This window comes from Arvicola amphibius, chromosome 1 (assembly GCF_903992535.2).
Source record: "Arvicola amphibius chromosome 1, mArvAmp1.2, whole genome shotgun sequence".
In the NCBI taxonomy this organism is placed as follows: Eukaryota; Metazoa; Chordata; class Mammalia; order Rodentia; family Cricetidae; genus Arvicola; species Arvicola amphibius.
Window position 1 is genome coordinate 106,677,592 of NC_052047.1, and position 144,179 is coordinate 106,821,770.

Here is a 144,179-nt window from a genome sequence, read left to right on the forward strand (position 1 = left end):
AGCTGAACTCTGCAGAAGCGGCATCTAAGGCCTTAAGTACCTGTACCTCTCACCTCATCCTAATCCTTTTCTTCTACACTGTCATTGTTGTCCTTTCCATCACTCACAGTACAAAAATGAAAGTTCCCCTCATCCCGGTTCTACTGAATGTGCTGCACAATGCTATTCCCCCTGCTCTGAACCCCGTGGTGTATGCACTCAAGAACAAAGAACTCAGACAAGACTTAGACAGAGTGATTCGCCTGGATCTGAAAGGTAACCACAAGTGAGAGATTCTCCTTTTTAACTTTCTGCACAATTACCCTTTATATTCTCCCATGATGACAAGCAGTAGAAGAAAATGCTATGGACACTATAGGAGGCTTGATTTAACATCAGGAATCAACTAAAATTCAGAAGAACAACAACAAAAAAATCACAATATTACTTCAAGTCTCCAGGAGTTGAAAATCTTTAGCATAAAGAGAAACATAATGATGCTATTTTTGTTCAAGAACCCAAGGGAAGAACTTGCAGGATACACATCTCAGTTTGTTCCTGGCTAGAATATAATTAATTTTGTATTCAAAATACAGATAATTTTGAATATATTGGCAGAGATATTTGCCAATTACCCTTTTAAGTTGGAGAGCTCATCCCCTGTATTTAATTCAATTTTTGGGAAAAGACATGAGTTACTTCTACCATTTGCTGCTTGTGAGTTTTTTACTAAAAAAAGTGTCTTGAATATAAGTTTTCCTAAAAAGACATGTAAATACCATCCTCTAAAAACCAACTGATAAAATGTTGTCACTAAATAGTGAGCATAATCCCAAAGAACCACAACAGCTGACCAAATACTTCCTAAGATGAGTGCACAAGAAATCAGAGAGCATTTTCTTTCTCATGGACATGAGGATCCTTCTATACTGTTCTAGAAATGTGAACAAAATTTTGTATTTTCCCAGGAAATTAAACAAATACAATTGCCACAAGACACAGTAAGTACTAAGTGTCAATATACTTTGATCATAACCCAAACAAAGGTTTTGAATAAAAACTTGTGTGTGAATTTTTTAGCATTCCTTGTTAAAAAGTAAACAATGTATATATCCTTTAAATACTGTATTGATGTGGCTCTATAAATGTGGACAAATGGAACAAAGTTTATTCTAAGAAGACGCTAAGGGAAAGGGGCCAGTGGGATGGCTTAGTGGGTGAAGATGACACATGGCCAAGCCTGAGGAACTGAGTTTGATTACCAGGACTCACATGATGTAAGAAAATGAATGACTTAGGCAAGTTGTCTTAGGGCCTCACTTGTGCCTGCTCCCACAAAGATGTAAATATAATTTTTAAATTAGAGTAGCCCTGTGATAACAGTATCGGTTTCATTATCATCATCATTTTACTATCTAATGATGTATCCAATAACATCATGATATAAACCTCAAAATGAATAAAGTTGACTTTCTTATAATTTGGCTTTTTTATTCATCTGTTTCTTTTATTTCCCAGCCATAGTCTCCTCCCACCCATCCTCCCTTCCCAGTCTCTTTCCCTCATTCCCTGCTCTCCCACCCCAATCTTGCCCCTTCTGTCTCCATCCAGGAAATGGTAGGTTTACCATTGCTTATCAAGTTGTAGTAAGACTAAGCACCACCCCATGTATTAAGGCTGGGCAAGGCTAACCAGTATGAGGAGTAGGGTCCCAAAACCAGTAAAAAAGTTGGAGACAGTCCCTGTTTCCACTGTTAGAAGTTTCACAAGAGGACCAAGCTAAGCAACTCTAACATATATGCAGATTGCCTAGATCAGCCCCATGCAGGCTCCTTGGTTGCCAGTTCAGTCTCTATGAGTCTGTGTGAGCCCAGATTAGTTGATTGTGTGAACCTTTGCATGGTGTCCTTGAGCCTCCCCATTCCTACAACTCCTTTCTTCTCTTCAGCAAGATTTGCCAACTCTGCCTGATGTCTGGATCTGATTCTCTGTATTTGCCTCCATCAGTGGCTGGATGACACCTCTCTCATGAGAGTTGGACCAGGTACCAATCTGGTGACAGGAAATGGTCAGTTCAGGTTACTTATTCACTATTGCTAGGACTCTAACCTAGGATCCTCACCATAGACTCCTTGAAGATTCCCCTGCACCATGCTTCCTAAAGATTCAGCACTCTCTCCCTCCATACTCCCCATCCTGATCACTCGTATTTCCATCCCTACCTTCCCTGCCCACTCAGGGAGAAATCTCTTTCATTTCCTATTTCTAGGGCGATCTGGGTTCCTCCCATGAACTCCTTTTGTTATGTACTCTCCCTGAGTCAGTGCATTGTAACACAGTTATCCTTTATTTTAAAGCTAATATCCACTTATGTAAGAGTACATACCATGTTTGTCTTTCTGTGTCTGGGTTACCTCACTCAGGATGACTTTTTTCTCCTAGTTCTAACCATTTGCCTTCATGTTTCCTTGTGTCCTTGTTTTTAACAGTTAAGTAATTCTCCATTGTGTAAATGTATCACATTTTCTTTATCCTTTTCTTGGTAGAGGTACACCTAGGTTGTTTCCAGGTTCTGGTGATTACAAAGAAAGCTGCTGTGAACATAGTTGAGCAAGTGTCCTTGTGGTAGGATTAAGCATCCTTTGGGTACACGCCCAAGAGCAGTAAAGCTGGGCCATGTTGTAGATTGATTAGCAGTTCTCTGAGAAACTGCAACAATGACTTCCATGGTGGCTGTACAAGTTGCACTCCTACCAGCAACTGAAGAGTGTTCCCCATGCTCCACATCCACTCCAGCCTCCAGCAGGAGCTGTCACTTGTGCCTTTGTTCTTAGCCATCTTGACATGTGTAAGTTGGAATCTCAGAGTCATTTTGATTTGCATTTCCCTGATAGGTAAAAATGTTGAACACCTCCTTAAGTGTTTCTCAGTCATTTGAGAGTCTTTTGTTGAGAATACTGTTTAGACTTGTACCCCATTATTTAATTAGATTATTTGGTTTGTTGATATTTGGCCAGTTCTGCCAAGAAGAAGACAAACTCCCAGTGGAGTGTCTTTGGTGCTCAATGTTCTCTCGGGAGTAGAGCATTGTTGCCAGGAGTGATTGTGTCTCATAATTACAAAACTCTAGGTTAGATTAAAGGCCATGTTCTACAGCTCTTCAAAGAGGTCGAAGATTATGCTATCTATACTAAATACAACCTCTATGTGTCTAAAAAACCTGATTATCCTAAATATAAATATGACAAACATATAATTCTCAACACTTATCTAACTGTATGACTAATAGAATAGACAACTGTGCAATAAATGAAGACAATGTTTTCCAAATGTAAACAGGGTCATTACATAAATAATATCTGAGGTAGAAATGTACATTGCAATATAGTAAACAATGTCATTACATAAATAATATCAGAGGTAGAGATGTACATTGCAATATGGTATACAATGTCAATATAACAATTGTTTTAAACAGAGGTAGTATCATACTCTCATACATTGTTCAATATATCAATATACAAGAATCAACACTCATATAGTTTTCAAAAAACAATAACTCACAAAAATCAATTATTCCTTCAGATCACCAGTTAATCCCTCCCCCCTTTTTTCATATATATATATATATATATATATATATATATATATATATATACATAGTTTATACCCCTGAGTCCATATAAAACCTTCCTCAACCCCTCAACCCTATAGCAGCCACCAATTAGTGTCCCTAAACCTGAGGGTAAACTTTGTTGGGAGGGGGGTGTCGTCATCTAAGATTGCTTCCAGCTGACATAGGGGCGACTTTTTTTCTCAGGGGGTCCTATGAAAGCAAATGATGGTAAAATATCCAGGGTAACATTTCATCTAGGAAAAATGTGTCTAGCCTCTGAATATTTTGAGGAAATCCGGCCAGAATGTTGTCAAAAATGTGCACTATTCAAAAGTGTTCTGTGCAGTTGGTACCAAAAAACAGGCCAAATATTAGCGCTACAAAAACATGACGTCATAATAACCAGTTGGAGTTGATGTTGCGGGGCCCCGTCTTCATCCTGGAAACTGCAAAGATTACTGAAGAAAAAATTTGTCGTTTGTTGCAAGAAAGATAAGCATTATCTACAAAGACACATACAGACATATACGTGTATATCTTCAATGAAAGGTGCATTAAAGACAAACATAGATATGAGGGAAGGCAAAGAAGGCAAATATATTGGTACCATTATCAACATTATTGTTATTATTATTCTGTCTCATAACATGACTCCTAACCTGAGACAGAAACTCTGAGAAATCTTTTATAAACAAGCTTGGAATTGGAGAGGGACTGGGCCAGAGTCCAACTCCAAGAAACCAGATCTAAATATCTATAAAGAAATGCATATTGACACACATACAAAAAATTGTTTTTTATACTCACGGAGCTTACCCAATGTTAATGCTGATCCTTGATGGGTTGCAATTGGTTTCCATCCATCAGTATCCAAGATATCCAGGGTCCCTCAGATCCTTTGAAGGTGAGCGTCTTCCTGTGGAGATAAGAAAAGAACCCTGCCCCCGAACTATAGGTCTCTTACCATCAGTATGTTCACCATCCTTGTGCATGAATTGTTATTTTTCTTTTCCAAGGGGCTTCTCCTCTTCAAACTGAACCTTTTTTAACTTTGATGGTATCCACGGTTTTTCTTCTCCTGTGGAGACAAGAGCAAAACCCCTTCCCCAACGCAGCACATCCCCTGGCTTCCATTGTGAGGTCAGCACATCCTTGAAATAAACTGGTTGATTTAATTCAGAAGACTTTTCCATTATCCAATGTCTTTCTGCAGTCGTTGTCCCCTTCTCATTAGCGTTGAGAAAATGCAAGGTTAATAAAGCACTATGTAACCTATTTCTAGGCGTATTTTCCACCCCTTTCTGTTTGTTTAACATATCCTTTATAGTCCTATTTGCTCTTTCTATGACTGCTTGACCTGTAGGATTGTAGGGTATACCTGTAATGTGCTTAATGTTGTAATAAGCAAAAAACCGTTTCATTTTCCTAGAGACATAAGCTGGACCATTATCTGTCTTTATTTGTGCAGGTATACCCATGATGGCCATAACTTCTAATAAGTGAGTGATTACTGAATCGGGCTTTTCTGAGCTTAAAGCAGTTGCCCATTGGAATCCTGAATAAGTGTCAATGGTATGGTGTACATATTTTAATTTTCCAAATTCTGCGAAGTGGAACACATCCATCTGCCAGATTTCATTCCTTTTTGTGCCCTTTGGATTAGCCCCTGCAGGCAATGGTGCTTGGTTATAGAAAGAGCAAGTAGGGCATTTCTTTACAATCTCCTTAGCTTGTTGCCATGTAATAGAAAACTCTTTCTTCAAGCCTTTGTTATTGACATGATGCTTCTCATGAAATTCAGAAGCCTGCAGCACATTACCAATCAATAACTGTTCAATATCTGCATTGTCTTGTGCTAAAGGACCTGGCAGACCTGTATGGGATCGGATGTGTGGTATATACATAGGGCAGAGTCTGTTCCTGATCATTTCTTATACCTGGATAAACAATAAGGTTAGTTCAGTATCATCAGGTATGAATTCAGCAGTTTCAATATGTAAGATAACTCTTTCTGCATATTGTGAGTCAGTAATAATGTTAAGAGGTTCCTTAAAATCTCTTAGCACCATAAAAATGGCAAATAACTCTGCCTTTTGGACAGAATCGTAAGGACTTTGTTCCACCTTACTCAAGTCTTCTGATTTGTAGCCTGCCTTTCCTGATTTATTAGCATCAGTATAAAATGTGCGGGCTCCAGTTATTGGAGCATCACGGACGATTCGAGGAAGAATCCAAGAAGTTCTCTTTATAAAGTTAAGCCTCTTGCTTTTTGGATAGTTGTTATTAATTTCTCCTAAAAAGTTAGCACAAGCTCTTTGCCATGGTTCATTATCTTCCCATAATTTTCGTATCTCATCTGCGGTGAAAGGCACTATGATTTCTGCTGGGTCTATGCCTGCTAGTTGACGAAGTCTCAATTTGCCTTTTATGATTAGTTCAGAAACCTTTTACACATAGGTTTTTAATTTCTTACTTGGCTTATGAGGTAGAAAGATCCACTCTAAGATAATATCATCTCTTTGCATTAAAATTCCTGTAGGAGAAATTTTTCAAGGCAATATGACGAGAATACAACTGAGATCTGTATTCACCCTATCCACATGTGCTTCCTGCAATCTTTCTTCAACCATTGTCAGTTCTTTTTCTGCTTCAGCTGTTAATTCTCTGGGACTGTTTAGGTCTCTTTCCCCATCTAAGGTTTTGTTTAAGTGAATTATCATATCAGGTGTTATCCCAACAGCCGGTCGAAGGCTGGAAATGTCTCCCAACAACCTTTGAAAGTCATTAAGAGTTTGTAGTTGATCTCTCCTAATTTGTGCCTTTTGTGTCTTAATTTTTTGCAAGCCTATTCTATAACCTAGATAATCAACAGAATCTCCTCTCTGGATTTTTTCAGGAGCAATCTGCAATCCCCATTTAGGTAGAACTATTTTCACCTCTTCAAACAGTCTTTCTAAGGTATCCACATTTGAATCAGACAATAAAATGTCATCCACATAATGATAGATGATAGATTTGGGAAACATCTTATGTATTATTTGTAATGGTTGATTTACAAAGTATTGGCACAGGGTGGGAGAGTTCAACATGCCCTGTGGGAGGACGGTCCACTGGTATCTCTTGGTAGGTTGAGAGTTGTTATAAGTAGGCACTGTGAAGGCAAACTTTTCTCTATCTTTTTCTTGTAAAGGTATGGTGAAGAAACAGTCCTTCAAATCAATAACTATGAGAGGCCATCCTTTTGGTAATAAAGAAGGCAGAGGAAGTCCAGATTGCATAGAGCCCATAGGCTGAATAACCTTGTTAATAGCTCTGAGATCTGTCACCATCCTCCATTTACCAGATTTTTTTTAACCACAAATACAGGAGAATTCCACGGGCTGGTAGATTCTTCTATACGCTGAGCATCCAATTGCTCTTGTACTAGCTGTTCTAAAGCTTGCAACTTTTCCTCAGATAAAGGCCATTGTTTTGTCCATATCAGTTTCTCAGTCAACCATTTTAGAGGTAGGGCCATTGGTGATTCTGGAGGGGCATCCTTTGGTTTGTGTTCTTGTACAGCCCGAATGACTGGTTTTTGCCATCTGTAATACCTTTTGATGTTTTCCTCAGAAATATATGCTCTAGAGGCAGCAGGAATGTTAATTTGAGTATTCCATTGCTGCAATAGGTCAAGACCCCATAAATTTACTGCAATATTAGCTACATATGGCCTTAATTTTCCTATTTGTCCTTCTGGTCCTATGCATTTAACCCATCTCGTGCTTTGTCTTACTCGAGATAGGGTCCCAATTCCCAAGAGTCGAACATTTACATCCTGTAGAGGCCAATACGGATGCCAAGATTCTGGAGTAATGATACTAACATCTGCTCCTGTGTCCCGCAGGCCAGTAATGAAAATGCCATTTACACACACTCTTAACTTCGGTCTTTGATCACTTATAGAAGTTTGCCAAAATACACGTAATTCATCTTTTTTTTTTAAAATATTTATTATTTATTTATACAATGTTCTGCCTGTTTGTCTGCCAGAAGAGGGCACTAGATCTCATCATGGGTGGTTGTGAGCCACCATATGGCTTCTGGGAATTGAACTCAGGATCTCTTGAAGAGCAGTCACTGCTCTTAACCACTGAGCCATCTCTCCAGCCCCCTCATCTTTCAGGCTATTTTTGCTTCCAACAGCAGACATGGGGATTTCTAATTGTCCTGACAAGGCATGTTCTCCGTTGTAACGGGAAATGACTGGACCACATTCGCCATGGGGGCCTGCGAGAGGCCCCCCATGGCGTTTCCCGCTTGCAGCGGATTTCCTTGCCTATCTCTTGATGATCTGCATTCACTGTCCCAGTGTCTACCTTTCCCACATCTCCTACATAACCCTGAAGGCTGAGGCCTCCTATTCCTGTTATTCCAGGAAAAGGCATTATTATTATTATTATTTCTGTAAGTCCTTTGTCTGCAATTCCGTTTCATATGTCCCATTCTGCCACAATTAAAACATTTGGTATTTTGATGTCTCCTTTTACCGTTGGCAATGGCTTCTTCTACCCAGGTCTCAGTGTGAAACTCAGCCAATTCAATATTCATTGTATGTAAGACCCATTCCTCCAGAGGTGCTGATCTGATCTTTAAAGGCATCAAAACCCTTTTGCACTCTACATTGGCATTCTCATAAGCCAAGGACTCAATTATTACCTGCCTTGCTTCTGGGTCAGATATCCCTATTTGTACAGCTTTAGTTAGTCTATGTAAAAAGTCAACAAATGGTTCTCTCGGACCCTGTTTAACTCTGATATATGATTCCGTTCTCTGTCTTGGGTCTTGAACCCTGTCCCAAGCCTTCAAGGCTGTGGTAGTACATATGGATAGAGTGTGTTCATCATAATTAGCTTGTTCTAGAGGATCAGAATAAAGTCCTTCACCCATAATTTGATCTAGGGTGATGTCAACTCCCTTTGATCTTTCCTGCTGTTCTAAAAGCCTAGCCTCTTGCCTGAACATACACTTCCAGCTCAATTGAGGTCCGTTCTCTAGAACTGCCGAGACTAGGTCCAATCAGTCCCTTGGGGTTGGGTTCATGGTTATGGACCAAGACTTTAGCATCTCCTTAACAAAGGAGCTATGTATCCCAAAATTCATAACAGCTTGTTTAATTTCTTTCAGATCATTCATACGGATGGGTTCCCATGTATATTCCTTGGTGACCTTAGGGTTTTTAGAACCAGTCACCTTTTCTGTAGTTATCACTGGGAAAATAGGTAGAGTTCTGTTAAAGCTATCCCAGAGAGTTCTATTTATCGATGGGGTTGGGACTTTCTTTTGTACTATTTGCTCCTGTTCATGAGAGTCCATAATGTCCTCGATCTTTTCAAATTTATTTACCATTGCCTTCTGCAATGCCTCAATCTCTTGCCCAGTATTATGTTCCAAGGCTTTCATAGAGGAATCAAAGGTATGAAGTTTGTCCAACACCGATAACGTCTCATCCTTGGACAGAATGTTTATGGCATGAATGGTGCCATCTTGTATCGAAATTCTGTCGACTAATCTTTCATAGCCCTTTGATAAAGTCTTATTAATACATTCAATGGTTCGAATCTTCTCAGATAATGTTTCAGTTCCTACTGACAGGGATTGCAACTTATGTTTCAAATCAGCTGTTCCTGCCTCCATATCTTGCATTTTCCTCTCAAGTGATAAAGCCATCTCAGAGAAAGATCTGTTATTCCTTTCCTCACGAGATTCAAACTTCTCCTCGAGAGCTTCAAACCGTTTATAAAACTCTTGCATATTTTTCTCAATTGACAAAGCCATCTCAGAGGAAACTCTACTATTCTTTTCCTCGAAAGCTGCAACAGTCTTTTCAAGCTGTTTATTGGTGTTTTCCAAACCAGTTATGTCCTTGTTTAGTTTTTTAACTCCTGCCTGTAAGGACTCTATCACTTTTCTATCTTCCAACCACGTTGTAATGAAAAAAATAAAAATAAAGAAGATACCAAGCCCTGTAAATATCCAGCCAAAGGGAACCACATCTGTATCGCTCAAAAATTCAGTCATCGTGTAATTAAACAAATTATAGAATCCTTTAATAGTGATATTATCAGACATTTTAAATCTGAATGCTTAATTTCAATCAAATGAAAAATTACCTTTAATTACCATTGTTTGCCAGTAGATGGCGCAGTGTACCTAGGTTCACGTGTTTTTGGGAAACCAAAGATGGCGTCCTGGACACAAAGCAGAGCTCGCAGCGGCTGGAGAAATGGCAGAGATAGGGAGGCTCGGGCAGGATGATCTGCTAGCTTAAAATCAACGTTGAATCTCTGCAAAAGCTGCACAAACAGCTGGCAGGCAACCTGGCTGAGCGGTTGCTCCCTCGGGGCATCCGGGCTGAGGGAAGGGGGGAGGGGAGCCGGAACGGCTGCGCCGAATGAGGCGCGCCCCCGGGACTGTGGGGGACCCGAAAAGCAGTGCGGCCGGCAGCTGGGTGGGGCTCTAGACCGGCACGCTGTGATACCACAGGGCAGGAACGAGCCTGCTTTCTCAGCCTAAGCAAACACCAGCAAACAGCTCCTGGGTGGAACAAAGTGGCAGGCCTGGTGCAGCAGAGGATGCTGAGTCGTTCGGCCACAGGCGGTCTCCGTATGGAGTCGTGGAAATAATAAAAAAAAAAAAGTACGTGCTCCAGCTCAATCCGCTGAATTAGAATTGAGCCGGTTCAGCCCGCCTGCGAATTGCGAGTAGAAATCTGCTGACCGCAGCAGACTGTGGGGTAAGGGTGGTCCCTGGCGGCCACCCCTTCCCCCTCCCCCCCCCCCCCCCCCCGGGGTTCTGCCCCACGTGGAGGGCGCCAAGTGTACCGGTGGTCGGAGGGGTTTGGAAATAGCCAAAGATAGTCCTTTATAATAAATCAGTTTTAATAAACGGAGAAATAAGGGAACTTACAGAGCCAAGGGTCCAGCGAAGCTGAGGGTAACGTGGGGTCAAAAACAGGGGGCTCCTTCCGGGACCGGTCCTTTTTAAGGGTACCCTACTCCCCTGGGGCAGCCATGCCCCTGAACGCAGGGATTGGGCCAGCTGCCCCAACAAATAGGAATAGAGGATGGTACATAACTTTTAAAAACAAGTTTATAGAAGAAAATTGCCCTAACCTAAAGAAGGAGATGCCTTACAAGGTAAAAGAAACATACAGAACACCAAATAGCCTGGACCAGAAAAGAAACTCCCCTTAGCCTAAGTACAGAACAAAGAAAAATATTAAAAGCCGAAGGGAAAAAGATAAAAGACATTCCATGATAAAACTAAATTTAGGCAATACCTATCTACTAGTCAAGCTCTACAGAAAGTGCTAAAAGGAAAACTCCTACATAAAGATGTTAACTACAGCCAAGAAAACACAAGGGATAAATAATCCTAGACCAGAAAATCAAACACAGACACACACACACTCACACACACACACACACACACACACACACACACTCACACACACACACCCTCTCTCTCTCTCTCTCTTTCTCTCTCTCTCTCACGCGCGCGCACACACACACACACACACACACCCCACAATTAGAAAATAAAAGGAATCAACAGGCACTGATAATTGATATCTCTCAGTATCAATGGTAGAGCCATTTTAATATCTCTCAAAATAAATCTCAGACCAAAACTAATTAAGATAAGACAGGACACTGCATACTCATCAAAGAAGAAATCCACAAAGAGGAAATTGCAATTCCTAACATCTATGCACCAAACACAGAGACACCCAAGTTCATAAGAGGAACGCTACTACAGCTTAAATCGCATATTGGACTCCCACAAAGACAGTAGGAGGCTTCAGTACCCGACTCTCTCCAACACTGACCATCCAGACAAAAACTAAATAAAGAAATGTTGGAGCTAAGTGATATGATAAATCAAATGGACCCAACAGATGTTTAGAGAAGATTTTACCCAAACACAAAAGAATATACCTTCTTCAGCACCTTATATAATTTTCTCCAAAATTTAACGAATATTTAGACATAAAGTTTATCTGTCTTTCTTATTATCTTTCTCAATCCCATTTTTATTTTTACAATAAATGACATACAGACAACAATTCTCTAACTAAAGATATATAAATATTATATTTTATCATTGTATTGATCAATATATTTCCATTAAAAATTAGGACATTTTCTTGGTGTGGTGATGCATGACTCTAATCCCAGCACTTGGGAGGCAGAGGCAAGTGGATCTCTGTGAGTTCGAGTCCAACCTGTTCTACATAGTGAGTTTCATGACAGCAAGGGCTATATAGACTCTGTCTTAAAAAAATATTAGGGTATCTGCTTATCCCTAATTTAAATTTTTAGTGTAATATCATGAACTTCCATGATGTTATGTGATGTCATAATACTCTCCATCTACATTTATTGAAATAAATTTCTTGTAAACTACAGTCATCTATTTCAAAATCATTGAGTTCTTCTTAAAAATAGGTTGCCTATTTTCATCTAAGATTTCCATGGATGCTTATATTAACCATGTTCTGGACCAAACTCATTCCTTCAACCTGCCTAAATTGGCCTTGATTTTTGAGGTCAGTCTTTTGCATAGTGGTACCTATCCTTTGCTACACTACCTAAATCAGTATCTTAATGATCCTGTTTTATATTGGCCAACCTTATGGTGGTGATGACCTTATCATAGCCAGTGTCCCAGTTCTCATTCTGCCCAGGTCACCATGTCTATTTCCTTACCCTAGGTAGAAAGAACTTACACTTTTAGCTGAGAAGTATTTAAGAGTATACACCCAAAAGATCCTCAGAAAATATTCATGAAATTCATCCCATAAAATACAATAAATGTCTATGCTATACAAATCAATAAACATGATACCAACAGAATGGAAGATAAAAAGCATATGACTGTTTAAGTAAACATCATTCAGGATAGAAATCTAAGACAAAATTAGTTATTAAAAAGAACATATCTCAATACAATAAACTTTGGCATAAGTATGCTTTATCTTGTACTACATGGGGAGACTTTGAAAGTTTACCATTAACATGTGGAACAAGGATTCTTACCCATTCTATGCAATACAAAGATGATCTTTGAGCAACTGCATAAGATACTAAAATAAAAGTCACCCAAATTGTACAAGAAAACAAGTAATTTTTTTTGTTTGGTGGCATAGTCATTTATAAACCATCTAACACTAACAGGACAATCAAATCTGACCATGAATTCAGTAAAGTTGTAGAACACAAAATCAACAAATTGAATACTGCCAGCCAACCATTTGAGTGAAACTGAGAAAACAACATCATGTGCACTGCATTCCAAATAAGTTGTAGACATTTAGCCAGCTTTCTTTTCTAAAGCTACATAGTGGAAGCTAACAATTATTGAAGAAATAAATAGAAAAGACATAAACAAATAAAAATGTTAGTTGCTTATCAGAATTAATGTTATTAAAATTTATGTGCTACACAAAATGGCCTACAGACCCAGGATAGTCCCTATCAAAAACTAGTGAGGAACAGACTAAAATTAGCCACAAAACATTTCAATTAGCCAAAACAACTAAGGGTAAAAGGAGCAAAGCAGGGAAGTTGCTGTCTAACTTCAAATAAAATCCATGCTAGAGCTACCCAAACAGCATAATGATATCATAAAAACAGACATGTGGAACAATGAAACAGAATAGGAAGCCACATATAAATCCTCACATTTATAGCCCAATTTGTTTTTAATTGTTTGACTTACTATTTTATTTTCTGTGTCTGGGTATTTTGTCTGCCTGTCAGTATGTGCATCACACACATCTGGCGCCTTCAGAGGCCAGAAGAGGACAGCAAATCTCCTGGAACTGGTGTTAGAGACAACTATGAGCTATCACGTGGGTGCTTCTGAAGAGCAGCCAGTGTTCTCAACCACTGTTCCAATTCCTTAGACCCCAAACTGGTTTTTATAAATCAGTGAATATTATACAACAGTCTCTTTGCTAATGCTGTTGATAAATCTGGGTGTTTACATTTAAAGTTGGAAAATTAGAGTCTTATATATTATACACATTAAAGAAAAACCCAGATGAACTAAAGTCTTATGTGTTACATACTTAGGTTTTGAACACGAAGAAAATACCATTTTCTTGAAAAAAACTAGTGTTTCCAGAGCTGAGTGAGCTGTAGCCATTAAATTTCCTGCTGAAACTGTGTACATACAAGTAATATTACATGGCAGAGCTGGTTGTGTTTATATATTTATAATATGCAAGTATATACTTATATATATATAAATAAGTATTTATATATTCATATTTATTACACACCACACAAACACACATAACTGCAATTAAAGAAAAGATGGAGGAAAGAGAAAGGGAGAAAAGTTTATAATTAAATTTTAATTTCAGAACTTAAAGAAATCCCTGTTATGAGAGTATATATTTAATTTGTTTGCCCAAAGCTATTCAATAATTTATCTTTTAATAAAATTAAGTGTTTAGTTTCTTGTGTGTTTATTTTCTCTGGAGGAAGATGGAATGTTAAGCCTTTAAAGATACCTACAATGCCCCCTTTATAATGCTTACCATTTTCCCCTTGGCCAACACTCCAGTCATCCTTCAGGTAGAAGACAGTGTGGAAAGATTTTTTGTTTTCCATCCAGAGAAAAGGTAATTTGGTTAAAAGCACCCTTCATACTTTTTCAGAGTCGCCTTCACCTGCCATATTTTTTGCTTTTATTAGAGAAAATGAAAGGAAAAACTAGGAGTCTGTTAAAAGTATAATACTGAGAATGAAACATTATACTATTCCAGCACATACTGGCTAGAAATTCAAATCAAACTAAATGTTCATCAACAGACAAATTCAGAAAATATGATGTATGTATGCAATGAATGTGATTTACCAGTTACTAAAGGATGATTTACTGTAGCATCATAAAGGGTCTTAAAGGACATTATGCTGTGTAAAGTATATCAGTCAGATACTGTATTATTTCAACTACATAAGAATCTAAATGTGGAGACCCAAAAATGTGAGCCTATTTCCTCCTTCTCTGGCAATCAGAGACTTGGAGTTTGCTCAAAGTGGTTGGCAAGTATAGTTGCACATCCCAACTCAGGATGTGATTACTAAATTCTTTTGACACTAAGACAGCCCATACAAGTAGGTCCTTCAATCCTGACAGTGGCCAGGATATGCAAATGTACTTCTGCTACTTCTTTTGTAATTATGGGGTGTGGCTGTCTTCAGGATAATGGTCGAGGGCAGCTTCACTGCCTAAGCAACAGAATGCTAATGATTTGATGTTAAAGTGTTAAAGCATTTAACTGTTTGAGTTGTTCTTTGTATCATGTTAATAGAGTCTTTTGTTTTATTCTCCCCCCCCCCCATTTGTACTGGGCATAAAAACATATGGAAAATAAATGTGGGCGATTTCAGTATTCACTGGAATGCTCTCCCTTTTTATGGTTTCTTTTCTTATTATTTTTCATGTGTCTTCATATTCTTTACTAATATTTCCAAATCCCCACACCCTTACCATGGCAATTGTGTTTTTGTTGAGGCTGGTCAATGACATATGGCAGCCCAATGAGGTCAGTCAAACATCTATCTCAATAGCTGAGCTCATAGATGTTTGAGAGCACAATGAGGGCATCTTGCACAGAAGGCAAGGTAAACCAAGACGTACAAATCCATATATAAACAATAGTATCTGTAGTTCTCCTGTAGATTTGGGAGATAACAAGATTTTGAGTGTTATTTTGAAAAATAAATAACATGTAAGGTAACAGATATGCTTGGCTTACTAGTCCAATTTGATATTTTAACTATACATAAATTGTGATATTACATTGTATCCTATAAATATGTCAGTTTTTACTTATCTTTCAAACTTAAAATCTGTACTGAAGAGAAAGTATTTTATAGCAGCTTAGATTGTCTCTTCTCTTGTTTTAACAGTTGTTTCTTTTAATGACAACTCTAAAAGGCAGATATTTGTCTCCCTAGACACAACATTAATACCTGTTCTGAGTTATTCTTGTATGAGTTTTAAACCAGAACTCATTACGTGTCTAGGATGACCTAGGGCACATGATTCTCTTGCTTTAGCCTCCTGAGTAGCTGGTATTAAGGATATTCATAATTTTGCCAGACTTACTTTGAGATTTTCTTGCTGTGAGTTTTTTTTAATTCCTTTCTATAAGACCTTTGCAATGGTATTATCCTCTTCTGAGATACGTTAAATATCACTTGTTCTTATCTATCATGTAATTTCTTAATGTTTTAAATCATCTTCTGTATCCTATTTCATACAAATACCTCTACTGTTTAACTAGTAAAACATATTCTCAGACATCTCTGAAAAAAATTGATCCTGAAAAACTATTTCAGAAAAGATAGGGTAATGATACTGAACAAACAATGAAAGATTCAAAATCCTGCATTGGTTGTAAAGTGTTCAATATTCATAATCCAAACTGACTAATATTTATATCATGATACCAATCCAAGAATTGTTTATTAGTTTTCAGTTATTATACTGAAATCTAAATAAATTCAAAGAGTCCAGAATTATAGCAAACAAAACTTTCATAAGAACATAAAAGGCAAACATATGGCATCCTGACATTGATGTCTTGGTAACAGTAACCTACTCATACAAACCTTGTGTTTTCCACATTACATTACACAACATATGTGGACCAGATGGCTCATAGACTGTCTGGAGAAGAAAAAGGGTTCAGATGCAATAAGCAAGTTAAATCCTTATTGTAATAACATAGTGATTAATAATCTACTTAAAGCCCAAGCACACCTTGGAGAAGAATCATCAGAAAGAACATTGCAAGCACGCACATGCGAACACAACATCTTTAAAAAAGCACACAGGGTAGGAATTAGATGAAGGAGATTTTGAACAGAGGAATTGTTTTCACTATGATCTTGTCCCCATTTTTATTATAATTTGTACAAATATGCAAATACAATCTGCACTAAGTTTAACATTCTGAAAAAAGCAAATATATACAATTCATAAATCATGCATAACTAGCGTAAGAGGTAAAAAGAAATGTTTCAAAGATTAGACAGTCATGGTATTGCTCAATTCATGCTATTAGAAACACAAATCAGATTGAAGTAAAGTATGTATGAAGAAAAAGTTCACAACATAACTAAAAGATTATTAATTTGTCATCAAGAACCAAATCTAAAATATCTCAGACATGTCCCTCCTTAGATGGTATCAAAGACAAACATGACCTTAATGTCTAATAACATAAATCAGTTTTCCTGCTCCTGAGTTTTATACAAATGAAAACATATCTTTCATGTCTTTCCTTCATGATTATATTTGGTTAATCCCAACGTATGTATTCAGTTAATTTGATATTGATAAATATTGCTATCACACCTGCCTCTAGACAGTATAAGTAATTATTCCATGATTTATATCTCTTAAAAGTTCTTTTCTTAGTGAGCATATGTATAAATTACAAATGAATATATAGCTGTTAAATTCAGGATTAGAAAACAGATAACACAGGACACAAGAATAAACTCCAAGTGATTTTGTGAACACAAAGTTGAGATGAAGAATAATAAGCACAAATATTGCTGAGGATAGGCACAAAATTGCCAGTTTTCAATATTTTTGAAGCAGCAAACTCTAAGCCCAGTAATCTAAGCACTGCTGTAACGTTTGTAAGATCATAGTCCAAGACAGGGAGACTGAAAGCAGTGAAAGCACAGAGAACTCAAGGGAAGCCATGTTGAATATGTCACATATGTGCCCTTAATGCAGTCAGACATGGGCTTTAAAGTTTCTTTTTGTTTGTTTTTTTAACCTAAAGCAGATTAAAGGTGTGATTCTCATGGGATGAGGACCACACCTCCCAGAAGGATCAGTTTCACCCCGCCAGACTGGAAGATTACATTTCCCAGAAACACCACAACGGACAGCCACGCCTACGCAGATTCTTATATATACCAGTGTTAAATCCATCTCCTTCCCTTTTTTTCCTCCCTCCCTTGACCAGCACTGTGGAGCACCCCCTTCCCTTAATAAACAATCCTCCCACGCACGTGGTCGCATCCTGGGTCTCCCTTCCTCCGGCTCCGTGATACACCCCATGCCGAAAAAGAAGAACAGCAAAAGGAACTATGACTTCTTAAAAGTGTCCATTAAATTTTATGAGAAGAATTTTCTTTCCCTTTAAACAAGAACCTAATGACACTGTCTCGTATCTGCTTGGTTTTCACTCCATACACAATAGGGTTCGTGGTGGGAGGCATGAGTAGATAGAGATTAGCCATAATGATGTGTACAGGGGGAGGAATGGTGTGCCATCCGAAACGGTGTGTAAAGAAGGTGAAGAAGGCTGGGACATAGGTGATGACGATGGCACAGATGTGGGCAGTGCAGGTGCTGAAGGCCTTCTGCCGAGCGTCTGCTGAGGACAGGCTGACCACTGCCCTCAGGATCATGGTGTAGGAGACAGTGATACACAGGATGTCAAAGCCCCCAATTAGGAGGGCAACCATTAGCCCATAAATGGCGTTGAGCTGAACATTGCCACATGATATTTTAGCAACAGACATGTGGTCACAGTAGGTGTGGGGGATGACATTACCCCTGCAGTATGGCAGGCACTTAGTGAGGAATGTGAAGGGGATAATGAGAATCACACCCCTAAGAAAAGTGAGCATCCCTGCCTTGGCAATGACCACATTAGTGAGAATAGTGGCATAGTGCAGTGGGTAACAGATGGCCACATATGGGTCTGGGCCATGAGCATTAGCACCCCGGACTCCATCCCAGTGAAAGTGTGCACAAAGAACATCTGGGCCAGGAAGGCCTTAAAGTCAATCTCCTTGAGATTGAACCACAATATGCAGAGAGTGTTGGGAAGAATGCTGCTGCACATGAGCATATCTGCGAAGGAAAGCAGGGCTAGGAAGATGTACATAGGTCTGTGTAAGGCCTCTTCTGAGTAGATAAGATACATGAGCCCAAAGTTTCCTGAAAGAGCGATGCTATACATGGTGAACAATGGGAAGGAGATCCACAAATGCACCTCTTCCAGACCAGGAATGCCATTGAGGAGAAATGACGCTGGAATAAGGCTGCTGCCATTTAGAGGTGACATAATGAGTGTTGGAAGTCCATGGTAAGGCAGTCCAGAATTGTAATTCCCTAAAGATCACAGACTATGCAATAAACATAATTTTCTTCCCCATAATGGCTGATTTGTCTTTTTTGTGGGTCCATCTCTGACTTATATGATCCCCCAAATTTTTGCATGTAGTAATACAGTTTGTATTTATGATTTTGGGGTTCAATATCCAGACGGTAAAGTCTGGTCCCCTGTATCTGGGTTGCATCATCTACTCCACAGACTACAGATAGACCAGCGCTATTGGAGCAGCTAGACTGGCAAAACATTTCCTGTGTTCCAGGCGTTACTCATCCACCTCATAGTGCCTGTTCTGTATTGAAATACCAGCAAACATCAGTGGCTCATATATCACTTTCAAAAGTTTTACTTTATAGTCATTCTGGCAATGATTTCAACTATGCATTACTTCAACTATTCCATTACAATGCGTAGAAAAATTAAATTACCTAGAATATAAACAATCTATTTGTACTAACGTATTTTTTAAATAAAAAACCAGAGCTATCTCATCCATTCTTCCACTGAAGGGCATCTAGGTTGTTTCCAGGATCTGGCTATTACAAATAATGCTGCTATGAACATAGATGAGCATATGCTTTTGTTGTATGATTGGGCATCTCTTGGGTAGATTCCCAATAGTGGAATTGCTGGGTCCTGGGGTAGGTTGATCCCGAATTTCCTGAGAAACCGCCACACTGCTTTCCAAAGTGGTTGCACAAGTGTGCATTCCCACCAGCAATGGATGAGTGTACCCCTTACCCCACAACCTCTCCAGCAAAGGTTATTATTGGTGTTTTGGATTTTAGCCAATCTGACAGGTGTAAGATGATATCTCAAAGTTGTTTTGATTTGCATTTCCCTGATAGCTAGGGAGGTTGAGCATGACCTTAAGTGTCTTTTGGCCATTCGAACTTCTTCTGTTGAGAATTCTCTGTTCAGTTCAGCGCCCCATTTTTTAATTGGGTTAATTGGCATTTTACCGTCTAGTCTCTTGAGTTCCTTATATATTTTAGAGATCAGACCTTTGTCAGTTGCAGGGTTGGTGAAGATCTTTTCCCAGTCAGTAGGCTGCCTTTGTGTCTTAGTGACAATGTCCTTTGCTTTACAGAAGCTGCTCAACTTCAGGAGGTCCCATTTATTCAATGTTGCCCTTAATGTCTGTGCAGCTGGGGTTATGCGCAGGAAACGGTTCCCTGAAGAATGGATGAAGAAACTGTGGAATATATACATGCTAGAATACTACTCAGCGGTAAAAAACAATGACATCTTGAATTTTGCAGGCAAATGGATGGAAATAGAAAACACTATTCTGAGTGAGGTAACCCAGACCCAAAAAGATGAACTCATAATCGGTTTCTAGCCATAATTAAAGGACATCGAGCCTATAAATTTGGGATCCTTGAGAAGATAATAAGAAGGTGAACTCCCAAAAAAAGATATAGTAATCCTCCTGGATATTGGAAGTAGACACGATCGCCAGGCAAAATTGGGAACTTGAGGGTTGGGCGAGACTGGGCCAAGGGAAGATGGGGAGAGAAAAATGTGAAGGGGAGAACGGGGGGAGCTCGGAGGAATGGGGTGCTTGGGATATAGGAAGGGTGGATATGGGAGCAGGGAAGCATATATCTTAATTTAAGGAGCTACCTGAGGGTTGTCAAGAGACTTGACACTAGAGGGGTTCCCAGGTTTCCAGGGAGACGCCCCCAGTTAGTTCCTTGGGCAGCTGAGGAGAGGGAGCCTGAAAAGGCCAGTTCCTATAGCCATACTGATGAATTTCTTGCATATCACCATAGAACCTCCACCTGACGATAGATGAAGAAAATGACAGAGCCCCACATTGGAGCACCGGACTGAGCTCCCAAGGTCCTGATGAGGAGCAGAAGGAGGGAGAACATGAGAAAGAAAGTCAGGACCGTGAGGGAACCTCCAGCTGGCGACAGATGGGGAAGGTGACTGAGCCCCATATTGGAGCACTGGACTGAGCTCCCAAGGTCCTGATGAGGAGCAGAAGGAGCGAGAACATGAGGGAGAAAGTCAGGAACGTGAGGGGTGCATTCACTCATGGAGACGGTGGGACAGAACTAATGGGAGATCACCAACTCCAGTTGGAATGGGACTGATGGATCATGCGACCAAACCCGTCTCTCTGAATGTGGCCAACAGCGGGGGCTGACTGAGAAGCAAAGGACATTGGCGCTGGGCTCTGATTCTTCTGCATGGACGGGCTCTGTGGGAGCCTTCTCAGCTTGGTCGATCACCTTCCTGGACCTGGGGGGATTTGGGAGGACCTTGGACTTAGCATAGAGTGGGGAAGCCTGATGGCTCCTTGGCCTTGAGAGGGAGGGAGGGGAGGTATGGGTGGAGGGGAGGGGAGGGAAGAGGGAGAAGGAGGGAAGGGGGAGGAGGAGCGGAGGGAGGGGGGAGGAGGGGGGAAGGAGATGGAAATTTTTAAATAAAAAAAAAATAAACCATGAGAAAAAAAAAAGAGAAAAAAAAAACCAGAGCTATCTCAAAAATAAAAAAAAGTATAGTAAAATACTACAAGTAATAAATTCCTTGCTAACCCTATGGCATGTCCGTCTACTTGATGGACTGAGGTAAAGAGATGACAATGAGTCACTGCTAGTACAGCTTCAGAAGCCAGTACTTGATTCCCATTGCCTGCTAGTCTAATGGACTCTAGAATCAATTGGATGAGAATGGAGATGACTTTTTATAACAAACCAAAGCAACTGACATAACAACATAGTGTTTTATTCTCTATCTGTATCACAACCTCACAGAACCATAGATTCCAATTTTTTTTCAGGTTATGTAATCAAGTGAAGATTTTGTTTGTAAAGTAGACATTGTGTCTTTGTACTCTGTAACAAAACAGCCTAGATATTAGGACCAGAGTTCACAAAATAATTATCCATAGCAAGAGAGGGGAACACTGGATATAATAGTATGCTTTCATAGAATCAAATTAAGTCATGGTCATAAGATGTATCCAGGTAGGAAACATGGAAATGGAGAAGTGGCCACATTGACCTAAATGTGTGGGTTGAAAGCAGTACCAACGAAACAGCTGCAATCATGGTAATGGTTATAGGTTCTTGGGGAAAGACATTGAAGGAAAGATAATAGACTCATTTCAAAATTATCAATTTTAAATTCATAGTATCTTTTGATAGATTGGGAGAGACCCACATGACATCCAAACAGATGGATATACTGTATGTGAACTAGAGGTTTATGAAATTTATTCTCCTTTCTTCACATTCATTATTTAATTTTATATAGTGTTTTCAAAAAATAAAGTCTGGGGAGATGAGTTATAGGTGCACTTTGATTTGAGAAATAATAAATATATTGTAACTATGGAATAGAAGCAGTTCTCTGAAAAGAAAGTCAGTATTAAAATAGAAAGTTGTGGAATAAAACTATATCATTCTTTTCTTTCATTACTTGCACAAAATATTCTTTTTCACATAACTGTTGTTGTTGTCCATATGTGCAGATTAGCCAACAGCTAATAACTCCTCCTGCTGGAGTTATGTTTTAGAAGTCAAAAGCCAAATGCTGAATTCAAAGTGAAAACTGAGCTTGTAGTGTGGGAATATAGCCTTTTAAGAGGGTCCACTGAGATTTTTCAAATGTTAGGAGATAAGACTCTCTAAAACTCACCCTCCTTCCTAACATGTATTAATTCTTTCACAATAAAAATACAACCCCAATGTAAAAATCTGATACTTACCCTAAAAATTAGTGATATTTTTCAAGAAGCCAAATATCCAAGGGTGAAATCTTATTCACATCTTTAGCATTCAGGAAAACAAAACCTACATTGAGACCTTCAGAGGCAGCAGCAGAAGGGACATGTTAGTTACTTATTCTTCTCCATCTTCCCTTTGCTCCTCTCCATGCATGTGAATTTGTGCATGAAGGCATGAGAGGGAAAGAGAGAGAGAGAAGCAGAGGGGGGAGGGAGGGGCTCTGAAGTGGGAGAGAAAAACACAATTGGTTCTGTCTCATTTTACTGTAACCTCCAAGGAAAGGTAATTTCCCATATCTATGGGTGTGTATGCCCTAAAATCAGCTATATCTGGATGCTAAGGACACTAGCTGAGCCATTGGGAATAGTCTGATAAACACTAAACACTTTTAATCTTCCATCACAGTCTAGAACTCCTAAGGGTATAATCTTTCCTAATTACAGCAGTGACTATAACTTTATATGTTCTTTTAAAATTTTAGTATATCACATGCAAAACTGATACATATATATGAGCACACACACACACACACACACACACACACACATTTGGGTTTTTGAGACAAACTTTCCCTGTGTAGCCCTGGCTATCCTGGAATTTTTTCTATAGATCAAGTAGCCCTCAAACCCAGAGATCCACCTGCCTCTGCATCCCGAGTGCTGGGATTAAAGGTATGTGCCACCAGAGCCTGACTTGACATTAAAATATTTTAAAATCAAGAAACCGAGTGTATACATGATGTATTTAGTGCCCTTGATAAATTTTCTATCATAAATTTCTATACATTTTTTGGGTTTATTTGGATGTACCATCATCATAGTGTCTATGAAAAGGGAGAATGTTTCTTCCCTATTTTAATGCCTTTTTCTTTCCTTTGTATAATGCTAGCATCTCTGTGCTGTGGGTATTTACCAGAAGTAGTGGTAAGAGATATCTTTGGTTTTGGTGACAAGGTGTGATGATTTGAATGAGAAATGTCCCCTAGTCTCAGATCTTTAAGCACTTTGTCCCCAAGTGATAGCACAGTTTGGGGAGACATAGGTGGTGCATCTTTGCTGGAGAAAGTGTGTCACTGGGGGCAGACTTTGAGATTGAAGGCCTTGGCCTCTTCTAATCATTTTTCCCTTTGTTCTTGAGAATGAGGAAGTGAGTTCTCAGCTTCCCATTCTTTCTTTCAAACCTGTTGCTTGCTTCTATAACTACCATCTCTCTGGAACCATAAGCCCAAATAAACTCCTCCTTCTAAAAATTGCTTCTAGCGATGGTATTTTCACAGAACAATAGAAAACTAAATAGCACATGTAAGTATAAGGAATCCTCCTGGAGGTATAGAAAACTGGTTCCAATGGGCATCTGAAGAGTTGGACGTATAATGAAGAAGCATAACCAGGTAATAAAACTACAACCACTTAAAACTAACTTATCTTGAATGTTGAAGGAATTGCTCTTGGCTAAATGTTTGCAGACACACATACCAGTTTGCAATGTGTTTATATGTTTATAAAATTCACTATTTTCAAGTACAACTCTGTATACATCCCAAATTTCCTGTTTTTGGTGCCCTGGTTATGCATAACTTTAGTTGAAACACCAAACTGTAGTGTTTATCATTTTCTGGCCTCTGTCTGTCTCTCTCCTCTTTGCTTCTGTGTGACTGTGTGTGTATATGAGCTGCATTCCTGTGAGACCAGGACACTTGGAGTTTTACAACAGCATGTGAAGGCCCTTGAAAGATGTTGGTTTGCTTCTTCCTGAATTTTTGTGACTTATGTATTTGAGACAGTGACTCATACTGGACTGGAAGCTCAATAGGTTGGCTACCCTGGCTGTCTAGCACACTCCTGTAACCACCTTATATCTGCTCTACTACCCTCGGTGAGGTCTGCCAGAGTGATGTTGTCTTAGTCAGGTTTCTATTGCTGTAAAGAGACACCATGACATGGCGACTTTTATGAAGAAAATATTTAATAAGTGAGGATTGCTTACAGTTTCAGAGGCTCGGGCCATTATCATCATAATGGGGAGCATGGCATTGTGTGGCAGACATGGTATTGGAGAGGTAGCTGAGAGTCCTATATCTTGTAGGCAATAGGAACTTGACTGACACACTCAGCGGTATCCTGAACATAGGAAACTTCAAAGTACGCCCTCACAATGACACTTCCTTCAAAAAGGCCATACCAACTCCAACAAAGCCACACCTCCTAATAGTGCCACTCCCTGTGGGATTATGGGGCCAATTACATTTAAACTACCACAGATGTCTATATCTTTAAGTGAGTGGTGGGTCCCAAACCTTACAACAGCACATATCTCTCAGGTTGGGCATCTCCTGCTTGACTCTCCTTTCAGGTAGGTCACAGTTCCCTGAGAGGTGCTGTAAACTGTGTTCTTTTCCTGGGATCTCATCCTGAGATCATTTCCTCTTCCAGATAAGCAGTTCTTTTGTCCCTGCCAACTTTCCTTCTGCTTCATGCTCTACCCTTCTCTTACCTTGCTAATGTAAAACTCATTTTCTGAGCTTACTTGTTATGGTTTTTTTCTCTGACCCTTTGGTAGGGCCTGTGTATCTGTTATTTACAGTCAGAGGAGTCCCATGTTTGCATTGGCTAGATAGCTGGAGAAGATACTAATGGATACTCTCAACCGGCTTCTAAAACTCTTAAAGGAAATTCCTTACAAATCCCAGGAGTTGAGGCCAGGCTTTAATGTAGCACAAATAATAAAAACCCAGAGATAGATATTAGGGTTCAACCTGAAAACCAAAAAAATAAAGCAGCCAAGCCAAAAGAGAAGTCTTACTTCTACTAAGGCTGAGCGACTACAGACTAAACAGACTAAACCTCTCTCTCTCTCATCCCATTTTCTATTCCCTCTAGTGCTGGAATTAAAGGCATGTGACTCCCTAGGACTGGGATAAAAGGTCTGAGCACCCACCACATGGATTTGTTTCTGTATTGATCTTGTGTAGGCCAGGGTGGACTGGAACTCACAGAGATCCATCTGACTCTATCTCCCAAATCCTGGGATTAAAGATGTATGCCAACATTGCCTCACCTCTAGTGGTTTTAGCCTTGCCTCTGGTCTTCAGGCAAGATTTATTTTCCAAAATACAAATAATACAACACTATGCTGTGGGTTCAGGCTCTATGGTGGCAAAGGTCATGATGTCAGGAATTCAGCTCAAGGTCAATATGGTCCTCAAGGGATCTTGTAGGATTTCAAAATAGAAACACACACACACAAACAAACACACACACACACACACACACACTACCATTTGTTTGGTGTGGTCTGTCTAAACCTTAATCTTGTTCGATCTCAGCCAAAAGCAAATGACTGCTGGAGGAATCGACCCAGGCTACACTAAATGTAAATTCAGGTAACGCTAGCCTACTATGACTTGATACCCTATTTTATGAAAAACACAAATCACCTCAGAATTTTTTTTTTTGATAATTTTAAACACAAGTATAGGACTTACATCATTTCTAGCCTTTCTTCAATGCTTTCTACTCCCATATTGTATTCTTCACACTGACTATTCCATGAACTATTAATTTTTCTAGAAGTCTCCTTCTTTTCTGAAACCATGATTTCAATACTATGATGGCTATTCTAAATTGTTGATTTCAGATTACACCTGGAATTAAGAAAAATGGAGTGCACACCTATGAGAGATTTTTTTGTATTACTTTAAATAGGACATATACTTCTTCTAATCCAGATTTCCAAGGGAGGAAGAAAAACCTTTAATCCAGATATTTTGAACTGGGAAAAAAATCAACCTCTAATCTGAGCCATGCCTTATGCTGGAAGCCTACATAGGGCCTTGAAAGAAAGAAATTTTATGCTTTATGTCTCATTACTAAGTCAATTTCTTCAGTGGTGTTAGAGACTGATTCTTCAGGATTTTGATCTGTATTGAAGACCAGATGAGACATCCAGCTTTGAGGGCTGAATAACTACTGGATTCTTGGACTTTCTATTCATAGCCAGTCATTGTTGGATTGCGTAGACCATGGTCTGTAAGTCATTTAAAAAAATAACCTCCCTCCTTAATTCATTCCGCAAGATCTGTTACTCTAGAGAACATCAATAAACTGCCTTCAATTTCCTATTGAATACAAAAAAATTTTCAGTTGAAAACCCACTGTGTGGTTTCTCCCACATTTACACTGAAATCAACAACCATTTAAAAAGAAAGAGGATCTCTATCTCTTTCTTCTTCCTTCCCTCTACTCCCCTTCCCACTCTGACTACCTTCATCGCTTCCTCCCATTTCCTCTACCCCTCCCACATCTCTATATTTACTCTTTGTGCCCATCCCACTTCCTGTTCCTTATGATCTATCTCCATCTTCATCCACTGGCCCTCCCCATCTGTGGGGACTGTTAAGAGTCTTGGCCTCCAACTGCTCTTCCCTGCTCTTTTCAGCTTCTGAGAGCTGTGTCAAAGTTGTTTACTAACCCTGTTCCTAAGCATTCATTGCCCTGGCCTTGACCGGCGGATGAGGCTATGGAGTCTTCCAACTGATGACCCATCTGGCTGGGTTAGGGATAAACACCTGTTGGTCCACCTGGCTGTGTTAGTTATAAAACCTCTGTGGTGCTGTTCAATAAAGGGCTTCTTTTACCAGCAACTAGAAAGGTGTATGTGTGTTTAATCCTGATGTCCTTTACTCGGGTTTCAGTTCCAGGCTGTGCCAACATGGCAAGTGGACGTCCCACCGAGATCCAAGAAAGAGGGATAGTGGACCGGGTTGTCCCGGGCCAGTAGGGACATATTGGGGAATCAAGATGGAAACTGCTTGCAGTAAGGTTTAAATATTCCAGACTGGGAACAAGCCAAGTCAGATTAAAAGGAGTATGTGTGTTTTCATCCCCAGAGATGCTCTGAGGGACACCCTCTAGAAGACTGGCAAGCAGGGAAGAAATAAAGAGGAGGTGGAAGGGTGAATTGAAGGCCTCAAAAAGATAAAATGTGTACAGATTTATGTTATTATGTTGATTGTGTTGTCTTGTGTTCTGGACTGGAGAAAGACATTTGATTCTGGGAACTGCTAAGAAAAGTAGTTTAACTTTAAAGTAAGGGCTTAAAGATTTGATGCTTTGGAATAGAGGTTCTGCTTTTATCTCCACAGAGGATGAGAACCCAAGGGACCCCTTGAAATGTTGCAGTAAAATACCACCAAGAATGCAACACCACTCCCCAGCTCAGCAGGAAGTAGCCAGACAGGTTGAGGATGCCCAAATTCCCTAAAAGATTGTTTTAGTGGGGCCCCTTCAGTAGTTCCAGAGCTGTGAGCCTGTTTCCCTGGGTTCTGCTCAGCTCCATGCACCAGTTTGGACCCAGAGCGAGTGTTTGTGTTTTGAAAAATAAAGCTTGCCTGAAGATCTGATTGCAGATCTAAACCACTAAATCCAGGGAGTGGTAGCACACACCTTTAATCCCAGGACTTGGCTAATTGAGGCAGCTGGATCAAGGCCACCCTGGACTACAGGAGATTGAATCTGTCTAAAAGAGAAACAGAGCTCACACAAAGTTGATCCCAGCCAGGACTTTAATCCCAGCACTAGGGAGGTGGAGAGAGGAGTGATAAGGCTGGGCAGAGAGAGGAATCTAAGGCAGGAGCTCAGTGTGCTCTGAGGTTTGGTAGAGACAGATGCTGTCTGGAGATAGAGTCAGAGGTGCAGTCTGAAGACAGGATCGCCCCTTTGGTCTGAGCATCAGTAGCGATAAAAGGTCTTTCTAGCGGCTGGCCGCTATGTTTCTCTCATCTCTCACCTTTCACCCCATAATATCTGACTTTGATTTTTATTCAGAAAAATTAGAATTCGTGCTACATGAAGACCCACAGACTTTTTCCCTCTAGAATGAGTCTGGAAAGAGAATTGCTGCCAATCTCCTGAGCACCCCTGCACCCACATACATACACACAGGTTGAGATGGTGGGTTGGGTGGGCGACACTGTCCCTTGTCCCGGTCTGTTGTGCACAGATGTAAAGCCTGCTTAATTGGTCCAGAACCAATTCGGGTTGGTAGTCTTCAGTGTCATTTGGTGGAACTGACAACAGGAAGGAGACTCTTGCACAACAGGCCTACTCGTCCTTGCTTTTACTAATGAGGTTTTAATGGTTTTGTTACAAGGAAAACCCAAGCTTAAGACACCTAGAAACATGGGCTCCAAAGAGATAAGACTTCAGAACTGCTTTTCATAAACCACACCCTAGACTGCCCCCTAGGCAATTAGAAGCTTGTAGGGGATTGGCTGATCCAGCAGGAATTAGTGGGTGTGATCAGAGGCTGAGACATAAAAGCAGGAGGCTTTAGGTGCCTTTCTTCCTTGCAGTGCTTCAGATGGAAATGTACCAGCTTTGTGCTCTCTGAGAAGACCCCAACAAGGTGTTTGGAAGCAGCCTCTGGAGACATGGAGGCAGCCCAGCGACACTCAGAAGGTGAATCTCACTGTAAGGCCTCTCCAGCTTGCAAGTCCTCGACCAACACTGTTGATCCTGAAGTCTCCTTGTGTTCTTATCCTTCAGCAGGTTCAGCCAGGGCAGATCCTGCCGCCCCAGACCTGCATCCAGATGAAGGTCAAGTGGCAGCAGAGCTGGCTGCCAGGGCCAAGCCCAGAGTGAGTTGGGAGAGATCCCACGGCGTGGGCGCAGGTCTCCAGAACACTGGCAACAGTTGCTACCTTAATGCAGCCTTGCAGTGTTTGACACACACGCCACCTCTTGCCAACTACATGCTCTCCCGGGAGCACTCTCAGAGCTGCTATCACCAGGGAGGCTGTCCAATGTGTGCCATGGAAGCTCAAGTGATCCAGAGTTTCCGCCACTCCGGGGAGGTCATGCAGCCCTCAAAGCAGCTGACTGGCGCCTTCCACAAGTACAAGCAGGAAGATGCCCACGAGTTTCTGATGTTTACCTTGAATGCCATGCATGAATCCTGCCTTCGAGGGAGCAAGCACTCAGAAGCCCCGTCTGAGAACAGCACCCCTATCCACGCGATATTTGGAGGCTCATGGAGATCTCAGATCAAGTGTCTCCACTGCCAGGACACCTCAGATTCCTTGAACCCGTTCCTGGACATATCCCTGGATATCCACGAGGCTCAGAGTGTGAAGCAAGCCTTGGAAGATTTAGTGCAGGCCGAAGTGTTGTATGGGGACAACGCCTACCACTGTGACCATTGCCAGGGGAAGACGACAGCTTCAAAGACCCTGACCATACAAACTGCCCCGAAGGTTCTCCTGCTGGTCTTGAATCGCTTCTCAGTTTTCACGGGGGACAAAGTGGACAGAAAAGTGAGCTACCCTGAGTTCCTTGACCTGCAGCCATACATGACTCAGCCTAATAGAGGACCGTCGGTCTATGTACTCTATGCCGTGCTGGTCCATGCCGGTTTGACTTGTCACAGTGGACATTACTTCTGTTATGTCAGAGCTGGCAATGGGAAGTGGTATAAGATGGACGATTCTGACGTCGCCAGGTGTGATGTGACTTCTGTCCTGAGTGAGCCAGCATATGTGCTCTTCTATATACGGGAGACTAAACTCGAAAAGGACAGCGTAATTGGGCCAGCAGGCACAGTTGGCCAAGACCGACAGAGAAAGCTCAACAGAAGGTCTCGTGTGAGAACTGCAGAGCCACACAGGCCCGTGGAGTGTGCTGTAGCCAAAGAAATCTCCTTAGACCAGTGGAAAGCGCTTCAGGAACACAGCCGGCCGAAACCCGCACTGAAAATCAGGAAAACTGAGTCCACTCTGCCAGTCGATGCGGTTGTTATTCACCAGCCCAGACACAGAGGCCACTGGAATACGAGTGGTCCCGACATGGAGAATTGCCCACTTCGCAATTCAGACAGGTTCCTGCCTGCTCAGAGAGCCATGGGCACTCAGGGAGGAAGATCCAGAGCCAAGAAGAAGAAGCAAAGGTGGAGGCCTCTGGTTGTTTAATAGTGCTCACTTGCTGACCCTGGCTCCTGTGGACACACCGTGAACTGGAGGAATCCTTGGAAACAAGAGACTTGCATCTGTGCCCTCAGGAAGTGTGGATTTGCACCCTTCCTCTGTGCCCGTGTTTGGCCTTGCTGAGTTTCTAGCAAGACTCTTCGGATGTGGAAGTAACTTTTCACGTTCCTAGTGTGAATTAAACTCCTGAAAGCTTCTGGGTTCCTAGGGGACATCTCCAGAGGCCTCTGCTAGTACTTAGGGACTCTGAGCAGGGCAGAGGCTAACTTCCACCCACCCTCTTTGATGCAGCATTTCTGCTAAGTCGCCAAAGTGCTGGCCAAACTGCCTTCTTTACCTGTTTCTTGTAAAATCTTTCTTTGGGTTTGCTATGGAGACGGCACTGTAGGGGCTTTTATTCAGTGTACTTTTTGTAACTGTTTCTAAAAAGGTCTTTCTTTGGTGTTGGCTATGTAGAACACACTGAGGGGGCTTTTGTATTCATTGTACTTTGAGCAAATAAATCTGTTACTTCACAGTTTGGTCTTTTCTTTTTGGCCTGAATTCAAATCATTACTGAAGAATCTTCGAAGCTTTTACTCTGCTTAGGACTAGAAAAACAGGAATCTGGTTTTATTGCTTCACAGGGGGTGAAATCCAGAGTCAGGGTGTCAACAGGATGGGATTAGATGGGTGACTGAATCACCTGCACAGCACTTGCTTAGCAGGGGCCTCAGGGCCTCTTAAAATGTTTTTGTCAGTAATTAGAGAATTTGTTGAGGGTATGAAGGTATAACTGCTATATTAATGTGTGTGGTAAAGTGTCTCATGTGCCAGGTCCCTTTCTTACTCAGGAAACAGACTATAGGTTCAAGCTCATTTTTTTTCAGTATGGATGTTCTAAATGCAAACAACAATCTCCTTGGGGATTAGATAATATCTTTGATAAAGTGATCTTGACTGCACCACGCAAAAGAGACTATGGTCACTGTACGGTTTCAGCTAGCCTCTTGAAAGTAGCATCCTGCCCAATGTACGCATAGGATTCTCCATCTCAGAGAACCAGCTTGATGGACCAGTGTGAGAAAGCTGGACCTTGGGTGTGATTCCCTTATCAGATTTTGCTTAAAACGTGTGGTTAGAGACTTTAGGTGGCACACACCTTTAATCCAGCAGCATTTAAGAGGCAGAAGCAGGGGATCTCTTGTGAGTTCCAGGAGAGTCCAGGCTACAGAGCTAGTTCTAGGACTGCCAAGGTTACATAGAGAAAAAGAAAGAATGAAAAAAAGAAAGGAATGAAGAAATAAATGGAGGATTGTTTTTGTATAAACATGGCATAAGCTGATTCCATATTAGTGTAAAAAACCATTTTTGTTATAAGGTCAGAACAATTGGTTTCTTTTGCTACAAACCTCAAGTTTAATTCACAAGTGCTCTACCCAGTAACATCAGGTGTTCTGCCAAGATGGTTTGTCAAATAGTCAAATCTGCTATCTGCTTCTGTAAAATTCTGCAAAATTCTCATGTTGCAAAATCCCCATTTTATATTTTTCCCTAGGAGAGGACCTGAAACGCGCACCCTCACTGTATTCTCAAATCTCATGTTGTAGAGTCAGTTCAGGCACAGTATTTACTTTATTTAAAGCTTGCTTAATTGACTTTAATTAGGGTGGTAGTTTTTGTCTTCACTAAGTGGGATCAACAGCTCACTGATTAAATTCCGCTGTGAGAGTGACAGTATTTCCCTTATGTCACCCTTTGCTGCTTCTTCCCTTCCTCCTTTCCTCCCTCCCTTCCTTCTTATCTCTTCTTCTATCATACAATATATTCAGGCTCGATTTTCCCCTCCCTCCTCTTTCCTGGTTACCCTCACCTATCACCTCTCCCTCAGATCCACTCCTCCTCCATTTCCCCTCAGAAAAGAACAGGCCTTCCAAGGATATCAACCTAACAGTGCATAACAAGACACAGTACGACCAAGTACAAACCCTCATATCAAGTCTGAATGAGGCAACACAGTAGGAAAAGAAGGATCACAAGTTCAGGCAAAAGAGTCAGAGATACCTCCACTCCCACTGTTGGGAGTCTCACAAAAATCGCAAAGCTAAACAACCATAACATATATGCAGGGGTAACATATATGCAGCTCACACCCATGCAGGCTTCTGGATTCCTGCTTCAGTCTCTATGAACCCCTTTGAGCCCTGCTTAGTTGATTCTGTGGGCCATGATCTCTTCCTCCTGCAATCATTCCTTCTGCTCTTGATTCACTGAGCTCTGTCTAATGTCTGGCTGTGGGTCTCTGCATCTTCTCCCATCAGTTGCAGGAGAAAACCTCTCTGATGATGATAGGCTAAGAACTAGTGTATGAATATAACAGAAAAACTGAATAGAAATCATTTATTTATCTACTTATTTATTTATTCAAATCACCATGTAGACATACGTATAAAGAAAAGTACAGTAATGCATATATATGTTCATTTATTTTATACTTATAAATAAAATACGTATATATATAAATACACACATACACATACATACATATATATATATATATATATATATATATATATATATATAATGTTTTTTTACTTACTAAAACTATTCGTGTTCCATGTTGATCCATATTGGGTTGTAAATAATGTCCATCCTTCAGTATTTAAATATCCAGGGTCCCTTAAGTTCTTTGAAGATGAGTGGTTTCCTGTGGAGATAAGAAAAGAACCCTGACCCCAACCTATATATTTTTCTTACCATCAGTATGATCGTCATCCTTGTGAATGAATTATTTTTCTTTTCCAAGTGGCTTCTCCTTTTCAAACCTAATCTTTATTAATTTTGACGGTATCCACAATTTTTCCTCTCCTGTGGAGACAAGAGCAAAATCCCTTTCCCAACACAGTGCATCTCCTGGCTTCCATTGCGAGGTCAGCACATCCTTGAAATAAACTGGTTGATTTAATTCAGCAGACTTTTCCATTATCCAATGTCTTTCTGCAGTCGTTGTCCCCTTCTCATTAGCGTTGAGAAAATGCAAGGTTAATAAAGCACTATGTAACCTATTTCTAGGCGTATTTTCCACCCCTTTCTGTTTGTTTAACATATCCTTTATAGTTCTATTTGATCTTTCTATGACTGTTTGACCTGTAGGATTGTATGGTATACCTGTAACAGGCTTAATATTGTAATAAGGAAAAAACTCTTTCATTTTCCTAGAGACATAAGCTGGACCATTATCTGTCTTTATTTGTGTAGGTATACCCATGATGGCCATAACTTCTAATAAATGAGTGATTACTGAATCAGCTTTTTCTTAGCTTAAAGCAGTTGCCCATTGAAAACCTGAATAAGTGTCAATGGTGTGTTGTACATATTTTAATTTGCCAAATTCTGCAAAGTAGAACACATTCATCTGCCAGATTTCATTCCTTTGAGTGCCCTTTGGATTAGCCCCTGCAGGCAGTGGTGTTTGGTTATAAAAAGAGCAAGTAGGGCATTTCTTTACAATCTCCTTAACTTGTTGCCATGTAATAGAAAACTCTTTCTTCAAGCCTTTGCTATTGACATGATGTTTTTTATGAAATTCAGAGGCCTGCAGCACACTACCAATCAACAATTGATCAATTTCTGCATTACCTTGTGCTAGAGGACCTGGCAGACCCATATGGGATTGGATGTATGTTATATACATAGGGCAAAGCCTGTTCCTGATCATGTCTTGTGCCTGGATAAACAACGAGGTTAGTTCTGTATCATCAGGTATAAATTCAGCAGTTTCAATATGTAAGATAACTCTTTCTGCATATTGTGAATCTGTAACTATATTAAGAGGTTCTTTAAAATACTTTACCACCATAAGAATGGCATATAATTCTGCCTTCTGGACAGAATTATAAGGACTTTGTTCCACCTTACTCAAATCTTCTGATTTGTAACCTGCCTTCCCTGATTTATTAGCATCAGTATAAAATGTATGGGCTCCAGTTATCAGAGCATCACGGATGATTCGAGGAAGAATCCAAGAAGTTCTCTTTATAAAGTTAAGCCTCTTGCTTTTTGGATAGTTGTTATTGATTTCTCCCAAAAAATTAGCACAAGCTCTTTGCCATGGTTCATTATCTTCCCACAACTTTTTTAGTTCATCAGCAGTGAAAGGCACTATAATTTCTGCTGGGTCTATGCCTGCTAGTTGACAAAGTCTCAATTTGCCTTTTATAATTAATTCAGAGACTTTTTCCACATAAGTTTTTATTTTCTTACTTGGTTTATGTGGTAAAAAGATCCATTCTAAGATAATATCATCTCTCTGCATTAAAATTCCTGTAGGAGAAATTTTGGAAGGCAATATGACGAGAATGCAACTGAGCTCTGGATTCACCCTGTCCACGTGTGCCTCCTGTAATTTCTCCACAATCATTCTCAGTTCCTTTTCTGCTTCAGCTGTTAATTCTCTGGTACCGTTTAAGTCTTTTTCACCATCCAAGGTTTTATTTAAGTGAATTATCATTCAGGTGTTATCCCAACAGCTGGTCGTAAGCTGGAAATGTCTCCTAACAACCTTTGAAAGTCATTGAGAGTCCGTAACCGATCTCTCCTAATTTGTGCCTTTTGTGTCTTAATTTTTTGCACACCTATTTTATAACCTAGATAATTAACAGAATCTCCTCTCTGAATTTTTTCAGGAGCAATCTGCAATCCCCATTTAGGTAAAAATATTTTTACTTCTTCAAACAGTCTTTCCAAGGTATCCTTGTTTGAATCAGATAACAGAATATCATCCATGTAATGATAAATTATAGACTTAGGAAATTGCTTGCATATTATTTGCAATGGTTGATTTACAAAGTATTGGCACAGGGTGGGAGAGTTCAACATGCCCTGTGGGAGGACGGTCCACTGGTATCTCCTGGTAGGTTGAGAGTTATTATGAGTAGGCACTGTGAAGGTAAACTTTTCTCTGTCTTTTTCTTGTAAAGGTATAGTGAAGAAACAATCCTTTAAATCAATAACTATGAGAGGCCATCCTTTTGGTAATAAAGAGGGCAGAGGAATTCCAGATTGCAGAAAGCCCATAGGTTGAATAACCTTATTGATAGCCCTGAGATCTGTCACCATTCTCCGTTTACCAGATTTTTTTCTTAACCACAAATACAGGAGAATTCCAAGGGCTGGTAGATTCTTCTATATGTCGAGCATCTAATTGCTCTTGTACCAGCTGTTCTAAAGCCTGCAACTTTTCTTCAGCTAAAGGCCATTGCTTTGTCCATATTGGTTTCTCAGTCAACCATTTTAGAGGCAGGGCTGTTGGTATCTCTGAAGGACCATCAATTGCTTTGCATTCTTGTACAGCCCAAATGGCCGGTTTCCACCTTCTATAATATCTTTTAAAATTTTCCTCAGTAATATAGGCTCTAGAAGCAGCAGGAATGTTAATTGGGGTATTCCATTGCTGCAATAGGTCATGGCCCCATAAATTCACTGCAATATTGGCTACATATGGCCTTAATTTTCCTATTTGTCCTTCTGGCCCTATGCATTCAACCCATCTTGTGCTCTGCCTTACTCAAGATAGGGTTCCTAGGAACTGAACATTTACATCCTGAAGAGGCCAATACGGATGCCAAAATTCTGGAGTAATGATACTTACATCCGAACCTGTGTCCAGTAGGCCAGTAATAAAAATGCCATTTACACACACTCTTAACTTTGGTCTTTATTCATTTATACAAGTCTGCCAAAATACACGTAACTCATCTTTTAGGCCATTTTTGCTTTTAGCAGCAGGCATGGGGATTTCTAATTTTCCTGACGAGGCATATTCTCTGCAGTAACCGGAAATGACTGGACCACATTCGCCATGGGGGCCTGCGAGAGGCCCCCTATTGCATTTTCCAATGGCAATGGGTTGCCTTGTCTATCTCTTGTTGACCTACACTCATTCATCCAGTGTCTGCCTTTTCCACATCTCCTACATAAACCTGAAGGCTGAGTCCTCCTACATCTGTTATTTCTAGAACAGGCATTATTATTATTATTATTATTATTATTATTATTATTATTATTATTTTATTTCTGGAAATCCGTTGTCTGCAATTCCTTTTCATATGTCCCATTTTGCCACAATTAAAACATTTGGTAACTTGATGCCTCTTTTTTGCATTAGAAATTGCTTCTGCTACCGATGCTTCAGTGCCACAGTCAAATGTATCAAATTCATTGTATCCAAGACCCATTCTTCCAAGGGCGCTAATCTGATCTTTAAAGGCCCCAGGATCCTTTTACACTCCACATTGGCATTCTCATAAGCCAAAGACTCGATTATTATATGTCTAGCTTCTGGGTCAGATATCCCTATTTGTACAGCTTTGGTTAGTCTTTGTAAAAAAAATCACTAAAGGGTTCTCTCTGACCCTGTTTAACTCTGATATATGATTCCAGTCTCTGTCCTGGGTCTTGAACCATGTCCCAAGCCTTTAAGGCTGCTGTAGTACATATGGATAAGGTATGTTCATCATAATTAGCTTGTTCTAGAGGATTGGAGAAAAGTCCTTCACCTAGAATTTGATCTAGGGAAATCTCAATTCCCTTTGCTCTTTCCTGCTGTTCTAAAAGTCTAGCCTCTTGTCTGAACATGCATTTCCAATTTAATTGTGACCTGCTCTCTAGAACAGCTGATACTAATTGTACCCAATCGTGGGACATTTCCTTGTTGCTTATAGACTAAGTTTTGAGCATCTCTCTAACAAAGGATGAATGTAGCCTAAAATTCATAACAGCTTGTTTAATTTCTTTGAGATCATTCATACGGATGGGTTCCCATGTATATTCCTTGATGACCCTAGGGTTTTTGGAACCAGTCACCGTTTCTGATGTTATTATTGGAAAGGCAGGTAAAACTTTATGGAAATTATCCTGGAGAGTTTTACTCATTGACAGAGTTAAATTTCGCCTTTCTACCGTTTGCTCCTGTTCATCAGAGTCTATAATTTCCTCAATCTTTTCTAATCTGCTTACAATTGCCTTCTGTAAGGCTTGGATCTCCTGTCCAGAATTATGCTCTAAAGCTTTCATGGAGAATTCCAAAATATGAAGTTTGTCCAGTAGAGTTAATATCTCATCCTTGGATAGAATTTTCATGGCATGAATTGTGCCTTCTTGTATTGACAATCTGTCAGCCAATCTGTCATATCCTTTAGACAAAGTCCGAATGTCACATTCAGCAGTTTTAATTCTCTCTGATAATGTTTCAGTTCCTACAGACAAGAACTGAAGTTTACAATCCAAATCAGCTGTTCCCTCCTCCGCAGCAATGAATCTCTCCTCAATATCAAACTGTACCTTTTCTACATTTTGCTCAGTTGACAGAGTCATATCAGACAAAGACCTATTCCCTTCCTTGAGAACTTCAAACTCTGTCTTGAGGAGGTTGGTGTCAGTCTGAATTGTTTTTGCAAATACCTCAACCGACTTAAAGTTGTCTCTCAAAACAGTTGTGCCCTTTCTTAAGCATTCAACCTCTGCTCTTAAGCATTCACCCTCTGCCCTAAGAATCCCAGTTTCATTCTGTAAGGACTTTATCATTTCTCTATTATCAAACCATGTAAGGAAGAAACCAAATATAAGAAAAATTGCAAACCCTATAAATATCCAAGTTATGGTAATATCATATGTATCCTGCAATATTTCTACCATAGTATAATTAAATAGGCTGCAGAAGCCTTCAACGGTGATATGGTCAGACATTTTTTTTTAGTCGAAAGAAATTTTACCTGTAATGACCGTTGCCTGCCAGTAGATGGCGGGGTGCACCTGGAAAGGAAATTAAATCCAAGGTTTCATTGAGGAGTGCAGGAAAATAAAGAGCAGGCGGGCCCTTCCCACACTTCGGCCTGTCGCCCTGGCGAGCGCGCACACGCGAGCCCAGGCAGCATGCAAATGAGCCGGCTCCAGTACCCAGACTCAAGCTCCCCACTGCTCAATGGACAACCCCAGCTCAGACCAGTTACCTTCCACTTTGTCTGGGGAGGAAGAAAAACCTCTGGCCTTACTTCCTCCTGTTCCCCGGGGCCACTGAGGCCGGCCACCAGGGGGAGCCACCACCTCCAATCGGACTCTCAAGTCCTTCCTCCCTCGAAAGCGGGGCCGCCCCCCCCCCAAATCAGTGCAGGAAGCCCCGTTGGTAGCACCAGTGGACGGCGGTGGCAGCAACGATCTTCTGTTGATCGATGATCAGGGTGTTCCTTATACAGTTCCGGAAGGATCAGCAGCAGATGGGCCCCAGGGCTCTGGCTCCAAGAGGGCTCCACACTTCTGTCCTGTGTGCCTGCGAGCCTTCCCCTACCTCTCCGACCTGGAGCACCACAGCATCTCGCACTCAGAGTTGAAGCCACATGTGTGCAAAGATTGCGGCAAGACCTTCAAGCGGTCCAGCCACTTGCGGCGTCATTGCAACATCCATGCCGGCCATCGGCCCTTCCGTTGTGTGCTCTGCCCTCATCGCTTCTGCGAGGCTGGGGAGCTCGCACATCACCACCGCATCCACTCTGGCGAGCGTCCATATCAGTGTCCCTTGTGCAGGGTGAGCTTCACTGAAGCCAATACTCTTCGGTGCCATTACAAACGCAAACACCCAGAGCTTGTGGGGATGCCCGTGCGCCTGTGTCCCCCAAACCCAAGACCCCAACTGCTGTGGGATGATGATGAGGGTGTGCCTGTTCCAGAAAGGGTGCAGGAAGAGAGTCCTGAAGGAAAGACGCCTGCTTGGCCTGTATCCTCCACCACTTCTCCCCTGTCTGGTTTTACAGCAGGGAGTTCAGCTGGTGCTGGGCAAGGAGGCCAAGACACCCTTATCTCTAGTGGTATTCCCGTCACAGAAGGGGGTCAAAAGCAGGGACCTAAACCGCTGGGTCCTGATGCCGTCTAGCACTTTCCTTCGGACTGACAGGCTCTGGGAGGCATGGGCTGTGGAAATAGATCCCTGCCTACTGACTTCCAGTATGTGTTCAGTCATGGTGCCTGTCCCTTTCAATGTTCCTGTTACCTTCCCTGACTGCGGTGTTTGTGATTGGAGAGAAACCATTTCACATATCTCCTTAGCAAGGTGCCAAAGAACCAATGGCTTGGAACAAGCCTTGGCCCAAGCTCATCTCCATCAGACAAGTACTGTAAAACATTTAACCCACTATGCAAACTTGACTCTGGGCCCCTCCATCCTAGCTGAGTCCCCAGAAATTCTACCTAGGACACTCTTTGCTCCAACTTCTTTTCCAGAGGACTTGCTATTCGGAAGAAAAAAAACTAAGTTGAGGGCTTGCAGTATAATTCAGTGGTAATGTGCTTTCAATGCACAAGGCCTTGGGTGGAGTGAGTGGCCAGCTCCAGGGTGTGGGGTGAGGAGGGTGAACAGAACCGAACATTTCCATAAGGTTTAGAGAAAAGGATGTGCACTTGAGGGGAGGGTGGGACTTAAGATGAGGTACAAAACTTAGGCAATAAAAACTAGGTTTCAGTTTAGGAAAGGAGGCAAAAAATTGGGCTGAGGATCAAAGAACTTTAAGGCTTGGCTGGCAGAAAGCAAGCTAAAGGGAATGGATGGCATTTAACTGAAAGGTGGGGCTAAAAGAAGTCTTTTTAAAAAATGAAAAAAAAAAAGAGCAGGCGGCCCACAGGCCCACAAGATTTTATAAGTAAATATTAGCCTAAGGGGGTCATGCCTTACAAACAAGGTGATTGGCTAGGCTTCCCCTTCAATTGTTGGTTAGCCACTCCTACAATCCTGAGCCACCCTTGTCTCAGGAAGGCAGAACAGATTTAATCCTAAAGTTTTGTGCCTGGTTTGATGTTCCAGTTCCACTGATAGGAGCCTTGCCTCATTATTGCAGATGGCCAGCTTGGGCTCCATATCCCTCCATTACTAGGAAACAGCTAGTGTCACTACCAAGGATTCCAGGGAGTTTTCACTGCACTGGATTCTTAATTACCCCTCTAATGCCTCCCAACTCCAGTCATCTCTCCCAGGACTCTTCCCCTCCATCCTTCTCTTCCCCTGTCTTATCCCTCCTGTTTCTATCCCCAATAGACCCCTGTCCACCAACAAAATCTATTCTATTTTACCTTCCCATAGAGATCCATGTGTCCCCAATAGATCCCTCTTGTTACTCTGCCTCAGTGGGTCTGTGGATTGTAGCATGATCATCATTTACTAAACAGCTAATTTCCCAAATATGTTCATAGTGACTTCATTCATAATAATCAGAATCTTGAAATAACCTTGATGTACCTCAAATGAAGAATGGATAAAGAAAATGTGGTACATTTATACAATGGAGAGTTAGCCATCTGTTAGAAAAACAATGACACCAAGAAATTTGTAGGCAAATAGAATAACAAGAAATCATCCTGAGTGAGGCACTCTGAATACAGAAAGACAAAGATGGTATGTACTCACTTACAAATCATATTTTCTAGAACAGAGCTTGAGAACATTAATCACTGTTAAGTTAAAATGTTCTAGAATGTTCCAATTTCAAGGATTTGAACATTGGGTTTAAAAATGTTTGGCAGGTAGAAAATGGAAACAGGGACAACGTGAACTAGGTATTAGTAGACCACACATTCTTGTCATGTTGCTCAATTTAATTTCATTGGTTATTCTGTTTTCTTTTGATTCAGGAAATCAAAGCCAACGGGATGGTCAGGAAGAGAATAGAGCCTGTGAAGCAAATAAGCTCAAGGTCAGTATGGGCCACAAGTGATCTTATCTCAAAAACAGAAACAAAATATAGTTTCCTTGGTGTGGTTCACCTAATCTTATCTCTTTGGAGTCTACAGCAGGAGGATTGATGAAGGAATCAATTCAATCTATACTACAAAGTTGATTCCAGGTAACACATATTGTCCATCCATAACCTCATAATTTCCTAGACATCTCTTTCTTTCTGAAGTCATGTTTTCCATTCATCACATTTTTTATTGAATCTATATATAATTTCAAGATGAAAACTCTCTTTGGTATGTCACACATTTCCCCTTGGAATCCAAACACTATTTTGTCTGTTGGTCTATTTACCAGAAATATTTTTCTTTCTGTAGTCCTTGCTGTCCTAGAACTCACTCTGTAGACCAAACTGGCCCTGAAGTCACAGAGATCCGCCTGCGTCCTTCTCCTGAGTGTGGGCACTAAAGGCATGGCTACCACTGCCTGACTACAACCACCATTTAAAAAGGGATAGAAGGGGAGGGCGAGCGAGAGAGCTAGCAGGCAGAAGTGAGCAAGCCAGCGAGGGCGGCCGGTCCTGAGGGCAGTGGAGATTTCTCAGGCCCCTCCGGTGCCCTCCCCGGACTCCACAGTGCCTCCAGCACCCAGGAGAGCGGACACGGCCCTCCCCAGCCAAGGCCTCGTTGCTGAAGGTGGATCAGGAAGTGAAGCTCAAGGTTGATTCTTTCAGGGAGCGGATCACAAGTGAGGCAGAAGACTTGGTGGAAATTTTTTTTTCCCAAAGAAGTTACTAGAACTTGATAGTTTTTTGAAGGAACCAATCCTAAATATCCATGACCTAACTCAGATCCACTCAGACATGAATCTCCCAGTCCCTGACCCCATTCTCCTCACCAATGGCCACGATGGACTGGATGGTCCCACTTACAAGAAGCGCAGGTTGGATTATGTGAAGAGGCCCTCCAAGGAACCAAAATGTTTGTGATGCCCAACGGGATGTTGCAAAGCAACCAGCAGCTGGTGGACATTATTGAGAAAGTAAAACCTGAGATTCGGCTGCTGATCGAGAAATGTAACACGGTCAAAATGTGGGTACAGCTCTTGATTCCCAGAATAGAAGATGGGAACAACTTCGGGGTATCTATTCAGGAGGAGACAGTTGCAGAACTAAGAACTGTCGAGAGTGAAGCTGCATCTTATCTTGACCAGATTTCTAGATACTATATTACAAGAGCCAAATTGGTTTCTAACATAGCTAAATATCCCCATGTGGAGGACTATCGCCACACTGTCACAGAGATTGACGAGAAAGAATATATCAGCCTCTGTCTCACCATTTCAGAACTAAGGAATCAGTATGTCACTCTACATGACATGTTCCTGAAGAATATTGAGAAAATCAAATGGCCCTGGAGCAACAATGCAGAGACACTGTACTGAGGCCAGGGCCAAGGCCAGGGACTCTGAGTCTGGCTCAAGACCGACATTGCTTTGGTTTGTTACATGACTATTGTGATGGGAAAACTGGCTGGAAATAGTAACCACACCTCTCTGTTTTTAGTTAGAGTTTAATGAAACTCTCATCTAGTTCTGTGATGTGTTTACCTCGTTTTTCAGGCCTCAGGAACTCCAGATTTGGGCCAGATATTAGCACAAGAATAATTGTGGGGTTTTTGTTTTTTCTTCCCTTCCCTTCCTCCTCCCTTTGTTTTAAGTTTTGTGTTAAAAGCTGGAAGAACTGTAGGGAAAGTATTAGGTGTCTTAGGAACTGGGGGAGTGGAGGTGGAAGGGACATCTTCCTGTCACAAGACCAGTGTCTCTTGTTTCTGTGGGACTTTGGGTTCTGCCTACTGCAGCTGCCCTGCTGATGCCCCGAGGCTCTCCACCTGTGTCTACCCCTCCTTGAACCTGACTGTAACAAGAGATACCTTAGGCCTTCAGCTGCATCCCTAGAGCTCCTTTGGATGTTTTTATAACTGGGGTTTTCACAGATACTGTGTACACTTGTACACACCCATAGGGACATGTATACATGCTTCCTGCTCCATTATAAAAGTAGCCCTCCTGCACCACTACCCCCTCAGCCCCTGTCACACATGCAACACCTCAGCAGGTGACAGTTGTCTTAGTCATCCACCCAGGCAAGTCCCAGGCCCACCCTCTCTTCTGAAATGTAGCCGTTGGTGCCCAGGGTAAGTTGAAGGAAAACCAAGAGCCGAGGAGCTCATGAAGGCCTTTCCTCTGTGACTCAGGTTTTTTGGTGTTATGCAAAAGCTGGCCCCTCTGGCCCTCACTTGCCCTTCTCCAAGGCCAGCTTGTGCATTGGATAGGGTGTGGGCAGCTATGAGGTCCAGAGGCTGCTACTCCTCGCTGTGCTTTCCCTTTGGGGAATATTTCTCATATTTATAGTATTGTGCTTCCAGGGAAAGCAGTAATTCGTGTGTATATGTATCTGTGCACATACACACATGCCCATGTGTGTGTGTTCGTGTGTGTGTGTGTGTGTGTGTGTGTGTGTGTGTGTGTGTGTGTATAAATATGCTGCGAAGGTCAAACCCATAGAAAAGTTGCCTCTTTTGAATCTTCCAGAGATCTCACTTGTTACAGCTTTTGTGTTAACCCCATTAGCTCCCAGCTTTTTAAGTGAGAGTTGGTATCTGCAGTTAACCTGCCAGGGACTCTCAGTGTCTATTTGGCTTTTACTCCTCTGTCTTCCAAGTCCCAATCATATTCCACCTGGGATGCACCATTTCACTCCCAGTATTCTATAGAAAAGGAGTCAGGATGCTCTCTTCCCATGAATAGTGCTCAGTAACAAACTAATTGCATTTCAGTTGGGCAGTACCCTTACCCACCCCTCAGATCCCCTCCAGCTAAACTCCTCCCCTCCCACCATGTGTTTCTCAGCTTCCCTTTTTGTTTGACTGTTCCACTGCCCCTCCTCACCCTACCAACCTTGGATTGTAATGTAAAATTCTTTTACCATATCAAGAAATTATTAAAAATACAGGTACTTTGACCTCTTTCTAAAACAAATAAAAAAATTAAAATAAAAAATAAAATAAAAAAATAAAAAGGGACAGAATAACAGACTCTCTTTCCCTCCCCCTCTTTGTCAACATCTTTGTTGTTGAAATAACATGGGTCTAAAAATATCAGGCTAACTCCAAGATAAGCCAATTATATTTTTCTTTATTATAAGGGACAAATTCATGAAGCAGGAACAAGAAGTCCAAGATCAGCTGTGTAGCATGGGAACCACAGAGAGAGAGAGTGAACCTTGGGTGGCCCAGCGTTTTTCTCTGGGTACCCCAAAGGTCCCTCCCTAACCTGGTCCCACCTCTTAAAGAACATTGGCTGACATAGATTCCCCATTACCTTGTCCTCCTCCCACTCACCCTGCCTCTCCCCTCTCCCCTTTACTCTACCATGCCTCTCCTCTTCCATTTTTGTCAATCCTTTTCCCATACCTACTCCCCTGATTGCTACCTCCACTTCCGCTACTCTTCCCAATCTCTTTCCTCTCTCCTCCCTGCCCATCTTCACTTCCTACTCACTCATATCCTTACCCTACTCTCCTTCTTTCTCTCCCTCCTCTCTCACACATAGGGTCTCACCAGATATCCCTGGCTAGGCCTGAACTCTTTATGCACATCAGACTGGCCCAGAACAGACAGAAATCCTTCTGCCTTTGCTTCCTGAGTGCATATTAGGAAGGACAATAGACTTAAACTGTGGTTGAAATGGGACAATATTTTCCAATTTGACCATAAACTCAATAGGATAGCTACAGTATATCATAGATGTGAGCATGTTTTTAAGAACATATGTGTTCATCATTATATACATATATCTAAATTAAAAAATTTTAGCAAATGGAAGCCATAGGTCAAGTGGTCTTGAGTGTAGAGATGATAAGATCCTATGTGGTTAAACCAGTATGTACCCAATAATTTTGGAAACAAAAAAAATATCCTCCTAAAAGGAATGTTGCCTCTGGGCACTTTGCTTTCCCATTCTGATATCCAGTAAACCAGGGTTGAGTTCTACAGTCCCTCATCTGAACTTATGCTATATAGCTCCTTCATTAATATGCTTGGCAAAGTTGGGAAAATACTAAATTATACACATATATGTATATATTGTATGTAATATATTATACATATACATACTATATCATATATTATATTATACATATACATAATATATTATACATATATGTGTATTTATAATATGAACACACACACACACACACACACATATATATATATATATATATAGGTTCATACACATACACATATACGTGTGTGTGTGTGTGTGTTTTGGTTTTTCAAGACAGGGTTTCTCTGTGTATCTTTGGCTGTACTGGAACTCACTCTATAGACACAAAGGATGATCTTAAAATCATAGAAACTGCCTGCCTCTGCCTCCTGAGTGCTGGGATGAAAGGCATGTACCACCACACCTGGCTCTGATTTTTTTAATAGAAATATAAAGGTCATTTTTTATTTTTTACTTTTTAATAAAATATAAATTCTCTTGTACAACATATTCTGACAACTGTTTCCTCTCCCACCACACCTCCCAGATCCTTCTCTTCACCTTTGCTCTTCCCAAGTCTACTTCCTTCAAAAAAACACAGGCCTACAAAAGACAAGACCCAACCATGACAAAACAAGATACAATAAGAGAAGAAAAAAAGCCCTCATACTAAAAGCTTCAGAAGGCAACCAAATAGGAAGAAAAGAGTCCCCCAAACAGGCAAAAGAGTCAGAGACACACTCACTCCCACTGTTAGGAGTCCCCCAAAACACCAAGCTAGCAGGCATAACACTTTCTAACCACTGCCATGTATCACAGCTTATCTGATCTCTGCCAGAACCCGTATTGAGTCTTATAGAGCATTGAACAGCCATGTTGAAGGCCAACCCCTGGGCATGATCTTTATTAGGCATAAAGGTGATTGTTGGAGCTCAAAGTTCATGCCAGTGTTCTCCTCACTTCACACTGAGAATCAAGCACCTCTGCCTGAGACTCCTGCCTTCCTGGAGAAATGTGAGAGAATATACCCCTGGTCCCAGTGAGTGTCCTCTGTAAGCAACTTCATGTCTCCTTGTCTTCAGAGGACAGCCACTGGGAGTGAGTCACCACATGATTGGAAAATGTCACCTCCATGCTCAGATTTAAAGGATGGTCTCAGACTGACACATGGGTTAAAAGAATGTCAGTTGACATTTATATTCTTTGACATGTCTAAGGAGATGGTTATAAAAAATATCACATTCCGTTTAAATGACTGTACCACTGAAAACTTCTATCATGGATGGAGTCACATGCCTGTGCAAGTAGCCTGACCTCATCATGGATTCTGGACTCTAAAGTGTTCCATTTTGAAGAAAGGTCATCTCAGTTGTCATTGTCAGTGACCTGTAATATGTCTTTTCAGTTATTTTGATGTTTATAACTACCTACTAGTTGTCATATTGTCTGAAATTTTAAACTTTCAGAAATAAAATTTTTCTAGAAATTATACTATGCACTGGTGTTCACATGCCAATGACCATGGGATTTTTCACACAACCTTTATTCTGGGGACAATCCACAAACCCACGTGTCACTCATCCTACTATCAGATATACCGTACTATTGTTTGAAGAAGTATGGCTGCCATTAGACTGATGTGTTTAAATACCTGGCCCATAGTGAGTGGCACTATTAGGATGTGTAGCCTTGTTAAAGGCAGTTTGTTACTGTGGGCACAGGCTTTGTGGTCTCATATGCTCAAGCTATATATGCCCAGTGTGGTACACAGTCTTCTGCTGCCTGTGGATAAAGACACAAAACTCTCAGCTCCCTCTCCAGCACCATGTCTACATGCACACCACTGTATCCCTCCATGATGACAATGGACCAAGCTGTTGAAACTGCAAGCCATATCCAATGAAATGTTTTCTTTTATAAGAGTTTCTTTCTATGGTCACATATCGATACTGAGCACCTTAAGATCTTATGTTTGTTGACAGATAGGACAATCTGTAGGCCTCTTTTTGGAAATACCTGGTATATTTTGCAAACTCCTCCATCTGATTGATATCCACACATTCATGTACACATACCAAAAGGAATGAAAGTCTTGTGACTCAAGCCCAGAGTATCATGAGATAGTCTCTCTCAGTTATCCTAACTTTGTCTCTCACTGAAACAAGTGAAAGTTCAATAACAAGGATGAGCAGCAGGGTTGATACTTATGTAGGTAATGTCAGTACAGTGGTAGGGAAGGCCAGAGGACCTCATAAATTTCAGGTCTCAGTTGGCTACTTAGTGATTTGGATTCCAATGTAAGACAACTCATTGCCAGACACAACTTCAACTCAGTTTCCTTCTAGGAGTTCAAGACATTGCAAATCTCACATAGATTTTGTGTCATGGCTTTTGTGTTGTATCTGTTCATGGTGCATTTTATTGATGTTAAGATAATATTGTATTTAATTCAAATACTTAACCATTGTGTGTATTTGCTCTAGATTTTTACAGATATTTATTTTATTTTTGATACTTTCTACTATGTTTAGCTTTTAACCCACAGGTTTTCCCACACTAGACTCTATCATTGTGTTATACCATCTACACTAAAAATATTCCTTTTTTTGAGACAGGTTTATTGTGTTAACACTTCTCACCTATAAATATTCTTTATTTCAGATCAGTTGGTTTCCTATAGATTTTGAAAATTTGATATTATTTGTTCATGTCTTTTATGGAAATTGTATAATTATTTTCCACTTAATTGGAAACATTGATTATCATTTTTTACTTCTTAAGATCACTTTAATTATATGTCATTCAAATCATAGAAACATAGTAATTGAGACATGCTATTTATGAAGTTTTATAGACATACACACATTGCTATTCAGGTATGATACAGAAATGTGCACTGTGCCCACTAATTTAACTATTTCCATTTGTAGTCAGTCCATAACACACAAATAATGCTGATGTTGCTGGCAAAATTATAGATTAGAATAGTTTCTCCCAGATATTCCTATAGAAAGGAAAATACATGAAACTGAATCAAAGACTTAGACTTAACCCACACATCTATGGACCCCTGATTTTTGATAAAGAAGCCAGAAATAGAATGGAAGAAAGAATATATCTTCAATGGTGCGTGCTAGTCTAATTGGATGTCATCATATAGAAAAATGCAAACTGACCCATACCTATCACCCTGCAGAAAACTCAAATCCAAGTAGATCAAAGAAAGACCTCAGCATAAAACTAAATACACTGATCCCAATGAAATAAAAAGTATAGAATAATTTTGAACTCATTGGCACAGGAGACAAGTTCCTAAACAGATAATCAATAACAACAAGCCACTAAGAACAATAATCAATAAATGGGACCTTATGAAATTCAAAATTTCTGTAAGACAAAGGACACCATCAATAGAACAAAACAACAGCTTACAGAATGGGAAAAGATTTTTACCAACCCCATATCTGACAGAGGGATAATATCCAAACTATATAAAGAAATAAAGAAAATATACATCAAGAAACCAAGTAATCCAATTAAAATATGGGGTACAGATCTAAAAAGAGAATTCTCAACAGAAGAATCTCAAATGACTGAGAAACACTTAAGGAGATGTTCAACATCCTTAGCCATCAGGGAAATGCAAATCAAAATGACTCTGAGATCTTACACCTATCAGAATGGCTAAGATCAAAAACACAAGAGACACTTCATGCTGGAGAGGATGTGAAGCAAAGGGAACATTCCTCCATTGATGGGGAAGTGCAAATGTATATATCCACTGTGGAAGTCAGTGTGGTGGTTTCTCGGAAGACTTGGAGTCAACCTACTACAAGACCCAGCTATACTGATCTTGGGCAATTATCAAAGTATGCTCAATCATGCCACAAGGAAACTTGCTCAACTATATTAATAGCAATTTTATTTGTAATACCCAGAATCTGGAAACAACCTAGATGTCCCTTACCAGAGGAATGAATAAAGAAAATCTGGTGCATTTGCACAATGGAGTATTACTCAGCTGTTAAAAATAAAAATAAGGACACTCAAAAATTTGAATACAAATGGACAGAACTAGTGAAGAAATCATCCTGACTGAGGTAACTCAGACTGAGAAAGGAAAACTTGGTATGTACTCACTCATAAGTGGATATTAGCTATATAATAAGGATAACTATGCTATAATCCACAGACCCAGAGAGATTAGGTGATAAGGGAGGTTCATGGGGGGGGGGCACCCAGATTTCCCCTAGAAGGGGAAATAGAAAAGATTTTCAGTAGACTTGTTGGGCCCAAGGAAATACTGAAGGAAGACTCCAGACTAAAATAGTATGCAAGAGCAAAGAGTGTTTATTAATATTACAGCATGCAGGGGTAAACACCTGTACAAAATGGAGACAACCCCAAGAGGAGCATGCAGACTCCTTTTAAACACAGCTAAGGGGAGTTCAAGGACAGTTAGTGTTATTCTTTTGGCCCTTTAAGGGGCAAGCCCTGACCTCTCGCGGCCATCTTGAATCTCTTTTCCTGCCCTCTCTTGGTGTGCGTGCCTCTCTCTCTCTCTCTCTCTCTCTCTCTCTCTCTCTCTCTCTCTCTCTCTCTCCCTCTCTCTTCTCCCTTTCCCCTCCATAACCCCCAGAATAAATATTCAACATATTGTGTCTGTCCATGTCTCTGTCTCCTGTCTGCCCGGCCCCACTGCCAGCTGCTCAGAGGTTCAGCACCGGGACCCACTAACACTTCCTGCTAGTGGCTCTAGACCCACCGGGCTCACACCTGCCCGCTTGGGTGGCTCTCCTGGGAACCTGCGAGTATCTGCCTTGGGATCCTGCTGCTCTGTGAGCTCATCACCTGCTCACATGGCCACCGGGGATCTTGCAGGGACCCACAGTCATCTCTGCCTTGGGACTGGCTGCTCCCAGAGTCTGCTGCCAGCCTACAACTGCCGCCTGGGACTTTATAGCATTTTTTAAAAAAACAACAGTTAGGTCATCTCACATATAATTGGTTAAGCAAGCAGCAGTTACACTAGGATATGTTTAATTGGCTGAGGTTAGTCTTATAATTTTTGGACACAAGCTTGGGCAAGTCCAGACATGACTCAGGAGGAGGGCTACAGGATTTGTCCTTGAAAAACTGAGAGGCCAACTTTGGCCTTGTGCTTGTTCTCTCCTTTATACTTGAATGTAAGTGTATTGTGGATAAATGGCCCTTTGTTGGGAGACACACCCTTCTCAGAGAACTGAAACCTAAACTCAGTTGTGAGAGTAGGAGAGGTTAACCCCTTCAGACTGAGGGCAAGTGGGGATGGGAACATCAGTGATCTGACTGGATGTGCACATAATGGAAAATGCTGGGGGGAACTGCTGGGGAGGCATTTTGGGGTCAGGTGGAAGCCTTGTACAGGGAATCTAAGAGGAGTCTACAGGGAGGACTCCAGCTTAGACTCCTAGCATTAATGGATAAGTAGCCTGAAATGGCCATCTCCTGTGACCAGATTGGAGCCTGGCCCAAATTTCATCAGAGAGGGACTATCTCACAACTGATGGAGACAGATTCAGACACACAGACAAACATTGGGTAGAGTTTGAGAGTCATTTGGAGGAGGAGAATGGAGTGTAGGAGCCAGAAGGGTCAAGAACACCTTAGGAAGGTTCACATAATCAACTAACCTGGGTTCATGGGGGCTCACAGAAACTGAACTAATAATCTGGGAGCCCACATGGTACTGATCTAGGCACTCTGCATATGTGTTACAGTTGTATAACTTGGTCCTCTTATAAGATACCTAAACAAACTGTAACGAGCTGTTTCTGACACTTTTACTGGCTTTTAGGACCCTACTCCTCATACTGGGTTGCTTTGCTCAGCCTTAACACATGGGTAGGTACTTAGTCTTACTAAACTTTATATACCATGTTTACTGGATGAAGACAGAAGATAATTTAAGGTGGTAGTGGGGGGATAATGGGAGGGAGGGAGTAGGAGAGTAGGATGAGGGTAGGGAGGTTTCAACCAGGATGTGAAATAAATAAATAAAACCAAAAAAGTTTTACTTACATTTTTAAAAATATTTCAATTTCTCAGGCTGAACATATGGCTTAACAATTAAAAAGGTTTGCTGCTCTGTATGAGACCAGAGTTTAGTTCAGAACACTTCTATACAGCAGCTCAAAATAATTTGTAATTTCAGTTCCAAGGGAATCCAACTGTGTGATGGTCTTTTTGTACACTGTGAATAAGTGATGCTTTCATTGGTTGATAAATAAAGCTGCTTTGTCCTATGGCAAGGACGGATAGAACAAGGTGGGAAATCCAAGTATAGATACAGAAGAAGGGTAGAATCTGAGAGATACCATCCAATCATTCAAGGACCAACATGCCAGCAGACTGGTAATGCCACAGGACAATACTTTGATTATTAGAAATTGGTTGATTCAAATGTAAGAGCTACCCAGTAATAAGCCTGAACCATCATCTAAACATTTATAATTAATATTAAGCCTCTGAGTAGTTATTTGAGAACTAAATACAGAGAAACGTAGCCTCACTGGGCTTCCTACTCTCACAGTCTCCTGTCAGTAGTAGCATAAAGATGCATCTCCCAGTAACTGCCTGCAAGATGGAGTCAACCTCTGGCCACAAACCAGCATGAGCTAAGCAGCATGATGAGTTTCCATAGTCTCACACAGGCCTAAGTACAGAGAGGCTTATCAGTTGCATTGTGTGGCAGATTTAACTTTTGCTCATACAGACAAAGGCTTAGAAATACACAATGAAAACAGATTCAGACAAAAAGCTCTCTAAATGAGTCACAGTATGTTTAAAAATGTGTTTAGGTTTAAGAAAAGAAAAAGAATATAGTTATAAAAAATGAGTAGTTAAAAACGTCATTAAAGAGAGAAATAAAGTTAAAAATCATGTAGAGGCAGGAAATACACAGGGAGTCTGGATACTGTATAGTATTGTGTTGATTTTGACTTTTTTGAAAGCTGACAAGCAAACAAGAGATGCTGAGAGATAAGGGACTGATAAAAAATGCCAAGATAAATATTTATAAAATCCCTTAGCTTTAAGAGAGAAGTCAAAAATACATTTGTAAAATGGAACTTAAAAGAAGCAGTTTTGCTTGTGTTTCCACAGGAAACAAGGAACTATCGATTTCTTCCAGATTAAGATACAGCTATAAAGCTTGCATGTATGCTCTCTCTCCCAGCTGCTGGATTTGGTTGCTGTTCCCTATTCATGCAAAGGACTGTGATCTGTGAGTTTACTGATAAATAAAAAACCTTTTATTATACTTAATTCTAAACTAGTGTTAGATTACTTTATAACATCAATCTTTACCTGGCACCCAACATGGGGCTCAAACCATGATTCTGAGATTAAGAGTCACATGTTATATTGCTACTTTAAGACCAGTTTTGTTTACCAACTGCTCAGGATGGTTTCAACTTGGTTAGCTGAAATGGTACATGTTCTTACAATGTTCTGGCCAGAACTTCCAATAAGAACCTCAGAAAAATTCGATTGACTACTCAGAGACTATTTGCAATTATACCAGACAGTAATATTAAACCTTAACCCTCATTTTACAGGATCAATTAGAAAGAACATTGCCCCCATAAGAGCTGTAAGTAATTCTAGAAGACTATATCCCCCTCTCCCAACAAAGTTTGCCCTCAGTGTTAGGTACATCATTTAGGAGTTGATTATAACTGGTATAGGGTTGGGAGTTTATTCACTCAAATAATAATAATAATAGTGAGTGAAAACCTGTGAGTTATTATTTATAGGCAATTTTCATTGGTGTAGATTATTGCATATTGATACAAATTCAAATTATATTGAATATGCTCCTATTTATGTTTACAGTATTTGTGTACCTAGGCAAATTAGACCTTGTGGACTAGTTTTAGGAATGTAATCTAATGGTTTTTAGGAAGGTAGAGTGAATGGGGAAGATGGATAAGGCCTGGCAGAGCCATGCTTGCCATGCTTGAACTAACCACAGTCCCTTCAGTTTCCCACTAGGATACCTGAAAAGGTAGTACCCTGTATAATAGTTTCATTAAAATTAGAATTTAATAAAGGAGAACTACATTCTGATTTTGCAGCTTTAATTATCATAACGGTATCTAAGCAAACTACAATTCAAATGGGAGAAGAATCAGAGAGTTGAACCAAACTGTTCTTATCACTAGTACTTCATTCATTACAAAAGATGTTTGCAGGGATTTTTGCTCTAGAAAGGGTCATACCATTGTTGCTTTGAGACCAAGAAATAGCATCTATTTTTTAGAGTAGTCATAGCAACCAAATGGATCCCAGCAACAGTAAAAGTGAGAAACGTCTAATAAGGTGATAGTTTTGTCAAACTTCTCGAGAAGATTGTATATTGAAGTGGAAGTTTCATTATTTTTTAATCAGAGCAGAAGAACTTGGACTTTCCATTGAGGGGAACCTATTATTATTGAAAGAAATTGGTTTTGGTAAGATGATAAGACAATGGATACAGCCACTAATTTATCATGTTGCAGAAATCAAACACGGAGGGTTTAGAGCCCAGTGGGGAATGAGGTGAGGTTATGCAAGGTTTGAGGGTGTCTGCTAAGTTCAAGTCACTGAAAGGAAACGGTATTTGAAAGTTTATTGTTTATATGTTCATAAAGGTTTATTAAGATAGCCATACTGTGTGCATTTTGTACTTAAGATTTTGAAAACAAATATGTGCATTGCTAAGCAAATACTCTGTAAGTAAGAAGATAAGATGATGTCTACACAAATCAAAAATGTGAAAAGTAGCTTATTACTGAGGTTCCCTTTCATAATTCATAAGAATAAACACAAGGTAGAAAAGGTTGGGCATTACAAGATAAACAAAGAACTAAATTCATGAGACTCAAAGTAATTGCTCTAGAGAGCTTTAGGTTTGACTCTTCTTTTGGGAATTGATTTGTATGCATATGACTGCATGCATGACTGCATCTGTTCCTGAGAACATTAAGTTCTCTGACATAGTGATGCATCTATGAAGTTGTCAGTCTTCCCAACTCTTCTCTCTCCCTCTCACCTCTGCCACTCAACCTTTCCAATTATCTTATCTCTCCATTCCTCCACTCTCTACATTTCTTTATTTGTGCATTTGTTATTTCTAAAAACACACATACACACAGACACACAAACACACACACACACACACACACTTCTACATTTTGAACAGTAGCTAACTTTATGGAAGAACTTATAGATGGTGTAGGCATAGAAAATAGAAACCCTTACAAATGTTAAGTAAGTTGTTGTCTTTATATTTTTACAATCTAGTTTGTGATATATAATAAAATACCAGTGAAATTATGAATTAAAAATAAGCAATTAAGAAACACTGAAAAAAACCTATTAATATTAATATTCATATATATATGAGATAATGTCAACATCCTGTACACCAGTTAGGAATAAACTGTTCAAATCAATTGTGTCAAGCTTTAGGTATTACACAAGTTCTCTTTTAATTAATTAATTAATTAATTAAAGCAGTTTCCTGGTATTGAACTCAGGCTGTCATGCCTGGTGGTCAATGCCCTTTACACTTTGGCCCATCCTGCAGGCCAGTATTCCATACACTTTTCACAGTGATCATCTTCATAATCTTCATACTGTATGTTCTGTATTAGGTATGTGGAAATAATAAATAATAATGGAAATAATACTAATGTCATGGGTTATGCTTTTCCTGTTATAATGTTTTGTAGCTCACAAATATAATCCTTTTTCCCCAGAGGAAGCTGCATCTCTCAGAGATGGCTTATGTCAACTTTTCTTCCAAAAGATGCTCAAGACATGCTCCTGAATTTGTTTAGTCCTCACCCCGTAGATGACAGGGTTCAGGGCAGGGGGGACAACAACATAGAGATTAGCTAGGAGAATATGAATGTATGCAGGAACATGCCTGCCAAACCTGTGGGTCATGAAGGAGAAAAATGCTGGAGTGAAGAAGACCAGGATGACACAGATGTGGGAGCTACATGTGTTAAGTGCCTTGAGCCTGGCATCCCGGGAAGGAAGGCAGAAGACAGCTTGTAGGATCTGCATGTAGGAGATGGCAATTAGAAGCACATCAACAAGAACCATTGATATAAAAATCAATCCAAATATCATGTTTACCTTTATGTTGGCGCAGGCCAGACGGGCAGTCCCCATGTGTTCACAGTATGTGTGAGGGATAATATGGTGTCCACAGAAAGGCAGTCTTAAAATGAGAAACACCAGAGGTATGACCAACATGAAATTTACTCCAAACACCACCACCAAGATGAGACCGATTGTTCTGTTTGTGAGAACCAGGCTGTAATACAGAGGATTGCAGATGGCGATGTGGTGGTCAAAGGCCATAGCCACCAGCACAACAGTCTCCATCGCGGTGAACATGTGGATGAAGAACATCTGGGTCACACATCCCTCAAAACTAATCTCCCGTAAGTTAAACCAGAAGATGCCCAGCATCTTTGGAATTGTGGATGTGGATAGGCCCAGGTCAATGGATCCCAGCATTGCCAAGAAGTAAAACATGGGCTGATGAAGACTGTGTTCACTCTTGATCACAAACAAGATAGTGATGTTCCCAACAAGGGCTACCAAATACACAAAGCCAAAAGGAAAACCAATCCACACATGCATCTCTTCAAGGCCTGGAACTCCCAGCAAGAGGAAAAAAGAGGGGTGGAACTCAGTGCCATTTAAACAGGACATTCCTCTCTGTTCTTTGAAATCTGAGACAAAAACAAAAACAAACAAATAAAACTCAACCATTTGATGTGTATATACACATGTATTAACCATGCATGCAAATGTATGAACACACACACACACACACACACACACACACACACACATACACTGTAGGGTCTTTCTTTCAAAGGTGATATGTAAGTACATGAATAAGAATGGGGAAGATTTGGCTTAAGTTAGTAATGAACATTAAACATTTAAGACTTGGCATGATGATTTCCATTCTTTTTTTTTTCTTTATTTTTTTATATTTAAAAATTTCCATCTCCTTCCCTCCTCCTCCCCCCTCCCTTCCCTCCTCCTCCCCCTTCCCTCCCCTCCTTCTCCCTCTTCCCTCCCCTCCCCTCCACGCATACCTCCCCTCCCTCCTTCTCAAGGCCAAGGAGCCATCAGGGTTCCCCACTCTATGCTAAGACCAAGGTCCTCCCAACTCCCCCCAGGTCCAGGAAGGTGATCGACCAAGCTGAGAAGGCTCCCACAGAGCCCATCCATGAAGAACAATCAGAGCCCAGAGCCATTGTCCTTTGCTTCTCAGTCAGCCCCCGCTGTTGGCCACATTCAGAGAGACGGGTTTGGTCGCATGATCCATCAGTCCCATTCCAACTGGAGTTGGTGATCTCCCATTAGTTCTGTCCCACCGTCTCCATGAGTGAACGCACCCCTCTAGTTCCTGACTTTCTCCCTCATGTTCTCGCTCCTTCTGCTCCTCATCAGGACCTTGGGAGCTCAGTCCAGTGCTCCAATGTGGGGCTCAGTCACCTTCCCCATCTGTCGCCAGCTGGAGGTTCCCTCACGGTCCTGACTTTCTTTCTCATATTCTCTCTCCTTCTGCTCCTCATCAGGACCTTGGGAGCTCAGTCCGGTGCTCCAATGTGGGGCTCTGTCATTTTCTTCATCTATCGTCAGGTGGAGGTTCTATGGTGATATGCAAGAAATTCGTCAGTATGGCTATAGGAACTGGCCTTTTCAGGCTCCCTCTCCTCAGCTGCCCAAGGAACTAACTGGGGGCGTCTCCCTGGAAACCTGGGAACCCCTCTAGGGTCAAGTCTCTTGACAACCCTCAGGTAGCTCCTTAAATTAAGATATATGCTTCCCTGCTCCCATATCCACCCTTCCTATATCCCAAGCACCCCATTCCTCCGAGCTCCCCCCCCCCCCGTTCTCCCCTTCACACTTTTCTCTCCCCATCTTCCCTTGGCCCAGTCTCGCCCAACCCTCAAGTTCCCAATTTTGCCTGGCGATCGTGTCTACTTCCAATATCCAGGAGGATTACTATATCTTTTTGGGGGAGTTCACCTTCTTATTATCTTCTCAAGGATCCCAAATTTATAGGCTCGATGTCCTTTAATTATGGCTAGAAACCGAATATGAGTGAGTACATCCCATGTTCATCTTTATGGGTCTGGGTTACCTCACTCAGAATAGTGTTTTCTATTTCCATCCATTTGCCTGCAAAATTCAAGATGTCATTGTTTTTTACCGCTGAGTAGTATTCTAGCATGTATATATTCCACAGTTTCTTCATCCATTCTTCCACTGAAGGGCATCTAGGTTGTTTCCAGGATCTGGCTATTACAAATAATGCTGCTATGAACATAGATGAGCATATGCTTTTGTTGTATGATTGGGCATCTCTTGGGTAGATTCCCAATAGTGGAATTGCTGGGTCCTGGGGTAGGTTGATCCCGAATTTCCTGAGAAACCGCCACACTGCTTTCCAAAGTGGTTGCACAAGTTTGCATTCCCACCAGCAATGAATGAGTGTACCCCTTACCCCACAACCTCTTGCAAAGGTTATTATTGGTGTTTTGGATTTTAGCCAATCTGACAGGTGTAAGATGATATCTCAAAGTTGTTTTGATTTGCATTTCCCTAATAGCTAGGGAGGTTGAACATGACCTTAAGTGTCTTTTGGCCATTCGAACTTCTTCTGTTGAGAATTCTCTGTTCAGTTCAGCGCCCCATTTTTTAATTGGGTTAATTGGCATTTTACCGTCTAGTCTCTTGAGTTCCTTATATATTTTAGAGATCAGACCTTTGTCAGTTGCAGGGTTGGTGAAGATCTTTTCCCAGTCAGTAGGCTGCCTTTGTGTCTTAGTGACAATGTCCTTTGCTTTACAGAAGCTGCTCAACTTCAGGAGGTCCCATTTATTCAATGTTGCCCTTAATGTCTGTGCAGCTGGGGTTATGCGCAGGAAACGGTTCCCTGTGCCCATTTGTTGTAGAGTACTTCCCACTTTCTCCTCTATCAAGCTCAATGTGTTCAGATTAATATTGAGGTCTTTAATCCATTTGGTAGATCTTACTACAAAAGCCTGTATGCCACAAAATTGGAAAATGTAAAAGAAATGGACAGTTTTTTAGATAAATACCATATACCAAAGTTAAACCAGGACCAGGTAAATGCTCTAAATCGTCCTGTTAGTCGCGAAGAATTAGAAACTGTTATCAGAAACCTCCCTACCAAAAAGAGCCCAGGACCAGATGGTTTCAATGCGGAATTCTACCAGAACTTCCAAGAAGACCTAATACCTATACTCCTTAAGGTATTTCATAATATAGAAACACAAGAGTCACTGCCAAATTCCTTCTATAAAGCTACAGTTACCCTGATACCTAAACCACACAAAGACTCAACCAAGAAAGAGAATTACAGGCCAATCTCACTCATGAACATTGACGCAAAAATTCTCAATAAAATACTGGCAAACCGAATCCAAGAACACATTAGAAAAATTATCCACTACGATCAAGTAGGCTTCATCCCAGAGATGCAGGGCTGGTTCAACATACGAAAATCTATCAATGTAATCCATCATATAAATAAACTGAAGGAAAAAAACCATATGGTCATCTCATTAGATGCTGAAAAAGCATTTGACAAAATTCAGCACCCTTTTATGATAAAAGTTTTGGAGAGATTAGGGATACAAGGGTCATTCCTAAATATGATGATTTCCATTCTTAAAAGAACATCTGTGTAGTACTCCATTGTGTAAATGTACCACATTTTCCTTATCCATTCTTCAGTTGATGGGCATTTAGGTTGTTTCCAAGTTCTGGCTATGACAAACAATGCTGCTATGAACATACCTGAGCACATGTCCTTGTGGCACAATTGAGCATCTTTTGGATATATAGCCAAAAGTGGTATTGATGTGTCTTAAGGAAGGTTGTTTCCTAATTTTTTGAGAAATCGCCACACTGACATTCAAAAATGGATAGAGCTATAAAACATTATTTTGAGTGAAGTAACCCAGACACAGAAAGACAATTATCACATGTACTCACTCACAGGTGGTTTTTAAACACAAAGCGAAGAAAACCAGCCTATAAACCACAATCCCAGAGAATTTAGACAATAATGAGGACACTAAGAGAGACTTACATAGATCTAATCTATATGGGAAGTAGAAAAAGATAAGATCTCCTGAGTAAATTGGGAGCATGGGGACTTTCTGGGAGGGTTGAAGGGGGGAGGATAGAGGCAGGGAGGGGAGCAGAGAAAAATGTAGAGCTCAATAAAAATCAATAAAAATGATTAACATGAGGGATTAATAAAGAAACCAAGCTATCAGGAGAAAAAAAAAGAATGTTTATATTGAGAATTAAACCCAGGGTTTTCACATGCTAGACAAATGCTCTTCCACTGAGCTACAGTCCCAGTCTGTGTAAAGAATATATTTCTACAAACACTAGATATCCTGAATTTCTTTAGGAACCAGTGTTACCCCTCTCCAGAAATATGGTGGCTGATCTTAGGAAGTGACACAATGAACAGGCAGACTTTACTGTGGGTCACCATCTCAAACAGTCAAGAAGCAATTCAGAAATCTTCACACAACTCCTTATACCCCTCCAAAAGCAATCAGGGTTATAACCTCCATCCTCTTTGTTTTTGTTATTTTATTTTGCAGTGTTGGGATCAAACTCAAAGTGTTGCACATGCTAGGTAGCTATTTGAACTTTAAATAAATATAATAACACTAAGAAAGATAGAAGGAAAGAGGAAAGGAAAAGCAAGGAAGAAAGGAGGGGGGAGGAAAGGAGGGAGAGAGGAAAAGAAGAAAGAAAAAAGGAAGGAAGGAAAAAAGAAGGAAGGAAGGAGGGAGGGAAGGAGGGAAAGAAGGAAAGAAGGAAGGAAGGAAAGACTTTTGTAGACACCTGAAAGATGGAATGATGGAATGATAGTGATGGCAATCACTTTTGGAGGAAAGGATTTGGGACGCTCAGTACCTTACTCTTTGTGGAACTGGGAAGCAGGAGTATGAGGAAGAATAAAGGAGTTTTATTTTCCTTTGGTGCAGGAAAGCTATGGGAAGTTTTCTTTCTTCCTTCCTTCTTTCCTCCCTCCCTCTCTCCTTCCCTCCCTATCTCCCTTTATCTCCATCCTCTCTCCCTGCCCATCCCTCCCTCTTTCTTTCTTTCTTTCTTTCTTTCTTTCTTTCTTTCTTTCTTTCTTTCTTTCTTTCTTTCTCTATCTTTTTCTTTCCTTCCTTCCTTCTCTCTCTCTTTCTTTCTTTCCTTCTTTTTCTTCCTTTCTTTCTGAGATAAATGACACACAGATTCAAATAGACAGATGAGGGATACACACACACACACACACACACACACACACACACATATATATATATATATATATATATATATATATATATATATATTTCCAAGAGTATTTTCAAACATCCTATTGATATGTCTATAGATATTTAACTCTTTACAGAATCTACTTTGACTTATTTTTTCAAAAGAAGACACAATATTGTATGGGTAGAAAATGGGTAGTGGTCCCGAGAAGAGCAGACATTGTATGAAATTCTCAAAGGACTAATGAAAAAAATCTACAATGACATAAAATAATGCACCTTATATTGAAACTTTGTTTAATTTAATATATCCTTCTAAACAATCTGAAATTGAGAGGAAACAACATAAAAGACATTACACTTACCTAAGTATTCATACTCTGAAAAATTCTTTGTTCTCTTAAGTTTGACAGCATGCCAGAATTGTTGTTTATCCTGGTTTGTCAGATGTCATCTCTGTTTGTTTCAGTACCTTAATCCAGAGCCCAGACCTGAGCAGCAGCAGATGCCCTGGGCATGGTCTGTGGCCTCTCAGGGAAGGCAGAGAAGGACCTCACCTTCTGACTTTATCCCATGTGTTGCCCCTGGAAAGTAGAATTTATCCTTCTCTTGCAGAAGACTTTTAACAACTGAAAAGACCATAATTCCCTGAGGATTTAAACTTTCTTCTTCTTGAAAGATAGTAGTTAATTCTCCTGTGACTGTATTTCTGAGCCCTGGAATTGGTGACAACCACTTCCTACTATTAGTCTGCACTCCAATTATCCCTGCAGACTCTCTCACTAAGCAGCATTAAACCATCAAAGATGACTCGGATTTACAACCACAGAGCAAGATTGTCATTGAAAACATGTATTATACTGCAGAGAAGCAAAAATTATAAAATAAGGCTTATGCTACAGAACAGAGCATGGGTCTTAGCACAGAGTGAGAAGGAAGGCTCCTGGCTCTTCTGTAATCTTTTTTGCTGAGGGTTAACTAAGAGGAAATTGTCACACAGTACACATCCCACTTCCTACATCCAAGACATTAACTGGCTGAATTGGAAAAAGAACTAAAGTAGGGTCTTACTCCTGGTGAATTAACAACTTTAAATTAGGGCTACTTATATAAGCATGAATGATAGTTTGTTTGTTTGTTTTACAAGATAATGGACAACATGGAAATAACAATTATTTAGGTTCCCCCATTCATAAAACATCCATGTAAATGAATCCAGTATCCCTTCCCTGGCATACAGAAATAACAGGACCCAGACTTAGAGCCCTTATTCTACCATGTCAACATTCAGAGATTAGACATTCTTTATTGGAGTATTCCAATAAAGTTCCTTATCATATTCGTTCATAGTAACATAAATTAGGACCCCAGTATCTAGTGTATGGCATAAATGAGTTTGGGTATACAGAATAACAGAGTGATTTCTGTGAGATTCAGAAATTCTTCCATATATAAATAGCATAGGCTAGACAATGTGATGTGTGGAGCTGAAAGAGAGAAAGACTGCTAAGACATTCACAACCACTATGATGACAAACAGCACAAACCACTTGAACATTTCAGTCATCTAACGAGAGGCATCACTCTACCAGCCTATGCAGCATTTTCTGCACATCTGGACCATGGTTGATGTGGGCCTGTTTATAATCATCATGCCTAAAGCTCTGGCGAGCTTATAGTTTGATGCCCAGTTGTAAGTTTATCTGGGTGCTCTGTTCACACGTATGACATCCGTTGTTCTGTCCAGGAATGTTTGTGTGTATATCAGTCATGATTGCTGAATTCACTGAGAGCAATAATAACTTCAGCTGATTTTCCTGAAAGACCTGATGCCCAACTCAACATGTGTTTTCTACTCAGAGAAACTTCTGCTTCCAGAAACCACTTGAGGAAAAACGTTGCTGTAGACTTGTAGTCACTACAACCCTGTGAAGACAGACAGACAGGAGTTCCTGCTATCTAATCCTTACCTGGACGCTCAGAAGGAAGTGATCTAGATTTGAACATTTCACCATCTCCTTTGCTTCATCTCTCTGCTGAAGCCAGTCTCAGAAAGTATGCCCGAGATGCTAAGTGCCTGTACTTCCCAAATCTTAAGTCCCTTCTGCACAGCTGTCAGTGCCATTTCCATAACTGTTAGCATAGGAATGACGATTTCTTTCGTCTCAGTCACATTCAGTACCCCTCACAATGTCATTTCCCCTTTCAACTCCACGGCATATTGACTCAAGGACAAGGTCCTCAGGTAGGGTTTGTGGTCCTAAGACTAAGCAAAAAATGAAACTGATACTGGGTGATGTTCACTTTTGTTTTTTCTATATTTACCCGTTTGTGTTCCCCAGCACTGTAGATGGTGGAAGAACCAAGAAACGGGGATAAAATGGACTGCATTTCTTGCAGTATACAAAGAAAAGAGCAACAGTAGAACTCCTTGAGAAAAGATGTATTTTGCATTTGTATCATTGGGTGTCAGGCAAAAAGACTGTCATAAAGGCTTAGACAGGAAAACAGACTGGTGGGAACAAGGCCAAGGAGCATAACAACAAGGAATATAATTTAATTTCAAATATTGACATCAGAAGTTCATACTGTAGTTTTCTTAAAAATTATTTTAAATAGGCTTAAAATTCTCTTTTATTAATTTTGGCCATAAAAAGAAAATAGTAACAAAAGTAAAATTTTATGAAAGCTTAGTTAAAGTTGATCATTTTGAAAAAGCTTAATATGGCTGATATCAAGACATGACAGGTGTTTTGCATTGGTGTTAATATAGTGTATGCTATGATTGTAACAAATAGGCTTTTAGGAAAAGGTATATAAAGAACGGTATTCGTGCAAAATGCTGTATTATATCAATCTATATGGTCAAGCTAAGTGAAGCATGAGATAAACACCAAAAATATAGAATGTTTAAAATTAAGAGAACCGAAAATACCAACTCTTAGATATTTGTAGAATGAATAAAACCTTCATATATTTCTGGTGGAAGTACAAAACTAGAAAAAATATTTTGTAAAACTGCCAGAGCTAATTAATACTAAATGTACATATTTTAATGTTTTTAAAAGTGTAATTACATAATTTTCTCCCTTCCATTTCCTTCCTCAACCCTTTCAATGCCCCACCTTGCTCCTTCTCTAATTCATGCCTTTTCCATGTATGTATAAATATATACATACATCCTATTTAATTCATTCAGTGTTACTTGTACATGTATATAACAGCAGGACTAACCACTTGGCATTAAGAGGAAATTAGGGATCTCATTGCTGGGGGAAGAGTACTTCTCCTACAAGCACTTCTTGCTTCCTACAGCTTCTTTGCTTAGAAGTCCCTTAATCCCAGCACTCGGGAGGCAGAGGCAGGCGAATCTCTGTGAGTTCGAGGCCAGCCTGGTCTACAAGAGCTAGCTCCAGGACAGGCTCTAAAGAAAAAAAAAAAGCTGCAGAGAAACCCTGTCTTGAAAAAACCAAAAAAAAAAAAAAAAAAAAAAAAAAAAAGAAAAAAAAAAAGAAAGAAGTGGGCCTGGAGAGATCACCGCCTTCTGTCTTGGCATGTCTGTTGTTGGTGTCCTTTTTGAGGGCTTGTTTACTTAGCCCTCGTGTTGATTTATCATGGGTGAAGCTTGCCTCTCATTTCCAGAACACAAAATCTCACTGCATATTTAATGACTCATAAACTGGATTTCTACACATATATCCAAAAGAATCAGAAGAAATATCCAAAATTATATGTATAACTTGTCTTATTCCTAGTAAATAAAGTTTTAAAAGTGAAAGAAAACTTATGAAGCTGAGGCTAACAAGTGGGCATCTTTTACAATAAAGATCCACCATAAATGATGGTGAGGAACCCAGTCACAACTGGTATACCTAAAACATGACTCCTCTGTCTAAAACATTCTCAGGGAACACAGAAGAAGGGACACAAAGGTTGCCAGAGGACTAGGATACCAACTTCATGACAGTGTCTTCTAGACATGACAGTGGTGCTACACACATGGCATCTCATCAATATAGTTGCCTAAACAAGGCATGCATAATGACCATACTAGTCTACGTGCCAACATGAATGGAAGAAATTTCAAAAGGTTTCACTCCAGAAGAAGAGCAATAGGCAATGAAAGGTTGTTGAGAGGTGGAGAACCACTCTTCTCCAAGGCTGAGATCTTTCTGATAGCTTATCTAATCTCAAGCAACCAGCTGTCAGTCCTGAAATATATATACATATGAACAATACTAAATGGCATATATATATATATGTGTGTGTGTGTGTGTGTGTGTGTGTGTGTGTCTGTGTGTGTGTGTGTCTGTGTGTGTGTAATAAAGAAGTGATCATAAATTTGACAGGGAGTGGGTGTCATGAAAGGAGTTGGAGGAAGGAGGAATGGAAATGAAATTCACCAAAAATTAAGCAAAATAATGAACAATTTAAACTAAAAAAGTGGCTACTTTTATATGCTATATGAACACCATATTTTGGGTTGGTATTTGTAACACAGATACATACATTTGCAACAAAAATATCATATATTTAAGATTGTATACTTTATTCCCCATAAGTTCCACTCTAATTTAAAGAGGAAGAAAAATTTAGAATGTAGCTCAGTGTTACAGGGTTCACTCAGCATGTGTAAGGGCTTAGGTTAGCTCCCTAGCATCTTAGTAATCAACTAAGTGAATATCTTATGAAAATAGAGAATTTTCTCTTAATATATTTAGCAAGCAAGTCTCAGGATTGTTGGCTTTGCTCCCACTTAACTCTACTAAACTTTACATGAGGCTCTAGAAATCTTTTCTTTATATGCCCTATAACTGTATGTGATTATATTCAAAATTAACCCTGAAAATCATTTGTTTAATATAACATGGCTATTAAATGTTCTCACAAAATATTTATGTGAAAATAAGCTAAATTTTAAAAACAAAAATCAGAGAAAAATAAAATTTTATATATCCCAAAGTGCTTTAATACTTTCAAAATACAGTAGCTTCATTTTTGTATAAACTTCTGCAGACAATTTTTGAATTATGTTGTTTTGAGACATATGATCACATACAGGTACATAATTGGAAGAAGGGGGATTTGAGTTCTGGTAAATTTTTCGAATAGTTGGGAATTTTTTGACATTTTATCCCCAATAAATGAAAACAGCAACTCAAAAATCAGTTGCAACGTAAACTATGAAGCTATGTTGATAAGCTTAAAATATTTATTTATTTATTTATTTATTTATTTATTTATGGTAGTGGGTTTTGTTCTGCATGGTTGTATATCAGAAAATGGTGTCTGCAGAGGTCAGAAGAAGGCATCAGATCCCTTAGAACTGGCGTTACAGAAGGTTATGAGACACCATAATGGTGCTGGGAACTGAACTGGGTCCTCTGGAAGAACAGCTAATGCTCTTAATCACTGATGATCTCTAGTACCCATATCAGTGAAGTTTGGTACACTTTTACATTAAAAAGAATGAGTCTATCTTGCATTTAAATAATTTTCAATAATGTAGCATTTGTGGCATCATTTCTTTGTCATTGAAAATGTTGATTCTTAGAGTTGTATAAATGTGTGATTGTGGGCCACTTATCACGCAGTATTACATACTACATGAAGAGCAGAAAAGCTGGTTATTAGTAAGAGAATGAAATTAGCAAAGCCAAATAATGCTCAGTGTTATGATTTCTGTGTCACAGAAAGCAGGCAAACCACCCATCCCAGTCACCCACAGAATCATGAGAATGACTGAATACTATCCTGTTAAACCACTAAGTTTGGAATAATTAATGAGAGAATGTAGTTAATCTTTGGGAATGTTGGAATAATTCTTTTAATAAGGATTTTTTGGTGTGTCAAATAAAATTTTAACCTTGCTTTTAAAGTTAGACTTCTACTAACAACATTTGATTGCTCATTCTTAGGAAGTATAGATACATTGCTGAGAACATTCTTGCCAAAAAGTTCCAATGTTATAATTTAAATGTATAAAAAGGCAACTAGATCAAGCATATAGCTCTTTCTTTTAAAAAAAAAACCTAATATGATATACATATATAAAATCTAATTATTTCAGCTTGATAAAAAGTTTTATTGAACTTCTGTGATAAACACAATATGATATACATATATAAAATCTAAGTATAATAGTTTGATAAAAAGGTTTTATTGAACATTTGTGACGGAATAGTCATTATCTAATTTAATCTATCCAAGACAATAATGGTTCTCTCAGATTTTCAATTAGGATCTTGACTAAAATACTGGTTTACCTCTGACACAAATAACTTAGGGAATATATGGCATTTATATTCCTGAGATTATTATATATGCAATTTAACTTTCCTGGAAGAAAAAAGTTGCATAAAGCAGACTTGATTTCTCAATTGTGGAATTGTTGTTTTGAAGCTGAACAGAAATAACAATGAAAAAGTATCATGACTTCATAGATAATTCAAATTTCCTCTACATTCTCAGAGGTCCTTATAAACTATCCCAAATAAATATCACAATAGATACTCTAAAAGATAGGGATCCAAGGTTAGAGATGGTACATGATCCTAGGTGGAGATAAGACTGAACAATTAGATTACATTGGAAACAAAACCTCCAATATGCTGCCACACAGCTGACAGTACTGGGAATTATTGACATATTGTGCCAGACATATTCAGTCAAAAAGAAGTTCTACTGTATAAAAGAGAGTGCATAACTGTTGAGAACAAAATCAATACTCAAATTCCATTATAGTCTCCATTTCTTTCTTAAGTAATTTTTTTCTGCAAAGATTTTGAAGTATAATCTTTAGTAATGCCATTTTCAAAATCTGTAACTGCTAAATTTTTACCTGTATGTTATTGACACAATTCTTTAATCATCAGTATCTCTCCTGTTGTATTTGTAGAGACATAAAACTTTTTACAGAATTGTCACACAAATCATCAGTTAAGAAGCATATTTGTGAATGAAATGCACTTGACCTGAAACAATTAGTTTGCTAGTCAAAGCATAGCCTTAGTTAAAAAAAAAAAAAGGAAACTCACTGTCTTGTCAATATATTGATTTTCTTATGCATTATATTATGAGTGAAATACCATTCTCTGTGACTTTTTAATTCTTTTAAGGTTAGATGATCACCTTCTGTGCCGCCTTAGCATTTGTTAAAAGCTGTTGCATCCTTCCCAGAGATTGCTGTCAAATTGTGAGCACACCATGTCTTTGAGTAACCAAATTTTCCTTTACTCATCTTCTACTAAGATATCCAAGGAGCTATAATTGACCTCCACTTTTTCTGCTTTCATTGGACTACTTGTCTCTTCCCTGACTTCTGTAAATGTTGGTATCTTAAATACATATTCAAAAAATATTTTTATCTTGTCTATATTAAAACTTCTGATGGCAGTATTGGTGACCAGGAAGAAAAATGGAAGAGTCCAGTATAGGCTTCAGTTGAGCATGTTGTTTTGACTAAATCTCACTCATTCAATTTTACAAATAAAGACCCTGCAACCAAATGCTGGTGTGAAAACCTGCTAGCTCGGAGAGGCAGAAGAAAGCACCCAGCTGACCTTCCTGCTCTGCCAATGTTCCAGAAAAAGAGCTTTCTCCTACACCATCTCAAACAAAACTCGTCAAACTAAACATCCTTCCCTTCTATTTCCTGTGCATCTCTCTATCCATCCTCCTGATTCCTTCTTACTCTTTATGTTTTTTTCTTATGTTCACTTCCTGTCAACTGGTTGCTTGCTCCTGTGGCTGACTTTATTTAATCTTGTTTACAATATTGCAATCTATGTCTGACTTTAATCTTGTTTACAATATTCAAGCAGAAAGCTCTAGGGATGAGCTATACCATCATTAAAAATAGGTTTTTCCAATAAGCAATGCAATTTGGGGGTTTACAGTGTTATTAAATATCCTGTAACATGAACAAATAAAAATACTCATTAATTTGGAAAATGAAAAATAAGTATAAGTAAATGAACAAACTTACCACTCATTTTACCAATTAATTGGCCTGAAACTTGAAGGCGTATACCCTATACCAGATGGTTCAATCACCATGACTCTTAAAACATTTATGCTTTTGAGTAAGAAGTGTGTGTCCATTCTAGAAACTTTAATGACAGGGCAAACCTTTTGAACTTAATATAGAGAGAAGTTACATATTTATTCAATTAATTCATGTGATTAACTTTATCTTCAGTATTTCCGATATTAAAGAAACTAGATAGATAGATAGATAGATAGATAGATAGATAGATAGATGATAGATAGATAGATAGATAGATAGATGATAGATAGATAGATAGATAGATAGATGATAGATAGATAGATAGATAGATAGATAACCAATATGAACAAAAAATTTAAGGAATCACTAAAAAGATGCAATATGTCTGAAATGGATCTGTTGGAGGGAAATCATTGTTATACCATATCAGTGAGTTTGCCTAGGGCTGGAGGTGAAAAGCATCATTCTACTTCTGTATTTGAGAGATTAACTAGACTTAATTATAACAGATATATCTCTTTACTTTAAAATACCATGTTGTGCATGATAAACAAAGTCTTATCAGACAAGTAAAGATAAATTATTTTTTAAAAGTAAGATGAAAAGAAAATATAGGAAAAGCATTGAGATATAAACCCATATACAAATTTTCCTCAACATTGTTGAAGAGGTAATGGAAAATACTCATGGTTTCCTCCTTGTTAGAGTTTTATTGACAATTCCTCTACATACTTTTAAAAGGTCAAGAAATTTTACTTGAGTCACCTTGAACGTTTTTCACCGTGAAAGAATTTAATGATGCTGTCTCTGATTTGTTTGGTCTTCATTCCATAAACAATGGGATTTAGAGTTGGAGGAAGAAGATAAAGATTAGCTACAATGATGTGAAGAGAAGGAGGGATAGTGTGAACCCCAAAACGATGAGTAAAGAAAGTAAAGAAGGCTGGAACATAAGTGATGATAATGGCAGATATGTGGGCAGTGCAGGTGCTGAAGGCCATCTGCCGAGCATCTGCTGAGGACAGGCTGACCACTGCCCGGTGGATCATAATGTAGGACACAGAGACACAGCAAATGTCAAACACACCAATCAGGAGTGCAACCATGAGACCATAAATGACATTGATTTTGATGCTAGCACAGGATAACTTTACCACAGACATGTGGTCACAATATGTATGGGAGCCGGGCGGTGGTGGCGCACGCCTTTAATCCCAGCACTCGGGAGGCAGAGGCAGGCGGATCTCTGTGAGTTCGAGACCAGCCTGGTCTACAAGAGCTAGCTCCAGGGCAGGCTCTAAAGCTGCAGAGAAACCCTGTCTCGAAAAACCAAAAAAAAAAAAAAAAAAAAAAAAAAAAAAAAAAAAAAAAAAAAAACAAAAACAATATGTATGGGAGATGACATTGACTTGGCAGAAGGGCAAACGTTTAACCAAGAATGGAAAAGGAATCATCAGCAACACACCTCTCAAGAAGGTGGCAAGCCCAACTTTGGCAATGACAGAGTTGGTAATTATGGTAGCATAACGTAGTGGGTAGCAAATGGCCACATAGCAGTCCAGGGCCATGAGCATGAGCACCCCAGACTCCACTCCCGTGAACCCATGTACAAAGATCATCTGAACTAGGCAAGCAGTGAAGCTAATTTCCTTGAGTTTGAATCAAAAGATGAAGAGGGTATTGGGAAGAGTGGTTGTACAGGTAAACAGATCAGCAAGGGAAAGCATAGCCAGAAAGAAATACATTGGGCGATGTAATGATTCCTCATAATAGATGAGGTACACAAGGCCAAAGTTGCCCACCAGGGAGATGATGTACATTGTACAGAGTGGAAGGGAGATCCATGTGTGCAATGCTTCCAGTCCAGGAATTTCATTAAGAATGAAAGACTGTGGGGCTGCATATGAGTTATTGGAAACAGCACAGCTAATTCACTGAACACACTCTATTGTTCCAGAGTCTCTATCCTGAGGAAATGAATTAAAACAAAACAAAAAGGATTGATTAGTTTATTTCCAGGTGAAAACATAAAACTATAGTAAGATTACATTTATAAGTAGTATCAGTTGTTTTGCATTCTGGTGACATTTAAAGGGCACAATTATTGGATAATACTAATATTCAAGGCAATAATTTAACAGTCTTTTAAACTATCTAAGTTTGATTTTAAAGCCTTGGAGGTATAATATTTTTACCATTAAATAGAAGCACAAACTGGGGGAATGAGATGTTTAATAGGGCTCTCTCTCTCTTTCTGTCTCTCTGTCTCTCTGTGTGTGTCTCTCTCTCAAACACACACACACACACACATACAGAGAGAGAGAGAGAGAGAGAGAGAGAGAGAGAGAGAGAGAGAGAGAGAGAGAGAGAGAGAGAGAGAGAGAGAACTAGCCAGTGGCAAAATGCCATACTCCTAAAATAACTCCCCACTCTAGTCTTGTAATTAGCTTTAACTAAACTAAGTGATTCACACATTGTTTTTTGAAGACATGAGTAGATGAGAAAACCAAAAGAATCAGTAGACATTGGAGGGAGACAAGGGAGGGTAGTGGAGGAATGTGGTTAAAATAAGAGTATGTTAAGTAGTGCAATGAAATCTGTTATGGGTAATTAATATATGCTAATAAAATCACTATTCACATAAGATAAAATTGTTATTCATGTATTATACCAATACTTATAAGTCTTTGATTATTTAACCTGCCTTGAAATAGGACATAACTTACAGGGGTAAATCATTACATATGAAGTGCACTAGAAATTTTTTTATATTAAATTAATTTTTTGTGTCAGCATGTGGTGGTAAGATTATCATTATTTCCCTTAAATAACTTTTTCTTTGCATTTCAGTTTATTCTATGTCAACAGTGTGATTTACCATATGTAATCTGTGAAGAGTTTATTATGCACAACACTATGCTAGCAAATCAATAACCAATAAAGAGATTAGATAATTAGCAAATTAAAGCCTAGGACCTGATATGTTCACCCATGAATCTTACCAATAATTTAAAGAGTGGACAATATAAAGAGAAGACAATACTTTGAAACTCATTTTAAAAAAACAATTACCATCCTGATACCAAAGGTGAATAAACATTATAGGAAAAAATAGAGAAGAAAAAAGAAGGAAGGAAGGAAAGGAATAGAGAGAAAGAAAGAAGAGGAAAGGAGAGAGAAAACTATGGTCTATATTTTTGATGAAGCCAAGTGTAAAAACCTCAAAAAATTCTAGCAAATAAAAAAAGCACAATAAAAATGTCATTTATTATGATCAAGCAGACTCAATAAGGGAAGAAAGTTTGGTTCAGCATACCATAAAAGTTAATAAATGCAATATATCACAAATGTAGTAGCTTCAACAAAATGGTATTGGAATAAAAACAGACACATGGACCAATGGAACAGAATAGGAATCCCAGAAATATATCCATATATTAGTAACTAAATTAATATTTTTAATGTTTTTATTGAAATTGAAATAAAATTCCATCTCTTTTCCCTTCCCTTCCCCCAACCTCTCCAATACACCCATTCTTAATCCTCTTCCATGTCCCCCCACTATCAAGTTGATAGTATGTAATCTTTCTAAACTATATGTGCATGTGTTCATCTATAGGTACAAATATGAATTCAGTCATATAAGTCCATTTCTGCTGTTGATGTGTTTATGGTTTCAAAGCTGACCACTCTGCATTGGACAACCATTAAGTGGACTCATCCCTGGGAGAGGTTAAATAGTTGCCTGTATTCCTTTATCTAGGAGTAGGACCTCACAAAATTTACTTTTTAAAAGGATGGCAACAACATATAACTAGGAAAGCAAATTCCCTTTAGTAAATGGTACTGGGATAGGCTTCTGTCCACATGCAAAAAACTTAAATCATATCCACATCTATTGCCTTATGCAAGATGAAATACAAGTGTACTAAAGGCATGTATGCTATTCCACTTCTCTCCATAAGTCTTCTCAGAGTACACAGAAGTGCCAGTCTTTAAAAGAGAACTAAGTGCTTTCAAGAGCACGGGGTTGGCTACTCTCACTAGATACAGAATCTTTGATTTGCCTGCTAGTAGAGATTAATTTCGACAAATCTTGTGATTTTTCTCATTTAGTCAATCTATTGGTTACAGTAATCAAAACTAAGCCAATGTAAGACTTGTGGGCTAACAGCCTTGGTGACTCAGTCTCTCATTTGTTTAATTAAGTAGTAAATGAAACAGCTCAGCTCATCAGTGCTCTGCACAGGCTTCCTGCTTTCTTCACCCCTTTGGTAACAATAAGTGCATTACCTGATCAAGGTACCTGAGCTCCAGGATCTCCTGGGAAACCCAGGAACTAATGTTATGACTGGTGCCTCTGCTGGGTCCTCATCCCCCACTGGGCAGCCATTTGATGCAAAATGTTTGCTGCCTTTGGCTTGTCATGCATGCCTTTGGCTGTTGAAACAGAAGACAGACTCCTTTGTATTATCACTTGGTCCCAGTGTCCAGGTCTAAAGAGACCAGGAGACTGGCCTTTCTGTTTGGTTTCACCCTCATACTACAAATATCTCTAGCAGTGATCTCCAGGCCAGAAACATTTTATCTTAGGAATTCAGGGACAAAGTCACAAAATATAATCTTATGATCTATCTGACTACTCCTTTTCCCAGTCTACTGGAGAACATCTGTAATAAGCAAGTCCAAAAAGGGCATGCCTAGACTCTGATGTGATTTCTGTTTAGTTGTGACTGTAGTTTCAAAATGTCAGTTCCAGAATATCTTAAGTGTATGGAATCTATCTTGTTAAACTTTGGAAGAACTCAGATATTTGCCATTGTATGGCAACAGCACCTGTGCTAACTCTTGCCAGACTAAGACCTCAGCTGTTTTAGGTTCCTTTTGCACAGAAATAGCAAGTTTACATCTCATATCGGTCAATATGTCTGGGTAAAAAAAAGTAGCAGTTCTTTTTGGTTATGTGCAGTCATTCATTTACTATTCCTTAGTTATTATTTGAATTATTTGTGAACTTGGTTGCATTATTATAATAAGTCTACAACCCAATACTTTTAACTAACAAAGAGAGTATATCCAATAACTTTCCCAAGAACACAGAATTTTGTGATTTTTGAGTTAAGTGCTGGTGAAGCAAATGGTACCCATAACCCCTCTTTCTCCATTTCAATAGAAATTTCTCTCTTCATTTCAATAGAGTCAGTAATCTAAACACTTATAATAGGACAATTTATATTCACTTTACCCCTTTATTGTTCTGTGAATTGTTTTAGTGCATTGGCTAAATTTGTTACAAATTTTATTTTTGAATGAGAAAAGTACTAATTAAAAAAATACTCTGGCCAGTTAAAGTTGTGTTGACTGCAAGTTGCATAGCTGAACTGAAGAAAGGGAAGGAATTAGTAAAGACAGTCTAGTAGTTAGAGAGTAGTGCTGATCCACTTAACGTTGGTTTAAGGGACCTTAGTGAGTTTATTGTGTAATCCTACATGTTTATCTCTGGTAACAAATAATTGAACAAATAAATAAATAAATGGAGGCTTTACTATATTCTAAAGACATGTCAAGAGCATCTCACCTTGAGATGAGACTCCCCATCTCACACAATACTGTATCTACTTTGAATGAACATCTCTTGTTAATATTCTCAGGCTAACAAATCACAGACAGTATCCTCAACAGGTCAGTTCCTGACCCATTTGTTTCTTGTGATGACACAGGTAGGCTGAAATGACACCCAGCTTTGTTGCACAATGAGCAAGGGATCAGATTATCCGGAGAGCAGAAATCAATCTTTACCTTACTGAAGCTGCAGAGAAGGAGCCTGAGGCCTGCTCATGCCAGGGAAAGGACTCAGGATTATGTATAATGGCAGCAGCTGGTGTCGCCTGAAGACTGTATTGCCCAGCTGAGAGTCTACAAGAAACATACATGATCTTTTACTCTCTGAAGTACCAAGTCTCTATGTAAAACAGGGCTTAACAGTCTCTAGAGACCACACAGCCTCATGGGAAATAGTGATACAAGGTGCTACATATACAGGGAATTAAAATAAAAATCTTTCTTTAATCCCCCAAAGAAGAGATGTCCAGGAAGTAACTCCCGTCCCACGGTGGGATTAGAAGTTAGAGATTACTGGTTAAAATAATTAGAAACAAAATGAATTCTGTTGTTTGTGTGTGTATGGAAGGATGTCTTTTGTTTCATTTTGGAAATTTTTGTTTTGTTATTTGTTTTAATTTTGGGGTTTTGTTGTTGTTGTTCTGTGATGCTGGTTTGCTTTTTATTTTGACGGGGGAAGGTCCACGAAATTGGGTGAGTATGGAGGTACTCCTGGGACAAGTTGGGGGAAGCATGGCCAAAATATTTTATATTATTTTTTTAAATAAAAAATTTAAATAAGGTTATAAATGTATGTGATTTAATTAAATTTACTTATACTGTGAGTTCAGAAATAGTAGGTGGTCATTAGCTAAAAAATTAATAAAAACATTTAAAATAACATGCATTTCTATACATTCTCTTGAGGATTTGTGTATCTTTATATCTATGAATGGTTATTTTTTCTAATTATTGTGACTATAGTTCTTGGGTTTCTTTTTGTCATGGAGGGATCTCTCTAAACAAAATAGAAGTGCTTGGACTTTTTCTTTCTGTGTTTCTTTTCTTTCTTCTTTTGTCTTTTCTTTTTCTTTTTAACTTTCTACCAAGGGTCAGTATATAATATTGTCGTGGAGTACAGAAAAGCTATGAAGGGGTGCTGTGCTAGGACGGCTAGGGATGGTTGAGAATTGCAAGTTTATTTTATGATGTGAGTTTTAATTAATTATTTCACTTTAAAACTATTTTCATTTTTATCTATGTGTATGTGTGTCTGTATGTCTGCAGCAACTGTGGATGCAAAAAAGGGTATAGGATCCCCTGGGGCTGTAGTTTCAGAACATAGGTGCAATGCCCAACATAGGTGCTGGGAATCAAACTCTAGGCTTCTGTGAGATGTGCAAACCTTCTTAACTCCTTAGCACCTCTTCAAATCTTTTGATTTTCCATGTTTTCTGTCTTTGATTATTCTGATATATAACATCCAGACTTAGCAAACTAAATCAAAGGAAGTCTCAATAGATGCAAGTGATTCAATGGGGTGCAGTCCAGTAAACATGAGAGAATTTAGGGGAAGGCAAACTGTGTGAAGAGTCCATAATTGTAGATTGACTGAAGGGGAAAAACATCAAGCTTTAATAGCTATTTTAGGACTATGAGGAGGCTTGTGTCAATTGAGTTTACAGTATAGAACAGAGTCAGGTGAGGACCAAGACATTATGTTTAATAACGGCCTTTTGACTTAGTCATTGGTTATAGGGACATGTAGTAGGGCAAATAACTAGGCTATGTAAAAATAAAGTTCTATATTCGTTATTTTTTCTTTTTCTTTTTTCTTCTCTCATAGCATACATCCCAACTACAGCCTCCCATCCCTTCACTCCTCCCAGCCACCCTTCTCTTATCCCCCAGATCCACTGCTCCTACATTTCCCTCCAGAAAAAAGTGGGCCTCCTAGGGATAGCAAAACATGGTATTAAATAAAGACAATAAGACTAGGCACAAACCCTCATAGAAAGGCTGTAAGGGGCAACTGGGAAGGGAAAAGGTCCCAAGAACAGGCAAAAAAGTCAGAGATACCTGTACCCCCACTGTTAGGAGCCCCATAAAAACCCCCAAGCTAAACAACTACAACATATACGCAGAGGACCTCTTGCAGACCCATGCACTCTGTGATTGCCACTTGGGTCTCTGTGAGTTGCTATGAACCCTGTTTAGTTGAATCTGTGGGCCATGTTCTCCTGCTGTTCTTGATTCTTCTGGCTCCTGTAATCTTTAATCTCCCTCTTCTTTGGGTACAGGGAGCTTCAAGAGGAGGACAAAGATACCTACTGTGACTACAAATTAGAATATAATATGTGATTAACTACTAATCTGCATTTCCTTATTATCCTAAACAGTTGGTAATAATAATTTCCAAGGACAAAAATTTACATTACATTGTTAAATAAGTTATTTAGGTACAATACCTTGAACAAGAGTAGAAATGTTTGTATAGTATGTTCTAACAAAATTAATCTTAAATTTGTATACACTATACAAAAGTCTAATCCAATGTGAAACATTTAATACTAGTAGTTGCTCTTTAAAAGTAGATTCAATAATCTACCTTTTTATCTTATCTATATCATCCCTTTTTTCTTTTCAAAGTAGTTTCTACCCTTTTATCCTGTCATATCTATATCATCCCCTTTTTCATTCCAAGTGGTGAGGTGGGTGGGTTTCTAATCATTCAATTGGATATAGATATTTTAAGGTTGGTTATCTGAAAATCTTAGGCTGCTACTCTATATTCTTATAATGTAATGCTGAAATTGGCTCTCCATTAAATTCTTCTGTTTAGATTTGAACATCTCTGTGATCTGGTTTATTAGATTTTTCTAAGGCATGTATCTTAGCACTCAGATTAACCAACCTTTCAGTGATAAGACAAAAACGATAAAATTAATAATGTTTGCAATTGGCATTACATAAATCCCATCTAGATTAGATATCCTCTCATTTAATCATTCCATTTTCAAACTGTCTAGCATACAGAAACCCAAATCTCTCCATTGTAATGGTTTTTTTCATTTTTTAATGTGGGAGAAAAAAAACTTTCTCTTTTAACTAATTCCTTCCTTTAAGAATTCCTGGTTGTTTTACCAAATATACTGATAATGTTGATGAAGATGTGAGGCTTATCGTTACTGTGTAGAAGAGTAAAAGCCTGACTGGATTTCAAGGCAGCGACCTAGTTTGGCAGGAGCCTGAGAAGGGGTTCAGGAGATCCTACAACTCATAGTGGAGAGAGAGAGAGGCAGAGACAGAGAGGGGGCTACCTGAAAAATGCACAGGGGTTCAGAAAAGCACATGTAGCAGGGCTGCCTGAGGCTTGGGGGAAAAAGAAAATAAACCATAGCTGGGTGGGGCTAGAGTCCCATGTAAAGTTCTGGCTTGTGCTGGTGGCTTTTTCATGAATTTGTACCCAAACATTGGGTGCCACATGTAGCACAAATAATAAAAACCCAGAGACAGATATTGGGATTCAAGCTGAAGATCAGAAAGCAAAACAGCCAAGCCACTAAAGAACTCTTATCTTTATCAAGGCTGGGCAACTGCAGACTGAACCCTGAGCTTCTGTCTCCTCCCATTTTATATTCCCTTTTAGTTCTGGGGTTAAATACATGTGACTGCCTAGTACTAGGATTAAAGGTGTGTGATACCACTGCCTGACCTCCAGTGGCTTTGTTTTACCCTCTGATCTCCAGACAAGCTTTATTTATCAAAACATAAATAAAATATCACTATAAACCCTGGCACGGGTTCCCTGTTGTGGCTTGGCCTCAAGTTAGACCAGTCATTTGTTACATACTTCCACAAACTCTGAACCACCATTGCCCCAACACATCTTGCAGGCAGGATAGGTTATGGGTCAAAGCTTTTGTGACTGGGTTGATTAGTTAGTCTGGATAACAGTTTGTCTATCTTGTTAATTTTCTCAAAGAACCAACTCTTTGTTTCATTGATTCTTTGTATTGTTCTCTTTGTTCTATTTTATTGATTCCAACCCTCATTTGATTATTTTCTGCCATCTATTCATCTTTGGTGTGCTTGCTTTGTTGTTGTTGTTTTTCTAGAGTTTTCAGATGTGCTGTTAAGTTGCTAGTATGAGTTCTCTCCAATTATTTTTTATGTAGGCACTTGGTACTAAGAACTTTTCCTCACTGCAGCTTTCATTTGTATCTCATAAGTTTGGGTATGTTGTACATTCATTTTCATTGAATTCTAGGAAGTCTTTTATTTCTTTCTTTATTTAATGCCTTGACCAAGTAGAGAATTATCCAATCTTTGTGAGTTTGTAGACCTTCTGTTGTTTCTGTTGTTGAAATCCAGCTTTTATCTGTGGTGGTCTGATAGGATGAGGTGGATTATTTCAAATTTCTTATATTTTTGAGACTTGTTTTGTGACCAAGTATTTGGTCAATTTTGGAGAAAGTTCCATGAAGTGTTGAGTAGGTATATTCCTTTTTCTTGGGTGAAATGTTTTATAAATATCTTTTAGGTCCATCTGGTTTGTACTGTCTGCTAGGTCCAGTATTTCTCTGTTTAGTTTTTGTGTGGATGATGCATCCATTGGTGATAGCAGGGTATTGAAGTTTCCCACTATTAATATGTGAGGGTCAATGTGTTATTTAAGTTTCAGCAATGTTTCTTTTTCAAGTGTGGGTGTTCTTGCATTCAAGGCATAGATGTTAAGATTTGAAACATTATCTTGGTGAATTATTCCTTAGATGAGTATAAAGTGTCTTTCCCTGTCTTTTTTTTAATTAATTATGGCTTGAAGTCTATTTTATTAGATACTAGAATGGCTATACCAGCTTGTTCCTTAGGTGAATTTGCTTGGCAAATCTTTTTACAGTCCTTTACCCTGAGTTAATGCCTGATTTTGATGTTGAGGTGTGTTTCTTGTATGCAGGAGAAGGATGGATCCTGTTTTCACATCCATTATGTTAGTCTCTGTCTTTTTATTGGGAAATTGAATCAATTGGTATTAAGATATATCAATGACCAATGACTTTAATTCCTGTTATTTTGCTCTTGTTGTTGTTTGTAGTGGTTGTGGTTGTGGTGGTGGTGGTGGTGGTGTGTTTGTGTGTGTGTGTGTGTGTGAGAGAGAGAGAGAGACAGAGAGAGACAGAGAGAGACAGAGAGAGACAGAGACAGAGACAGAGACAGAGAGAGAATTTCCCTTCTTTTGTTTGGTTTTTTTTTTTTGGTATGAGATTCTTTATTTCCTGGATTTTTGTAGGTATAGTTTACTACCTTGGGTTGGAGTTGCCTTTCTAGTGTTGTCTATAAGTCTGGATTTATAGATGTTGTTCAAATTTGACTTTATTGTGGCATGTCTTATTTTCTCCGTCTATGGTAATGGAAGTTTTGCTGAGTATAGTAGACTGGGCTTACATCTACTGTTTCTTAGATTCCATAGAACATCTATCCTGGCCCTTCTGAATTTTAGACTCTCAAGTGAGAAGTTAGGTATAATTCTGATAGGTCTACTTTTATATGTTAACTTGCTCTTTTTCCCTTACAATTTTTAATATTGTTTCTTTGTTCTGTAGGTTTAGTGTTTTTATTATTATGTGGTTAGTGCACTTTCTTTTCTGTTCCAGTCTATTTGGTTTTCTGTAAGCTTCTTGTACCTTTATAGACATCTCCTTCTTTAGGTTAGGAAGATTTTTTTCTATGATTTTGTTGAAAATATTTTCTGGGCCTTTGTACTGAGATTCTTTCTTCTCCTTCTATTCTTTTTTATTCTTAAGTTTGGTCTTTTTATAGTATCCCAGATTTCCTGGATGTTTTCTGTCAGGAATCTTTTACATTTAACATTTTCTTTGACCCATGTATCTATCTCTTCTATGTTTCTTCAATGGCTGCAATTATCTCTTACATCTCTGTTAGTAATGCTTATGTCTGTAGTTTCTGTTTGCTCACTGAGAATTTTTGTCTCCAGAATTCCCTCAGTTTATGTTTTCTTTACTGCTTCTATTTCCATTTTCAGGTATTGAGCAGTTTTATACATTTCCTTCAACTGTTTGTTTTTTCTTGGCTTTCTTTAGGCAATTTACTCATTTCCTCCATTTTGGGAATTTGTTTTTTCATCAATTTCTTTAAGGGATTTATTAATTTCTTCTTTAAGGACCTTATCATCTTAATTAAGTTAGTTTTAAGGTCTTTATATTGTAATTCAGCTGTATTGGAATTTTCAGGGCTTGCTGTAGTAGGATAACTGGGCTCTCTGGTAGTGTAATATTTCCCCTAGTGTTGTTGATTGGGTTCTTATGCTGGCCTCTAGACATCTGAGTTTGGGTTGATTATAGGTTCAGGTGCCAATTTCTGGGTTTGTCTTTGTTGGGTGGGTATTTTATTCCTTGGTTTCTGTTTTCTCTCTGGTCTTCTGGCTTGTGTGGCCTGTGGTTGATCATCTAAGTTGAGGCCTGGAGTTCCAGTGGCTGGTTTGACTTCTGGTCCAGCAGGGAGTCTCTGCTCAAGTTTCAGCCTTCTGACTGGCATGCAAAGGGTGTCTGGGTGAGGGAACCAAGAGAGTGGGCAAAATCTGTGGATTGGTGTGGTTTACCTGGTCTTCTGGCAAGCATGTCTATAGTCTTTATTTATATTGAGCAAATTACTTCTGTCCTGCCTCTGAAAAAAAAAATGCTGTAATTACTGTCTTCACTAAAAGGCACTTTTATTGACATAGGAACTCAGCTGTTTCCAACTGAATACGAGGCATTGGGCTAGCAGCTATATCCTGACACCAACATACTTTGTCCTCAGTAGAATTGCTGGCTGGGAAGTCATGTACATCTGACATTTAAAGCTGTCCAACTGTCTTAGCTAGTTAGCTCACTATACAACAGTGTACCATAGCTTCTTACTTTTATTTAATTGTATCTTAGTACCTATCTTCTGACCAATCTTGCCCCATTTACAGTGCACTTTCCCAGGATCTGGGGACCTCTCTCAACTGCTCTGAAATAAACAAAAGGAGGTTTCTATGTTCTTTTTATGTTTTACAAATTAATGAAATCATGGGGCACTCACATGATATGTTCTTTGATTTCCACTTTCATCTATGTTGCAAATGATAGGATTTCATCCTTTTTTCTGCACAAATACTATTTTCTTACATAGACAAACCTTCTTTTCTTTATTGATTGATCATTTGTTGAACACTTAGCTTGCTTCTGTTTCTTGGTTTTATAAATGCAGCTGCAATGAATGGAAGTTTGCAGAAGCCTTTTAAACATGTTATTCATTTCTGTTGGACATGTGCCCTGTAAAGGCATTCTAGAAATAAATAAATAAAGGTGTGTTTGTTACTTTTTGTGTTATGATGATAAAATACCCATTAAGAGCAACTTAGTGAAAGAAGGCTTTATTTTTACTTTTGCTTTTAAATTTATGTGGTGATATCAAGCATGAAAAGTAAAAGATATGTGATAGAGAGGGGAAGACAATGAAACGTGTTTAGAGAAGATAAATACTATTGAATGGGCATGCTACACATCTGTGGCCTGTTTGTCAATGCTCAGGTGGGTATGTGAACAATCATAGTCACATTTGGGGAGTATGCTTTCATTTATCCTCAGTAAAACCTGAAAATAATATTGTCTGATGACAAAGATAGTGATACAGAACTTAATGAGAAGCTGATGCTACTTTGGTCAATGATGTGTGCCAGTCTATGCTTGATGTGGTAGCTGCAAGTGACTGAGACTGGCATGCTTCAATAAACGGTGAAGTATGACCTCCCCCATGTTGCTCCTTCTCCTCCTCCCTATCTTCCTCAGCTCCTCCTCCTACTTCTTTTCCTTCTTCTTCCATGGAGGCTGAAAAATGACTTCAAGCATTTGCTCTGAGTCTGGCAGAAATCTTTACATATTCAATATCTGAAATGATAAAAATAATTTGTAATTGTTTTTCCAAATCCCTTTAGTATCAATCTTTTCACAATGAAATATATAAGAGGAAATTAGGCCAACAAATTATATGGAAGGATATATGACATTGTCAAGTCCAAAATAGTAAATGTGTGTGTTTATGCAGACATGTAAATTTTACATATACATTAAATAATTGATAAACTTAGAATGAATATAAACTAGATAGAAAACACTTCTGTGTAACTTTTTAGAAAATATATGATTTTGCGTGTCAGCTTCTCTGTCTTTTTTTCAAAAATCTCATGAATTGTGATAACATATAAGTGTTTATGTACATACATATGCATATGTGTGGTAAAATTAACCTGTGATCAGATGAATGGAATGAAGATTAATTTTATGACTATCATAGCTATTGGTCAAAAGTTATATACACACAGAAGAATACATATAACATCAATGTCATTTTTCTTATTTTTCTTTACATTTTTTATGCAATATGTTTTAGTCATGTTTTTTTCCTTCCTGAAACTCATTCCAGATCCTCCTAATCACATCCCCTCCCCAAACAACAAACAAGCAAAAGACAAAAATCAAAATAAAACCCCAACAAGACAAAAATACACAAACAAAACAAAACAACCAAAAATTATGTAGTCAGTTTTATGTTTGCTATCTACTCCTGGGCATGGTGCCTGCCTGTTCTGGAGTGTAGTTAATATACCTAGTAACACTTAACTGGAGAAAACTGATTTTCCCTATCCCAGTAGGTATCAGCAGCATCTTGGTTAGGGATGGGACGTAAAGTCTGGTTCTTCTTCTTGGTGTTGGGATTTGATTTTGTTTGAACATGTGTGTGTCTTGTATGTGCTGTCTCTAAAGCCCTTTTGAAAAACTATGATATTATTTTTCTTTAGTTTCACCAGTGTTTAAAGAACTATTAAGTGCAGAAATTATCACAAGAGTCCCAAAGGTTCTATCCTTCTCTCTAGGTCTCCCGGGAAAGTGAACTGAAAAGACCCAATCAGGTGCACCAACTCAAAGTTATGAATTTCTCAAAAGGCTGTGAAGCCTTCAGGTCAAATCTGATTGTCAGAGAATTCCTGATGCTCAGTCATGTACTCCAGTCTTGTCTTTGTTGACTCCAAGGTAAGCTGGGATAACTTTCAAAGACTCTTGCTTTTGAAAATTATAAGAAACACAATGATTGGGGTGTGGTTGTTGACTAGTGCAATGATACATAACTATTCATTTGGGGAATAAAAAGAAAATGTGGCCTCCCTACACTGTGAAACAATTTTCATCCATCTGTAATTTCACGGAGATAGCAAAGTTTGGGCAGTTTTAGGTTCTTATAGGAGGAAAGTATTTTTGCTTTAGCTAATAGTTAATTATCTTCATAATTGCTTCTAGTGGGATGGTCTGGGCGGGAAAATGGGAGTTTGCCCAAGATTAGAAAAACAGAGAGTAGAAGGAGTTGGGAGGATTTGTTAGGAGAATTCTATGGAAGTCCTCAGTGCAATCTCTCACACAGCCAGGTGTCACATGGCATCTGTGCGAACTGGTTCAGACCTGAAAATCAGGCAGTCTTACAGACAGGCTCTGTATGAAGGGCTCCATCAATGAAGAACCAACTATCTTTAACTTTTTGTGTTTGTTCTGTCTTTCTCCGTTTCTCTGTTAAGATACAACCAAAAATAATTTTTTTCTTTCTTGCACCTGAGCATCGGGTTCTTCTGATCTCATGAGCCTGTGCAGCTGTTTTTCAGCATTAGGGTGTATCTACTATGGTGATGGAAATTCATGAACTTTCAAATGGAAATTTATACTTTTGTCACCACTTTGCTTTTGTGAACTAAGGTACTTTTGAGTCACCCTGCACCTCCATTCCCTTTCTTATACAATGATATAATGAGGCTGTTATCTATGCTGTATAGAGTTGAATAAGAGATTTATCTACTTGGCTGATTAGTGTAACCTGAGAAAATAGCATGCCTTAAAGAATGTTGAAGACATTGTTAAATTGTTAAAGGGTAAAACATCTCGTATAATCTGTTGATTATTCTAACAGATAATTTGCATTAATGGCTGTATTCCAGGAACTAATTGGAGGCCTACTCCTCATCTAGCTATTGTAATTTGTCTATGGCACAGAGCAGAACTTAGAACACTTCCCATTTATGACTCCTTTTCTTCTGGGAAATTTTTACATAACCTCATGTACATAGTGTTATCAAATAAGAATACAAACCAAACACTGGAAAATAAATCAGAAAGGAATTTATTTTAAACTGGATCTTTGGTATGCATATAATTTTGCCATTTATTAAAGACAAAAGAAAATTTTTATTAGTGATATAAAGTGCTTATTTATTTTCAAATGACTTAAAACTTGTCTGGGCATTTCTTACTGTGGGACACAGAGCATCTTCAGCATGTTTTGGAGTTCATGGATTTTTTTTATGATTGCTAAGACCGAGAAGGCTGCTGTATATAACTTTATAACACAAAATAGAAATGAGTTGTTTATGGTGATCTTAGAATGATGTGGAAGGTCCTTCTGTCTATGTGTGGCTTTTATTGGTTAATGAATAAAGAAACTGCTTTGAGCCTGTAGCAGAGCTATAGGGGAACACAGCCAGGTGGGGCAAACTAAACTGAATGCTGGGAGAAAGAAGGGCAGAGTCAGAGAGAGAAGCTATGTAGCCCTGCCAGAGACAGAAGCCAGACTTTAGCCAGTAAGCCACAGTCACATGGTGATACACAGATTAGTAGAAATGGGTTAAATTAATATGTAAAAGTTAGCCAATAAGAAGCTATAGCTAACTGGCCAAGCAGTGATTTATTTTCTGTGTGATCATTTTGGGGCTAAGTGGCCAGGAATAATCAAGCAACTGTCTCCTTTTACAATCTTTTTGAATTGTTTGAATACTGAGGATGGAGCAAAAGCTGCTAAAAAATATTTGTTTATAAATGCTGCTGAATTAATCCAAGACATGTATTTCGAAAATGCCTTGACTTCAAAACTGAAGTCAAAAGGTGTGTTACTTTGGAGAAGAGGTTTTGCTTGTTTCCACAAAAAAATTAGAGGCCACGGATCCATTTCAGGTTAAGAAATACAGGTTTGATCAAGGAAGGCCACCTGAGAAATCTCTGATAGGAGCAGATGGCCCAGATGTCAGAGTTCTACATCCAGAATAGATTCAAGACTGCTGCCTGAGATGATCAAGCCTCACAGAATTTTCCAGTCAGGACTTGACCGTAATTCTAAATTTTCTTTAGGTCCATGTAAGATTATCAATGCCACCCAATCAACAGGAGTAGCCTGGAACACTACACCAACATTCCCAAAAAAATGGACTATGGATATTTTCCTTTGCTTAGAGTGTTGGTCAAGTTGTTATGGATAATGGTCAGAAGAAAAGCTAAACTAAAGATATTAGATTCAGAGTTCTTGCTTTTTTAAAGAAAAAAAGGAGGGAAGTGCTTGGGACAATGGTCTTTTATCCTATCCCTTATGTTATTTTTAATAAAACACTGATTGGACAGTAGCCAGATAGAAAGTATAGGTGGGGTTAAAAGGCAGGAAGTAGAAGTGGGGCAACAAAAATTCTGGGAAGAGGGAAGTTTTAGTCTGCAGTCCTGACCCAGATGCAGAGGACACAAGATGTGACTGCCTCACCAAAAATGGTACCAAGCCACGTGGCTAACACAGACAAGGATTATGGGCTAATATATGTTATAAGAGTTAATAAGAAGCCTGAAATACTAGGCCAATCAGTTTATAATTAATGTAGACCTCTGTGTGATTTCTTTGGGACTTAATGACTGCAGGAACCGGGCACGACAGAAAATTCTGTCAACATTAGAAATTCATAAAATTCAGTCCAAATCATTTAATGATTCTCTAAATGAGACTGAAGTTAGTAGCATAAATAACAGTATTTAAATATAAACATTATAATACAATGCAATGCAAATAGATACTAATTTTGAATATGCTAAATAATGATGACAGGAAAATATGAATAATATTGTTTTGTAATTAAACCATGCTTTTTATCTGTTGGTGAAGCTTATCTCTGAGGTTTTGGTTTGTTACCCTGAATTTTCATGTCCAGCCTTACTTTAGTTTGGGTTTTCTTCAGCGGTTCTATTTCCTTCTACTTTCATATCCTGTATAGCCTGTATTTTTCTCATTATTTCAGTCAATTATTTGTATTTTCATTATCTTTGTTAAAACATTTACCTATATCTACTTGAAGGGCTTTGAACATTTTCATATTACTTTGTTGAACTGCTTGTCTTATGCTTTAGAGAAGTAGATTTTCTTGGAGTCTATTCTAATAGGTTTCTGGCTTCTGCAGGGAGACATATTGTCTTTGTTCTTCAATTTCTTGTTTTGTATTGGGATCTAGACATCTGGAGTTATGTGTAGATATCTGTTTTTTTTCTTGGTTGGGTAGGTGTTCTGTTCTTTGGTTTATGATACCCACTTTGACTTCTAGCCTAGTATGGCAGTGGTGGGGTCCCTGGTGAGAATATTTATGGGTTTCAAGTGTGCTGGTTGAGGAGTCTCTAGTAGAGAGAGGATTTGTGGACTGGTGAGAATCAGAAAGGAATGCAGAGAAGCCATAAAGAAAAGCTGGAAGGGCAATGAGAAAGAACTAGGGGGACCCTAGAGATCTGTACCAATAGGCAGTGTCCCAAGGGAATGGACATGGGTTGGGAGCAGGGGATCATGTAGGCAGACTGCAGCAGGGTTAAAGGCTAGTGTGGAGAGAGCTAAATGGAGAATAGGAAGGATTAATGTCACCTACCTAGGTCCAGTCAATTGTGTACACTTGGAGTCCTTGGTAGAGAGGAGTTCTGTAAGTCTGCAGGTGTCATACAGGAGTGCGGATGAGCTAGAGGAAAGTCTGATGTATATACGAATGAAGTCGAAGGAACAGCTGACTCATCTGTCTGTGATTTACAGAATGTCATTTTATCATATTGCTGATGTTTGGGACACAGTGATGGCTTCTTTGGGAGTTTATCAGTTTTAATTTCTAAGTCAGCAATTGAGACCCAGCAGCTCATGCTTATCTGTTTATCCTGGGCCCCCCCTTTTTTTTTCTATTTGTGCCTTGGATGCTGTCTGCCCTCTGCTTGTATTAGAAGAAACAGAGACATCTGAGGCAGCATTACACTATTATTTCCCACAATAAGTCTGGATTTTGAGCAGGATGAAAATAACTTCACTTAATTGACATACATCAGTTAATGGAAAACTCGTCTGCTAGAATGCTCTGAATTGATATAGGATCTAAAGATACAGGTGGAAATAGTGATTGATGCTTTATTGATGCTATATTTACTCAATATTCACTGCACACGATGTTTGCACAGTATTTTACACTGTCTTGTTGGGTAATTCAAGCAACACTGTGAGCATCATGGTGCAATTATCTCAGTGCAAAAAGATAATTCTGGGGCATGAGTGACTGAGTGACTTGCCAGTGTCATGTCGTTGGTGTTGTTAAAATTGGGCATGAAGCTAGAGAGAATGAGTACAAGAGAGTTTAATCACTTCTACTTTCAGAGCTCTCACAGAAACTAACTTCCTACCCTATCCATTTTCCTGCAAAATTCAAGATGTCATTATTTTTTCTGCTGTGTAGTACTCCATTGTGTAAATGTACCACATTTTCCTTATCTATTCCAGAAAACATTTTGAGTGAGGTAACCCAGCACAGAAAGACAATTATCACATGTACTCACTCATAAGTGGCTTTTAAACATAAAGCAAAGAAAACCAATCTACAAATCACAATCCCAGAGAACTTAGACAACAATGAGGAGACTAAGAGAGACTTACATAGATCTAATCTACATGGGAACTAGAAAAAGACAAGATCTCCTGAGTAAATTGGGAGCATGGGGACCTTAGGGAAGCATTGATGGGGATTGGGGAGGCAGGGAGGGGAGCAGAGAAAAATGTAGAGCTCAATAAAAATCAATTAAAAAGGAAAAAGTGGGTTTTTTTTGATTAATTTTCCTAATCCTCTACTGACCTTTGATTTATATTCTGTTCCAGGACACAGACACTGTTAAAGAAAAAAAATGCACTCATCCTGCCAGCCATTATGTCTGGAGCCAACAGCTCCAGCCTGACCCCAGACTTCTTTATCTTGAATGGTATCCCTGGGCTGGAAGATGCCCATGTCTGGATCTCTCTGCCATTCTGCTTCATGTACATGATTGCTGTTGTGGGGAACTGTGGGCTTATCTACCTCATTGGCCATGAGGAGATCTTACACCGACCTATGTACTACTTTCTAACGCTGCTCTCCTTCACTGATATAATCTTGTGCACTACCACTGTGCCCAATATGCTGTGTATATTCTGGTTCAACCTCAAAAAGATTGGGTTTGAAGCTTGCCTGGTTCAGATGTTTTTTGTGCATACCTTCACAGCTACAGAGTCTGGTATGTTAATGCTTATGGCCCTGGATCGCTATGTGGCCATCTGCTACCCTTTACGCTATGGAACCATCCTGACCAACCCTGTGATTGCCAAGGCTAGTCTTGCTACATTCTTGAGGAGTGTAGCATTTATCCTCCCTTTCACTTTCCTCACGAAGCGCCTGCCTTATTGCCGAGGCAACACCATCCCTCACGCCTATTGTGACCACATGTCTGTGGCCAAAATATCCTGTGGCAATGTCAAGGTCAATGCAGTCTATGGGCTGTTAGTTGCTCTTGTGGTTTGTGCATTTGACATATTCTGTATCACCGTGTCATACACAATGATATTGAGAGCAGTAATGAAGCTGTCCTCTACAGATGCTCGTCACAAAGCCTTCAGCACCTGCACATCTCACATCTGTGCCATTGTGATCACTTATGTGCCTGCCTTTTTTAATTTCTTCACCCATCGTTTTGGGGGACGCACGATTCCCCACCACATCCACATCACAGTGGCCAACCTCTACCTACTACTGCCCGCTACCATGAACCCAATTGTTTATGGAGTCAAGACCAGGCAGATTCGGGAAAGTGTAATCAAATTTTTTAGTGGAGACAAGAGTGACATTACTGAAATAAAATGATTTAAAAACAAGTGAATTTCTTGGAGTATGAAAAATAGTGAATAAATTAATAAAATAAGCAGTTGAATGATACTAATTCATCTAGTGTGCCCATTTCAATAGACAAAGGTACATAGAAAACAGTGCAGAAGAAATCCATAACAAATGTGAATAAGATAGTTTTAAGTCAATCTTATTTGTAAATTTTCTGAAATCTTTGCAATTTTAGGATATATTTTCCCTGAAATAAAAATATTTCAGAAAGCATAATTCAACAGATAATGTGTTTATGTATTGCAGAGTTTATTTTTCATAGTTTTCATCATCTCATGTTTGCATCATTTTTGAAGAAAAGAATATCATAGAATGGTAGAGTCATACACCCTGTCCACTAATGACAATAACTGGGCCAGCATCATGAATATTTTCCAACTTACATTTTTGGTACACTGGACATTTCCCATTTGAATTGCTAATTTTATTAAATGTAGCCTATATTTCACACACACAAAATGTTTATGAGTTCTTTTTCCTTGTGGTATCACTCTGCAACCTGTATTTAAAATAGGTCTAAAATATACATTGTTATGTAATAGGTTAACCAGAAAAAAATATTAATTTATAAGTTCATTCATTTGTTTACTGATTCCTTTAGAGAAACCAACATTGTAGCTTTGGGTCTCAGGGTATCAGTGTATATCTTTACCATGCAATATGAGAAGCAGCATGTATTTAAAGAATAGAAAAGAAAAGAAGAGAAAAGAAAGACAAGAAAGTGAGTTGAAAATGAATATAATATGGAGGAACCAACCATTATTAAGAAAGGGGGAAAGGTTTTGACTTGACTTCTGTAGGTTCTAAATTTAACATCCTCCTCTACCCTTTAATCTCTAGAGACTAGACTTTGACCAATTACTTACTCTTTCTAAATTTAATTCTCATGTTTATCAACTGTGCAAATAATTCTTATCACAAAGAGGAATCTAGCAACTATGTATTCTGATGCCCTCCACAGCACATAGTATGGCCTCTGATGGACCCTAGCAAATTCAAGAGTTGTGCTGTTGTTATAAGAAGCTAGTTTCAATTCTGATTCATTCTGCACCCATAGTCTGAGGAGAAATCATTCTATGTACCAAAGAGTAGATGATTAGAGGAACTTGCCTTAACTGGTCTCACACATGTTATTAATATTGACCACCGAGTTTTTTTAATATGTTCCATGTGACTGACTCCATGTTAGACACAGAAAACAAGTGATTTCACAAATTATGGTCGATTTCTAATTAGTAGAGGATAGAAAAGACAAAGGGATGACTATGGTAAAGCCAAGACATGATAACTGTACCTCAGAGATTATTGCAAAACTCAAGACTATTATTTATTGATTTCACAGGTGAATGAAGACTTGATTGGGAAAGAAATGTTTGAAACAAATCATGGATGTATACGAATGTTTAAGAAGCAGCAGATGGGAATTAATTGGAAAAATAAACAATATCCAAGCAAAGATAATGGTTAAGTAATGAACATCAGGATTTCACATCCATGTGTAGAAAGGAGGAGGGGCACAAGGTGTGGCCAGAACTTTAATCAGAGAATGAATAGGAAAGGGCCTTGAGTATTGTCTTAGGGTTTTATTGCTGTGAAGAGACACCATGACCACATCAACTCTTAAGGAGGAAAACATTTAATCAGGGCTTGTTGTTTCTAGCAAAATCTCAATTGTTCAATTTTACCAAAAAAGACTTGAGAGCCAGATGCCTGGATCAAAGCCTGCTAGATCAGGGAGGCAGAGGAAGAATCCAGCTGACCTTTCTTCTCTGCTGACATCCCAGAAGCCTCCAGGACTCTCTCTTTTCCCTCAAACTAAAATGCCCCTAGCATCTACTTTCTGTGAGTCTCTCTATCTATCCTCGTGTCTTTCTCTAACTTTCTGTTTTTTATTGTTAATAATCCTATGTTCACTTCCTGTCAACTGGTTTCTTGTTCTGTCTCTTGACCTATGGTTGACTTTATTTAATCCTGTTTACAGTACTTAAGCAGAAAGCTCTTGGATTAAAGGTATGTGTTAGGGCTGAGCCACACCACAACTAGAAACCAGTTTTTCCAGTTAATAATGCAATTTCAGGGTTCACAGTGTGATCAGACATCTTGCAAAAGCGATTGGCTTACAGTCCATTGTCATCATGGCAGGAAGCATGGCAGCATGCAGGCAGACATGATGCTGGAGAGTAGCTAAGAGTTCTAAATCCAGATTGGCAGGCCGCAGGAAAAGAGTAACACTGGGCTTGGCTTGAGCTTCTGAAACCCCAAAGCGTGACACACTTCCTCTAACAAGGCCATAACTACTCCAACAAGGTCATACCTTCAATAATGCCACTCCCTCATTGAGTCTTTGGATGCCATTTTCATTCAAATCACGACAGGTGTGAGTCTCGACCAGATGGTCAGTGCTTATGCCATTTGATAACAAACATTTCCGAACAACTGATCCCTAGACAGCTGCTGCCCAGGGGTAACTGCCTGCCTTCATTTGTGCCTTCCTCTCTCACTTCCTTCTCAGCTTTCATTTCTCTTTTCTGCTCAGTTGTTGAGCATCCAAACTCAGGTTCTCCATACTTGAGGTACTTGTGTGTGAATGTTGATTTCTTATGTCTTCTTCTGTACTTGTCTTATTTTTAAGTTTTCACCATTCTCATCTAAAAAAGAAAGATATAACAATTACATAAATCACAATAGCCATTAATCATACACTGTATTAGCCATAGATACTGCATACTCATTGGTTCTGAATGTTGGGGCAGCTGGCCCAATCCCTGCGTTCAGGGGCGTGGCTGCCCCAGGGGAGTAGGGTACCCTTAAAAAGGTTCGGGGCCCCGGAAGGAGCCCTGTTCTTGTCCCCCGCGTTACCTTCTGCTTCGCTGGACCCTTGGTTCTGTAAGTTCCCTTATTTTCTCCTTTTATTAAAACTGATTTACTATAAAAGGACTATTTTGGTTATTTCCAAACCCCTCCGACCGCTGGTACATCGGAAAGTAACTATAAAGATGGTACTTTAAATAATATTACTTCGTTAGGCAAACTGGGGCACTTAAATGTGGATAAGTGAATGAATATCAGTTAGCAGGTTTGAGATTTACAGGAAGCCCTTTGGGTAACGTCTACAATGCACTGTACCACTTTCCACACTGGAAATCATACTGTCTGTAGCATCTTTCTAGTGAGTACAAAGGAGAGCCAGAATTTCTACTTGCTTGTTTAGCATTTGATTTGTTCTTACAACCATCCTATGCCAACCTTCAAGCTTTCTGCATCTTCCCTACTGCTATGTTCCCACAGTTACCTCCTGGAATCTGGAAACCCCTGTATTTGTTACTCTCTGAGTTTACACTACAGGGATTTAATGGTGCTGTGAAAAATAATGTTTCTTCAAATGAATGCTGCTCTTGTCTTTTGAGCGAAAATGTGATTCTGTTTGTGAGTAGAAGGCCATGAGCATCTTATCAGATACCATAGTAAATACAAACTCACTATTAACACATCAAGAAAATATACACCAGGGTCTGGAGAAATGGCTCAGAGGTTAAGAGCACTGGCCACTGTTGCAAAGCACCAGGGTTCAATTCCATGTGCATGGTGGCTTACAACTATCTGCATCTTCAGTTCCAGAGGATGAGTCACCCTCTTCTGACCTCCTGGTGAATTACATGCATGCATGTGGTATGCAGTTATGTATGCATGCAAAACATAAAAAACAAATGAATTTTTCAGCTTCCTAGGCCTAGATGTAGGGGGGAGGGCCTTGGACTTCCCACAGGGCAGGGTTCCCTGCCCTCTCTCAAGCAGGGAGGGGGAGGGAGGAGGAGAAGTGGAGGAGCAGGAGGGGATTGGGAGGAGGGGAGGAAGTGTAAATTTTTGAATGGAAAAATAAAAAAAAGAAACACACATATCAATTGATTTAGGCATTTTAAAATATTAAGGTTAAATAACTAAGGGATGCTGATGCCAAGATATTTTTATAGCAATGCCTTTTTTCCAACCCTAGTCAACACATTGAAAATTTTCTTATAAAGTTAGTCTACAAAGAGATATTGGCATCTGAAACAAGTGTAAATACTGATCATGCCATGCACACGTGGGACTCACCTCACTATATGCCATGAAACAAATGTTAAAGAGTTAAAAGGCTGCACTTGATTCACTGCAGAGTTGTGAACAAGACTGAATATTATGTCCATGCTGCACAGCACAGGAAAGATTAAATGAAATACTGGAAAAGTTCACTAAGTCAAATAAAAAGATCTACATAAATCAATAAACAGACCAAAGTGAGGACAAATTATCACTGACTGAAGACCAGACAGATGAATCAGAATGATAATGACCAAGATAACAAGTAAAGTGAAAATAGAGTAGCAGATCTATGGACAAGTATAAAAAGATCAAATATATGAATTATGCATGTATAAGAAGAATTTTACACAAAACAATAAAAATATTTTGCTAAAGTCATAGAAGTGTATGTTTTTTAATTGACATAGAATTCTATTCCATCGCTTCCCCCACTCCTCCCTCCCTCCAGTCCCTTGAAGCTTCTGGTCGCAGCACCTTTTCATAGCCTTGCTCCATTCTCAAGTTTATAGCCTCTCTTGCTTTGATTATTATTGTTATGTATATGTGTGTGCATATGTGTGTGTGTGTATGAACTGATGGGGGAACTGACCAATCCCTTTGTCTGAGGGGCGTGACCCCCTCCAGGGCCCCAAATACCTTTAAAAGATCAGTGTGTTTTTGTTTGCCCTCTTTGTTTATCCTTGGGCTCCTTAATGGAACCTTGGCTTTTGTAAGTTCCCTTTTCTTTCCTTTATTAAAGCTGAATATTATATATTAAAGCTAGTCTGGTTAATCATAATTGCCGATTGACCACATCCCTTCAATGAACACACACAATCTGCTGAGCATTTATTTGTTATTTATGTGTATATGGTTTCAGAGCTGACCACTCTATGTTGTATGAACAGTTAAGGGGCTTAATCCTGGAAGAGTCTAATTCTCCTTCTCCCAGCAACCTTTAGTTGCCTATAGTTCTTAGCCTAGGGGTGAGACCCTGTGAGATTTACAAATTAACTTGTCTGTTGATATTGCCATTGTTCTGGCCTTGTTTTTGCAGCCATTTCTAGGCAAAACTGTTTCGCAGGAGTATTTCTGGCATTCTGGATTTTACAAAATGTCTGTCCCTTCTTTCTGGATGTTCCCTAAGTCATAGATGCAGGAGCTATGATGCAGATGTATCTATTATAGCTAGAATTCCAACAATTCATTGACCTCTGCATTTTGTCCAGCTGTAGTTTTTGGTGGTAGTCTCCATTTGCTATGAAGAAATCCTTACACTTTTCTGTTGGTGTAAGGATGACTTAAAAAGTATAAGGAATTATACTGTTCTGGCAAAGTTGTGATCGTTTCTTTTCTAAGGTTTTTTCTATAGCCCATTACCTAGCTAATCCTAGGCAGTTGGCTAGGATTTAGTACCAAACACAATTTTCTTCCTCTTTAGTGAGCCTTAAGTCCATCAAATTAGAAAGCCATTGGTTTTCCCTGACATGTGAGTGCCACTTATTTGACTTTTATGTATATCTTACTATGTTGGTAAATTGTGGTTTATAGGTATTGTAGCTAGGTAGGAATTTTAATTGCTCCACTCTCTTGGCAGCTTACATAGTATTTTAAGGAACCATAGAAACTAGACCACAGGAAAGAGACTCTCAGGCCAGATCCACTCTGAGTCATCTGAGTCCTGTGTTCTGAGTGTATAGTGTCTGTTTCAATAGGTAGGGTCCCACCATCAACCACTGAGAGGCAACTAAGGGTTACATTAATAACTTACATTGTTTGGGGAGGCAATTGAAGTACCTGAACCAACTATTTGAAACTTTTCTCATGCCTGGCACTGGGACTTTTAAAAATAGCTTTAAAAAATAGATTTCAAGCCAAAACTAGTTAGACAAGATAAAGAAATTTACATTATATCTGTTAAGCAAAGACTCTCTGCCAACACAAAATAACTCCAATTAAACTAGATTATACTGAATCAAAAGTGCCCACAATTAATGAACATCACACTCCTGGGTGGACCAGGACAGCATGGTGGGGAGAGGAGCCCACGCTAACTCCGGAGACCACATGTTCCTTTTTCTGGCTAGAGCCTAAATAGCCTGTGTAAGTGGTCCTGACTCTCCCAGGGGAGGGGTCAGTGCTTGGCAGACTGGGAGTTGGAGTCCAGACCAAGGCAACTCCCAGGCCAGGGGCTGGGTTGATGCTTCCAATCATCCCAGACTTCTTGGATATAGGAGAGTCAGGGGCCTGGGGTCTCACTTTGAATCAAACAATATCAATTAAAAGAATAATTCATCAAGAAGACATTGCAACATATTCCTGAGTGCACCCAATGTCAAAGATCCATCTTAACCCAAAGTAATAGATGTCTTCAATATCCAAACCTCACTAATACATACATTATAACAAAAATAAATCCACTATCTCTAAATGACATGCCATTATATAAATAGCAGTAGTTACTCATAAGTGGCTTTTAGACATAAAGTTTAAAAAAAGAAGCCTACAGTTCACAATCCAAGAGAATCTAGACAACAAAGAAGACCTAAGAGAGACATACAATGAATCTAATGTACGTGGGAAGTAGAAAAAGACGAGACCTCCTGAAAAAATTGGGAGCATGTGACCATGGCAGAGGGTTGAAGGAGAGAGAAGAGGAAGGGAGGAGAGCAGAAAAAAAATATATAGCTCAGTAAATAAATAAATAAATAAATAAATAAATAAATAAATATCGGTCATTATTCATAACCCATGCATTATACTTAGGTTTCAAATATGCCAGCCTTAATGCAGGGGTAAGGGGATTGGTCCCACCCCACCTTAATGTGCCAGACTTTGCTGACTTCCCATGGGAGCCCTTACCCCGTTGGGAGGATTGAGTGGGGCGTGAGCTGGGGGCGCAGGGGGGAAGGCAGGAGCACAGGAGGTGGGGTGGGGGGGGAATATTGCATATGGAATGTAAAATGAAATTTAAAAAAATAAATTAAAATAATAAACATTCATACATATCCCCTCTGTGACCCAACCAATGTTTTCACAAAATCTGAGAATGTTAACGCCAGATCATAACTATGGTATGTGCAGAACCACTGATATTTCTTAGTGAGTTGTGCCATTTTACACTTTCTTAGTTGATTTGTTAGGCTGAAAATTACAGGCATTGGTGCTTATATACTTTCAGTGCTGGTTGAAAGAAGCCTTTCTACATTGTTTTGTATTTGGTGAGTTCTTTACCTGTGTAAGATTGAGGTGTGGATGGGGAGGTGGGGGAGGTCACAAAGTACTGAGGAGCCATTTACAATTGATGGCATATGGGAAAAGAAGAGTTTGGTATTTTGTTCTGTCGTGTTTGTTTTTAACAGCAATGCAGTCCCTGGCAGGCTACCCGTGCTCTAGTACATCCTGGCACAACTAAACACATGAATTGGGAGGGAATTGGTATAGCTACCTGGGGAAGAACTGAATAGAAGGAAATGGGGAGTGATTTGATCAAAATACATTATATGCATGAATGAAATTCTCAAACAAAAAGTAATTTTAAAAAGAATTTGTAATTCACCATGACACAAAGCACCTTAATCATTTGTTTTGAAATTGTCAATATCATTTTTTTACAATAAAATAGTAAGAGGGAAACCCAACCACTAAAACATACAGGTGTATTATATACAAATACACACAAAACAAACATTTATGTGTGTTTATTCATGTAGGTGTAGACACATAAATTTATTAATTTAATCAATAAACTGAAAACATAAACTTTCTACATTACTCTTAGATATTATATCTGATTATGTCTCTATCACATCTCTCTTTTTCAAAACTATAAAATACATGTGAATATATGTATAAATAAAAATGTACAAACATACACATATGCACATATATAGTAGGTACTGAGATGTCATGAGACTGAATTGTAAAAAATGCAAATAAAAGGAAAGACAAATATTTTTGTCTCTCAGATTGTTTTCAGAATCTACACCTGGGAAAGGATATGAAATTCTGGTATAATTTTTCCCTAGTTTCACTTGTGCTTGAAGATGAAATAAATGTTAAAATTATCTCAAAAATCCCAAAGGACTTTATCTCTCCAACCACAGTCTTCTGAGACACTGAACTACAAAGACCCAATCAAATGCTTATTCTCCATACTGGAGAATACTCAAAATGATACAGCAGTGCTGGGTAGGGGGAGAACCGTTTATGTGCAGACTCTCAGGCATGTACACTGCTCTGGTCTTTCATAGCACTGAGGTAAGTCTGAGTGACTTCCAATGACTCTTATCTCAGAAAATTTAAAAAAAAAAAAACTTTAAGCTCAAGAAATCCAAGAGATGCAGACAACTAAAGTTCTACCAAGTCCTAGGGTACATATCCATCCATCTAGGAAAGAAGGGAAGAAAGGCTCCCCAAACTGGGAAGCAATAGGAAACCTGACTTCACAGTTCACTGGAAACAGTGACATTTGGGCAGTCATGGGCTGCAGCTGGAAGGAAATGTATTTTCTGTACCATGACTAGTGGATAGTTATGCTCGGATTTGCTTCCAGCAGAAACAGCCTGTGTAGGGGAAGAGGGCAGTAATACAAAACAAGACTTAATACTGAAAGATACTGAGAGGACTTAGCTGAAAGAGGTTCCTTTGTAGAAGTTCTCCTAAGTAAAACCCCACACAACCAGAGGCCACACAGCATCTTTGAAAAGGAGCCCCAGACAAGACTGCAGCTTTCTCAGAGACATTTGATGCATGGGATCCCCCAGTGAGAGCCCATCTCTCCCTGGCTCCTCACATCTGCTCTGTCTCTGCCCTAGGTTACAGCTAAGGGCCAGGTTCCTCTGTCCTGCATTTAAAAGTCATGCTCTTATGTTCTCATTCTTTACTAAACAACTCAGCTGGTGAAACTGCCCATCAGCGTTAGGATCTGACACTCGATCACAGACACAAATACTGAATGTGTGACTGAGAACCCAAGCTTCCATTTGATCATTGCCTTGCCACTTTAAATGTTGTCACCCTGAACCTGTATTTTCTAATCTACATGATGAAGACATATATCTGTGTTCTTTAGATCTGAGTACAAGAATTAACCTGCTCTGCAGCATTAGTAACCTAAATGTATGGAATGTTGCCTATTTGATAATTAATATACTTCCCCAGATTAGAATGGTGTCAGGAATGTCTAAGGCAAATATCAAGGCAATGGATAGGATATGCTTTATCCTATATCTTACAACCAATGTAAGAGCTAATATACATCAATTACTAAATTCCAGGCACTAAGTAAATTCTTATCTTGCTGTATAAACACATGTATGGTTTATAGTACTAGAGAGTTCCCTTTAAGGGTTCTAAAAATTGTATAAAGAATCATTTGCTTCTTCAAATTCAGATCTATCCTGTTATTTTGTGTTGTTTTAATTCCAGGTTAGGACACCTACATCTCTACTGTAACTATGTTATAAAAATAAGTTAATATTTTTAGAGAATAGACTTTTATAAAACTAGTTTTTTCTTCTTTGGAATATATTTTAGTGCCATTAATAGTGCTAAATAGCTGTAAAACACTGTGGACCCAGAAACCAGACATGGAAATTTCAAGACAAAATTCTCTGTACTTGAAGAAGGCAAAGGAGGAGTTGGGTTTGATTTGTCTGTCTGGGATGTGTTGGGCATTGTGGGTAGAATTTGGTTATTCATTATGCTTGAGAAACTGTGGTTTGCTGTGCTTGTTCTTTAAATTGTGAGCAGAATGCAGACCCAACAGTTCAGATCTCTCCAGATGTCCTGTCCACCTTTTTTTCCTGATGTCGCTTCTGTAGCCTCTGGCTGTGTTAGGATAGAGACATTTAAGGTACATTCCAAACACAAAGACTAATTCTATTACAGAAATTTCAGTGGCTATCTTACTATTCTCTAAGCAACAGCAGCCTTTCAGGAAATCTGATAAGACTTCCTAGATTCCATTTCAGATTTAAAGATGTTTTTTTTTCCCCTATCTGAAACATGGGGGAAAATTTTAATTGCTTGGAGGCCATATAAACTAGCATTTCCTCTTGTAATAGAGTGCTCAATAATAACAATAATGATTACTGCTTATATTAATGGAATATTCCTAATTTGTAGTTTCATTAACACATTGTATAAAATTAACATTTTCCATAATCTTGTCAACACTCTGAGCTTGATGCATTGCTACATCATTGTGGATCATGGAAGCTGAACCATAAATTGGTTAATCAACTAGTTAGCATCATATTCCATGTCAAGTAAAAACTGGCAATAGACTATGAACTTACATAGAATGCTGCAAACATTTTAAAAGATTTCTCATTTAATGCTATTGTTTGCTTTCTAAGCCCTCCACTTACCTTTTATTTATACACTTCCCTAGAGGACTGACATTATTACTGGATATAAAATGCACTCATCCTGCCAGCCATTATGTCTGGAGCCAACAGCTCCAGCCTGACCCCAGACTTCTTTATCCTGAATGGTATCCCTGGGCTGGAAGATGCCCATGTCTGGATCTCTCTGCCATTCTGCTTCATGTACATGATTGCTGTTGTGGGGAACTGTGGGCTTATCTACCTCATTGGCCATGAGGAGGCTCTGCACCGGCCCATGTACTACTTCTTGGCCTTACTTTCCTTCACTGATGTTACCTTGTGCACTACTACTGTGCCCAATATGCTGTGCATATTCTGGTTCAACTTCAAAGAGATTGGATTTAATTCTTGCCTGATTCAGATGTTCTTTGTCCACATGTTGACTGGAATGGAATCTGGAGTGCTCATGCTCATGGCCCTGGACCGGTATGTAGCCATTTGCTATCCTCTGCGTTATACCGCCATCCTTACCAACCCTGTGATTGCCAAAGCTGGCCTTGCTACTTTCTTGAGGAGTGTGATGCTCATCTTTCCATTCACTGTCCTCACCAAGCGCTTGCCCTATTGCCGAGGCACCCTTATCCCCCACACTTACTGTGACCACATGTCTGTGGCCAAGGTATCCTGTGGCAATGCCAAGGTCAATGCAATCTATGGCCTTATGGTTGCTCTCCTGATTGGCGTGTTTGACATTTGCTGTATCTCTGTGTCTTACGCTATGATCCTGCGAGCAGTGGTGAGTCTGTCCTCTGCAGATGCTCGTCACAAAGCCTTCAGCACCTGCACATCTCACATCTGTGCCATTGTGATCACTTACGTGCCTGCCTTTTTTACTTTCTTCACCCATCGTTTTGGGGGACGCACGATTCCCCACCACATCCACATCACAGTGGCTAACCTCTACCTACTACTGCCCCCTACAATGAACCCAATTGTTTATGGAGTCAAGACCAGACAGATTCGGGAAAGTGTAATCAAATTTTTACTCGGAGACAAAATGGGCACTACCTAAAACAAATGCATTTTAAGACTAGTTACACCTGCTTGTGATGAGGAACATAGTGGAAAAAAGTCATAAAAGATGAGTGAAATAGTATTAAGTCATCCAATATGTAAATGTTCTGAAGCCTTTGAAATTGTACATTATTAAATATTCTTTGTAAGGAAAGTTCTGCCAAAGTATAGAATGTAGAAATTAACACACAATGTACTCACTACTTATATTTTTTATGTCTACAAAATTCCATATAAATAGAAATGATGTATAGAAATATAATGAAATGATGGATATAGGCTAATTATCAATCCGTGTTCTGTATTTAAAAGATAAGCTTGCAGTAATTTGGGAAAATCTTGACCTCTCCACTAAGGGCAAGCTCTAGTTAGATCAAGTACATTGCTGATATAGAAAACATGGGGTCAATGTTGAAGTGTATATAAGACAAACTATATTTTGATATTTTTGTCGAGTAACCCAATTCTAATTACTTGTTAATTTTTTAAATACTATCTAGTTTTCTTGAATGACCAAGAGTTCTATTCTTCTCTGAACATTCATTATTTAAGCTTCAAGGAAAATATATATATGAGATTTAGTTATGTTATTAAGGAGGTAAAATCATCAAATTGCTATGGTATTTGATGTTATTTCATTCTTTCACTCATTTTTGAGACACTAAGTACTATTAACTAACACTATCAGCTGTAAACTAGATCTAATTTGAGGGATGCAGAGCTGAATGTCAGACAATCCCCAATTTCAGGGCACTGAGTACAGCCAGGGAAACATGAGATGAAACATGTATGAAAAAAGAAGAGATAATGAAAATGGATGCAACCTTGAAGAAGAACAGTTTAGTGGACAATTATTAGAAAGAATATTTCATTGGTTTTGGATTTGGTTAGCGGGAGGATTAAAATCTTTGATTTTAAGGATTAGTCATTGTCATCTTAATGAATTCCTCCTTGAATATAAATGCCAGCTTCTATACTTTTTTCAAATATGACAAAAGCTCACCAATAAAATTTATCTGGATAACTGAATATGCTATGATGTGGGATTCCCTTCTATATGCTGTGAATATGCTTTATTACCTTTGGTTAATAAAGAATCTGCTTTGGGTCTATGGAAGGACAGAATATAGCCAGGTGGGAAATCTGAACAGAAATATATAGAGAGAATGGGCAGCATCAGAGAGAAGTCATGTATCTACCAAAGGAGACAGACTCCAGAGAACCTTACTGGTAAACCACGAGCCTTGTGGCAATACACAGATTAGTAGATATGGATTAGTTCAAGATGTAAGAGTTAGCTAGAAGAGAGAGTGTGGTAAGCTGTGGTAAGCTAGGGTGTGCGGCATCCTTCCTCTGGGCCCCCATGGTCCCTGGCCTGTGCTAGATGAGCCAGGGGGCCAGGAGCAGCCTTGGTCTCCGTCCTATGGACCCCAGGAGCCTGAACCCTCACAGCAGATGCAGTGACCCTTCCCCTGTCAACGAAGGGCCTCTATGACCAGGGCATCTGTGCACGGCCTCCTTTATCCACCAGCCCCTGCTCTCCAGGGACGGGCCCATGGAGAAGCCCCAGCCAGGCCTTTGAGGACATCTCCAGGAGTGTGCGATCAATGGTGGCAAGGCAGAAAGTATGGAGGCTTCCTGAAGGCCAAAACTGGCCTTGTATATAATATGAAAAGGCTGCTCTCAACCTTTCCCCCGACCCTTTTAGAGAGACTTTGGCTAAATCTGGACATATAGCTGTACAGATTGCCAATGCAGGGTAGAGGTAGGAAATCACTTCTGTGTACCCAGTCATCTTTAAAAACATTGTAGACGTGTCTTCTAGAGGTGACTTTGAAATGGAATTGTTTAGGCCAACTCTAGAAAGACCCCAAGAGCGACACTCGTCCTTTTTTATTCAATAGGTTAGAGGACCCAGCAGGATGAAGAAGAGGTTCGGAGCCAGATTGGTCCTGTTTAGAAGACGTCTTTTTTTTCTGTTCTGTTGTATTGTGTACACATTTTGTTCATTTCTCTCCCCCCGGCCCCATTTGTGTGTGTGTGTGTGTGTGTGTGTGTGTGTGTGTGTGTGTGTCTGTGTGTGTGTCAATGTCGAGTGGTTTTTGGAACTATCTTTCTAGATGCTCTAAAGTGCCTGACATATTTTATAAGCAGTGTTAGAAAAACAAAACATTATGTAAATACGTTTTTGTTAGGATTCATTCGAGATATTGTTTGGGGAGGAATAGCCAACCCCATCCCGAGCTGACCACATTGTGTTGGTGCCCTGGTTCCTAGGGGAAGGAAATGCAGAGCTCTGAACCATTGGGCTCTGTGGATGGAAAAGAGACCCCTGTCCCTTTGTTTTTGGCTTTGCTGTGTACATAGCATACATAAGAGACAAAGGGGTCCTAATTTACGACATCTAGTCACTCAGGATGTCAAAGAGGTCACCAATGTATGACAATGTAGAGGTAGTAGAATACATTTTGTATTTTTTATGTTAAAATTTTTTTGTGTGTTAAAATTGTTTTAATTACTACTCTTGTTACATGTGTGCCTTTAACTGGACTGCTGTGTACACAGTGGACAACTTGAAACATCTGGTCTATGTAGATGTTTAGATGTGCCCAACATACGTTAAATGTAGAGGTAGTAAAATAACACTTTGTAAATATCTTTTTGCTGAAATCCATGAAATGCTATCTTTTGGGAGTAGAATTATGGACCTCTCTGTGAGCAGTACAGTCTGTACTTGCTCAGTGGTCTGGAGGAAGTAAAGGGAAGCAGTGCGGTCATGTACTAGTGTGTTTGTTTTGCTGTGTGTATTCTGTATATAATGGACACATGCCTAAAATTTTCAGCCTCTCATCTCTAGATGTTAAAGAGGTTGCCAATATATGACAAAGTAGTAAAATTAGCACATTGTATACACTGTTAATTTATAGGAAAGATTGTTCTGTAAATGATTTGGGGAAATGAATTTGTTCAGCTATCTCTAGGCATTGCATATGCCTACATTTGTCTACTGGCTTGAAGGCAGAGAAGGGAGAAGAAAGTGGGTCAAAGCCCAGATGGTTATATTTAGAAGACACCTCAGATAATAACCATTGCTTTTCATACAGTTTTATTTGCCAGTGCAGGGTAGATAACAGATAAGTTCTTACATGAGATATCTGGTCTATCTAGGTATTTTAAGTGTTTGATACATTTAAAAGTAGAAGTAGTAGAACAATACTTTATGTAAATAGTTTTGAAAACCTGGAGATACTGTGTTTAGAAGTAGAGTAGTTAACCCACCTCCGAGAACAGTGCACTTGTCCAGTGGACTGAGGGGGTGGGAGGGAGAAACTTCAAAAAGATCCCATGAGTGTGCTAGATCTAGCCTACCCGTCACCCTGTATGTTATATACATTTAACTTTGCTATACTGTATATACTTTACATACTGGACAAAGGAGTCCTCGTTTATGATACCTAGTTTCTAGGGATTAAGTTGCCAGCATATGACAAAAGTAGAGTTAGTAAACTAGCACCTTCTGTGTACTCCATGTTAAAATTCACAGCCAGGTTGTCTTCTGAAGAGTTGTGAAAATATAGTCCAAGTATCTTGTGATACAGCAGAGGGGCTGAAGAAAAAGGTCAGAGACCAGAATGCTCTCAGCAGAAGACACTTTGAGATCTAACCATTGTTACATGTGTGTGGTTTCTACACTACTGTGTACACAGGGGACAATTTATGTCCTCATCTGAAATATCTAGTCCTTCTAGGTGTTTAGAAGTGCACAAAGTGTGTTAAAGGTAGATGTTTAAATGATACATGTTGTAGATTCTGCTTTTTTTTTTTTTTTAAAGAAAGGTAGCTAGAAATACGTGTGAGCTAATTGGCCAAGCAGGGCTGTAATTCATATAGTTTCTGTACAATTATTTGGGGTCTGAGCAGCCAGGAAATGAATGAGCAGCCTTCGACTGCAATGCTAGTTCTTAAAGAAGTAGCACAGCATGGTCTTTGGTATAGTCTAATCATTTAATTACTTGTGATATTATTTATGAGCCGTTAGTTTCAACTCGGATTCATTTTGAACATCAGTGTCTAATGAAAAAATCTTTCTTCAATAGAGGATTAATTTTGTTCTCCCTTCCTCTCTCATCATTTCATTTTATTTTATTAGGTTTTCAAGACAGGGTGTCTCTGTATAACAGACTTGGGTGTCCTGGAACTACTCTGTAGACCACGCTGCCCTCAGATTCACAGAGATCTGCCTATTTCTGCCTCCTGAGCACTCGGATTAAAGGTGTGTGCTACCCCACCCAGCAAGGATCAGTTTCCTATGGCTGAGCTTTAACATGCCAGTATACACCAAACACTTTTCTTTTTTCTCTAATTTTTCCATACAATATCTTTTGATCATACTCTTCCCTTCTCCCAACTCTTCACAGATCCTCCTTACCTCCCTATGCACCCAACAACATGTTCTTTCTCTCTCTCAAAGAAACAAACAAAATACAAAAACCAAAAACAATAACACAAAATAATACCAAAACACAAGATATACAAAAAACACGGAGTCCATTTTTGTTGGTTAACTCCTCCTGGGCATGGGCTTACCTGGGAGTGTGATTAATATACATGGTGACATTCTATTGGAGAAAATTGATTTTTCCTTTTCCTGCAGGTTTCAATTGCAAGGAGCCTTTGGGTTATGGGTGGGGCATTTGTCTACATCCTCTTTTCAGTACTTGGATTTTGTCTGGTATGAACGTGTGAAGGTCTTGTATGTGCCGTCACAGTCTCTGTAAGTTCATACATGCATCAGTCCTGTTGTGTCTGCAATTCACTGTTTCCTTAAATTCATTCATCTCTCTTCTGCATAGATTTCTGAGCCTGAGGGGCAGGTGTGGCAAAAGACATGCTATCTAAGACTGTAAGAGAAATGTAAATAAAATCATGTGTAACCAACCCTTATTATTTCCCACATCCTTTCTATCTCACTCAGGGCAACATACAGTGTCTTGATATTTGCTTGGAAAATACCATGCTTTTAAATTTCTGAATGTGTCCACTATTGCCCTAAATGAGCCTACATCAGTACATCTGTCCCATTGCAGGCTTCTCAAACTCAACAATGTGCTTCTGGACACTGTCCCTTGTCATTCAAACTGCTCACCCTCGTCTGAGAACTGTGACTCATGCCCTCCACAGTTCCAGGTGTCTGTCAGAGTTAACACAAATCTTTCCCCACTTCCAACTTAACATTGTAACTCAGATTTCCTATCCCCTCCACAGTCTTGGCTTCACACCACCTGTCTGAGCTTTTCCATCTCTGCAGCAGCTGGTGTCAAGTGTTCTTACTCACTGAAATGGGCATTTCTATCTGTTTTATTCACTGCTTAATGTAGCATAAGAGAAAAAGTATGATTAAATAATGAGTCAATGAATTCCCAAGTTACTTTTGGATGGTTTTACTACTTAAAAATAAATATTGTAACAAATTGTTATTAAGAAAACATTGAAAAATAATTCATCTCAAAGAAGTCAAACCTGATTTTAAGATGTCTTCAATTACTTTAAAGACTTTTAAAAAATGAAATCACACCTGTTGATAAGTGGAAAGTATATGTAGTAGATCCTTAAAATTACCTTTTTATTATTTACAAAGTATAAGGATATATATGTGTGTGTATATATGTATATATAAGTATATGTATATATATGTATGTATGTATACAGAAAAACAAATCTGGGTTTATATAATATTGCTCATCCCAGCAGATAAAAATCCTAGGGAAACTGTGAAGCCACTGAAATGACAGGTTTTCGATTGAGGAGAAAGCAGCCGGTGTCAGGAAAGTGTTTGTCAGTGAGTTGGGTGACATGGTCATAGGAATTCCTTATTCTCTCTGCACTAGTGGATTTTGGTTGACTTTCTAAGGAGCACCCCACCACCTGTGGAGAGGATAAACATGTCTTTTTAATTATACAGAAATGAACTTGCCAGTGCTACAGTATTTAGTCCTTGTCACATCAGTGTGTTAGAGTCCCCATCTCTCATTACCCAAATTGCACCTGATTTTTACCCATTTCTCTCTGTCTTGAAAGCAACTTACAAATCTGTCTACTTCAGGAATTCTACAAAGTGAGATAATTCTCTACATTCCCTACTCAACCACCCTTGATTCAAGTCCCTGTTTAATAGTAGTCTTTTTGTGTCTCCTATGAATTTATTTTTTCTGGGTCATACAAACTCACCCCAATATTCCATGGCTTTTTTTTTCTTTGGTTTTTCGAGACAGGGTTTCTCTGTGGCTTTGGAGCATGTCCTGGAACTAGCTTTTGTAGACCAGGCTGGTCTCGAACTCACAGAGATCCGCCTGCCTCTGCCTCCCGAGTGCTGGGATTAAAGGCGTGCTCCACCACCGCCTGGCTCCAGTGTTCCATGGCTTTAAATCCCCATTTATGACTGTTATCCCTAAAAAAGAACTGCATTAAGTTTAAATAATGAGCCTACATAACAAGTTTAATATTTTCTCTGGGGACATTTCAGGTAATGGACAAAATACGATCTGTTTGAGGCATCACAGGTAGAAGTCCCATAGATCTCTGATGAAGAGGATATAAGCTTATCACCACATAAACAAGATCTATATTTAGAACACATTTGAGCAGGGTATGGGCTGACCTCAAACTGTCCCAAGTTTTCCCTGATGAGACATGGGAAGGTAGACATACTTTTTGGCACTTGCTGATTTGTCAATATCTACTCCCCTGGGCTGCTCAAGTTCAGTTTCATAATTTTACTATATCCCATCTATGCATCTCAAAGTTTACTAAAATTATTGAGGAAACAGTTTTTGAACTTTCTATGCTAAAGTAGATATTAAAATAAAATTCATTAAAATACATTTTATGCAATTGCATCAGTTTATATACCCATAAGGAGCAGTGCATAGTTAAAATGCACTGATTCTCCACACTTACCACTCCCTACTTTGATACAAAACTATCACTTTTTAAAATGTTTGATTTCATACAGTAACCCTTGATCATATTTAAGGTACATTAAAAGTTGGGATTAAATTTTATTATCAGAAGTGAACACATTTCCTATCTGGAATCATGGAACACAAACAGCTTAGTACTGATGTTTGGGTGAGTGGAAATGTATCATCTGCAGAAGGTTGATGCAGTGAGCAACAATCCAGTGCAGTAATGTAACATTCTTTTAGGACAGCTACCAATGCCAAATCTCAAAGAATACAGGTTTGGTTTTGATTTGTTTTGGTAGTAAACAGATCACAGTAGGAGCTAGGGAAGCGATTCAGTCATTGTCTTGCATGCACAAAGCCTTGAATTTGATCCCCAGTGCCACATTAACCAGAATTAGTACTGCATGCCTGGTACCTCAATACTCAGGATATAGAGATAGAGGAATCAAAAGTTGAAGGTCTTTAAAAAATAAAATAAAAAAAGAAGTTCAAGATCATCCCAGCTGCACAATGAGATCAAGGCCAGCCTGGAATACATGCAAAATAAAGCATGGAGTATGAACATCAGGTATAAATCATGGGTCTCACTCAATCACACAGGGCATTATAGCTTCATTATATAGCAAAGAGTAATAATAAATGATAAACTAGGAATAAATGTTCCTCTGAAAATATGCCTTTGTACAATGTTAGCAGCATTTGTTAACCTAAAACATCAACAAATACATAGAAATCAGCAGTGCTCCAGTTCCTAGAAACTTCTAGAAATCCCAAGCCAGAGACTGTATGTCACAGCACCCTCATTTAGGAGGATCCTCTTCTGTTTTTGCTTTATGTTTTCCAAAGGAAATTGATATAAATAAAATATATCTGCTTATTAGTTATATAAGAATTCGGCAGGTTTTGAATAGCTATTACATAATATGGAAGAGATGTGAAAACTAAAAGAATATACATGGCTGGCTTACACACTAGCATACTTTAAATGCTGATGATGTTGGCTCTTAGGATGTGGAGCAGTTGGAATAGTCTTAACAGTGAGTGGAGAGACCTCTGCGAGTCCAGGCATGAGTCTGGGACCTCCAAGGAAGTAGGCAGGAACCAGAGGTCTCTGTGGGTTTTTTTTTTCTCATGGTTTATTTTTTTTATATTTAAAAATTTCCATCTCCTTCCCTCCTCCTCCCCCTCCCTCCCCTCCTCCTCCCCCTTCCCTCCACCCCTTCTCCCCCTTCCCTCCCCTCCCCTCCACCCATACCTCCCCTCCCTCCCTCTCAAGGCCAAGGAGCCATCAGGGTTCCCCACTCTATGCTAAGACCAAGGTCCTCCCAACTCCCCCCAGGTCCAGGAAGGTGATCGACCAAGCTGAGAAGGCTCCCACAGAGCCCATCCATGCAGTAGAATCAGAGCCCAGAGCCATTGTCCTTTGCTTCTCAGTCAGCCCCCGCTGTTGGCCACATTCAGAGAGACGGGTTTGGTCACATGATCCATTAGTCCCATTCCAACTGGAGTTGGTGATCTCCCATTAGTTCTGTCCCACCGTCTCCATGAGTGAACGCACCCCTCTCGTTCCTGACTTTCTCCCTCATGTTCTCGCTCCTTCTGCTCCTCATCAGGACCTTGGGAGCTCAGTCCAGTGCTCCAATATGGGGCTCAGTCACCTTCCCCATCTGTCGCCAGCTGGAGATTCCCTCACGGTCCTGGCTTTCTTTCTCATGTTCTCTCTCCTTCTACTCCTCATCAGGACCTTGGGAGCTCAGTCCAGTGCTCCAATGTGGGGCTCTGTCATTTTCTTCATCTATCGTCAGGTGGAGGTTCTATGGTGATATGCAAGAAATTCATCAGTATGGCTATAGGAACTGACCTTTTCAGGCTCCCTCTCCTCAGCTGCCCAAGGAACTAACTGGGGGCGTCTCCCTGGAAACCTGGGAACCCCTCTAGGGTCAAGTCTCTTGACAACCCTCAGGTAGCTCCTTAAATTAAGATATATGCTTCCCTGCTCCCATATCCACCCTTCCTATATCCCAAGCACCCCATTCCTCCGAGCTCCCCCCGTTCTCCACTTCACACATTTCTCTCCCCATCTTCCCTTGGCCCAGTCTTGCCCAACCCTCAAGTACCCAATTTTGCCTGGCGATCGTGTCTACTTCCAATATCCAGGAGGATTACTATATCTTTTTTTTTTGGGAGTTCACCTTCTTATTATCTTCTCAAGGATCCCAAATTTATAGGCTCGATGTCCTTTAATTATGGCTAGAAACCGATTATGAGTGAGTACATCCCATGTTCATCTTTTTGGGTCTGGGTTACCTCACTCAGAATAGTGTTTTCTATTTCCATCCATTTGCCTGCAAAATTCAAGATGTCATTGTTTTTTACCGCTGAGTAGTATTCTAGCATGTATATATTCCACAGTTTCTTCATCCATTCTTCCACTGAAGGGCATCTAGGTTGTTTCGAGGATCTGGCTATTACAAAAAATGCTGCTATGAACATAGATGAGCATATGCTTTTGTTGTATGATTGGGCATCTCTTGGGTAGATTCCCAATAGTGGAATTGCTGGGTCCTGGGGTAGGTTGATCCCGAATTTCCTGAGAAACCGCCACACTGCTTTCCAAAGTGGTTGCACAAGTGTGCATTCCCACCAGCAATGGATGAGTGTACCCCTTACCCCACAACCTCTCCAGCAAAGGTTATTATTGGTGTTTTGGATTTTATCCAATCTGACAGGTGTAAGATGATATCTCAAAGTTGTTTTGATTTGCATTTCCCTGATAGCTAGGGAGGTTGAGCATGACCTTAAGTGTCTTTTGGCCATTTGAACTTCTTCTGTTGAGAATTCTCTGTTCAGTTCAGCGCCCTTTTTTTTAATTGGGTTAATTGGCATTTTACCGTCTAGTCTCTTGAGTTCCTTATATATTTTAGAGATCAGACCTTTGTCAGTTGCAGGGTTGGTGAAGATCTTTTCCCAGTCAGTAGGCTGCCTTTGTGTCTTAGTGACAATGTCCTTTGCTTTACAGAAGCTGCTCAACTTCAGGAGGTCCCATTTATTCAATGTTGCCCTTAAAGTCTGTGCAGCTGGGGTTATGCGTAGGAAACGGTTCCCTGTGCCCATTTGTTGTAGAGTACTTCCCACTTTCTCCTCTATCAAGCTCAATGTGTTCAAATTAATATTGAGGTCTTTAATCAATTTGGACTTGAGTTTTGTGCATGGTGATAGATATGGATCTCCTTTCATTCTTCTACAGGTTGACATCCAGTTATGCCAGCACCATTTGTTGAAGATGCCCTCTTTCTTCCATTGTGTACTTTTGGCTCCTTTATCAAAAATCAGGTGTTCATAGGTTTGTGGTTTAAGATCCGGGTCTTCTATACGATTCCATTGGTCAACTTCTCTGTTTTTATGCCAATACCAAGCTGTTTTCAATACTGTAGCTCTGTAATAGCTTTTGAAGTCAGGGATGGTAATGCCTCCAGAAGAACCTTTATTGTATAAGATTTTTTTGGCTATCCTGGGTTTCTTGTTTTTCCATATAAAGTTGATTATTGTCCTCTCAATCTCTGTGAAGAATTTTAATGGGACCTTGATTGGGATTGCATTGAATCTATAGATTGCTTTTGGTAGAATTGCCATTTTTACTATGTTGATCCTCCCAATCCACGAGCAGGGGAGATCCTTCCATTTTCTGGTATCCTCTTCAATTTCTTTCTTCAAAGACTTAAAGTTCTTGTCAAATAAATCCTTCACTTCCTTGGTTAGAGATACTCCCAGATATCTTATGCTATTTGTGGCTATTGTGAAAGGTGATACTTCTCTGATTTCCCTCTCTGCTTCCTTATCCTTTGTGTATAGGAGGGCGACTGATTTTTTGGAGTTAATCTTGTAACCTGCCATGTTACTGAAGGAGTTTAACAGCTGTAGGAGTTCTTTGGTGGAGTTTTTGGGGTCGCTTATGTATACTATCATATCATCTGCAAATAATGAAAGTTTAACTTCTTCCTTTCCAAATTGAATCCCCTTGATTCCCTTATGTTGTCTGATTGCTATTGCTAGAACTTCAAGCACTATATTGAAGAGATAAGGAGAGAGTGGACAGCCTTGTCGTGTTCCTGAATTTAGTGGGATAGCCTTGAGTTTCTCTCCGTTTAATTTGATGTTAGCTGTCGGCTTGCTGTAAATAGCTTTTATTATATTTAGGAATGACCCTTGTATCCCTAATCTCTCCAAGACCTTTATCATAAAAGGGTGCTGAATTTTGTCAAATGCTTTTTCAGCATCTAATGAGATGACCATATGGATTTTTTCCTTCAGTTTATTTATATGATGGATTACATTGATAGATTTCGTATGTTGAACCAGCCCTGCATCTCTGGGATGAAGCCTACTTGATCGTAATGGATAATTTTTCTAATGTGTTCTTGGATTCGGTTTGCCAGTATTTTATTGAGAATTTTTGCATCGATGTTCATGAGTGAGATTGGCCTGTAATTCTCTTTCTTGGTTGAGTCTTTGTGTGGTTTAGGTATCAGGGTAACTGTAGCTTCATAGAAGGAATTTGGCAGTGACTCTTGTGTTTCTATATTATGAAATATCTGAAGGAGTATAGGTATTAGGTCTTCTTGGAAGTTCTGGTAGAATTCTGCATTGAAACCATCTGGTCCTGGGCTCTTTTTGGTAGGGAGGTTTCTGATAACAGTTTCTAATTCTTCGTGACTAACAGGACGATTTAGAGCATTTACCTGGTCCTGGTTTAACTTTGGTATATGGTATTTATCTAAAAAACTGTCCATTTCTTTTGCATTTTCCAATTTTGTGGCATAAAGGCTTTTGTAGTAAGATCTAATGATTCTCTGAATTTCCTCTGTGTCTGTGGTTATGTCCCCCTTTTCATTTCTGATCTTATTAATTTGCGTGTTCTCCCTCTGCCATTTGATTAGTTTGGCTAAGGGTTTGTCAATCTTGTTGATTGTCTCCAAGAACCAGCTTCTTGTTTCATTGATTCTTTGGATTGTTTTCTGTGTTTCTATTTTGTTGATTTCTGCCCTCAGTTTGATTATTTCCAGTCTTCTACTTCTCCTAGGTGAGTCTGCTTCTTTTTTTTCGAGAGCTTTCAGGTGTGCTGTTAAGTCACCAATGAGCGCTTTCTCCGTTTTCTTTAAGTGGGCACTTAGTGCTATGAACTTTCCTCTTAGCACTACTTTCATTGTGTCCCATAGGTTTGAGTATGTTGTGTCTTTGTTTTCATTAAATTCAAGAAAGACTTTAATTTCTTTCTTTATTTCTTCCTTGACCCAGGTGTGGTTCAGTAGTTGACTGTTCAGTTTCCATGAGTTTGTGGGCTTTCTGGGCGTAGCATTGTTATTGAATTCTAATTTTAATCTATGGTGATCCGATAAGACACAGGTGGTTACTAATATTTTTTTGTAACTGTGGAAGTTTGCTTTGTTACCAAGTATATGGTCAATTTTCAAAAAAGTTCCATGAGCCACAGAGAAGAAGGTATATTCTTTCCTATTTGGGTGGAATGTTCTATAGATGTCTGTTAAGTCCATTTGGTTCATTACCTCCATTAAGTCTTTCAATTCTCTGTTAGGTTTCTGTCTGATTGACCTGTCCATTGGTGAGAGAGGAGTGTTGAAGTCTCCAACTATTAGTGTGTGTGGTTTGATGGCTGCCTTGAGTTCTAGAAGTGTTTCTTTTACATAAGTGGGAGCTTTTATATTAGGGGCATAGATATTCAGGATTGAGACTTCATTCTGATGGATTTTTCCTTTTATGAGTATAAAATGTCCCTTTCCATCTCTTCTGATTGATTTTAGTTTGAAGTCAACTTTGTTGGAAATTAGTATGGCCACACCCGCTTGTTTCTTAGGGCCATTTGCTTGATAAACCTTTTCCCAACCCTTTACTCTGAGTAGGTGTCTGTCTTTGTGGTTGAGGTGTGTTTCTTGTAAACAGCAAAATGTTGGATTCTGTTTTCGTATCCAGTCTCTTAGCCTGTGCCTTTTTATAGGTGAATTGAGTCCATTGATATTAAGTGATATTAATGACCAGTGGTTGTTAACTTCAGTCATTTTTAGTAGTAGAGTTTGTGTGTTTCCCTTCTTCTAGTTGTGCTGGTGAAGGGTCGCTAGATGCCTGAGTTATTGTGGGTGTTGTTGGACTCCTTGGTTTGTGATTTTCCTTCTATTACTTTCTGCAAGGCTGGATTTGTGGCTGCATATTGTTTAAATCTGTTTTTGTCCTGGAATATCTTGTTTTCTCCATCAATGGTGAATGCAAGCTTTGCTGGGTATAATAGTCTAGGCTTGCATCCATGTTCCCTTAGTGTCTGTAGCACATCTATCCAAGCTCTTCTGGCTTTCATGGTTTCCATTGAGAAATCAGGTGTAATTCTGATAGGTTTCCCTTTATATGTTACTTGACCTTTTTCCTTTGCAGCCCTTAATATCTGTTCTTTATTCTGTATGTTTTGTGTTTTGATTATTATATGGCATGGGGATGCTTTCTTTTGATCCAGTCTATTTGGTGTTCTGTAGGCTTCTTGTACCTTCATAGGAACATCCTTCTTTAGGTTGGGGAAGTTTTCTTCTATAATTTTGTTGAATATATTTTCTGGGCCTTTGAGTTGTAATTCTTCTCCTTCTTCTACCCCAATTATTCTTAGGTTTGGTCTTTTCATGGTGTCCCAGATTTCCTGAATGTTTTGTGTTAAGAATTTGTTAGATTTGTTTAGTTCTTTAATCTGTGAGTTTATTTCTTCTATAGTATCTTCAGAGTCCGAGATTCTTTCTTCCATCTCTTGTATTCGGTTGGAAATACTTGTCTCTGAAGTTTCTGTTCGTTTACTCAGAGTTTCCATTTCCAGTCGTCCCTCAGATTGTGTTTTCTTCAATACCTCCATTTCATTTATCAGGTCTTGTACTGTTTCCCTTACCTGTTTGATTGCTTTTTCTTGTTTTTCTTGGGTATCTTTGAGAGATTTATTTATTTCGTCTACCTTTTTGTTTGTCATCTCCATTTCTTTATGGCAGTTTTTTACCTCCTGTTTAAGGTCCTCTATTATTTTCATAAAGTACTGTTTAAGGTCGGTTTCTTCTATATCTTCTGGGGTAGGGTGTTCAATTCTTGTTTTGGGATGTCTGGCTTGTGGTGATGTCATGTTGCCTTTCATGTTGTTGGAGGAGCTCCTGCATTGGCGCCTGCCCATCTCTTCCTTCAAAAGGAGCCCAGAGGCGTTTGGTGTCCTAGACCAATCTTTGCTGTGACTGAAACTGGTTGGATCTCCCCAGTGCCAGAGGAGGACCTATTCCTTGCGTCACAATCTGAAGAAGCCCGCACTCCCTTGCAGGAATCCTCAGACCTGCCTGGAGGCCAGAGTCTGACTCCTCTGGGTGGATGGCCTTAGAACAGGAGCAGGACACCAGTTCAGGTGGAACTGAACTGGTGGAATACCACACAGCGAACCTGGCAGCACAATCTGAAGGAGTCCGCACCCCTCCGCAGGAATCCTCAGACCTGCCTGGAGGCCAGATTCTGACCCCTTTGGGTGGATGGCCTTAGAACAGGAGCAGGACACCTGAGAACACTAGGGAAAACTTGGGAGACACAGGGATGGGAGAAACCGACACAAGCCTGCAGAGGGAAGTGGGGGTAGGGGGTCTGTGCTCTCTTCCAGGGCAGGTTGCCCCAGGGTCTGCATTCACTCACCAGTTCAGATGGAATGTCAGGGCACAGGATCAGGGATTCCAGGCAGCCCAGGGTCGCAGCCCAGACAAAAGGGCCAAGGTGGGGGCAGGGCGGGATGGAATACCACACAGCGAACCTGGCAGCACAATCTGAAGGAGCCCACACCCCTCCGCAGGAATCCTCAGACCTGCCTGGAGGCCAGAGTCTGACCCCTTTGGGTGGATGGCCTTAGAACAGGAGCAGGACACCGGAGAACACTAGGGAAAGCTTGGGAGACACAGGGACGGGAGAAACCGACACAAGCCTGCAGAGGGAAGTCGGTCTCTGTGGGTTTAGGCATGAATCTGGGACCTCTGAAGGAGCAGGCAGGAACCAGAGAACTCTGCGGGTCCAGGTGCAAGTCTCGGACCTCTGAGGGAGTAGACCAGAGCCAGAGATCTTTGTCAGATTGGGCTCAAGCCAGGATCCACGACAGGAGTGGGCCTAGACCAGGTACATTTATGGAAATAGGACTGAGCCAGCGACCTAGGCCAGAGCAGGCCTAATACACTGAACAAAGTACAAGCAGGTACAAGGGAGCAAGCACGGAGGGAGTAGACCAGAATCAGAAACCTCTGTGGGTCTGGGCACGAGTCTGAGACCTCCAAGCAGTAGACCTGAGTCAAGACCTCTGCAGGTCGAGGCATGAGTCTGAGGGTGTTGGCAAGAAACCAAATCCAGAACCTCTGAGGGGGTAGGCCTGAGCCAAGACCTCTGCCAGAGCAGGCCGAAGGCAACAACCTTAGCAGAAAGAGGCCCAAACAAGCACTCTCTGTGGGAGCAGGCACGAACAACCCCCGGTATTGCAGAGCATACCCTGGGAGTGCCAAGCAATCTCCAGGAACAAAGAGTGACCAACAGGGTGACCGGAACTGTGGCCCTGGCTGTACCACAAGAAACAACCATCTGAGTCTTGGCTCCACTGGCACCTGGAGAATTGATCCCCAGAGTCACAGACAGCCCCAATTACACCAACCAGAAGAAAACATGGGTAGACAAACTAAGAACACATGTAACACCACAACGAGCAGCATGACACCAGTAAAAACTGGTGGCCCTACAGTAGCAAGACTTGAAAAACCAAATATAGATGAAGCAGAAGAAAATGACCTAAAAAAACTGTAGAAGAATGTTTGAGGCCCAGAATTTCTTCAAACAAATGCAGTCACCCATCTAATCCCATCCCGTTGACACCCTGACTCTGGATTTCACCCCCTGTGAAGCAATAAAACCAGATTCCTGTTTTTCTAGTCCTAAGCAGAGTAAAAGCTTCAAAGATTCTTCAGTAATGATTTGAATTCAGGCCAAAAAGAAAAGACCAACAAACTGTGAAGTAACAGATTTATTTGCTCAAAGTACAATGAATACAAAAGCCCCCTCAGTGTGTTCTACATAGCCAACACCAAAGAAAGACCTTTTTAGAAACAGTTACAAAAAGTACACAGAATAAAAGCCCCTACAGTGCCGTCTCCATAGCAAACCCAAAGAAAGATTCTACAAGAAACAGGTAAAAAAAGGCAGTTTGGCCAGCACTTTGCCGACTTAGCAGAAATGCTACATTAAAGAGGGTGGGTGGAAGTTAGCCTCTGCCCTGCTCAGAGTCCCTAAGTACTAGCAGAGGCCTCTGGAGATGTCCCCTAGGAACCCAGAAGTTTTCAGGAGTTTAATTCACACTAGGAACCTGAAAAGTTACTTCCACATCCGAAGAGTCTTGCTAGAGACTCAGCAAGGCCAGGCAAGGGCACAGAGGAAGGGTGCTAATCCACACTTCCTGGGGGCACAGATGCAAGTCTCTTGTTTCCAAGGATTCCTCCAGTTCACGGTGTGTCCACAGGAGCCAGGGTCAGCAAGTGAGCACTATTAAACAACCAGAGGCCTCCACCCTTGCTTCTTCTTCTTGGCTCTGGATCTTCCTCCCTGAGTGCCCATGGCTCTCTGAGCAGGCAGGAACCTGTCTGAATTGTGAAGTGGGCAATTCTCCATGTCGGGACCACTCGTGTCCCAGTGGCCTCTGTGTCTGGGCTGGTGAATAACAACCGCATCAACAGGCAGAGTGGACTCAGTTTTCCTGATTTTCAGCGCGGGTTTCGGCCGGCTGTGTTCCTGAAGCGCTTTCCACTGGTCTAAGGAGATTTCTTTGGCTGCAGTGCTCTCCACGGGCCTGTGTGGCTCTGCAGTTCCCACACGAGATCCTCTGTTGAGCTTTCTCTGTCGGTGTTGGCCAACTGTGCCTACTGGCCCAATAACACTGTCCTTTTCGAGTTCAGTCTCCCGTATATAGAAGAGCACATACGCAGGCTCACTCAGGACAGAAGTCACATCACACCTGGCGACGTCAGAATCGTCCATCTTATACCACTTCCCATTGCCAGCTCTGACATAACAGAAGTAATGTCCACTGTGACAAGTCAAACCGGCATGGACCAGCACGGCATAGAGTACATAGACCGACGGTCCTCTATTAGGCTCAGTCATGTATGGCTGCAGGTCAAGGAACTCAGGGTAGCTCACTTTTCTGTCCACTTTGTCCCCCGTGAAAACTGAGAAGCGATTCAAGACCAGCAGGAGAACCTTCGGGGCAGTTTGTATGGTCAAGGTCTTCGAAGCTGTCGTCTTCCCCTGGCAATGGTCACAGTGGTAGGCATTGTCCCCATACAGCACTTCGGCCTGCACTAAATCTTCCAAGGCTTGATTCACACTCTGAGCTTCGTGGATATCCAGGGATATGTCCAGGAACGGGTTCAAGGAATCTGAGGTGTCCTGGCAGTGGAGACACTTGATCTGAGATCTCCATGAGCCTCCAAATATCGCATGGATAGGGGTGTTGTTCTCAGACGGGGCTTCTGAGTGCTTGCTCCCTCGAAGGCAGGATTCATGCATGGCATTCAAGGTGAACATCAGAAACTCGTGGGCATCTTCCTGCTTGTACTTGTGGAAGGCGCCAGTCAGCTGCTCTGAGGGCTGCATGACCTCCCCGGAGTGGCGGAAACTCTGGATCACTTGAGCTTCCATGGCACACATTGGACAGCCTCCCTGGTGATAGCAGCTTTGAGAGTGCTCTCGGGAGAGCATGTAGTTGGCAAGAGGTGGCGTGTGTGTCAAACACTGCAAGGCTGCATTAAGGTAGCAACTGTTGCCAGTGTTCTGGAGACCTGCGCCCACGCCATGGGATCTCTCCCAACTCACTCTGGGCTTGGCCCTGGCAGCCAGCTCTGCTGCCACTTGACCTTCATCTGGACGCAGGTCTGGGGCGGCAGGATCTGCCCTGGCTGAACCTGCTGAAGGATAAGAACACAAGGAGACTTCAGGATCAACAGTGTTGGTCGAGAACTTGCAAGCTGGAGAGGCCTTACTGTGAGATTCACCTTCTGAGTGTCGCTGGGCTGCCTCCATGTCTCCAGAGGCTGCTTCCAAACACCTTGTTGGGGTCTTCTCAGAGAGCACAAAGCTGGTACATTTCCATCTGAAGCACTGCAAGGAAGAAAGGCACCTAAAGCCTCCTGCTTTTATGTCTCAGCCTCTGACCACACCCACTAATTCCTGCTGGATCAGCCAATCCCCTACAAGCTTCTAATTGCCTAGGGGGCAGTCTAGGGTGTGGTTTATGCAAAACAGTTCTGAAGTCTTATCTCTTTGGAGCCCATTTTTCTAGGTGTCTTAAGCTTGGGTTTTCCTTGTGACAAAACCATTAAAACCTCATTAGTAAAAGCAAGGATGAGTAGGCCTGTTGTGCAAGAGTCTCCTTCCTGTTGTCAGTTCCACCAAATGACACTGAAGACTACCAACCCGAACTGGTTCTGGACCAATTAAGCAGGCTTTACATCTGTGCACAACAGACCTGGACAAGGGACAGTGTCGCCCACCCAACCCACCATCTCAACCTGTGTGTGTGTGTGTGGGGGGGGGTGCTCAGGAGATCGGCAGCAAATTCTCTTTCCAGACTCATTCTAGAGGGAAAAAGTCTGTGGGTCTTCATGTAGCACGAATTCTAATTTTTCTGAATAAAAATCAAAGTCAGGTATTATAGGGTAAAAGGTGAGAGATGAGAGAAACATAGCGGCCAGCCGCTAGAAAAGCCTTTTATCGCTACTGATGCTCAGACCAAAGGGGCGATCCTGTCTTCAGATTGCACCTCTGACTCTATCTCCAGACAGCATCTGTCTCTACCAAACCTCAGAGCACACTGAGCTCCTGGGTCTTCCTGCCTTAGATTCCTCTCTCTGCCCAGCCTTATCACTCCTCTCTCCACCTCCCTAGTGCTGGGATTAAAGTCCTGGCTGGGATCAACTTTGTGTGAGCTCTGTTTCTCTTTTAGACAGATTCAATCTCCTGTAGCCCAGGGTGGCCTTGATCCAGCTGCCTCAATTAGCCAAGTCCTGGGATTAAAGGTGTGTGCTACCACTCCCTGGATTTAGTGGTTTAGATCTGCAATCAGATCTTCAGGCAAGCTCTATTTGTCAAAACACAAACACTCGCTCTGGGTCCAAACTGGTGCATGGAGCTGAGCAGAACCCAGGGAAACAGGCTCACAGCTCTGGAACTACTGAAGGGGCCCCACTTAAACAATCTTTTAGGGAATTTGGGCATCCTCAACCTGTCTGGCTACTTCCTGCTGAGCTGGGGAGTGGTGTTGCATTCTTGGTGGTATTTTACTGCAACATTTCAAGGGGTCCCTCAGGTTCTCATCCTCTATAGAGATAAAAGCAGAACCTCTTTTCCAAAGCATCAAATCTTTAGGCCCATACTTTAAAGTTAAACTACTTTTCTTAGCAGTTCCCAGAATCAAATGTCTTCTTCCAGTCCAGAACACAAGACAACACAATCAACATAATAACATACATCTGTACACATTTTATCTTTTTGAGGCCTTCAATTCACCCTTCCACCTCCTCTTTATTTCTTCCCTGCTTGCCAGTCTTCTAGAGGACATCCCTCAGAACATCTCTGGGGATGAAAACACACATACTCCTTTTAATCTGACTTGGCTTGTTCCCAGTCTGGAATATTTAAACCTTACTGCTAGCAGTTTCCATCTTGATTCCCCAATAAGTCCCTACTGGCCCGGGACAACCCGGTCCACTTATCCCTCTTTCTTGGATCTCGGTGGGAAGTCCACTTGCCATGTTGGCACAGCCTGGAACTGAGACCCGAGTAAAGGACATCAGGATTAAACACACATACACCTTTCTAGTTGCTGGTAAAAGAATCCCTTTATTGAACAGCACCACGGGGGTTTTATACATAACACAGCCAGGTGGACCAACAGGTGTTTATCCCTAACCCAGCCAGATGGGTCATCAGGTGGAAGACTCCATCGCCTGATCCTCGGTCAAGGCCAGGACAATGAATGCTCAGGAACAGGGTTGCTAAACAACTTTGACACAGCTCTCAGAAGCTCAAATCTCTAGCAGGGAAGAGCAGTTGGAGGCCAGGACTCTAAACAGTCCTCACAGATTGGTAGGACCAGGGGATGCTGATGGAGATAGATCATAAGGAACAGGATGTGGGATGGCCACAGAGAGGAAATATAGAGATGTGGGAGGGATAGGGGAATGGGAGGAGGCGATGAAGGTAGTCAGAGTGGGGAGGGGAGGGGAGGGGAGGAAGAAGAAAGAGATAGAGATTCTCTTTCTATTTAAATGGTTGTTGATTTCACCTGTAAATCTGAGAGAAGCCACAAATTTTTCAACTGAAAATTTTTATGTATTCAATAGGAAATGTGAGGCAGTTTATTGATGATCTTGCAGAATGAATTGAGGAGGGAGGTGATTTTTTAAATGACTTACAGACCATGGTCTACGCAATCCAACAATGACTGGCTATGAATAGAAAGTCCAAGAATCCAGTAGTTATTCAGCCCTCAAGGCTGGATGTCTCATCTGGTCTTCAATACAGATCAAAATCCTGAAGAACCAGTCTCTAACACCACTGAAGAAATTGACTTAGTAATGAGACATAAAGCATAAAATTTCTTTCTTCCAAGGCCCTATGTAGGCTTCCAGCATAAGGCATGGCTCAGATTAGAGGTTGATTTTTCCCAGTTCAAAATATCTGGATTAAAGGTTTTTCTTCCTCCCTTGGAAATCTGGATTAGAAGAAGTACATGTCATATTTAAAGTAATACAAAAAAATCCCTCATAGGTGTGCACTCCATTTTTTTCTTAATTCCAGGTGTAATCTGAAATTAACAATTTAGAATAGCCATCACAGTGTTGAAATCATGGTTTCAGAAAAGAAAGAGACTTCTAGAAAAATTAATAGGTCATGGAATATCAGTATGAAGAATACAATATGGGAGCAGAAAGTATTGAAGAAAGGCTGGAAATGATGTAGTCCAATACTTGTGTTTAAAATTTGTTATTTATTAGAGGCAGTTTGTGAACACATATGGGCATGCGGGCTATGAGCTGACTCTTGACTGTATGTAAGTACTAGGGAATAGAGGAAGGTAAGTAGTATGGTAGTATGTACTAGATGCTGAGGATAAGGAAACATTTTAGTATGATAGTTTCAAGAAGTATAAAGAAGGAAAGTGTGACAAGAAAGGCAGTAGAATGCCTGTCTGGATACCAGACAGTCTGCTCTCACCTTTCGGATAACACGTTTTTAGAATAACATTTAACCCTAATTTATTGTCAAGTGGACAGTATCTTTGATGGTTCAGATTTCCATTGTAGTCTCTGCATCTTGAGTCCTCATCTCCTCATGGTCTCCTCTGACTTTTTTTTTCTGTTTTCCAAAAAACAACAACAAACAACCAGTTATCCAGTTTCTGCTAGTGTTCTGATTGCACACCCTCATAGATTCGTCTTGGGACACAGGGTGTCCTTGGGAGAGGGAAGTCTCTTCACGGTTTCCTCTATAGTTACTTTCTTTCAAGATATACAAATATTTTTAAGATTATAACAGCCACAATAACACCAAAACATGTTTTCCCAACAGTATATTTAAAATATATGTTCATTTGACCCTAAAAGCCAATTTGAAAATGTCAGTATTTTGTACACATTGTAGGCAAATTGAAGCACCAGGATACTGAGAAGTTAATAGTTTCAAGAAAAAAACGAACAAGGCCATAACTAGAGATGAGATTTTTACAGAGGCTGTGTTCTTCCAGCCTCTTGCATTTTAATGACTACAAAATGCTAGATGGTTTCCCTTCCATTTCTGAAATGTAAAATGTTTCCAGCATATAGTTATGACAGTAATGGAAAAATGTCCTGGGTGCTAACCTCAGTCTGGGTGCAGTGATAAGTGTTTTGAGAATAACAAGGGGGCTCGGTGGGTGAACCTCTCGCTGTGTAAGCCTGGTTAGCTGAACTAGATCCCTGGCACGTCAGTGCGAGAAGAGAACAGACTCCTGAAAGCCGTCCTCTGACCTTCGCACATGCATGTGCACGCTTGTTCTCACCACACAAATAGTAATAATAAATAAATAATTAGGATATGAAAAACAAGGAGCTGCCTGACAAAATTCAGTGATTCTGTTGTTTATAAAATATTCTACCCTCTGGATTTATTCCCTTTGACAACGGGGATTTAGGGGATTTTTTTTAATGTTCTTTGCTAAAAGGTGACCAAGTTAAAAAATATCTACTCTCATTAACATACTTACAAAGACATTCCAAAAACCCATTATTGACTATTCATTTAACCCTCTAGGTTTTACACAGTATTTTCTTTCCAATGTGTAATAAATTTTACATAGATTACCATCCCCAAATATGGTTATGTTCTTTGGGAAAGTGTAGTCATATTTCACATTTTAGTTAATTATATACATTTTTGGATATAAGTTTCTCAAAAAGTACCATTAGTGTTATTAAATAATCTGGTATCACACTCCTTTAATCCCAGCACTTAGGGGGGCATGGGCAGGCCGATATCTATGAGTTCCAGGCCAGCCTGGTCTACAAGAGCTCGTTCCAAAGCAACTCAGAGTAACCCTACCTCAAAAAAAAGAAAAAAAGAAAAAAGAAGAAAAGGAAAAGATCTAGTAATCCGCGATGTCTTTATCATATGGTTTTTGCAGCACTATTTACAACACTGAAGAAATATGAACAATCTAAGAGTCTATCAGCTGAGGAACAGATAAAGAAAATGTGGTGTATTTATACAAAGGAATAGTATTTTCTATAAAAGATAATGGGATTGTGTCATTTGGCAAAGACATAGATGAGACTTGAAGTCATGTTAAGTGATATAAATCATTCCTTCATTCTTACTCACTTATGACACACAAATAGCTGATTTCAGAGAAGAGAGAATGGACTGATGATCACCACAAGCTAAGGAAGTCAAGAGTAGATGAAGAAATATTAATCAATAGATTTTAAGTTTAGTAGATAAAAATAGAAGGTTCTATTGTACCAGTGTACAGTTGAGATACTATGGAGATCAATAATCTACTGTGCATTTATAAAGGAAGAGATTTTGAAAGTTTTACCACAAATTGTATTTGAAGAGATACATAAGTATCGATTGAAAAAGTACAAATGTATTGAAACAGTACTGTGTGTATACTGTTTCATATATATATATATATATACATATATATATATATATATATATATAGTGTTATTTTAATGACAAGTTTAGGAATGAGAAAATACCTTAATTGTTAACACGCCTGTCTTTCAAGAATGGAAACCTGATTCAATGTTGAAAACCACCGAGAAAACAAGCTAGGAATGGTAGCAACTACAAGCTTGCACTCTTAGTCCTGGGGAGGTAGAGACAGGAAGATTCCAGGGCTTTCCTTCATGTGTGGTTATTTTTCTCTCAGTGGTGTACAAATTTGTCATTCATTGGCAGAGACAGAGCTCATGGAAACACTGAGATAAGTTTGTAGTTAATTCTGTGTGTCCTGTAAATCACAGTAGAAGTTTCTATAAGGGGACTGAGGTCCCAAGGTCTTAATGAGGAGAAGAAGGAGGGAGAACATGAGCAATGAAGTCAGGACCGTGAGGGGTGTGTTCACCACTGAGACAGTGGGACAGATTTAATGGGAGATCACCAAGGCCAGTTGGAATGAGACTGATGGAGCATGTGATCAAACCGGACTCTTTGAATGTGGCTGACGGTGGAGGCTGACTGAGAAGCCAAGGACAATGGTGCTGGGCTTTGATTCTACTGCATGGATGGGCTCTGTGGGAGCCTTGTCAGTTTGGGTGCTCACCTTCCTGGACCTGGGGGAAATTGGGAGGACCTTGGACTTCCCATAGTGTAGGGAACCCTGACTGCTCTTTGGTTTGGAGAGGGAGGGAGTGGGGATGTGGGTGGAGGGGAGAGGAGGGAAGTGGGAGGAGGGGAGGAGATGGAAATTTTCAATAATAATAATAATAATAATAATAATAAGTTTCTATAAGGCAGCAAGCTGTGAAGCTACTGACTGTCCTGTGTATATTCTCTGGGTTGTTTCATTTTCTTTCTTTCTGTGTATTTACATACTGCACAGCTACACAAGTGAGGAACTGTTAGCAAGAGGCAGCTTGCAGAGAGAGAAAGACAGTTTATGACATTGTGGCTCCTAATCAGCTGTTTTCCAGCAGATGGCCCTACACTCATGCAAATACTGACAGCCCTAAGCAGACTCAGTGGCTCTTAAAAAGAGTACGTGAATTTGGGAAGGAAAAGGGGAAGGTACCGAAGGAGTTGGAAGGGAGGGACAAGGATTAGGTTTGTGCAAAACACGTTATATTCACATATACGATTCTCAAGCCAAAAATAAAATGGAAAAATTATTGTGATATGAAAAAAATAATAATAAAATAGCAATTTAGGGAAATTCATTTTATATTTAGTTTGAATGTGTTTACATATGGCTAATGTGAGAACACCTGGTCAAGTTAATCAACCCAGTACAACACAAAACACAAGAGCTTTACCAATAACAATCTTGTAGGTTATATTATAGGCAATTTGTGAAGTTGGCTAGAGTCCTTTAAAAACCCAAGGTTCTGCTTCCAAACGTGAAAATTATAATGCAAAATATGTGTTATGTAATTAATATATTTTCTCCAAGAGCTTGAACATATGTCATGTGATATTAAAACATATTCCTCATGTTAAGAGATAAGAATATAATTTTTATCACTCAAACTGTAAAATGTCCAGGCTGAAAAAGTTAAAGACATTGTCCCTAGATTGGTAGGTATCATATAACTATGAGGCAGGAATCTTGAAAGAACTTGAAGCTCAGAAGAAATTTCCTGGGGAAGTGTACCTGCTTCCCTTCAATGTTGGGACAGTTTGTACATCTGCTTTCCTACTCCTATGCACTTTGAGGCTACCAGACACCTCATTTCCTCCTGAACACACCTCACATGCCTAAGCATACATGCACCTATCACCCAGGGTTCACTTATGGTTGGATATGCCAGCACCCTGCTCTGTGTGTGCTCTGTGAGCTCTGACTAAGGCAACTTCTGTTAAAAGCATACTTGTCTCCCTATCTTCTTTCTATAAAATTAAGGATTTTGTACCAACATTCTTTTATTGTTTTATGCATCTAATGACAGAATATTCACTGATTTTTTTCTACTGAGCTCATGACTTGAATTTTTCAAATTCAAACCTTTCTGCCTTGATAATTTTCTAGATATTTATGCTAAACACAAACTTTATTAGCAGAGATTTATCTGTCACTCAAATATATTTTTGTTTAACAAACAGTTTGATGACTGCTTCACGGATCTGCTTGGTCTTTACACCATACACAATTGGATTCAAGGTGGGAGGCAGCAGCAGGTACAGGTTGGCTATAAAAATGTGGACATGATGAGGTATAGTGCTTCCCCCAAAGCGATGAGTGAAGAAGTTGAAGAAGGCTGGGACATACGTGATAACTATAGCACATATGTGTGATGTGCAGGTACTGAAAGCTTTATGGCGAGCATCTGCAGAAGACAGCTTCACTACAGCATGGATAATCATGATATAAGACATGGAAATACAGAACATATCAAAGCCCCCAATAAATACAGCAGCTATAAGACCATAGATAGCATTAATCTTAATATTGCCACAAGATAGTTTGGCCACAGCCATGTGGTCACAATAAGTATGGTGGATGAGGTTTCCTCTACAGTATGGAAGACGCTTAATCAGGAAAGTAAAGGGGATCATGAGTAACACACTTCGGATGAGTGTCGCCAATCCAGCTTTGGTGATCACAGTGTTGGTGAGGATGGTGGAATAGCGTAATGGATAGCATATAGCCACGTAGCGGTCGAAAGCCATAAGCATGAGCACACCAGACTCCATGCCTGTCAACATGTGGATAAAAAACATCTGTACAAGGCAGGCATTGAAACCAATCTCCTTGAGACTGAACCAAAAGATGCATAACATACTGGGGACAATTGTATGGCACCCAGAAATATCTGTAGCAGAGAGCAAGGCTAGAAAGTAGTACATAGGCCGGTGGAGGACCTCCTCATGGATGATGAGGTAGATAAGTCCACAGTTGCCTGTGACAGCAATGAGGTACATAAAGCAGAATGGCAGGGAGATCCAGATGTGTGCGGCTTCCAACCCGGGAATCCCGTTCAGGATAAAGTAAACTGGTGTCAGGCTGGAGGTGTTGGCCCCACTCATAGTGATGAGTAGAAACTAAGTCTCGCCCTGTTGGGTGACAGTGTCCTGTGCTGAAGCCAGCAGTGAAAAGATTTTTTTTAAGACACAAAACATAAAAGTATTTTTTCACAACATAAATAATAAAGAAGAAATATGTATTTTGTATCCAGACTACATTCCTCTAGCCAACTGTATATTCCTAAGTTTGTTACTAAATTAAGAGTGAGTGCAAATTGGTGTCCAGGACCTGGACTAGCTTGGTTTTACACTGTCAAGTTGATTTACACATGTTAGCTCATATTCCTAGGTCAGTCATTAGTGGTCAGTTTTAGCCCTTCAATCAGTTTCCAAATTATGGACTTTGTTTAAAGAACATTGAATTTGTGAAATTCTCCCATCATTTCCCTTATCTAGGAAATCAATTCAGTGTGTCTGGTGGTTACATCTATTAAATCATGTGAAAATTACACATCATGCAAGTCAGTTATGAGGTTGACATGGTTAAATGCCTGTCTAAATTTGTAAGTCTGGATATTCTGATAAATCAAAGGCAGAAATATGAACATGTTTTTGTACATGACAAGGCAAAAACTAAATACAAAGATACAACTTACAGAGCATCATGGGCATGTGTATTTTCCATTATATCTTCTGTTCCTTGCTGGTAAAGGGGAGAATTTCTATAATATCTATATTTACAGAGTGATTTTTTTTAACTTTAACTCTATTTTCAAATCTATGTAGATATGTTTCAAACAAATTTATATCATATATATATATATATATATATATATATATATTGTCTATCAAGCTATAAACTAGGTTGTCCTTCTTTTGTCTTCCTGTCTTCATCACCCAGATAACTTTAGGCTCTTGTGTTCAGAAGGGTGCAACACTTACTAAGCTTTAACCAGTGTTTATGGACTACTTGCTTCTCTTTTTTCTTTTCTACTTTGAGAACCAGGATTGGGAGAAAATTTTCCTAATGAAAACCATCAGACTCCAGTATCTTTCTGGGCAAAAGTACACTGCTAAAAACTCCAAAGTGAACTCTTTCAGTTGTTGCTTAGCTTACATCACCAAGCTGAAGCATCAGTTTCCCTCAGATCTATATCCCAGTGTTTGTATCTTCTCAACACTTGAATCTGCAAACACCATTTCCCTAATTTGCATTGCTTCTCCTTCTTTGTCATTCTGGCATAACTAGGTACTTCTCCTTTTTATTCAGACTTAAATGTTGTTCATATGGAAATTCAGAATGTTTCAAAAGCATTTGTACCAAGTATAAAATTCTTTTAATAGTAAATAAAGTATGGAAAATGTCAACACAATCCAGAACAACAAACTATATAGTACTATTTCAATAATTAATACTAGTTAGTGTGACTTTTTTCTATACGAGAAATGTAAATAAAATCATCTGTAACCAACCCTTATTACTCCCCACATCCTTTCTATCTCACTCAGGGCAACATACAGCGTCTTGATATTTGCTTGGAAAATATCATGCTTTTAAGTTTTTGGATGTGTCCACCATTGCCCTAAATAAGCCTAAATCAGTCCATCTATCCCATTGCAGGCTTCTCAAACTCAACCATGTGCTTCTGGACACTGTCCCTTGTCATTGAAACTGCTCACCCTCGTCTGAGAACTGTGACTCACGCCCTCCGCAGTTCCAGCTGTCTGTCAGAGTTAACACAAATCTTTCCCCTCTTCCAACTTAACATTGTAACTCTGAAATTTCCTATCTCCTCCACAGTCTTGGCTTCACACCACCTGTCTGAGCTTTTCCATCTCTGCAGCAGCTGGTGTCAAGTGTTCTTACTCACTGGAAAGGGCATTTCCATCTGTTCTACTTACTGCTGAATGAAGCATAAGAGAAAAAGTATGATTAAATAATGAGTCAATGAATTCCCAAGTTACTTTTGGATGGTTTTACTACTTAAAAATTAATTTTGTAACGAACTGTCATTAAGAAAACATTGAAAAATAATTCATCTCAAAGAAGTCAAACCTGATTTTAAGATGTCTTCAATTACTTTAAAGACTTTTAGAAAATGAAATCACACCTGTTGATAAGTGGAAAGTATATATAGTAGATCCTTAAAATTACCTTTATTTATTTACAAACTATAAGGATATACATGTGTGTGTATGTATACACACACAAAAACATATATATATATATATATGTATATGTGTATGTGTATATATATGTATGTATACAGAAAAACAAATCTGGGTGTATATAATATTGCTCATCCCAGCAGATAAAAATCCTAGGGAAACTGTGAAGCCACTGAAATGACAGGTTTTCGATTGAGGAGAAAGCAGCCGGTGTCAGGAAAGTACTTGTCAGTGAGTTGGGTGACAAGGTCACAGGAATTCCTTATTCTCTCTGCACTAGTGGATTTTGGTTGACTTTCTAAAGAGCACCCCACCTCCTGTGGAGAGGATAGATATGTCTTTTTAATTATACAGAAATGAACTTGCCAGTGATATAATCTTTAGTCCTTGTCACATCAGTGTGTTAGAGTCCCCATCTCCCATTACCCAAATTGCACCTGATTTTTACCCCTTCCTCTCTATCTTGAAAACAACTTACAAATCTGTCTACTTCAGGAATTCTACAAAGTGAGATAATTCTCTACATTCCCTACTCAACCACCTTGACTCAAGTCCCTGTTTAATAGTAATCTTTTGGTGTCTCCTATGAATTTACTTTTTCTGGGTCATACAAACTCACCCCAATGTTCCATGGCTTTCAATCCCCATTTATGACTGTTACTCCTACAAAAGAACTGCATTATATTTAGATAATGAGCCTGCATAACAAGTTTAATATTTTATCTGGGGACATTTCAGGTAATGGACAAAATACGATCTGTTTGAGGCATCACAGGTAGAGGTCCCATAGGTCTCTGACAGAGGGGATGTAAGCTTATCACTGCAAAAACAAGATCTATATTTAGAACTCTTTTGAGCATGGTATGGGCTGATCTCAAACTGTCCCAAGGTTTGCCTGATGAGCCATGGGAAGGTAGAAATACTTTCTGGCACTTGCTGATTTGTCAATATCTACTCCCCTGGGCTGCTCAAGTTCAGTTTCATAATTTTACTATATCCCATCTATGCATCTCAAAGTTTACTAAAATTATTGAGGAAACAATTTTTGAACATTCTATGTTAAAGTAGATATTATAATAAAATTCATTAAAATACATTTTATGTAATTGCATCAGTTTATATACCATAGGGACCAGTGCATAGTTAAAATGCACTGATTCTCCACACTTACCACTCCCTACTTTGATACAAAACGATCACTTTTTTAAATGTTTGATTTAATACAGTAGCCCTTGATCATATTTAAGGTACATTGAAAGTTGGGATTAAATTTTATTATCAGAAGTGAACACATTTCCTATCTGGAATCATGGAACACAAACAGCTTAGTATTGATGTTTGGGTGAGTGGAAATGTTTCATCTATAGAAGGTCGATGCAGTGAGCAACAATCCAGAGCAGTAATGTAGCTTTCTTTTAGAACAGCTACCAATGCCAAATCTCAAAGAATACAGGTTTGGTTTTGATTTGTTTTGGTAGTAAACAGATCACAGTAGGAGCTAGGGAAGCGATTCAGTCATTGTCTTGCATGCACAAAGCCTTGAATTTGATCCCCAGTGCCACATTAACCAGAATTAGTTCTGCATGCCTGGTACCTCAATACTCAGGATATAGAGATAGAGGAATCAAAAGTTGAAGGTCTTTAAAAAGTAAAATAAAAAAAGAAGTTCAAGATCATCCCAGCTGCACAATGAGATCAAGGCCAGCCTGGAATACATGCAAAATAAAGTATGAATTATGAACATCAAGGTATTAATCATGGGTCTCACTCAATCACACAGGGCATTATAGCTTCATTATATAGCAAAGAGTAATAATAAATGATAAACTAGGAATAAATGTTCCTCTGAAAATATGCCTTTGTACAATGTTAGCAGCATTTGTTAATCTAATATATCAACAAATACTTACATAGAAATCAGCAGTGCTCCAGTTCCTAGAAACTTCTAGAAATCCCAAGCCAGAGACTGTATGTCACAGCACCTTCATTTAGGAGGATCCTCTTCTGGTTTTGCTTTATGATTTCCAAAGGAAAATGATATAAATAAAGTATATCTGCTTATTAATTATATAAGAATTCAGCAGGCTTTGAATAGCTATTACATAATATGGAAGAGATGTGAAAACTAAAAGAATATACATGGCTGGCTTACACACTAGCATACTTTAAATGCTGATGATGTTGGCTCTTAGGATGTGGAGCAGTTGGAATAGTCTTAACAGTGAGTGGAGAGACCTCTGCGAGTCCAGGCACGAGTCTGGGACCTCCAAGGAAGTAGGCAGGAACCAGAGGTCTCTGTCCAGATGCAAGTCTCGGATCTCTGAGGGAATAGACCAAAGCCAGAGATCTTTGTCAGACTGGGCTCAAGCCAGGGACCTTGGCAGGAGGGGGCCTAGAACAGGCACATTTATGGAAATAGGACTGAGCCAGCGACCTAGGCCAGAGCAGGCCTAATACACTGAACAAAGTACAAGCAGGTACAAGGGAGCAAGCACGGAGGGAGTAGACCAGAATCAGAAACCTCTGTGGGTCTGGGCACGAGTCTGAGACCTCCAAGCAGTAGACCTGAGCCAGGACCTCTGCAGGTCGAGGCATGTGTCTGAGGGTGTTGGCAAGAAACCAAATCCAGAACCTCTGAGGGGGTAGGCCTGAGCCAGGACCTCTGCCAGAGCAGGCCCAAGGCAAGAGGCCCAAACAAGCACTCTCTGTGGGAGCAGGCACGAACAACCCCCGGTATTGCAGAGCATACCCTGGGAGTGCCAAGCAATCTCCAGGAACAGAGAGCGACCAACAGGGTGACCGGAACTGTGGCCCTGGCTGTACCACAAGAAACAACCATCTGAGTCTTGGCTCCACTGGCACCTGGAGAATTGGTCTCCAGAGTCACAGACAGCCCCAATTACACCAACCAGAAGAAAACATGGGTAGACAAACTAAGAACACATGTAACACCACAACGAGCAGCATGACACCAGTAAAAATTGGTGGCCCTACAGTAGCAAGACTTGAAAAACAAATATAGATGAAGCAGAAGAAAATGACCTAAAAAAAAACTGTAGGAGAATGTTTGAGGCCCAGAATTTCTTCAAACAAATGCAGGAAAAGACAAACAAAAAACTGGAGGACATCAACAAATTCCTTTAAGGAAACCAAGAGAAAGCAATCAATGTATGAAAGAAATGATTTAAGACTTGAAAACTGAAATAGAGGCAATAAAGAAAACACAAGCTGAGGAATTATAGTAACAAAAATCATGAGAAAATGAACAGAAACCATAAATGCAAGCATAATCAGCAGAATATGAGAGGTAGAAGAGAAAATCTCAAGCAATGAAGATACAGTAGAAGAATTAGGCTCATCAGTCAAAGAAAATACTATATCTACAAAAAGCTTAACATAAAATATCCAGGAAATATGTGACACCATGAAAAGACCAAACCTAAGAATAATAGGTATAAAAGAAGAAGTTCAACTCAAAACCACAGAAAATATATTTAACAAAATCATAGAAGAAAACTTTCCCAACCTAAAGCAAGATATGACTATGAATACAAAAAGCTTACAGAACATCAAATAGACTAAATTTAAAAAGTTCCCTAGTCACATAGTAAACAAAGCACTGAGCATACAAAAGAAATATTAAGACCTACAAAGGAAAAAGGCCAAGTAACAAATAAAGCAGGCCTATCAGAATTACACCTGACTTCTCAATGAAGACAATGGAAGCCAGAAGTTCCTGGTAAAGCGTTATGCAGACATTAAGAGACCACAGTTACCAGCCCAGACTACTATACCCAGCAAAACTTTCAATCACCATAGAAGGACAAAACAAGATATTCTATGACAGAACCAGATTTAACCAATACCTGGCCACAAACCCAGCCCTACGCAAAATACTAGAAGGAAAACTCCAACCCAAGGAAGTTGGCTAATCCACAAAAACACAGACAGTGGATGATCTTAGAGCAGCAAATCCCAAAGAAGGGAAAAACACACAAAATAATATTTCCAACAACGAAAACTAAATTAACAGGAGATAGCAATCACTGGTCATTAATATCCCTTAATACAAAATGGACTCAACCTACCTATAAAGAGACACAGGCTAACCAATTGTATATGAAAACAGAATCCATCCTTCTGCTGCATAAAAGAAATGTACCTCAACCTCAAAGACAGACATTGCCTCAGAGTAAAAGGTTGGGGAAAATATTCTCATCAAACGGACCTAAGAAACAAGCTGGTATAGCTATCCTAATATCTAAAAAACTAGACTTCAAACTAAAATCAATCAAAAGAGACAAAGAATGACATTTCATATTAGTCATAGGAAAAATCCATCAAGAGGAAATCTCAATACTGATCATCTATGCCCTGCCCTGAATACAGGGGCACCTACCCTTATACCGTTATATGTAAAAGAAACACTTTCTTCTTATTATTATTATTATTTTCTTCTTCTTCTTCTTCTTCTTCTTCTTCTTCTTCTTCTTCTTCTTCTTCTTCTTCTTCTTCTTCTTCTTCCTCTTCCTCCTCCTCCTCCTCCTCCTCCTTCTCATCGTCCTGCTCCTCCTCCTCTTTCTTCTTCTCCTTTTCTTCTTTTTCTTCTTCCTCTTTCCTTTTTTTGGGTTTTCAAGACAGGGTTTCTCTATAGCTTTGGAGCCTCTCCTGAAACTAACTCTTGTAGATGAGGCTGGTCTTGAACTCACAGAGATCTGCCCGACACTACCTCCTGAGTACTTGGATTAAAGGCATGTGACACAACTACCAGCTTGTAAAAGAAACACATATAAAGCTTAAATCATACATTAAACCCAACATACTAATAGTGAGAGACTTCAAAACTCCACTCTCCCCACTGAACAGGTCTGTCAGACAAAAAATTAATAAAGATATAGGGGAACTAACAAATGTCATGACTCAAATGGATTTAACAGACATCTATAGAACATTCCATCCAAACATAAAAGAATATACCTTCTTCTCAGCACCTCATGGAACCTTCTCAAAAACTGATCACGTACTAGATAACAAAACAAACATCAACAGATACAAATAATTGGAATAACCCCATGTGTCTTATCAGATCACCATGGCTTAAAACTAAAATTCAACAGCATTATTAATTCCAGAAAGCTCACAAACACATGGAAATTAAACAATGCTCACATGAAGCATCAATCGGTCAAGGAAGAGATAAAGGAAGAAATTAAAGACTTCCTAAAATTCAATGGAAATGACCACACAACATACCCAATTTATGGAACACAATGAAAGCAGTATTAAGAGGAAAGTTTATAGCACCAAATGCCTGCATAAAAAAGCTGGAAAAATCATACACTAGTGAATTAACAGAACCTTTGAAAGCTCTAGAACCAATAGAAGCAAACTCATCCAGGAGAACTAGATGGCAGGAAATAATCAAATTAAGAGCTGAAATCAACAAAATAGAAATAAAAAAATACAATGCAAGGCATCAATGAGACAAAGAGTTGGTTCTTCAAGAAAAATCAACAAACCGTCATCCAAACTAACCAAAAAGCAGAGAGAGAATATTCAAATTAACAAAATTAGAAATAAAAGGGATATAACAACAGACACAGAGGAAATTCAATAATTATTAGGTCATATTTCAAAACTGTACTCAACAAAATTGGAAAACTAATGAATAACTTTCTGAATAAATATCACTTACCAAAATTAAATCAAGACCAGACAAGCAAATTAAATATACTTAAAACTGCTAAAGAATTAAAAAAAGTCATCAAAAGTCCCCCCCCCAAAAAAGCCCAGGACCAGATGGTTTTAGCAAAGAATTCTACAAGATTTTCAAAGAAGAACCAATATCAATACTCTTCAAATTGATCCACACAATAGAAACAGAAGGATCATATTCAACCTCTATTTATGAGGCTATAATTACCTTAATACCCAAGCCAAATAAAACATTACTAAGAAAGAGAATTACAGACCAATCTCACTCATGAACATTGATGCAAAAATACTCAATAAAATACTGGCAAATAGAATCCAAGAACACATCAGAAAAATCATCCATTATGGTCAAGTCAGGTTCATCCCAGAGATGCAGGAATAAAAATCAGCATATGAAAATCTCTCAATGTAATCCACCATATAAACAAACTGAAAAATAAAAAACCACATGATCCTCTCAGATGCTGAAAAAGTTTTCAACAAAATACAACATCCCTGTATGATAATGGTCTTGGAGAGAGAGGGATTCAAGGAACATACCTAAACATAATAATGGAGAGAAACTCATAGCAATCCCACTAAAATCAGGAACACGACAAGGTTGTCCACTCTCTCCATATCTATTCAATAGAGTTCTTGAGGTTCTAACTAGAGCAATAAGACAAAAAGGAGATCAAGGGATACAAATTGGAAAAGAAGTCAAACTCTCAGTACTTGCTACTGATATAATAATTTACATAAGTGACACCAATATTCTACCAAGAAACATTTACAACTCATAAACACTTTTAGTTATACAGCAGAAAGGTGTGGGAGTCCCCTCTGTGTACTGTGTTACTGTTAATGAATAAAGAAACTGCTTTGGCCTGTTGATAGGGAAGAACTTAAGTAGGCAGGGAGGACTGGACTGAAAGCTGGGAGCAAGAAGGGCAGAGTCAGAGAGACACCATTGATCTGCTGCCAGAGTAAGACATGCTGAAACTTAGCTGGCAAGCCACTGCCATGTGGTGATACATAAATTAATATAAATGCGTTAAGCTAACATGTAAGAGTTAGCCAATAAGAAGTTGGAGCGAATGGGCCAAGCAGTGATTTAATTAATACAATTTCTGTGTGATTATTTGGGGGCTAAGTTAGCTGGGCTGGGAACCAACAAGCGTCTCACAACAAGAGGCCCTCCATGCAACCAGAGGATAAAATATTAACTCAAAAAATTAGTAGCCCTCCTTTACAGAGATGATAAATGGACTGAGAAATAAATCAAGAAATGAGAGAAACATCATTCTTCACCATAGCCACAAATGGCATAAAATATCTCAGAGTAACATTAACCAACAAGTGGAAGACCTGTATAATGAGAATATTAAACCTTTGGAGAAATAAATTGAAGAAGATACCAGAAAATGGAACAATCTCCCATGCTCTTTGGTAGGTAGGAGCAACATAATACAAATGGCAATCTTACCAAAAGCAATCTACAGATTGAATATAATACCCATCAAAATTCCAGCAAAGTTCTTCACAGACCTCAAAAGAATAGTATTCAACTTCATATAAAAAAAAAAAAAACCCAGGATAGCTAAACCAATGCTGTACAATAGGAACTTCTGTGGACATCACAATCCCTGACTTCAAACTCTACCTCAGACTTACAATAGTGAAAACAGCCTGGTACTGGCAAGCCCCCGACCCAACATATAAAAACATACAGGAAGACCAATGAAACAAAATCGAAGACTGAGATATTAAACCACACACTTGATATCCAAAATATACAAAGAACTCAAGAAATTTGTCATCAAAACAACATATAATCCAATAAAAAATGGAGTCATCTTACACCTGTAAGAATGTCCAAGAATAAAAATGTTGATGGCAGCTTATGCTGAAGAGGTTGTGGGGAAAGGAAACACTCCTGCATTGCTGGTGGAAATGTAAGCTGGTACATCCCCTTTGGATGTCAGTATGGCTATTTCTCAGAAAATTAGGAAACAACCTTCCTCAAGACGCAGCAATACCACTTTTGGGTATATGCCCAAAGGATGCTCAATCGTACAACAAGGACATGTGCTCAAACTATGGTCAAAGTAGCTTTGTTTGTTATAACCAGAACAAGGAAAAAACCTAAATGTCCCTCAACCAAAGAATGGGTAAGGAAAATGTGGTATATTTACACAATGGAGTACTACACAGCAGAAAAAAAGTAATGCGATTTTGAAATTTGCAGGCAAATTGATTGATCTAGAGAACATCATTTTGAGTGAGGAGACACAGACACAGAAAGACAAGTATAATATGTACTCACTCATAACTGGCTATTTTAGACATAAAGCAAAGAAAACCAGCCTGCAAGTCACAATCCAAGAGAACCTAGACAGCAAAGAGGACCCTAAGAAATGCATACATGGATCTAATCTACATGGGAAATAGAAAAAGACAAGATCTCCTGAGAAAATTGGGAGCATGGAGACCATGGGAGAGGGTTAAGGGGAGGGGAGAGGAAGGGAAGGGGGCAGACAAAAATGTGTAGCTCAATTAAATCAATTAAAAATGTAAAAGAGAAAAAGTTGTGGAGATGTAAATGATAAAAATTATGTATTGGGGTGCCTTGTTCATACTAAGCAAAAACACCCCAGCATAGACTCTGACCTAGTAAATTCACTTTAAAGAGCATGTGACAATTTTTTTTTTTTGAAATTTAAAGGTGACAGCACTATATAATTATCCATTCTGCTTCTTGTGAAAGTTCAGAGTAGGCTAATGAGTAACCGTGCTAAATGGGATATAAATGAGTAGCTATTGATACTTGTGATTGGATAAATCATGACTCATCATACAATGGTAAACAAAAAACAATCATACAACTACAAACCACAGTGAAGAAACTATTGACAATTGATTACTGCTAGGGGAAGGAAAGCCTGTTTCAACATGGATAGGGTCCTGAGAGGCTATGCTAATGCTCCTGTAGATGGAGCTGTCCCAGAACTTGGCCCTACACCCATGTACATACTGACACTGCCAAATGGGTTTAAAAAAAAAGAGAACATGAAATTGGAAGTATTAGTGGTAGGGTTATGAGAAGCAATTGGAGGGGAAGGAATGGAAGATGAATTTGATTATCTATTTTTTAGTTCTTTGATAATTTTATCCAATGAGTTTATTTTGTGGTGTGGGAGGCCCTTCTGTCTATGTGTTGCTTGCATTGCTTAATGAATAAAGGAATTGCCTTGGCCTGTTGATAGGACCAAACTTAGGTAGGTGGGGAAGATGGAAATGAATGCCGGGAGAAGTAGAGAGTTGGAGAGAATCCATGGATCTTCCGTTTGGGACAGATGCCAGTTAGAATCTTTGCCAGTAAGCCACTGCCACATGGTCATATATAAATTAATAAAATGGGTTAAATTGATATGAGTTAGCCAATAAGAAGCTAGAGCTTATGGGCCAAGCAGTGTTTAATTAACACTGTGTGATTATTTTGGTTCTGGGTGACTGGGATGAACAAGTGGGCTCTCCTCCTGCATGTTTGAGCATATTCATTCTCCCTCCTCCAATTCACCAATCCACCTCTTACTTTTCTTCTCACCTGTCATATTTTACCATCAAGGCCAATTTGTGCTGCCTTAACTTTACTATAAATGTGGACTTCCACTGGAATATTTGATTCTATTTGGGGAAATAGGCTTTTTCTTTCCTAGTAGGAAAAATTGTCCATAGCTCCTCAGCTACAGGTAGAACTTCATACCCAATCCCCTTTCCTATGCTGAGATTTGGTCTGGTGTAGTATTGCATAGGTCTTATGCCTGCTGTCATAACTGCTTTAAATGCATATGTACAGCTGCACTGCTGTGTCCTGAAGACATAGTTTTCTTGTAATTTTTGACTGTCTCTGGTGATTACATTCCTTCTGTACTCATTTTCTGCAATGAAACCTGAGCCATTAGAGGAAGGGTGAAATATATACATATATACATATACATATATGTGTGTGTGTGTGTGTGTGTGTATTTAGTGGAGCATTCTGTAATCTTTTATTCTCTAAACTTTGTGGGTCTCTGTGTTGATCATCATCTACTACAAAAAATAAGTTTCACTGATTTGATTTGAGATGTGCCTTAATCTGTGGAGAAATAATAAGCCATTAGGAGTTGGTATAATATATCTGTTTAGCAGAATAATACTAGTAGGCTATTCCCTGTTATGGCACTATGACTATACTTAGCCCCCATAATCTCTTAGGGAATTGCACTATTAGCAAATGTGGCTTTGTTAGAGTGGGTATGATCTTCTTAGAAGAAGTATGTCACTGTGGTGGTGCACTTCCTATGTTCAGAATACTGCCCACTGTAGGAGGAGGTTCACTTCTTGGTTCCAGGCCACCCAGCTGGCTTAGACCCAAAATAATCACATAGAAACTGTATTAATTACATCATTACTTGGGCCATTAATTTTAGCTTCTTCTTGGCCAGCATTTATATTAATTTAAAGCATTTCTATTAATTTATGTTTTGCCACATGACTGTGGCTTACCAGAAAGATTCCAACCAGCGTCTGTCTCTTGTGACTCCATGGCTTCTCTCTGACTCTGCCTTCTTTCTCTCAGCATTCAGTTTAGTTTCCCCTGCCTACCTAAGTTCTGCCTTGCTTAAGGTTCCAAGCAGTTTCTTTATTCATTCATGGTAATTACAGCATACAGAAGTTCCCAAGTCAGCCCACTGTCTCAGTCAACTTTCTATTGCATGCAAGATGTAAGACTCTCAGCTACTTCAGCATCACATCTGCCTGCATGTTGCCATGCTCCCCTCAATGATAATCAACTGTAAGTGAGTCCCCATAACTAAGTGTTTTACTTATAAGAGTTGCTTCGATCATAGTTTCTCTTCTCAAAAATAAAAATCCTAACTAAGACAGAAGTTGATATCAAAGACTGGGGTACTGCTATGATAAGCTTGACCATGCATTTGTTTGTAGTAATATGGACTTTGGGACCATGCATTCGAAAAGCAGTTGGGTGTTTTAATTGTAGCTTAATGGGCCATAGTAGAAGCATGGGAGACAATGGTGCTGAGTGTGATTTGATCAACTATGTAGGATTCACTCAAGAGATTCCAGAGGAGAACTTTAGTACGTTGCCTAGAGATCATTAAGGTGATATTTTGGTGAATAAAGTATCTGTTTTTTTTCCCTTGTCCAAAGAATATGCCTAAAGCTAAAGTGAAGAGGTTGCGATTAATTCAGTTTTCAGAGGAAATTTCAAAACAGCCCAGTACAGACTCTATTTTGTGGTTACTAGTCTTAACTCTCATGAGGATTTATAATGAAAATAAGCAAGGCAAGCAGAGTAAATTGCAACAAGTAAATTTTGAGGAGAAAAAGAACAGAAGGAAGCAGAATGGAGCTATATCCTGTGTTCAAGGAGATAAATGGATTAAGACAAGGTCCCTCCCCACTAAGCTTCTGACATGTAAGAAGGAATTGAGGAAAAGTTTCGATGTGGTGTGGTGGCACACACCTTTAATCCCAGCCCTGGAAAAGCAGAGATTTGGGGATCTTTGAGTTTGAGGCCAGCCTGGGCTACAGGGCAAGTTTCAAGACAACCAGGCTTAGGTGATGGACAGAAAGCTGGTGAAGATGTAATTGAACAAGTGGGCTATGTTTTAGCCCCAGCGAGCCGAAGAACTTTGCATCTTTGGAGTTGGGGATAGAAGAAACAGCTTTGAAGGCATAAGTCACAAACAATCCCACACCAGGTTGGAATTATGATTAATAGAATGGTTATTTATTTAAAGGGGAAAAAATTACAGATCACCATCCCAGCCAACAGCCCTCTCTGCAATCAGGAAGGGAACCTAGTCGCCAGAAGCGGAGCCGAAAGCCAGAGAGCGAGTGGACAGAAGTGGCTGCTTTTTTAAAGAGAGAGAGATACCATGCCCCAATGGGCCGGTATCTTAGCAGCTATTGGCTGAAGGAATGGAAGGAGCTCCCGCAACACCTCCCCCATTTGTTTAGGTAAGAGAGTTCTAAACGTACTATGAAATTATATACAATATGTACAAATATCCTATTCCAACTAGCTTAAGTCTTATATAATAAATAACTTGGGCAAGTCATAAGAGGAAAATAACCTCATTTATATAGTCTTCAACCCCATTGAAGATCTGAGAAGGGAAATAATGTTACCTGAGGTATTAGAAAGTGCAATTAAACAACTTCTAAAACATGCAACAAATCACAGAGACAACTAGCTAACTGGGCAATCACCCAAAGTCACGTTTGCAGCATTGAAGCAACCAACTTTGGCTAAGGCCTAACATAACTGACATACCATTTTCAAAGGCATGAAACTGTTCAAAACTATCTTACCCTGTCTTGGCAAGATATGAAAGTCCTATTTTATCCATTTATGGATACTCTGTATCTCTTTCAGTGGTTGAGGTATGGGCATTTTTTTTTTGCCCAAATGCCAGTACTGCCAAAAAGAAAGTCTCCACATAGAGTGTCTTTGGTGCGCAATATTCTCTCGGGAATAGATTGGTGTTTCCAGGAGCAATTGTGTCTCATTACCACGGAACAAGGAGTTAATTTAAAGGCCATTTTCTACAGCTCTTTGGAGAGGTTGAAGATTATCTATCTATACTGAGTATAATCTCTATGTATCTAACAAACCACATTAGTCTAAATATAAATGACAAACATAGATGACTATTGATCTATATAATTCTCAATACCTATCTAACTTAAAGACTAAGACAATAAACAACTGTGCAATAAATGAGGACAATATGACCTCCAAATATAAACAATGTACAAATATACAATGCAATATGTTTAATATATATCAATACATAAACAATATATAAGTATCTTAATCAGAGGTAGAAATGTACACTGCAATATGGTAAATATATATAATATATATCAATACAATATATATCAATACATAAAAAATGTTTTAAACAGAGGTAGAAACATGCATGCATACAATAGTCAATATAATTAACTTTGATTCAATATACAAGAATCAATACCAATATATTTGTCTAAAAACAGTAACTCACAATTACAAATCTATTATGCCATCATCCAATTATCCCTCTTTTTTTTTTCAAAAAGATCCCTGAGCTCATAAAATTCCTCCCCCAACCCGCCAACCCTCAACTGTATACTAATTATCATCAACCCTTAATTAATGTCCCTAAACCCAAGGACAAACTTTACTGGGAGAGGGGACGTCATCCTCTAGAATTACTTCCAGCTCTCATGGGGGCGATGTTCATTTTGGGGGATCGTGTGAAAGTAAAATGATGGTTAAATTTCAAGATCAATGTCTTTTAAAATTGCAAATAGTCTCTGAGTATTTTGTGCAGGTCTGGCCGAAATGTTGTACAAGATGTGCACCATTTCAGATAACCAAGTTGGAACCGTCTTGTGCAGCTGGTACCCAAAATGGGTTTTGTAGTAGCGCTATCAGTATTATGACATCATATCAACCAGGTGGAGTTGTTGTTATGGGGCCCCATCTTCTTCCTGGAAACTTCAAATGTCACTGCAGGAAAAACTCATTGTTCATTGTGGAAAACTTAAACATTAATCATATAGACATATACAAACATACATATAATCAATGAAAGGCATGATAGATATATTCAATGAAAAGTATGAGAGATATAAAGAAAAGCAAAGATGTTTCTAAACTCATATTTCTTTCTATCCCATATCATGGCTCTTGACATGAGACAGAAACTCCAGAAAATCTGGGTTTTTCTCTTAACAACAGGCTTGGAATTAGAGAGGGACTGAGCCAGAGTCCAACTCCAAAACCAGATCTATAAATTTAGAAATATGATTTATTATATCATCCTTACAGAAACTGTTCAGTTTTCTTGAAAGTCCCTAGTGGGCAGTTATTTTTCCATCTGTCAGTATTCAAACATCCAGGGTCCCTTGAACTTTTTAAAGATAAATGTTTACCTGTGGAGATAAGAACAGAACCCTGTCCCCATTCTATATGTTTTTCTTACCACCTGTATGAATATCATCATTGTGGATGAGCTGTCATTTTGCTTTTCCAAGAGGTTTCTCCTCTTCAAATCGAACCTTTATTAATTTGGATGGTATCCACAATTTTTCTTCTCCTGTGGAAACAAGAGCAAAACCCCTTCCCCAACATAGCACATCTCCTGGCTTCCATTGACAGGTCAGCACATATTTGAAATAAATCAGTTGATTTAGTTCAGCAGACTTTTCCATTATCCAATGTCTTTCTGCCGCTGTTGTTTCTTCCTCATTAGCATTAAGAAAATTCAAGGTTAATAAAGCATTATGCAATCTATTTCTGGGGGTATTTGCTGTCCCTTTCTGTTTGTTCAGCATATCCTTTATAGTACGATTTGATCTTTCTATAACTGCCTGATCTGTAGGATTATTTGGTATACTTGGAATATGCTTTATATTATAATAATCAAAAAAGCGTTTCATTTTCTTAGATACATATGCTGGACCATTGTTTGTCATTATTTGTGCAGGTATACCTATGATGGCCATAACTTCCAATAAATGTGTGATTACTGAATCAGCCTTTTCTGAGCTCAGGGCAATAGCCCATTGAAAACCTGAATACGTGTCTATGGTGTGGTGTACATATTTTAATTTATCAAATTCCATAAAATGAAACACATCAGTCTGCCAGATTTCATTCCTCTGAGTACCCTTTGGGTTACTCCCTGCAGACAACGGTGTTTGATTATAGAAAGAACAAGTTGGACATCTCTTTATAATGTCCTTAGCTTGTTGCCATGTAATGGAAAATTCTTTCTTTAGGCCTTTACTATTGACATGATGCTTTTTATGAAATTCTGAGGCCTGCAACACACTTCCAATCAATAATTGATCAATCTCAGTGTTACCTTGTGCTAGAGGGCCAGACAGGCTGTGCTGTTTTAAAATGCCAGCTTTCTGTGCCATCCTACCAGGGCAAACTCTGACTCTTTCAAACAGGCGGTCCTGACTATGGAGCTTTTGATTGTTGTTTAACACTGTTGCAGCTTGCTTGCTGGCAGGGACCTTGAAACACTGTAGAGTTGTGGCAATAAAAATGGCTACAGCAGGTACCTCCTACATGAGGCTGAAAAGCTAAGGAATGGGCTGGATCTAGCTGTCAAAGCCATGGCTTTAATCCTACCCATATTGCTCAGTAATTAAAAGGCTTATGTGGTCAGAAAAAGAGAGAGAAAGATAAAGTAAACAGAGATTCAAAAACAAAGAAAACCTCTAAATGATTTATAGTTTGCTAAAAATATACGC

The 144,179-nt window shown here is 39.5% G+C and overlaps 11 protein-coding genes across 11 annotated transcripts in view; 6 read left to right on the plus strand and 5 right to left on the minus strand.

The window, feature by feature from the left end:
- Nucleotides 1-269, plus strand: part of LOC119821205 (putative olfactory receptor 56B2) — a 966-nt gene extending 697 nt beyond the window's left edge. Inside the window, exon 1 of the mRNA XM_038340142.1 lies at nucleotides 1-269. This exon is cut by the window's left edge and continues 697 nt beyond it. Coding sequence (XP_038196070.1) covers nucleotides 1-269 — 269 coding nt within the window.
- Nucleotides 270-17,784: 17,515 nt separating this feature from the next.
- LOC119799718 (olfactory receptor 52N1-like) lies at nucleotides 17,785-18,749 on the minus strand. Its single transcript, XM_038309558.1, is given in 2 exon segments — nucleotides 17,785-18,386; nucleotides 18,389-18,749. Coding segments are annotated over 2 exon segments (963 nt in total).
- A 10,218-nt stretch (nucleotides 18,750-28,967) lies between these two features.
- On the plus strand, nucleotides 28,968-30,500 carry LOC119821278 (ubiquitin carboxyl-terminal hydrolase 17-like protein B). Its single transcript, XM_038340258.1, has one exon. The coding sequence runs from the start codon at nucleotides 28,968-28,970 to the stop codon at nucleotides 30,498-30,500; it is 1,533 nt and encodes a 510-aa protein (XP_038196186.1).
- A 7,913-nt stretch (nucleotides 30,501-38,413) lies between these two features.
- On the plus strand, nucleotides 38,414-39,457 carry LOC119804581 (zinc finger protein 524-like). Its single transcript, XM_038315982.1, is given in 1 exon segment — nucleotides 38,414-39,457. A coding segment is annotated over 1 exon segment (945 nt). The 5' UTR covers nucleotides 38,414-38,475; the 3' UTR covers nucleotides 39,421-39,457.
- A 48-nt stretch (nucleotides 39,458-39,505) lies between these two features.
- On the plus strand, nucleotides 39,506-42,654 carry LOC119821481 (proteasome activator complex subunit 3-like). The gene is given in 5 exon segments (XM_038340570.1): nucleotides 39,506-39,656; nucleotides 41,169-41,230; nucleotides 41,847-41,981; nucleotides 41,984-42,158; nucleotides 42,161-42,654. Coding segments are annotated over 5 exon segments (1,017 nt in total).
- Nucleotides 42,655-55,068: 12,414 nt separating this feature from the next.
- On the minus strand, nucleotides 55,069-56,007 carry LOC119825573 (olfactory receptor 52E4-like). The gene has a single exon (XM_038346534.1). It carries the CDS (start codon nucleotides 56,005-56,007, stop codon nucleotides 55,069-55,071), a length of 939 nt encoding a protein of 312 aa, XP_038202462.1.
- Nucleotides 56,008-69,401: 13,394 nt separating this feature from the next.
- On the minus strand, nucleotides 69,402-87,251 carry LOC119821558 (olfactory receptor 52N5-like). The gene is given in 3 exon segments (XM_042055884.1): nucleotides 69,402-69,822; nucleotides 70,033-70,537; nucleotides 87,062-87,251. Coding segments are annotated over 3 exon segments (1,116 nt in total).
- A 1,046-nt stretch (nucleotides 87,252-88,297) lies between these two features.
- On the plus strand, nucleotides 88,298-89,263 carry LOC119827116 (olfactory receptor 52N2-like). Its single transcript, XM_038348557.1, has one exon. The coding sequence runs from the start codon at nucleotides 88,298-88,300 to the stop codon at nucleotides 89,261-89,263; it is 966 nt and encodes a 321-aa protein (XP_038204485.1).
- Nucleotides 89,264-99,805: 10,542 nt separating this feature from the next.
- LOC119827148 (olfactory receptor 52N2) lies at nucleotides 99,806-100,762 on the plus strand. Its single transcript, XM_038348581.1, has one exon. It carries the CDS (start codon nucleotides 99,806-99,808, stop codon nucleotides 100,760-100,762), a length of 957 nt encoding a protein of 318 aa, XP_038204509.1.
- A 16,555-nt stretch (nucleotides 100,763-117,317) lies between these two features.
- LOC119821631 (ubiquitin carboxyl-terminal hydrolase 17-like protein A) lies at nucleotides 117,318-118,850 on the minus strand. The gene has a single exon (XM_038340806.1). It carries the CDS (start codon nucleotides 118,848-118,850, stop codon nucleotides 117,318-117,320), a length of 1,533 nt encoding a protein of 510 aa, XP_038196734.1.
- A 7,254-nt stretch (nucleotides 118,851-126,104) lies between these two features.
- On the minus strand, nucleotides 126,105-127,055 carry LOC119827229 (olfactory receptor 52N2-like). Its single transcript, XM_038348665.1, has one exon. The coding sequence runs from the start codon at nucleotides 127,053-127,055 to the stop codon at nucleotides 126,105-126,107; it is 951 nt and encodes a 316-aa protein (XP_038204593.1).
- Nucleotides 127,056-144,179: the final 17,124 nt, after the last annotated feature.

Bases quoted from the DNA above. Each gene is read 5' to 3' on its own strand.
- LOC119821278 (XM_038340258.1), top strand. From the start codon at position 28,968: ATGGAGGCAGCCCAGCGACACTCAGAAGGTGAATCTCACTGTAAGGCC.
- LOC119825573 (XM_038346534.1), bottom strand. From the start codon at position 56,007: ATGTCCTGTTTAAATGGCACTGAGTTCCACCCCTCTTTTTTCCTCTTG.
- LOC119827116 (XM_038348557.1), top strand. From the start codon at position 88,298: ATGTCTGGAGCCAACAGCTCCAGCCTGACCCCAGACTTCTTTATCTTG.
- LOC119827148 (XM_038348581.1), top strand. From the start codon at position 99,806: ATGTCTGGAGCCAACAGCTCCAGCCTGACCCCAGACTTCTTTATCCTG.
- LOC119821631 (XM_038340806.1), bottom strand. From the start codon at position 118,850: ATGGAGGCAGCCCAGCGACACTCAGAAGGTGAATCTCACAGTAAGGCC.
- LOC119827229 (XM_038348665.1), bottom strand. From the start codon at position 127,055: ATGAGTGGGGCCAACACCTCCAGCCTGACACCAGTTTACTTTATCCTG.